Source organism: Macaca nemestrina, chromosome 10, assembly GCF_043159975.1.
Source record: "Macaca nemestrina isolate mMacNem1 chromosome 10, mMacNem.hap1, whole genome shotgun sequence".
Lineage (NCBI taxonomy): Eukaryota > Metazoa > Chordata > Mammalia > Primates > Cercopithecidae > Macaca > Macaca nemestrina.
This window is the reverse complement of record NC_092134.1, coordinates 119279948-119424126: the sequence shown is the minus strand read 5'-3', so window position 1 is coordinate 119424126 and position 144179 is coordinate 119279948. Positions and strand designations below refer to the sequence as shown.

At 36.8% G+C, this 144179-nt stretch overlaps 1 protein-coding gene, 1 long non-coding RNA gene and 2 pseudogenes across 2 annotated transcripts; 3 read left to right on the top strand and 1 right to left on the bottom strand.

The window, feature by feature from the left end:
• Positions 1-15703: 15703 nt before the first annotated feature.
• LOC105492192 (leucine-rich repeat-containing protein 34-like) lies at positions 15704-25402 on the top strand (annotated as a pseudogene).
• A 10809-nt stretch (positions 25403-36211) lies between these two features.
• LOC139356838 (uncharacterized) lies at positions 36212-73554 on the bottom strand. Its single transcript, XR_011609289.1, has 4 exons — positions 73086-73554; positions 57023-57200; positions 38189-38306; positions 36212-36441 (listed from the first exon to the last, which is right to left on the bottom strand). It is a non-coding gene; the product is annotated as an uncharacterized lncRNA (long non-coding RNA).
• Positions 43088-43852, top strand: LOC112428536 (small integral membrane protein 30-like; annotated as a pseudogene).
• Positions 73555-73570: 16 nt separating the features above from the next.
• Positions 73571-135546, top strand: LOC105492111 (ethanolamine kinase 1). Its single transcript, XM_011759028.2, has 8 exons — positions 73571-73997; positions 94311-94570; positions 105985-106125; positions 107952-108094; positions 118175-118258; positions 120043-120203; positions 129368-129441; positions 129771-135546. Exons 1-8 carry the CDS (start codon positions 73575-73577, stop codon positions 129841-129843), a joined length of 1359 nt encoding a protein of 452 aa, XP_011757330.2. The 5' UTR covers positions 73571-73574; the 3' UTR covers positions 129844-135546.
• The last annotated feature ends 8633 nt before the right edge of the window (positions 135547-144179 follow it).

Sequence of the window (144179 nt, the reverse complement as noted above, 5' to 3'; positions counted from 1 at the left end):
GCTTCTAAAAGAGCTAAAAATCCTTTTGAAAGATAGACAAGAAATATAAACAGGTGAGTCACAGAAAAAGAAAGTCAAATGGTCCTTTACCATGTAAAGAGATGCCATAATAAAAGAGATGCAAATTGATCTTATAACGTTGTATATTTTTTGCATATTAGGTACAAATCCAAACATTTGACAACATACTCTGTTGAAAAGGCTGTGGAGAAATACACACCCTCATATGTTTCAGCTCAGCATGCAAATGATACAACCCCTATAGAGGAGAATTTGCCAATATCTAGCACAATTAGGTATGGATTTGTGCCTGATCCAATAATTCTACTTCCAGGAATCTATCCCAAAGAAACACCAGCAAAAACACAAAAAGTTGTGTGCACAGGGGTATTAATGGCAGCACTCTTTGACATAGCAAAAAGACTAGGAACAATGCATATGCCTACCATAAAAAGATTGGTTGAATAAACCGTGATTTTGCATATTTGAATAATATTCAGCCATAAAATAAATATCTACATATGACTATGGTGTAATCACCAGGGTTTACTAGGTAAACATTAAAAAACAAGCTTGTTTAGAGAAAAAAAAGCATCTTTTATCTAAGAAAGGAGTGGACAAATAATATAGAGAAATCTACTTGTATGTATTATTTTTAAATGAAGGATAAACAAAAATGGTTATCTATGGGGGGCAGAGAGGACAGAGGGAGTAAAAAAGTAATGAAGCTAAACTTTTCTAAATGTACCTTGTTCAATCATATGTATCAAACATATTTGGAAGCATGTAAGTGATTTATAGCATTTGATATGGTTTGGATTTGTGTCCCTGCCCAGATCTCATGATGAATTGTAATCCCCAGTATTGGAGGAGGGGTCTGGTGAGAGGTGATGGGATCATGGGGGCAGCTTTCCCCCATGCTGATCTCATGATAGTGAACGAGTTCTCACGAGATCTGGTTGTTTAAAAGTGTGTGGCACCACCCTGCCTTCACTCTCTTCCTCCTTCTCTGATCATGTGAGGCGTGCTCCTTTCTCTTTGCCTTTTGCCATGATTGAAAGTTTCCTAGGACCTCCCCAGCCATGCTTCCTGTACAGCCTGCATAACCATGAGCCAATTAAACCTCTTCTCTTTATAAATTACCCAGTTGCAGATAGTTCTTTATGGCAATGCGAGAACAGACTAATGCATCATTATAAAGTAAAATAAATGAAAATAAAATTTTAATTGAAAATAAAATTTTAATTGAAAACAAAATGAAATAAACTTAACAAGGTAGAGATATGGAAAATTAACCATACAGAAAAGAATTATTTTAAGTTATTTTGCAATATAGGAATTTATCTATACATCCCTACTGGGAAATAGCCTAAGGACAAAAGTAACTACAAAAAAAAACTTAAACTGTTTTTTTTTAAATCATACTGCTAGTAATAATGCCAGTATTATATATCTGTAATTTTAAATATATATATATATGTATGTATATATAGAGAGAAAGAGTGTTCACACAATTATTTCAATCTTATCAGGAACCAAGATTTTCAGGGTTAGAAAAAAAGAGATACCATATAAAAATTAAATAAATACAGTCATCCTAATTCACAGTTAGAAATAACATTATGAACAGTATGAATTTATAATATATTTTCTCTTTTCTTTTTCTTTTTTTCTCCTTTTGTGGTCGGTCTTGCCTTGTCACCCAGACTGGAGTACAGTAGTGCAGTGGTACAATCACAGCTCACTGCAGTTTCAACCTTCCGGGCTCAAGTGATCCTCCCAGCTTAGCCTCCCAAGTAGCTGGAACAACAGACACACACCACCACACCCAGCTAACTTTAAAAAAAAATATGGGATCTTACCATGTTGCCCAGGCTGGTATGGAACTCCTGGGCTCAAGCAATCCTCCTGCCTTGGCTTCCCAAAATGCTGGGATTATAGGCATGATGTTTTATTTATGTATTTAAGTTTTTTCTAATGGTATTCATGGAAATGTCTTAAAATATTTACCGCAAAGTAAATGAATTCACCCAGTGAGGAGATTGTGGCCTCTACAATAAATGCTATTTCCTACATAAAAGAACCAAGACATGTCTGTAGAGAAAAGGCTAATTGGAAGACTAGAGCAAGATGAGTTGATTATACTGGAAAGCAAGGAATCTATCCAAGACTAATAGGGTCACAACAAAGGAACACAGGAGCCAATAAAAGAGGCTCCCAGTGTCCAGAGATGGAGCAATTTGAGCATCAAGAAGATCAATACCTGCAATGAATTGGAACATGTCAAATTTGTAATAATCCAGAGTTCATAATGATATTAACAACAACTACTACTACAGACATTATTGGGGGAACCCACCCCCAACATTTCAATGTAGGTTCTTTCTATTTTCCATAAGTGTTGGCCAGCTGAGAAATAAAGAGAGATAGTACAAAGAGAGGAATTTGACAGCTGGGCCACCGGGGGTGACATCACATATTGGTAGGACCGTGATGCCCACCTGAGCCTCAAAACCAGCAAGTTTTTATTAAGGATTTCAAAAGGGGAGGGGGTGTAAGAACAGGGAGTAGGTACAAAGATCACATGCTTCAAAGGGCAAAGAGCAGAACTACTAATAAGGTTCTAACAAAGATTACATGTTTTGAAGGAACAGGACAAAGGGCAAAAGCAGAACTAATAAGGGTGCAACAAAGATCTCAAGGCAAAGGGCAAAAGCAGAACTACTGATAAGGGTCTATGTTCAGCAGTGCAAGTATTGCCTTGATAAACGTCTTAAATAACAGAAAACAGGGTTTGAGAGCAGAGAACCAGTCTGACCACAAATTTACCAGGGCAGAGTTTTTCCCCACCCTAGTATGCCTAAGGGTACTGCAGGAGACCAGGGCGTATCTCAGTCCTTATCTCAACCGCATAAGACAGACATTCCCAGAGTGGCCATTTATACACCTCCCCCCAGGAATGCATTCCTTTCCCAGGGTATTAATATTAATATTCCTTGCTCGGAAAATAATTTAGTGATATCTTCCCTACTTGCATGTCCATTTATAGGCTCTTTGCAAGAAGAAAAATACGGCTCTTTTTGCCCGACCCCCCCAGGCAGTCAGACCTTATTCCCTAAAAATCTTCCCTTGTTCCTTAAAAATCACTGTTATTCTGTTCTTTTTCAAGGTGCACTGATTTCATATTGTTCAAACATACATGTTTTACAATCAATTTGTACAGTTAACACAATTATCACAGTGGTCCTGAGGTGACGTACATCCTCAGCTTACAAAGATAATAGGATTAAGAGATTAAAGACAAGCGTAAAAAATTATGAAAGTATTATTTGGGAACTGATAAATGTCCATATTAAAATGAAATCTTCACAATTTATGTTCCTCTGCTGCAGCTCCAGCCGGTCCTTCCTTTCAGGGTCCCTGACTTCCCGCAGCAAGAAATGACCAACAAGCCGGACATGGTGGCTCACGCCTGTAATCCCAGCACTTTAGGAGGCCAAGATGGGTGGATCACGAGGTCAGGAGATTGAGACCATCCTGGCTAACACGGTGAAACCCCATCTCTACCAAAAATGCAAAAATATTAGCCAGGCATGGTGGCGGGTACCTGTAGTCCCAGCTACTCGAGAGGCTGAGGCAGGAGAATGGCGTGAACCTGGGAAGCAGAGCTTGCAGTGAGCTGAAATCACATCACTGCACTCCAGCCTGGGTGACAAAGCGAGACACCATCTCAAAAAAAAGAAAAAAAAAAAAAGAAATGACCAACAAAACTTATTGATCCCTTTGGAGAATGCCGGGAAACCAATACATTATTCTAAAAACAGAAACAACAAAAAGAATGAATCAAGTGTTTATCTTGCCCTTCCTGGAAAGAACTGCACCTCAGGGTAACCTAAGGAAATAGTTGATGAGAGAAAGTTTTTCTATATAGAAATATTGTACTTAATAAATGAAGAAGAATTGGTAAAATTAAAATATCACCTGTCTGCAACCCCTAATGAAATATTGGGTTCAGCCAATGGTGATTAGTGGTTGTTGACATCACAGAAACAGAACCAAGCTTATGTGTCTCCTGACTTGATGCAATAGTACAAACACAATACTTCCCATGACATATTCCTTCTTTAAAAAAAAAAAAAATTGAAACTGAATTGAATCAAACCTCATACCTATTTGCCAATTTTATTAAAAATACAGTAGACAGAGGAGCATGTTAAATAACACCATTGGGATGCAATCAGGAGGATCTAAAATAAAGACAATTCTGTAAACAAATTCATGTTTCTTCAACAAATACATTGCAAGAAAAATAAAGAACTGGATAAACGTTTTATATTTTAAAAGATTTAAGACATAATTCAACCAAAGACAATGTTTGAATCCTGATTGGATCCTTCTGTTAACAAACCATAAGATAATTTCTGAGACAATCAGGGAAATTTTAATCTTGCCTGGATATTTGATAATATTTATTGTTAAGTTTTTAGGCATAGCATCTGTGTTGTAAAGTGACAATTGTGGCCACAGGAAAAGTACCTAAAAGCAGCCTCTAGTTGCTGAGAGGAATTCCTAGCTGATAGCCAGCAAGGAAATGGGACATCCGTTCCACAACCACAAGGGACTGAATTGTGATAAGTGTACCACTGAACTTGGAAGCAGATATTTTTCTCCAGAGCCACCAGATAAAAACCCAGTCTGACTAACACCTGACTTAAGCTTGTAATACCCTAAGCAGGTGACCCAGTCACACCATGCCAGACTATTAAAACAGTTGGTGGGTTATAGGATGGGAGAGAAACAGGTGATTGTGTAATGACTTCTCCCTTTGAGAATCAGCATACTGAAATTACACTGTTAAATTAGGTGTTGTGGTCTGAATGTGTCCCCCCAAAAATCATATGTTGAAACTTAATCTCTGATGTGATAATATTAAGAGATGGGGCCATTGTAGTGATGTGGAACCCTCACGAATGGGATTAGTACCCCTATAAAAGAGGCCCCCAACAACTATCTTGCCCTTCCACCTCATGTGCACAGAGAGAAGATGTCATTCTGTGAACCAGGAAGGAGGCCCTCACTAGATATCAAATCTGCCAGTGCCTTGAGGCTTCCCAGCCTCCAGAACCATAATAAATAAATATCATTTATAAGTTACCCAGTTTATGATATTTTGTTATATCAGCTGAATGGAGTGAGACATAGAGCATTACAAAGACTCACAACAAAAGGAAAATAGGAATAAAATGTCATGTGTTCCTGACTTGTGTTTGAGTCATATTCAACAATAGCAGGCCAAGTACAGTCCCACTCAATTCACCACTGTCATGAATAAAAACTTCTCATAGCTAGCACATATGTCATTTCTAAGTATGTGTCTTACTATGTAAAAAACGTATAAGCCTATGTTAAACTTCAGGTTTTCTTTTCTTCTTCTTCTTCTTTTTTTTTTTTTTTTGAAACAGAGTCTCTCTCTGTTACCCAGGCTAGAGTACAGTGGTGTGATCTCGGCTCACTGCAACCTCTGCCTCCCAGGTTCAAGCAATTCTCCTACCTCAGCCTCACCCGAATAGCTGTGATTACAGGCCTGCACCACCACACCCAGCTAATTTTTTGTATTTTTAGAGACAGGGTGTCACCACTTTGGCCAGGTTGGTTTTGAACTCTTGATCTCAGGTAATCCACCTCGGCCTCCTAAAGTGCTGGGATTACAGGCGTACACCACCACACCCAGCTAATTTTTGTATTTTTAGAGACAGGGTGTCACCACGTTGGCCCGGTTAGTTTTGAACTCCTGATCTCAGGTAATCCGCCTCAGCCTCCTAAAGTGCTGGGATTACAGGCGTACACCACCACACCCAGCTAATTTTTGTATTTTTAGAGACAGGGTGTCACCCTGTTGGCCAGGTTGGTTTTGAACTCCTGATCTCAGGTAATCCACCTCGGCCTCCTAAAGTGCTGGGATTACAGGCGTACACCACCACACCCAGTTAATTTTTGTATTTTTAGAGACAGGTGTCACCACTTTGGCCAGGCTGGTCTTGAACTCCTCACCTCAGGTAATCCTCCTCGGCCTCCTAAAGTACTGGGATTACTGGCATAAGCCACTGTGCCCGGCCCAGAATTTCTTAATTACTTTACCCTCTCTTGTTTTATTGCTTCATTTGGTTCTCTGAAGAAAGTAGGTTTCTCATTACTGTCAAGGTAACTGCTTCCCCCTGCAGTGTTCATGGGATTCTTAGAAAAAAGCCCACTCTGTGTCCTTTATGTTTTTATTTTTTCTTAACAGGAAGGCAAATTTGGTTGCATTTTAAGCTTAATAGTCATCATTTTAAACATAATTGTAGTATAAACACACAATCCAAACCCTCTTTGACTGAGAAATCACATTTATTTATTCACTCAACAAATGTCTGTTGAGCTCCAACTGTGTATCTTTAAGTAAAGTTCTGAGGATACAAAAGAACGAGATCCCAGTCAAAGGAACTTACCACCTAGAGGTAGAGATGGGCTCATAACCAGGAAATGCAATGCAACACAGCGAGTGCTGAGTAAGAGGCAAGAACAGGAAATTGTGGGAACATTTGGGAAGAGCATCTAATATAATTTGAGGGGACCAGGAAAGGCATTCCAGAGGAAGTGTATTAGTTTCCCATTGCTGCTGTAACAAATTACCAGAAATTTAATGACTTAAAATAACACAAACGTATTAACTTGCAGCTCTGGACATTGAAAGTCCAAGATCAAGGTGTCAGTAGGGCTGCATTCTTTCTGGAGGCTGTAAGCAATAGTGTGTTCTTTGCCTTTTCTGACTTCCAGAGGCTGCCTACATTCCTCATGGCCCCCTGCCAGCAATGGCATCACTCTGACCTCTCTGCTTCCATCATCGTATCTTCTCTCTCACTCTGATCTCCCTGTCTCACTCTTGTAAGGGCCTTTGTAATTACAATGGGTCCATTCAGATAATACAAGGATAACTTTCCTATCTCAAATTCTGAACCTAATCACAACTGCGAAATCATTTTACCATGTTAGGTAACAGGTTCCAGGGATTGGGATGTGAATGCCTTAGGGGAGCCACTAATCCACCTACTGCAGGAAGTAACCACAGCAGGAGAATGGAGAGTTTTCCAAGGAGGGGAAATGTAGAAAAGCATAAAAAGACTTAGGGGAAGGGAACTGTGAAACTTTATAGCTTAGTGACTGACGTGGTTTGGATGTGTGTCCACTCCAAATCTCATGCTGAAGTGTGATCCCTAATGTTGGAGATGGACCTAGGGGGAGGCATTTGGGTTATGGGAGCAGATTCCTCATGAATGTCTTGGTGCTGTCCTCATGGTAGTGACTGCGTTCTCTATGAGTTCACGTGAGAGCTGGTTGTTTTTAAAAGAGCATGGCATGACACTTATCTCTCTCTCTGTCTCTTGTTCCCTCTCTTGCCATATGGTATGGCAGCTCCCCCTCTGCCTTCCACCATGATTGTGAGCTTCCTGAGGTCTCACTAGAAGCTGTGCAGATGTTGATACCATGCTTGCACAACCTGCAGAATTGTAAGCCAAATAAATTTCTTTCTAAAATAAATTCCCAACCTCAGGTAACCCTTTATAGCAATGTCTTTGGCTATAAAATAATATAGAAATAATATAATAGCATCTATATCACCTCATCATATAGAATGAAATAATACATGGGGAGCTCTAAGAACATTATGTGTTCATTCTGTGTCTGTACATAATGTTAGCCATGGCAATGACAAATATAGGAAAAAGAGGAAATCCAAAATAGAGACTGAAATAGAAAGCAGGGACCAGAACAAGATTGATCTTGGTGAGGTCTCGTTGAATTAACCTGAGGGGAATACTTTGATGAATTTTAAGCAGGAATGTGGCATGATTACTTACGTATTTTATTTGACTGGCTGCCTGGCTAAATGGAAAACAGATTGAGGGAGACAAGACTGGAGGGAGGAGAAGGGCTAGGACAAAAGTGAAGTGAGGACAGCACTTGCTTTTTGTGCACACCTTAAGGAGGCACCAAACTATTTGGGTATCAAGATAAATGAAACTTTAATGCAATATTTTACAAAATCAAATTAACACAAAAATCAATGATGAACAACTTAGGAAAATTTAAATAAAGCAGGATTATTAGGGAGTTCATTGAAAGGAAGTTCTAATAATCCAAGTCAGAGATGATGAGAGCCTAAAGCAGAGGGGTAGCACTGGATACGAAGATAGTCGGACAGACTAAGGAAACCTATGGAAGGAGTTGGGTAAGGAGAGGGGCTGGTAATATCTTTTACTGAGAGAGTTACACAAAAGCAGGAAGAAGTTTACCTGGCAGCATGGGCAGAATGTGTCAAGGAGGAAATTCAGTTCTGTTTTGCGCATATTGAGCTGAAGAAGCCTCTGATTCATTCAGCTGGAGATTCTAGTCAGCAGTTGAAATATACAACCACAATGAAGCAAAACCTGGAACCTATAAACATCTCCAGCTTTTCTATTTCTTATATGTTAACCTCTAAATTTCTTCACTAATGTTTTCTTCCCAGTTCCTGACCGGTTCTTTGGGAGGAAAGAAAAGGATCTTAAAGGACCTAAGTCCTTGGGGTATAGAAGCAAAAGTTGGGAGCTAATTTTTGGAAGGGAGAGGACAAGAGAGTGTCAGGCATGAGTTAAAGTGACTGATCTTCCCTTTGTCCCTGAACCATTTCCAGATCATTACATTTTTACTGTCATTGTTTCTTTATGTTCATAACATCAGCTGTGTCAACCTCTAATCTCTATCGGTGCTGTCACTTACTGACAATGTGGCCATTTTCTCTTTCTCATCAAAGACTTTGACCCCTTGGATGTGCCACACACTACATCGTAAAATTGCCTAAACTCTTTCACTCTTACGTCATACGTTCAAACATGCCTCTCTAGGACTTTAATGTTCCAACTCTTCCCTCAATTATTCCTATTATATTGGTTCCTTGAGCTCATAAACACTTAATAGAGCTGGGCACAGTGGCCGGTAATCCCAGAACTTTGGGAGGCCGAAGTGGGCCGATCACCTGAGGTCAGGAGTTCGAGACCAGCTTGGCCAACATGGTGAAATCCCGTTTCTACTAAAAATACAAAAATTAGCTGGGTGTGGTGGCAGGTGCCTATAATCCCAGCTACTGTGGAGGCTGAGGCAGGATAATTGCTTGAACCCAGTAGGCGGAGGTTGCAGTGAGTCATCTCACCATTGCACACCAGCCTGGGCAACCAGAGCCAAGAGCAAGACTCCATCTCAAAAAATAAAAAAATAAAAAAAATACTTAATGGCCCTTGATCCCCTTGACTGGATGTCTATCAGCACCTTTCCGCCTTACCTCCCACCCCTATTCAGATAACACTAAAGTGACCTGTCTTTTCAACCATTTTTGTGCCAATATCCTCACTTTCCATGCTGTATCTGAAACAACCATCATTTGGGGGTCTGATAGATCCCCAAATCTGAAAGCATAAGAGCAGTTTGTGCACTGCACAAAAGCACCCAGCAAAGGGGACAAATGGAAAAAAAAACTAAAGCTTTGTTCAGAGTCCTGGGGTAGATCTGTCCTGAGCAGGTACCTTTCTCTAATTTGCCCCAAAGTTTAGGGCAAAGGTTTACAAACTACGGACCCCACAGACCAATCAACCTGCTGCCTATTTTTGTATGGCCCACAAGCTAAGAATTGTTTTTATGTTTTTAAACAGTTGAAAAAAATCAGTGAAAGAGTAATGTTTTGTGACATAAAATGTCATGCCACAAAATTCAGATTTCAGTGAATATAAGTGTTACTGGAACACAGCCATGCTCATTTGTTTATATATTATCTATAGCTGATTTTATACTACAAAGGCAGAGTTGAATAGCTGTGATTGAAACTGTATAGCCTGCAAATCCTAAAATATGTACTATCTGGCTCTTTACAGGAGAAGTTTGCCTACTTCTGGTATAGCAGGTTTATTGTCTACTTTCTCTGTACTAATACCTGGGCTCTTAAATATTTGCTAGAGAAAATCCATCAATCATATAGATTGGTGCCACGATACATTCATAATTTCTAACCCCACCTGGCAAGTCAACATTACCTGGAAACCCTCTAATTTTCCTCGTTAGCTCTCTCTCCTCATTTCTTCAGCCTTTCACGTTTCCTACTCTTCTAAGCCTCCGAAACACTTCACCCCCTCATTTCAAAAGAAGCTTCACTCCTACTTCAAAGTGAAAATAGAAACTATCAGATTGACACTCCCTCAGTTCCTGCTACTGCACCTACAAATTTGCCCACAACTGCCTTCATCCTTTATTTACTACCTCTTGTTTCAGAAGTGGGAACTTTTCACTCATTTAAAGCAATTTCTTCAACCAGTGCCATGAGTCAACTTGACTGGTTAATTGATACCCAAATAGCTGATAAAACATTTCTGGGTGTGTCTGCGAAGGTGAAAAGAGATTAGCATTTGGCTCAGCAGACTCAGTAAAGATTATCCACCCTTGCCAATGTAAGCAGGCACCATCCAATCCCTTGAGGGCCCAGATAGAACAAAAAGGCAAAGAAAAGGCAAATTCTCCCTGTCTTGTGTAGCCGAAAAAACCATCATCCCCTGCCTTGGCATATCAGAGTTCCAGGCTCTCAGGACTCATACCAGCAACCCCGATACACATACCGTACTTGTCCCCGGCTTTTAGGCTTTTGAACTGAGAGTTACAGTGTTGGCTCCCCTGATTCTCAGGCTTTTAGATTCAGACTGAATTACACTATTAGCTTTCTTGGTTCTCCAGCTTGCAAAACAGCATATCATTCTACTTCTTGTCCTCCATAATCACATAAGCCAATTCCCATAATAAATCCTCTCATATGTCTATCTTTCTATGTATCCTATTAGTTGTAATTCTCTAGAGAACCTTAACTAATACAGATTTTATTAACAAGAGTGATTCTAGATAAATAAAATTTTAAAAATGAGTTTTCTGAATTGGTTTTGGGGTTTCTGGAACTGGCTCTTTAATCTGTTTAGATCTAAAAATGCTAAGGATCTCATTTCCATAGTAAAGAAAGCACTAATAGTCCATGTTGTGAACTATTTATAGAAATATGCAAAATATCTGCATTGGATACTCCTAATCAACCCCTTACAAGAGGCAAGGAGGTGAGTAACTCTGTATGTGATAGTTTCAAATATTGTTGTAAAACTGAAAAATATAATGATGTTGATTGGTTGCTACTAATGCCACTGGATAAAGTAATGAAAGAAAATGATGAGCTCAGGAATTTAAATTCCTGGGTCAAGCACAGTGTAAATGACCTAAGAGCTTCTAGGTGTGCCATAAGGGACAGGCTTATTTCCTATAGTGTAGGGTATCTACTGTCAAAGTATAGGCACTGACTGGGAAATAATGAGATCCTGTAAGTTGGAATGGGGACATGTGGGAAGACCCTGATGAACGTGGGGACCTTGAGTCCCTAAATTCTGATTAGTCCTCTTTGCCGGTAGATGAGGTCTTCTCACCCTCAGCAAAGGCCTCCCCAACCCAAATGGACTAAGACAAGTGCCCTGGATGCCTTCCTCTTCTCCAGTGTCCTACAGCCCTATTAGCCCTACTGTCTCTTGAAGCTCAACAAGCTCAACATTTCGCTGTCTATTGGTCCCTTGTCATTAGCATTTTTTTTGAGACCAGTATCTGGAGTGAAGTAGTGCAATTATGGCTCACTGCAGCCTTGACCTCCTGGGCTCAAGCGATCCTCCCATTTCAGCCTCCCAAGTAGCTGGGACCACAGGAGTGTGCCACGGCACCAAGCTAGTTTTTTTATTTTTTACAGAGATAAGGTCTTGCTATGTTTCTCAGGCTGGTCTCAAACTCCCGGGCTCAAGCGATCCTTACTCCCTGGCCTCCCAAATTGCTGGAATTACAGGCGTGAGCCACCTGACCTGGTCTTCCTCACCATTAGTATTCTGATGATGCTATTATCAGATGACACAGTTAGTCTCACACTCTCCTCCTTGAAACAAGTTGTTCACTTGGTTTCCAGGATATCCCATTTCCAGTTTTCCTGCTTCCTCAATGGGCTACTCCTCCACTGTCTCATTTACTGGTTTCTTCTCATGTCTCCTGCCTACAAACCAGTAGTTTTCAACCTTTTTGGTACCAAGACCCCATTTCCATTCTTAAAAACTATTAAAGCTCTCAAAGAGCTTTTGGTTATGTGGCTTTTATCTATCAATTATTACTGTATCATACATTAAAGTTGAGACTTAAAAAGAATTATTTATTAATTTGTTTAAACATGATCATTAGAAACCTACTACATATTAACAGAAATACATTTTTTATGAAAAAATAGCTATATTTTCGAAACCTACATACAATTTTTATGGAAAAAACTGTTTTTCAAAACAAATTAGTAAGAAAACTGGTAATGTTTTATAGTTTTAAAAATATCTTTACTGCCTAGTGTGGGGCTAGGTTCTGCAAACTACAGCCTATTGGACAAATTTGGACCACTGCTTATTTTTATAAATATTTATTGGAATACAGCCATGTTCATTAACTTACATAGTATTTGTGGCAGCTTTCTCACTACAATGAAAGAGCTGCATATTTGTGACAAAGAGAAACTATATGGCAGGTAAATCCTAAAATATCGAGTATTTGGACTTTCATGGAAAAGATTTGCCCACTCCTAGTCTAGTTTAAAAGAAGACAGCTGGAGTGTCATTTCTCCTTCTAATTCAATCTATTCTAATGCATTGTTTGGGTTGAAGCATATGAAGAAAATCTGACCTAACTTAGATAATATATTTGGAAAAAGGAAGAGTATTTTAATAGCCTTTTGAAATAATTTTGGATGTTTCCCTTTGATTTTGTACCTAACTCCAAGTGTTAGTTTCTTGAAGGTTAATTGTGAAGTGCAGTCTAAAACTCTATCAGTAAATGTTTTGTACTCAGTTATGTGAAAATCTATTGTCAATCCTGCACTTTAAATGGCTTTTTTACCCATTCATGATTTTGTAACATTATGCATTAGTCAATGGGAAAATATTAGTTCCCTGAATTATGCAGATTATTCAAATGTTGACATGTCTCATTATATAATATCAAAAAATCACATTTCCTAATATCACTACTGACCTCACCTGACAATATTGGGAAGCTGTCAAGCTTACAGAGGCAAATTTTCCAAAATTTTTGCTTGAAAGTTCAAACGTTATCACTGGCAACAAAGACAGTCAGTTGTTTTCTTTAAACTGACAATGTCACTTGGTTTATTTTCAAGAAAATGTCTGCCAAAAACCCAAGTTTGAATAAACCTAATTTTTCTGTTAGTTGATTTTCGGATAAAAAATGTGTTCCCTAAAGAAAGTCATTCAGCCTGCAATTCAAACAATGGCACAAGTGTCTTTCCTTGAGCCAATTTCACTTTGGACCGGAAGTAGTTTATGAGAAGTTTCCATGTTTTTATACAGAATGTTAATATTTCTACGTTTTTATACAGAATGTTGTTAATAAATAGATGTGTAATAAGTGGTCATCAGGAATGGTTACCCTCTCCTCAAGGGCATTCTTACATTTTCATTTTAAACTACAAGAGCAATAGTTGGCATTTCATTTTAAACTACAAGAGCAACAGTGGTGAAGCATATAATTAACTTCTAATTGAGTTTAGTACCACTGTCTTCGATTTATGCTAAAGTGACAGCAATTTACCCACCATTGTTTTTGTATTTCAATGCAATTGTCAATACAGTAAAAAAAAAAAAAAAAAAAAAAAAAGGCAGATAATGTCTTTGTATGATTATGAAAATGTAGTTTTGATCTCCAGGGTTCCAGGTAAGAGTGTTAGGGAACCCCATGGGACCACAGATCATACTTTGAGAACAGATTCTCTAAACATTCAAGTGTCTGTCTCAGAATTTAGTTACTGGATCTTCTCTTCTCAATTTGCTCTAAATCCCTAGAAAATTCCATCTAGCCTCGTGGCTTTCAATCTTATTTATATACTCACAGCTCTTAAGTTTATAGCTCATATATAAATCCTGAATCATTGTCCTGCAGACTAGATGTCTACAGGTATTTCTAACTTAACATTCCTGAACAGAATCCCTGACGTTATTGTCTTCCCCTAGCTTACAAAAAGAGTTTTGCGCTCTTTCTCATGTTATCATCTGACAAAAAATCCATGAGCCTTCTGATTCTCTTTCTTTCACCTCACATTCAATCTATCAACAAACTTTCTCTTAATTTAGAACCCAGATTCTGACCATTTCTCACCATCTGCACTGCTACTACCCAACTGCCACCATCATGTCTCATCTAGCTCACTGTATCACCTTGCCAAATTGTCTCCCTCCTTTCTTTAGTTACCTATGTTGTTGTGTTTTTTTTGTTTTTTTTGTTTTTTTTCCCCAACATAGCAACCAGAGTAATCTTCTTGAAAGGTCAGATCATGTCTGACTCTGGCTCAAAATATTCGAATGTCTTCCCATGTCACTCAAAATAAAAACCAAAATTATTACAATGGTATATTAATTACCTATTGCTGCACAAAAAAATCAACCCCAAAACTTAGTGCCTTGAAACACCATCCCTTTTATTTGCTTAAAATTTTATGGGCCAGTGCAATTTGAGCTGGACTCGAGTGAGATATTCTTCTATTGGTTTTGCTGGGAATTACTCATGTGACTGAAATTGTGAGGTAGCTTGACTGGGGCTAGATTGTCTGAAAAACGCACTTACATGCCTGGCGGTTAGTGCTGCTGTTGGTTGGGTCAAATGACTCCAGCATGAAGGCTACTAGCTCAGGCTTTTTCATATGGCAACCTCAAGGCTATAAGAGAGGGCAAAGCAAATCACAGGGCCAAGCCTGGAGTCAATGTCGTGTTGCAGGATACTTTCTTGACCCCTTTGCAGGACTTGCAACAGAAGTGCCCCATTAACTCAGTCCACCCCACTCAACCCCTCACAGGTGGGAGAACTTAGGTGCCGGCGGGAGCAAGCTCCACTCACTCAGGTCTGCTGTGCTGCAATCCTCAGGGGAGGGAGTGCTCAGGCGAGCAAGTGTAGGAACCAGCTGCTTTAGTATCAGCAGGAGCAAACTCCACGTAGGCCCCATGGCAGCATCCAGGTTTGGGTGCCTGTGACTCCAAGGCCCCAGAGGGTGTGTTACAATGCTCCCTTAGTTCCACTGTCCACGAACAGCAGTGTCACATGGGGCAGCTGCCCTCCACCAGTGAGGGCGAAGGGCCAGTATGACAGCTTTTTGGGGGTACCCATGCTTAGTGTATCCCGAATTCTTTTCTGGTGCCCAAAAGGAATGAGGTCATACAGACGACCTGAAGCATGGTGAATGTGTAGAATTTTATTGAGTGATGAAAGCAACTCTCAGTGGAGAGGGGAGCTGGAAAGGGGATGGGAAGGGCAGGTCGCTCTCCCTTAAGGTTAAGTCACCTCTCTGCTTCTCTCTTCTGAAGTCAAATTGCCTCTTTCTGACATCCAGCTGCTTTCTCTGAAGTCAACTTGCTTCTTCCCAACATAAGCCACTTCTCTCCTCTGCCAGCTAAGTCTGGAATCTTTACAGACATAGGATGAGGTGGGGAAGGCCATAGACAGTTTTGGAAAAGGCAACATTCAATTGGTAGAAAGACATTATTCAGAAAGAACCAATAGGAAGGAAAAGAGTAGGCACACAGGGATGGAAGTTCTCACTTTGGGCACTGGATTTCAGGCTTTTCAGCTGGAAGGTGGGGTTTTGCCAGAGACCTGCCCCGTCTGCCTAGAATTTCTCTTCTTCCAACCTCTATCATTGGATCAGTGGGAGGGACTAACAAGGTATGAACCAGTGGTATGTCAAGGGTGGGACCACGAGAGCAGCCTATCCTAAGGCCAGGCACTAAGCAGATGTATTGTCCATTGAGAATCTTGAAACAGTACTAAAACCTACTGAAAATTACTTTTATTTTTATTAGCATAGTGAGCCATTAATTCTAGATAATGGCAATGATAACATACTCCTTCCTGAAAAATTATTTTGTTGGTTTAGTTTTAATAATTGTTGCAGATACTATTACATTTTATTTTATTTTATTATTTTTTATGAGACGGAGTCTTGCTCTGTTGCCCAGGCTGGAATGCAGTGGCATGATCTCGGCTCACTGCAATCTCTGCCTCCCAGGTTCAAGGGATTCTCCTGCCTCGGCCTCCCAAGTAGCTGGGATTACAGACGCTCACCACCATGCCCCACTAATTTTTTGTATTTTTAGTAGAGACGGGGTTTTACCATGTTGGACAGACTGGTTTTGAACTCCTGACCTCAAGTGATCCACCTGCCTCGGCCTCCCAAAGTGCTAATATTACAGGCATGAGCCACTAGGCGTGAGGTTGAGAAGTGACTTAACCTCAGGGGAGAGCAACCTGCCCTTCCCATCCCCTTGCAGCTCCTCTCTCCACTGAGAGTTGCTTTCATCACTCACCCAGCCACATTTTTATTACTTTTTAAATAAACATTTTATTCTACATGGTAGCTAATTCAGAGAACTTTCAATTATATAGTTGCCTCCAACATACATAGATTCAGCTACCTGTGTTGGTTGCAAGATTACATTTGCAACATTTATGAATAAATTGAGCTCCCTTGGATCCCGTCTCCAATCTCCATAGCACTACCTATTCCTGAATTTCTACAGTAGATTCTAAATTGGAAATCAGGCTGGGCACAGTGACTCATGCCTGTAATCCCAGCATTTTGGGAGGCTGAGGTAGGAGGATTGCTTGAGCCAAAGGGTCAAAGTTCAAATGGTTAGGCAGACAGAAAAGCCATTAAATAAGTCATTGTGCTTTTTAGTATATATTTGCTCTTTATTTTTTATTGGCAGTATTATATAAAAGTTGAATAGAAGAACATTTTTAGTATGTTTCTTTTATGGTCATTATTATGATTCATTTTATTTTATGATTATTTCTAAGAATAGTTTTTTCATGTCAAAGAGGGAGTTGTTAAAAATTATCTGCAAGATGAAAAATTTCTGGAAATAGATGCTAGTTACGGTTGCCAACAATGTAAATGTATTTAATGACACTGAATTGCACACGTAAAAGAGGCTAAAATGACAAATTGTATGCCATGTATATTTTACCACAATTTTTTAAAAAAATACTTGCTTGGGCTACACTGCAGAGTATTCAATTGGTATCTCTGGGGGTGGGACCTAAGTATCTTTTATATTTGTTATTTGTAAGTTTGCTTTGAAAGTAGTAAAGAACAGAATAAGTACAGAGAAAATGGGATTTGTGATAGAGAGGGCAGATCTGAGAATTTTCTAAAAAAAGAAAAGTCCACAAAAACAGATCAAAATAATGAGAAAGGAGATGATAAAGATGGAGAAGAGTAAAAAAAAAAAAAAAAAAAAATCCCATTTAATAAGTATAGGATTGCCTGAGAAGCAAATGAGAACAACGGGAACAGAAACAAAAATCAAAGATGTAATTGAGGAAAATGTTGCTGAGAGAAAAATAAAAAGAAAACAACCAATTTGAGCCTATAAATTAGAAAAGTTTCCTGTATTTCAGGTAAAGTCAGTAACAAGGGACGCATACCTTTATAGAGTCTAAAGAGAATGACAGTTTATTTTGCATTACCAATAAATTTTGTTTAAAAAATTGTTCTGTGGGTCAACTGTACTAGGTATACCACTGGTATGTATACAAGGTAGCATAATTCACTTGGAACAATTATGGAAACAATCTACCAGAAAGCCTTATGACATAGGTGACCACAGGTGGAACGCGGTGGCTCACCTCTGTAATCCCAGCACTTTGGGAGGCTGAGGTGGGCAAATGACCTGAGCCCAGGAGTTCGAGACCAGCCTGGGCAACCTGACAAAACAACGTATCTACAAAAAATACAAAAATTAGCTGGCCATGGTGACATGCACTTGTAGTCTCAGCTACTTGGGAGGCTGAGGTGGGAGGATCACCTGAGCCTGGGGGAGATCAAGACTGCAGTGAGCCATGATTGCACCACTGCACTCCAGCCTGGGTGACAGAGTGAGACTGTGTCTAAAAAAAAAAAAAAAAGTGACCACATATCCTACTGCCTGCTCACTTTAGCATCTTCCTGGATTTTTCATTTTAAATAAAATATGATTATCATTTTAAATAAAATATTATAATGCAATAGATGCATTTTAATAATCTGAGATGATTTTGGTAAGCCTTCACTTTCTATTTCCAGCTTCTGTCATGGTCTCTTCTAGTAGTATGTGAGATGTAAGTGCATCAAACAGAGACTTCAGCTACACACATGTTAAATCTTAAATATGATCAGGTTATCACTCTTTCCCCAGCCCTTTCCAGACATAGAATAACTTATGCTCCATTTTGAAGATACCCATTCAGGGAATCTGTGAATATAAAAAAGTTCACTTGGACATGAGCGGTGAGGGTCAGCTGAATTTGGTCTCAGGTGGCAGTGAGTGAAGTTATTAATTAACACAGCTGTTCCTTCCAGCCACTTAGTTGATCAGCCAGTTGGGCCATGACCTGTGCCTGGCATGTGTTTTAGCTTCCAAGATGCAAATATCCACCAGTCTGCCAGTCCCTGGAGATGAGTGAGAAATATAATAAATTGTTGGTTAGAAGTACATTAGTTAGAAGTACAGGAGATACATGCAGGGAATAAAGGCGGCACAGTCCTACTATAAAAGTGTATTGAGAAGTCTGGGAATTTTTTTTTTTTTGGAATGAAGTTTTGCTTTTTTTGCCCAGGCTGAAGTGCAATGCTGCAATCTAGGCTCACTGGAACCTCCGCCTCCTGAGTTCAAGCAATTCTTCTGCCTCAGTCTCCTGAGTAGCTGAGACTACAGGCATGCGTGGCCATGCCGGGCTAATTTTGTATTTTTAGTAGAGATGGGGCTTCTCCATCTTGGTCAGGCTGGTCTTGAACTCCTGACCTGAGGTGATCCGCCCACCGCAGCCTCCCAAAATGCTGGGATTACAGGCATGAGCCACCACGCCTGGCCAGGAATTTTTAGTACTATATTTTGTCATTCATTGCACAATTCACATATAAAATAACTTATGCTATTGAGTGGTAATGCGTTTTTATTTTATAATAAGCCTTTTTAACAATAATGTACTTAAAAATAATGTAAGCTCATTGTATTAGTCTGTTAAGGTTGCGATAACAAAGTACCCTCAATTGTGGGTTGCTTAAAGCACTTAAATTCATTGTCTCACAGTTCTGAAGGCTGGAAGTCCAAAATCAAGGTGTCAGTGGGATTGGTTCCTTCTGAGGGCTATGAAAGAGAATCTGTTCCATGCCTCTACCCTAGCTTCTGGTGAATTGCTGGCAAACTTTGGCATTCCATGGCTTGCAAAAATATCACCACAATTCTCTGTCATTATTTTCACATGGTATTTCCCTTGTATTCATGTCTGTGTCCCAATTTCTCCCTTTTTATAAGGACACCGTCACATTGGTTTAGAGGCCACTCTACTCCAGTATTACCTCATCTTAACTAATTAAGCCTAAAATGACCCTATTCCCAAATAAGATCATATTCTGCAGTACTGGTGCTAGGACTTTAATATACACATTTGTGGGGGTGGGGTGGGGCATAATTCAACCCATAACATACATGTTTAATGAAAAAATGACTGTGTTTCCATTTCTTAAGAACATTAATGGTGGACATGTTATTTGAACAGCACGTTTGCCACTATTTACATCTACCATAGGGACCGTGGTAGTATCACCGACTGCTGAAAATCCGAAATAAACAAATCAGTTAAAGAAACATTGGCTTCTACTTTAAAAGTGAATACTTAATTTTAAAAGACTGTACCCAGAGACAAAAATTTAAAATACGAAGATGTAGAAAGCCTATTTACATATCACTTTGTGAAGCACACCTTTGAATTAGATCAATGTTTCAATTAATTTTGCCCGTTTTTATTGAAACTTCTTTTGTGCACTTATGAAAAGTGGAGCAATAGCTATTAAGGTGTTGGCTCCATTAGCAGAAGGAAAGGCTTTGCAAACAGTTCAATGGTGGCTGTTTTTTTTTTTTTTTTCTCTCCCAGTGTTATCAGATGCTTAAAATAGAATATCAGTTAATTTCAGTAATAGAGTTTCTTCATTTGATTCTTCATTTATAGAATCAAAACAAATCTTTTGGAAGGTCATTTATCTGTCTGAAGTGAATTACCTAACATTATTGTAAAGGCTCATCTCTTTACAATTAAAGAGATGAGGTAGGGACCTCATCTCTACAAACAATTAAAAAATTAGCCAGGAATGGTGGTGTGCACCTATAGTCTCAGCTACTTGGGAGGCTGAAATGGGAGGATCACTTGAGCTAGGGAGGTTGAGGCTGCAGTGAGCCATGGTTACGCTACTGCACTCCAGCCTGGGCTGCAGAGCAAGACCCGGTCTCAAAAATTAAACAAATAAACAAACAAACACCCCCCCCCCAAAAAAAAACGAATTAGTATTGAATGGTGGCACAGCTGCTGCAGCCTGTGGGGTAAAAGGAGTACGTGGAGCAGCTAGTAGGATGCCACCTCTTGCCCTGGGTGGCTCACCCCCTCTGCCACCCATTCTGGCCACAACTCTGGCATTGACCCCAATGGGCATAACTAGAAGAAGGAAGCACATTTAAATATTGCTGTTAATAATTACTTATTGCCAGTAAAAAGAGTAACAGGTGAAGATTTTGGGGTTCTTTCTAGAATTTTAAATAGTTAACTAGCCTGGATGCAGTGGTTCATGCCTGTAATCTCAGAAATTTGGGAGGCCAAGGCAGGATAATCACTTGAGCCCAGGGGTTCAAGGCTTCAGTGAACTATGATAGTGCCACTGCATAATCTTAATTCCTTTTTTTTTTTTTTAAGAATCAGTTATATATTAAGAGTTTGGATGTTAGATACAACCTCATAAGTGATGTTGACACATACTATAGTGTAAAACTGCTTCAGAAATAACTTAATCTCATTTACTTAAACCTTATGTTTGATGATACTGGGCCTGAAGGAGGAGTGTTTTTTTGTTTTGTTTTGTTTTGTTTTAAACAGAGTTTCACTCTGTTGCCCAGGCTGGAGTGTAGTGGTACAATCTTGGCTCACTGCAACCTCCACCTCCCAGGTTCAAGCAATTCTCCTGCCTTAGCCTCCCGAGTAGCTGGGATTACAGGCATGCGCCACCATCCCTGGCTAATTTTTATATTTTTAGTAGAGACAGGGTTTCATCATGCTGGCCAGGCTGGTATCAAACTCCTGACCTTAGGTGATCCACCTGCCTCGGCCTCACAAAGTGCTGGGATCACAGGCGTGAGCCACTGCATTCAGCCAAGGTGGAAAATTGATTGGCAAAGCAGTAAATAAGAACAGAACTCTGAAATACTTAAGAATGACTGGAAACAAGATTAAAAATAAGAGTGGAACATTTTTTGCTTCAATGCTGCAAATTAATTCATCCTTACAGAAAGTAGGTCTGGGTTACTGTGATCTGGGAATGCAAAGTCTGATAGCATTTGCTACAGTACTAACTAAAAACAAAGCCATTAAGGGAATAAACCTAAACTGACCTGTGCAGTATGGCAAACAGAAAGAGTCCACGGCCCACCTAGGCCATATGTTGAAAGAAAATAACTGCCTTGTTCAACTACACATGTGTAAGTATAATATAAAAAACTGTAGTATACAACATTTACATGTTATTCACTGTATCTGAACAGTAGCCTATGCTGCCTTGATATCAGCTGCAATCAAATAACTCAGGATGGAATTATGTATCTGGCTGATGTAAAAACAATATTACCCTAGATGGAGTAGATTTTTCTTTTAACAGAATAGAAATTGCAGGAGCAAAGTATCTCCATGAAATTCTTACTTCACACACTGGGAGTTTTAAAGCATTGTCAGTAGTCAGCAACAACGTAGAGGAGGACCTGCACTTTCACAATCAATGAAGACAAATCCCACATTTTCTAATATCTACATTTGGGGAAACAAATTTAGCCTGGGCAACATAGTGAGACCCCATCTCTACCAAAAAATTACAAAAATTAGCTGGCCATGGTGTTACGTGCCTGTAGTCCTAGCTACTTGGGTGGCTGAGTTGGTAGGATCACCTGAGCCCAGGGAGGTCAAGGTTGGAAGTGAGCTGTGATGGTGCTGCTCCACTCCAGACTGAGCAACGTGAGAACCTGTCTCAAAAACAAAACAGAACAAAAGGAAAACAAATTTGATGAGGCTACATGTGTATTATGTTCAGACATAATTCAAATAGGCCATCTAGAAACAGACAATAGGCCAGGTGCACTGGTTCATGCTTGTAATCCCAGCACTTTGGGAGGCCAAGACAGGCAGATCACTTGAGGCCAGGGGTTCGAGACCAGCCTGGCCAATATGGGGAAACTCTGTCTCTACTGAAAATACAAAAATTAGCTGATCATGATGGCACACGCCTGTAGTCCCACCTACCTACTCGGGAGGCTTAGGCACAAGAATTGCTTGAACCCAGGAGGCGGAGGTTGCAGTGAGTCGAGATCACGCCAGTGCACTCCAGCTGGGTGACAGAGCAAGACTCTTTCTCATATATAAATAAATAAACAAAAGCAGACAGCACAAATGTGGAGTTATTTGTGGTGGATGGGTGCTCACAGAAGTCTCCAATGACCTTAAAAAACATTATTATTGAACACCAACTTATGGAGAAGTTTAGAGCCTCTTATCTAATGCAGATTTTGCTCTTATTCCAGTAAGTCAACATGTGTGAAAAAGAAGATATAAAATCTTTTTTGTTGTTGTTGTTGTGGGGGATAGACTCTTGCTCTGTCGCCCAGGCTGGAGTGCAGTGGCGTGATCTCGGCTCACTGCAACCTCTGCCGCCCAGGTTTAAGCGATTCTCCTGCCTCGGTCTTTTGACTAGCTGGGATTACAGGCGTGCGCCACCATGCTCCGCTAACTAAAATCGTTTTTATACATTTGTCTTATTGCTTTCACAGAGATTTTTATAGTTTATTAAATTTTTCTTTCATAAATTAAAACAAGTTACTTTTATCAAATGTATAAAAGGTAATCACTATATTAAACTTTGTATAACTGTCCATTGTGGGAAAAAGAAAGCTTTCAGCCCTGAAACATAATTTTTGCAAAAATTACTCATCCAAACACAGATGCTGGTGAGTCACAGAATGATGGTAAAGACAATGATCCTAATGAATTAAGAAATCTGTGGAGCAAAATGTACTAAGAATTGGTTTTGGTGCACAAAATTATGAATTTTATGCAGACATGCAGTTCATAAAAAGAGCTAAAGATGCAAATAAGCACATGAAAAGATGTTCAATATCATTAATCACTAGAGAAGTACAAATGAAAACCACAGTGAGATACCACTATACAATCTGTACTAGTCTGCTTGGCTATCATAACAGAATACCACAGAATGGACTGCAACAGGAATTTATTTTCTCACATTTCTGGAGGCTGGAAGTCCAAAATTAAGGTACCAGCATGTTGGTTTCTGGGGAGGCCTCTTTTCCTGGCTTACAGGTGGTGCCTTCTTGTTGTGGTCTCACATGGCCTTTCCCCTGTGCATGTGTATTCCTGGTGTTTCTTCCTCTTATAAAGATGCCAGTTCTGTTGGATTACAGCCCCACCCATGTGATGTCATTTAACCTAAATTACCTCCTGAAAGGCCCTATCTCTAAATACAGTCACATTGAGGGTTAAGATTTCAGCATATGAATTTTGGGGAGGACAAAATTGAGTTCATAAGAACACCTATTACAAAGACTAAAATTAAAAAAAAAGTGAGAATATAAAATGTTGGCTAAAATACAGAGCAACTTGAACTCCCATACATTGCTAATGGAGATCCAAATAATACAACCATTTTGGAAAACAGTTTGGCAGTTTCTTATGAAACTAAATATACTGTTAACATATAACCCAGCAATGCCAGTCCCATGTGATTACCCAAAATAAATGAAAACTTATATTTATACAAAGACGTCTGCATGAATATTTACAGCACCTTTATTTATAGTAGCCCCAACTTGGAAATAACCCAAATGTCCTTTGGCTTGTGAATAAAAATAATAATAATTATATATATATACACACACACACACACACACACACACACACATATATATGGCATACTACTTAATAAAAAGAAACAAATTTGTTTGTCCATTCACCTATTGATAGATATTTGGGTTAGATTCAGGTTGGGGCTACTATAAATAAAGTTGCTATAAATACTCAGATTTAAATTATTATGTGGATATGTGTTTTCATTTCCTTTGGATAAATGCCTAGGAGTGGAATTGCTGGGTTGAACTATATGTTTAACTTTAAAGAAATTGTTAAACTATTTTCCAAAATTCCCATACCATTTGCGTTCCCATCAGCAATCCATGAGTCCTGGTAGGTTCACGTTCTCTCCAACATTTGATGTTAGCAGTCTTTTTAGTATTAGCCATTCTAATGGATGGGCAGTGGTTATCTTATTGTGATTTAAATTTGCATTTCTATGATGACTTAAGATAATGGACTTTTTTTGTTTTTTTTTTGCTATTCATATATTTTCTTTTGTAAAGTGTCTTTTCAAATCTTTTGCTCATTTTTTTTTTAAAGGTGGAATCTTACTATACTGCCCAGGCTGGAGTGCAATAGTTATTCACAGGTGTGAGGATCGTGCACTAAAACCTCAAACTCCCAGCCTTACGTGATCCCCAACCTCAGCCTCCTGAGCAGCTGGGACTACGGGCGTGTGCTACCATGCCTGGCTTTTTGCTCAGTTTTAAGAACTGGCTTCTTTGTCTTTGTGAATTGTAAGAGTTTTGGATGTAAGCTCTTTATCAGTATATACATGTATGACAAATATTTTCTCTATGACTCACCTTTCATTTTCTTGATTGTATTTTTCAGAGCAAGAGTTCTCATTTCGATAAAGTCCTATGTATTCATTTACTTCTTTTATAGCCCATGCTTTTTATGTACCATCTAAAAAGTCTTTACCTATGCCAAGGTCACAGATTTTTATAACTTTTAACATTTACATGTAATTCTGTGACCCATTTCAAGTTAAGTTTTGTGAAATGAAAATTAAGGATTAAGCTTCATTTTTTTTCCCTCTTGTCTTAATCTGTTTTGTGCTGCTGTGAAGAAATACCTGAGACCAGGAAATTTATAAAGAAAAGAGGTTTATTTTGCTTATGGTTCTGCAGGCTGTACAAGAAACATGGCACCAACATCTGCATCTGGTGTGGACCTCAGGCTACTTCCATCCATGGTGGAAGGTGAGGGGGAGCTGGTGTTGCGGAAATCACACAGAAAGAGAGGAGGAAAGAGCAAGAGGGATGAGGTACCAGGCTCTCTTTAACAACCAGCTCGCTTAGGAACTAACAGAGTGAGAACTCACTTACCCCCAGGAAGGGCACTAATCCATTCAAGAGGGATCTGCCCCATGACTCAAACACTTCCCATTAGGCCACCTCCAACCTTGGGATCAAATTTCAACGTAAGATTTGCTGGGGACAAACAACCCATATCCAAACTCTAGCACTTCTGAATAACCAGTTCTTCCTGTACCATTTGCTGAAAAAGATTATTCCTTTCACATTGAAATACTTTGGCATCTTTGTCAAAAATCAATTGGCCGTGTATGTGTACAGTTCTATTTCTGCCTTTTATCCTGTTTACATCTATATTCCATATATAAAAATACATAATTTATATAAATATATGGAATATATATAGAATATATGTATATATATGCATGCCATATACGGAGTATATATAGAATATATGTGTATATTCTGTATGTGTATATGTATGCATATATGTATGTATGCATGCCATATATGTATATATTCTATATATATTCCATACACATACATATTTATTTTATATATATTCCATATATTCATATAATGAAGGTCAAGACTTACTATAAAGCTACAAAAATTAAGGAAGTGTGCATGCCAGTACCCACTTTCTTAATTTTTGTAGCTTTATAGTAAGTCTTGCAATCAATAAGTGTAAGTCCTACAAATTTGTTCTTCTAGACCATAATATTTTTAATACAGAAAATATTCCCTCTACAGATTCTGAGGTACTTGGGAAATTCAGAGAAAATTCTGCTAAACGGAAGATATTATAAATTTTATTTCATTTGTATTGATATGTAAAATACTTTGGGCTCAAATATTTTCAGAAGTAAAGATTTTTAACCTCCATTCATATTATCTTTTGTGTATGTGTGTGTGTGTGTGTGTGTAGAGATGGAGTCTCACTATGTTGCCCAGGCTGGTATGAGATTTCTGGCCTCAGGCAATTCTCTTGCCTTGGCCTTCCAAAGTGCTGGGGATTACAGGCATGAGCCACCATGCCTGGTCCATAGTATCTTTTTTTAAAAAAGACTTTTTTCAAGATAGACCTTCTTAATTTGTCTCTAGGGTTTGTAAGAATAATTAATCAAATGTAGCTGTGGTAAAACTATTAGATTTATCAATTTCATTCTTTTCATTATAAAATATATTCAAAGAATGAACCTATTATGATGGAATTCAATTTTTGTTAATTTTACATTCTCGTTAAATGTTCTACTTTTTCTTTGCTTTCATAGAGGTAATTTTAATGTCTTCCTGGTTGAAAGTTTAGTTTTAATAATCAGAATTTCCTAAAAACTTAAAAAGCTGAAGTCTTTTGATTCTCCAATGTTTTAATTAAATTTTGCAACTGATTTTGAACAAAATTAAACTCAAATATAGTGTACTAGTTTGCAAAACGTTCAATACCATTATAAAACACTTAGATTGGTTCACAAAGTAATTATTAAAAGGCTCATTTAAAAAATCTTATTCATATTTGAGAACAAAGAGAAAGTATGTACTGTAATGCTAAAATTTTTGATTGCTGTATTCAACCTCAGCTTTATTTTTATTTTTTTATCTTGCTCTGTCACCCAGGCTGTAGTGCACTGGTGCGATCTCGGCTCACTGCAACCTCTGCCTCCCAGGTTTAAGCAAATCTCATTGCTCAGCCTCCCAGGTACTAGGAAAACAGGCATGTGTCACCATGCCTGGCTAATGTTTGTATTTTTAGTAGAGATGGGTTTTCACCATGCTGGCTAGGCTGCTCTCGAACTCCTGGCCTCAGGTGATCCTCCTGCCTCGGCTGGAATTATAGACATGACTCACTGCAACTGGCCCAATATCAACTTTATAACAAAAGTTTTTTTGTTTTGTTTTGTTTTGTTTTTCTTTTTTTGAGACAGAGTCTGACTCTATCGTCCAGGCTGGAGTGCAATGGCGCGATCTCGGCTCACTGCAACCTCCAACCTCCCAGATTCAAGCAATTCTCCTGTTTCAGCCTCCCGATAACAAAAGTTTTGTAGTCAGTTTTTCTGAATGGATAGACAGAGAGAGAGATGGATAGATGGATCGGTGGACAGATAAATATAGATATTTATCTTTTATAACTACAATAAAAAATAGAAATAGAGACGATATCTCACTATGTTGCTCACATTGGTTTCAAACTTCTAAGCTAAAGTGATCCTTCTGCCGTGGCCTCCCAAAGTGCCAGGATTACAGGCATGAACCACCACACCCAGACATTAACTACAATTTTTTGATAACTACATATTTCTATTGGTAGAATATAGCAACTTGTTTGTACACAATTATTAATTATGTATGTATTGCAACCAATTTCAAGTACGTTTATACCTCGTAAGTTTCTTAATTTAGTAACCACCATTTTTTCCTTAGTGCTATGCTTCTTTTAGACAGATACACACACATACATATACATATATTATTAAAGTCAGGTTTATTGAAGTAAAATTTACACCCAGTAAAAATCATCCTTTTTAGGTATATGGTTATATGAGACTTTATAAATGTATGTAGTTATGTAATGCCCATCACTTTGAAGATTTGGAATATTTTTACCACTGCTAAAGAACTTGAATCAGAATATGTGTAGCTGTTTTATTCGTAGCAGCTAGAAACTGGATCCAACCCACATGTCCATTAATAGGTAAATGGATAAACAAACTGTAGTGTGACATAGTCATTCAAAGTAACACTATTCAGAAATAAAAAGGAATTATGGATACACGTCTCAACATGGATGAATCACAAAAAAATTTTGCTGAACAAAAGACCAGACACAAAAGAGTACATATTATATGATTATACATTGTCTAGATAAGGTGCAGTTGATGAAGTCAACAACTCTAAATTAAATAATTAAATGCAGCCCTCAAAAAGATTACAGAAAAATGTTATGAAAAATATACTAAAACACCATGTTAGAAAAAAACACATTCTTCACAAAAGCTCCAGTCACACTATATAAGAGACAGAGGGCTGAGCACAGTGGCTCACACCTGTAATCTCAGCACTTTGGGAGGCCAAGGTAGGTAATCACTTGAGGTCAGGAGTTCCAGACCAGCCTGGCCAACATAGTGAAACTCCATCTCTACTAAAAATGCCTACAGTCTCAGCTACGATCTTGTATTTAATAATAAAGGCATGTTAATTGCATAAGTGCAAAAGGGCTATACCAGGTCAGGCGCAATGGCTCACACCTGTAATCTCAGCACTTTGGGAGGCCAAAGCAAGAGGATCACCTGAGGTCAGGAGTTTGAGACCAGCCTGACCAACATGGCAAAACCCCATCTCTACTAAAAAACACAAAAATTAGCTGGGTGTGGTGGCAGGTGCCTGTAATCCCAGCTACTCAGAAGGTTGCGGCTGTGAGGCTAGAGAATTGCTTGAACTCTGGAGGCAGAAGTTGCAATAAGCCGAGTTCGTGCCACTGCACTCCAACCAGGGCAACTGAGCGAGACTCCATCAAAAAAAAAAGGAGGGGAGGGCTATACCATTGACCCTTGAAAAATGGGAGTTGGTGCATTAACCCCACTTGCAGTTGAAAATCCATGTATAACTCCCCTAAAACTTAACTACTAATAGCCTACTGTTGGCCAGAAGCCTTACTGATAACATAAACAGTTAATTAACACATTTTTTACATGTTATATGTATTATACACTGTGTTCTTACAATAAAGTAAGATAGAGAAAAAAACAAAGAAAGTCATAGGAAAGAGAAAATATGTTTACTGTGCATAATATTAAGTAGAAGTCGATCATCATTAAGGTCTTCAGCTTGGTTGTGTTCACATTGGGTAAGGAGTAGGTGGAAGAGGAGGAGTTGGTCTTGCTGTCTCAGAGGTGGCAGAAGTGGAAGAAAATCCACATATAAGTGGACCCAGGAAGTTTAAGCCTATGTTGTTCAATCGTATAATGTAAAAACACATAATTTGTAGCAATAGACACTTTTATTCCTGAGATATTTTTCACATCTGTCATAATTTGCTGATAGGAATGAAATTTTCTAATTTTAAATATTTTTCTAATCTTTCTTACATTCCACTTACACATAATTGTTACCACAGAGTTATGTCTTACTGTTCCATTGCATTTGTCCAGAATAAAATTTCAAATTAATTTCCCCCATAGCTCCATGTGAAACAGAGTAATAGCACTGAATCAACACACAAATAGTAGCACTTAAGATGAAGAAGGCAAAGATAAATTCTACTATGTCACCTGGTATGGATTAAGAAATAAGATTTATCTGAGAAATAAAAAATTAAGGGTCAGGCTGGGCATGGTGGTTCACGCCTGTAATCCCAGTAGTTTGGGAGGCCAAGGCAGGCATATCACTTGAGGTCAGGAGTTCGAGACCAGCCTGGCCAACATGGTGAAACCCCATCTCTACTAAAAATACAATAAAATTAGCTGGGTTTGGTGGTGCACACCTGTAGTGGCAGTTACTTGGGAGGCTGAGGCAGGAGAATCACTTGAGCCTGGGAGGTGGAGGTTGCAGTGAGCCAAGATCACACCACTGTACTCCAGGCTGGACAACAGATCAAGACTGTCTTTAAAAAAAAAAAAAAAAGAAGGATCAGCACAAAGAGACATATATAAACTTTAGGCCCCACAAAATCCTAGATCTACTCCTTCCTGGAGATCTTGGGGCCCATGGGAAATTGTAACCTTCCTGCTAGGGAATAAGAAATCACCAGCCTGTGGATAGCTAAGTTCATTGCATCCCCATCCACTGGGAGAGGGAACTGTTAATTGTCTGAGAAGCCTACAGTGAGTTCTCTGGGTCACCTTTGGACAATTCTTGAAGTGCAATACTGAAAATGAAAAAATAAAACCCTCTCTCTTTAGCAGTGTATTACTTAAAATGCTTAAACACTCAAATAAAATTTTAGAATTGTAAATTTTAGCTATTAAATTAAATAGAAAAATAAGTCCAAAGAACACACACACACACACACACACACACACACACGATATTCCTTCATTGTATTCCTTTTCAATGAAAGCTGTTGTCAAAGGCATTTGAACCAGAACGATTCCGTCTTGAATAAGGGCTGGGTAACATGAGGCTGAGACCTACTGGGCAGCATTCCCAAGTCAGGCATTCTCAGGTACAGTTAAGGAAACAAGTTAATAATGTTTACCAAACAGACTCAGGACTTAACAGACATAGAAAATAACAAACCCGGGAAATGTCCTGAGGTCCCATATCTCAAGAACAAAAGCATTCTTAGTTTAAGAATAAATTTCACTTTAAAGATAATACAGGCCAGGCGATGGCTCACACCTGTAATACCAGCACTTTGGAAGTCTGAGGAGGGTGGATCACTCGAGCTCAGGAGTTAGAAAGCAGCCTGGGCAACATGACAAAACCCTGTCTTTACCAAAAATGCAAACATTAGCCTGGCATGGTGGCGCACACTTGTGGTCCCAGCTGCTTGTGAGGCTCAGGTGGGAGGATCACTAGAGCCCAGGAGGTAGAGGCTGCAGTGAACCAAGATGGATCCCAACAATGCTGTCTGGGCAACAGAGCAAGGCCCTGACTCAAAAAAAAAAAAAAAAGAAAAAGAAAAAGAAAAAGAAAAGATAATATATATTACTGCAGAAGAGAGTAGTTACACAAAGAATAATAATCCTTTGTTACACGCCCTTGTAGGACAGCACATCTCCCCATTGGTGTGCTCCCCATTGTTTTCTTTATTATATTATATTTAAACAAGCCTTACCTAAGGTGGATGTGTTCCTCCTCTTGCTTTATCTGCTCTTGAATGCCCTGCTCTATGTAGTAACCATTCTTACTATTCTTTTACTTCTTAATAAACTCGCTTTCACTTTGCTCTGTGGACTTGCCCCGAACTCGCTTGTGTGAGATCCAAGAACCCTCTCTTGGGATCTGGATCGAGATCCCTTTTCGGTAACACTGTTACTTAACACTGATGAACTTGATTCATTTTTGTCAAGGACAATATTTTGATGTTCTTGAGAATGACTCAGGAAAATATTACTTGAAGTTATTAAATTCATATTTGATTTATTAATGTTACAAATTCAAAAACCTATTTCTTAAGCTTTTAAGTTATGAATCAAATTATTAATTTATAAATCTGACAAATTTTAACAGTTACTTTGATTTATATTTGGTTTCATTTACAATTTTAGTTAAATGTTTAAATTGTCCATTTGACAAAATTTCCCAAGAATGTATATGACTTGTAAATCTGGCAAATTAAATATGTATACATATTAATATTGAATCTCAACTTATTTTAGGGGTTAAAATGCCATTTATATAACTAATAACGTTACCTTATACCTTTCAACTTGAAATTGCAAGCCTGAATAAATGAGACATTTTGTATTGGAATCATAAAAGTAATCTGTAAGATACTAAATATACCAAACTTCTTAAAACATAAAACAGTAAAATATATCAACAACAAAAAACTTATTCTCAAACCTACTGCAAAAATATTAATACTATGACTTTTGTCTGCGTCATCATCTTACTATTTCTTTTTTTTTTTTTGAGATGAAGTCTTGCTCTGTCGCCGGGCTAAAGTGCAGTGGCGTGATCTCAGCTTACTGCAACCTCTGCCTCCCAGGTTCAAACAATTCTCCTGCCTAAGGCTCCCAAGTAGCTGGGACTATAGGTGAGCGCCACCACGCAAAGCTAATTTTTGTATTTTTAGTAGAGACGAGGTTTCACCATGTTGGCCAGGATGGTCTCGATCTCTTGACCTCGTGATCCACCCACCTTGGCCTCCCAAAGTGCTGGGATTACAGGCGTGAGCCACCACCCCCAGCCCTTACTATGTATTTCTTATTAGAATTATGCTGTATTTTGTCATGGAAGGACTATAATTTCTGTGTATATTAATATTAAATGGTATTCTAGTGAATATATTTGTCAGAATTTCGTCTATGATTTACATTTATTATAAGATATCATTTACAATACACTGACATCAAGGCTATTGGAAATTGGTGGAGGGAGGTAGACCCCACCTACATTTAATTGTTAGAAGCTACCAATATTTACAAAAATATTCTGAAAATTGCTAACTGGTGAAATTAAGTTTTCTTGCAACACTAACATTGTCTCTTAGCTCCTATCACAGTGTCTGGCACAGCATAGATTTTCAATAAATAGCTGTTGGATAAATCAGTGCTTAAATCAGTCTCTATAGATTACAAGCTTGGTAATTTTTCTGCTACTACATACTCTGGGTTCCCCTTTTCTAGTTTCCAATAATTGCCTCATTGCCTCTCCAGCCTCCTCTAATGCTCTTTTTGCTGTTTCTCCAGTCTTTATTGACAGCCTCCTCACTGCTTTTCCAGCCTCCTCCAACAGTCTCCTGGCATCCTTCCATTCTCTGTCCACCACCTAGTCCAAAAGCCATTGCTGTGTATTTTTAAGTTTTTGTTATGACTGAACTCCACACCCAGTAGCAATTTCTGTCTAAGTTTTCTGCTGCAGAAGATCAGACTCTCCCAAAAAGCAGAGATTAAACAATAACTAAAGGTTGAGATTCATAGAAGGTAATCAAATCACACAATGGCTATTATTCATCATTCTTTTGATTCCAAATGTATTTCATTTTATGCATTAAAAGTTGTTCTGGGAGTCCATACACTTAACTAGAAGACCAATGGAGTCCACAGCACAAAAATAACTAAGAATTCTTTTTTTTTTTTTTTGAGACAGAGTTTCACTCTTATTGCCCAAGCTGGCGTGCAATGGCGCGATCTCGGCTCACCACAACCTCCGCCTCCCAAGTTCAAGCAATTCTCCTGCCTCAGCCTCCTGGGTAGCTGGGATTATAGGCATGCACCACCACGCCTGGCTAATTTTGTATTTTTGGTAGAGATCATGTTGAGGCTGGTCTCGAACTCCTGACCTCAGGTGATCTGCCCGCCTTGGTCTCCCAAAATGCTGGCATTACAGGCGTGAGCCACCACGCCCGGCCAAAAATGACTAAGAATTCTTGACTTAGGCAATGGTGAAGAGACAGGATGGAAAAAATCAGGGCCAATTAATGACCATGTAGAGCAGAACCAGCCAGGAAACTTGGTCCAGTAGCCTCAGGATTACATATGAGAAAACTAAATACTTACATTTTAAGTCATTATTTGTTGGAGTATCTTTTCTACAACAGTTTACCTTAAGAAATATACAGGAACCCTCATCAACATAGCAATACCCTGTCTCTACCAAAAAATTGAAAATTAGCTGGGTGTGGTAGCATGCATCTGTAGTCCTAGCTAATCAGGAGGCTGAGGCAGGAGGATTGCTTGAGCCCAGAGATTTGAGGCTGCAGTGAGCTATGATCCCACCACTGCACTCCAGCCTGGGTGACAGAGAGAGATCCTGTCTCTAAAAAATTCTCCTGGGCTCAACTGATCCACCCACCTTAGCCTCATGAGTAGCTGGGACTACAGGTGTGAACCACCACACCTGGCTGATTTTTATATTTCTCATAGAGGCAGGGTTTCACCATGTTGCCCAGGCTGGTCTCGAACTCCTGGCCTCAAGTGATTCACCCACCTCAGCCTCCCAAAATGTGGGGATTACAGGCATGAGCCATTATACCTGGCCTAAAAAAAATTCTTTAATTAAAAGAAAAAAAGGAGTTTGCTCTCCATTCTTAGATCATCTCAGCATGCTTATTAGGCATCCATATACCTGAAGATACCTACACTACTGGTAGAAGTTCAGAACCTCTTTATCTGGATGTTTATTTTTTTCCTTTAAAGCAAAGGAAAAAAGAGAAGAAAATGTATGATGAGATCTACTATTTGAACAGATAATGAATAGGATATTCTAGAATTAAAGAATGTCATAAATCTTGAAAATCATAGTGTACACCAAAGTTTAAAATAAAATAATCTGCACTTAGACCCATCATAGTGAAAGGAAAAATAGATTATCTTAAAAGTAAACAGGCGCAGTTGCTCACACTTGTAATCTCAGCACTTTGTGAGGCCAAGGTGGATGGATCACCTGAGGTCAGGAGTTCAAGACCAGCCTGACCAAAATGGTGACACCCTGTCTCTACTGAAAATACAAAAAACATTAGCCAGGCATGGTGGTGGGTGCCTGTAATCCCAGCTACTTGGGAGGCTGAGGCAGGAGAATCCCTTGACCCTGGGAGACGAAAGTTGCAATGAGCCGAGGTTGCACCATTGCACTCCAGTCTGGGCAACAAGAGCGAAACTCCATCTCAAAACAAAAAAAAAAAAAAAAAAAAAAGTTAAAAAGATATCCAATGTAGCTGAAAACATTTTCTCTAAATATTGATATAAACTTTAAGATAATCTTTTCCTTAAACTTCTACAATTGTTTATTTCTCATGCCATTTAATCACATAGATACCAAAATTGCAAATGTATCATTTCTCTCTCTCTCTCTCTCTCTCTCTCACACACACACACACACACACACACACACACACACACGCATGCATTTTTTTAACTATAGAGACAGGGTTCCCAGGCTGGTCTCAAATCCCTGGCCTCAAGCAATTCTCCTGCCTCGGTCCCCCAAAGTTTTGGGACTATAGGTGTGAGCCTCAATGCCTGGCCTTATTTTAGACTTAATAGTAAACCTATGTCCTACGTATTTCTTTTTTTTTTTTTTGCCGGGATTGTTGGGGCGCGGGGAGAGAGTCTTTGTCACCCAGACTGGAGTGCAGTGGCATGATCATGGTTCACTGCAGCCTCTTACTTCTGAGCTCAAGCAGTCCTTCTGCCTTAGCCTCCTGAGTGGCTAAAACTGCAGGCACACAACATCACACACAGCTAATTTTTAAATTTGTTGTAGAGATGGGATCTCACTTTGTTGGCCAGGCTTTCCATATATTTCTTAAGGCAAACTAATGTAGAAAAGATGTATTTTTCTTCAATCACACATATTAATAGAACATTTACAAAAAAAAAGAGAGCAAAGCCAAAGAAAATAGAAAGAAAAATAATGATAGAAAATAATGAAAGATGATCAAAGGAGACAATAAAAAATTAAGAAACGAATTTAATTTTTAATGACATTTTAATCATTAATAAAAAAGCAGTTTGGAGATTGCTATTTTTAATATAGCAATTGTGTAACATTTGTAAATATGCAAAATAGTACTACACAGTGTTAGTATATACATATATGGTTAAAAAAACACACAAACATGAATGGGAAAATTGTACATATCAGCTTTAGGCTGGAGAAAGAGGAAGGAAAACGATTTAGGAAGGCTCAAATTCTTTTTGTTTTTTTTTAGAGAGAGAGAGTCTCACTCTGTCACCCAGGCTGGAGTGCAGTGGCAATATCTCAGTTCCCTGCAGCCTCTTCCTCCTGGGTTCAAGCCATTCTTGTGCCTCAGCCTCCTGAGTAGTTGGGATTACATGTGTGTGCCACCATGCCTGACTAATTTTTATATTAGTATTAATAAATTAGTCTTATTAATTTTAGTAATAAATTAGTAAGACTAATTTTAATCTTTCGGTAGAGATGGGGTTTCACCATGTTGGCCAGGCTGGTCTCAAATTCCTGACTTCAAGTGATCTATCTGCCTGTCTCAGTTTCCCAGAATGTTGGGATTACAGGCATGAGCCACCATGCCTGGCAGAAGGCTCAAGTTCTATAATGTTTTATTTCTTAGGAAAAATGGCTGCATGATAGTATTGGTTAATTATGTGTACATGGTTCGTTGTTACATTATTCTTGATACTCCTCTACTTGTTCTCGTTATTTCATTTTTTAAAAGTTTAAGACGTTTATCTCATGTGACTAAAGGAAAATGTTTGATTTAGAGAGGGTAATAGTGGCTCCTACAGAGACCATAAAGCCACAGTTAATTATACACTAGTTCTAATATTGACATTTGATTTTAGTTACCTCTTTAGCTTCATTCATTACCATACCAAAAGGGTGTGTCTTCAGAGTTTGTATCCTTGGGAACTGCATGGTTGCTAGGTTAGCCAATAACAGTCCTAAGATTCACATACTGTTGTCCATGACTGTTACTAAGCTAAACAGAGCCAAAGAGAGGTAGAAGAACTCGTATGTTCTGAGAAAATTAGTAGCATTTCAATCTAATGCTCAACTTACATATGGAACACCACATTAATCCCTTGGAAGAGTTCAGAAAGATCCAGAATGTTGCCACTGCTTTCAAATAAATTCCAACTCAAATTTTAGTTTATATCCTTCAAATATAACCATAGGGGAGAGTATGAAAATGAGTGGTAAATATAACAGGAATTCAGAAGCAGAAAAACGTCTCTGTGGAGTGAGATGGCTGGTGAGATTTCAAGAGGAAAATAGAACTTGAGGTGGGAAATCAAGGGTGAGAACTATTCAGATAAGAAGGTGGCGCCGCACAGTGACTCATGCCTGTAATCCCAGCACTTTGGAAGGCTGAGGCGGGCAGATCACCAGGTCAAGAGATCAAGACTATCGTGTCCAACATGGTGAAACCCCACCTGTACTAAAAATACAAAAATTAGCTGGGAGTGGTGGCGTGCACCTGTAGTCCCAGCTACTCAAGAGACAGAAACAGAAGAATCACTTGAACCCAGGAGGCCCAGGTTGCAGTGGGCTAAGATTGCCTTACTGCACTCCAGCCTGGTGACACAGTGAGATTCCGTCTCAAAAAAATAAAATAAAATAAAAATAAAAAATAAAATAAAAAAAAAACGGTAAAGGTAAAACAAAGTCAGGATTTAGGATGAGGAAGTCTGGCCATGGAACAGACAGTATAGGATTTGAATGCCTCTTGCTTTATTCACTTCTACTAACTCCAAATTACTATTTTTAAGTGCAAACAACACTATTTTACACATAGGTAATTTTCCTGAGATGTAGAGGTATGGCATACAGAGAATAATTTAGAGCTAAATTTCCATGAAATGAAAGGTAAAAGAGGGGAAAATCCAATGTGAGGTGAAAATTGTGCTTTGTTCTGGGGAAGGATAACATTTTTTTTCTCTTATAGAGACAGGGTCTGGCTTTGTTGTACAGGCTGGTCTTGAACTCCTGGGCTCAAGCAGTCTACCCTCCTCAGCCTCCCAAAGTACTAGTTTTACAGGCATGAGCCACCATGCCCAACCCAACTAACTCTTTATGTGGAAAAGAGTACAAATATATTTATTATTTAACTCTTTATGTGGAAAAAAGTATAAATATATTTATTATTCTACTTGCTTCTGTATTTTATTATTTGAGTGCCAAGGGTTGGGGTTACCAGTTCAGATAACACCTTTCTCTATATTAATCTTAGGAGACATGCTGCCTATCCTTACCACTGGCTCTTGGATGAATAAAGCCTACCTTCTCTAGCTCAGCAGTATTCTCTAATTTCACACCTCAGAGAAAGAGGGAGCAGAATATTCCCAGAGAAAATATTTAGGATTTTTTTCCCCTCCCAGAAGGCCCTGGGTTCCTTATGCAAATGTGCCAGTAGTCAGTCTCACATTCCCAGAATCACAGTGAGTGACTGATTCAATGGAGTCATAGAAGATATTTGCTATATCATCACTACAGGGCAAAGAACCCTGCTTGTCTTGCATTTGCATAAAAAATAGGGCCACTCTAGTGACTCTTCAACAAATAAATAATAGGCCGGATGCAGTGACTCATGCCTGTAATCCCAACACTTTGGAAGGCCAAGGTGGAAGGACTGCTGGAACTCGGGAGTTTGAAACCAGCCTGGGCAACATAGTGAGGCCCTGTCTCTACGAAAAAATTAAAAACTTTGTCGGTGTGGTGGTGCACGCCTGTGGTCTCAGCTACTCAGGAGGCTGAGGTGGGATGATCACTCGAACCCAGGAAATCGTGGCTGCAGTGGGCTATGATTGTGCCACTGCAGTCCAGCTTGGGCAATAGATTGAGACACTGCCAAAAAAAAAAAAAAAAAGGAAAATAATAATAAGCTTCTTTTAATCAATATTTTAAAATGTCTTACCCTGCTGTTTATATATATCCATGATACTGCCTTGGCACATAATAGACTAATCAAAACATGTTAATTCTTTTCCCTTCTCTCTTTAGTTACCACCATTCCTGGTATTGGTCCCAGTTCTTCTAAGAATATTTTTGATCCAAAAGCCGTTTTATCTTGAATCCTACATCGCGTATTTTCCATTTTTCCATTCGAATAAACCAACAAGAGAACAATCGAGTGAAGAGAAAGGGTGTTTAAACCTAAATCCAAGACTGAGGTACAAGACCAAGAAAAGTGGGACAGAAGATGGAAAAGAGCAAGTGAAGAATCTTGGAAACAATTCAAAGGCACGTTGGATTCTTTGTTTGTAATAAGAAGTGCAAGTTGGTGTTACTTCTTAATGTCTAACGTTAAAATTTCTTGAATCTGATCTTTATCATATGCATAGTTTTTTCATCCTTGGATAGTTAGACCTTTTTTTATATGTCAGGAACTCATCTGTATTTTTTCATCTATATTTATTCTACATAAATCAATAAATCAAGATGTAATATAAAAACAACTTTGTTGACAGAAAACTTTAGTTTTAGAAACTTTATTTTTTAAAACAGCTCAAAATTGCCTTCATCATATTACTGATTTAAATATTATGGAGAATGTTAAGCACTCACAAAAGTGTTATAGAAAGACTAGCATAATGAACCCTCATACATGCACCACCCAGATTTTGTCATATGGGCTGGAATTTTGTCATATGGGCTTTAGCTACCCTTATTTTCTTTCTTTTTGTTGCTAAAGTATTTTAAAGTCCCTCCAGGACCTCATGGGACTTTATCCTACATACTTGTAATTCTACTGATTTTTAATTAAATTATTGATTAAGTAGTTAACAGGAAACAGGATATTACAGGAAGCATCTAGTGGGGTGCAAGGTCTAGCAATTAATCTTTTCTCATTTAATCAAAGACAGCAGCAGGCCTCTAGTAAAATCAATTATGTTTAGAAATTGAAATTTTTAAAAATTCAAAAACAAGGAAGCGTTTTAAGTATTCTTACAGCCCTCACTTCTGTCTTCCTTCCTCTTGACATATTCCCCATTAACAACTGGCTATTTCTCGTCTCTTTTGCCCCTCAATGTAACCAGGATTTATGTAAATCATACGTCTTAACTCAGCAAGAAATTGGCAGGGTCCTAAGACGTAGTTCCAAATAAGTTTTATTTTCACGGTAAAATCCTGGCCCTTCTGTCTGGGAGACCTTTCTAGTCCTTTACATGTCAGCACCACCACTTATGCTAATGTTATAATTGTGTGTTTATCAGTATTTTAACATAATTTTTGTTAGTTTTGCCTGAAAAAGGAGACTAAGAAATAAAATGCCCAATGCTGATGCAGGTGTATATTATGGATATTTTCATGTATTTCTGATGGGAGTATATCTATTTGAACCAAAACCAGTTTGACTATAAGACTTGAGTACCAAGTTTCAATATTTGGTATCTTAAATTTTGTTAACTGGTTTATGACTAAACAGGATAAAAAATTATTAATGTGGAGATGACCTTCCCTCTACCACAAGAGACAATGCTGACTTTGTGTGTTTCATTCCGGCGTCCACCTCCTTTCCCCCAGAGAAGACTCATCTTCTGCCAGGCTGTAGTGATGGACTTTTGATATGTAGAATTCAAAATTGGGAAGGGGTGAAGGCAGGGAGAGAAAAACTAAATTGATCTGGGATAATTTTTAAAAAATAACTGATAGAGGGGGATAGAGAGAAAGAAAGCAGCTGACAAAGGGGGAAAAGGGAATATTGGATTGTGGTTTATAAGTAAGAGGATCCAGAATAATGTGGGGTTGCAGAGAATTGAAAAGAAGAGGTAAATGTGGGAAATGTCACTGAGGTATATGAATGGAATTTATTCACAATTTTAGAAGAGAGCCAAGTAAATTTTACAAGTCCTTTAAAAAATGTTTTGCCTATGTATACTCAGGCTGGAGTTCAGTGATGTGATCAAAACTCACTGCAGCTTCCAACTCCTGGGTTCAAGCAATCTTCCTGCCTTAGCCTCCTGCTGATACACATTCTTTGACAACATCCTTTTTCTGGCGGCGGGGAGACGGAGTCTTGCTCTCACCCTGTCGCCCAGGCTGGAGTGCAGAGAGGCAATCTTGGCTCACTGTAACCTTCGCCTCCCAGGGTCAGGTGATTCTCCTGCCTCAGCCTCCTGAGTAGCTGGGACTACAGGCACATGTCACCACGCCCAGCTAATTTTTTGTATTTTAGTAGAGACAGGCTTTCACCGTGTTGCTCAGGCTGGCCTTGAACTCCCAAGCTCAGGCAATCCACCCTCCCCGGCCTCCCAAAGTGTTAGGATTACAGGTGTGAGCCACTGCACCCAGCCGACAACATCTTTTTGATGGCAACATAACATTCTATCCATTGAATGTGCTGCAGTTAATGTACTATTCCTCTATAATTGGATTTATATTATTTCCAATTTTCTGCTATTTAAAAAATACACTGTGATGAATATGCTTATGCTCACAGCTTCTTACGATTTTTTTCACTAGGATAGATTCACAGAAGTAGAATTATGGTGCAGAAGTTATAAATGCTTTATTTTGTCAAATTATTGTTTGTTTAAATGTATGAATATACATAATCCTACCAAAAAGATATGACAATATCCATCATATATATCATCAACATTGACTATTTTGTATCTTAGGATCTTTTTTATGTAATTTAAAAAAAAATTTTTGATATACTTACCAGATCATACATTGGATAAACCTTCCTATTCTCTTAGGAAAACAGTGACTCATCTTAAATTTACTTTCCATTTACTTCTTGAAAAAATCTTTAACGGATCACCCCTTATGTTTTTCCCAAACTCTCTCTCTTTTCTATCATCCTTCCTTTCTGCCTATCTTCCCGCTTTACCTTCCTGCTTTATTTCTTTCCTTTCATTTTTGGTAAAGCTGTTTCGTATTTGTTTTGGAATAAATTTAAAAAGAACAAAAACAAGCTCTACCCTGATAATGATAATCTTGAGCACTTTTAGCAATGCAAAGAGAACTCATTGACTCACAAAGTCTCCCTGTCCCATTTCATGTATCTTATTTGTGCCTGGCAGCAATACAAAAATAAGATCCAATCTGTTCTGTACAAAATGCCCTTCAAATATCTGAAGATAGCTGCCTAAGTAGTCTCTTCTCTATGCTAAAGTGTCACAGTGATTTTAACCTTTCCACAAGCAACAGCATTTTTGAATGCTTCACTAACCTGCTCAGGTTTCTCTGGACGCACTCTTAACTTTCTCAGAGCAGCAGGATTTCAGCTGTGGCATTATATATCATTCATACAACTACAACTGAAAATAATTGTCTATTGTGGAGGCAATGCCCTTTAGGAATGGATTCACACAATTACCTAATATTGCTCAGTTTTAGTAAGCAGTTTTTCTCTCCTTGAAGAGAACTATATACTGAATCATGGTTTTCTTTCATAGAGTGGTTGTGAAAATTAATGATATTTAGGCCAGGTGCAGTGGCTCATGCCTGTAATTCCAGCACTTTGGGAGGCTGAGGCAGGCGGATCACCTAAGGTCAAGAGTTCAAGACCAGCCTGGCCAACATGGTGAAACCCCGTCTCTACTCAAAATACAAAAAAAAAAAAAAAAATTAGCTAGGCACGGTGGTGCATGCCAAGTAATTCCAGCTACTCAGGAGGCTGAGGTAGGAGAATTGCTTGAACCCAGGAGGCAGAGGTTGCAGTGAGCCGAGACTGTGCCACTGCACTCCAGCCTAGGCAACAAGGGTGAAACTCCACCTTGAAAAAATAAAAAATAAAAAAGAAAGAAAGAAAGAAAATTAATGATATTTATAAAGTATCTAAAACACTGGCTGGCATAATGTTCAATAAATGTTAATTATATATTAGTAACTAATTTTTTTTTTGGCAGTTATCTGAGTATCTGTGTGCCCCTTGGTCTATGGATATAGACTAAGAAGAATAGAAGGATGGAATTGAAATGAAATAATAACCAAAAAAAAATGAGAAGTATTGCAATGTCAAACCAGGTGGACCTCTCTGAGGGTAAGGGGTTGGCCTTGTCTTTCTTCCATGAATGGAATGTTGGCTCCCATATTTTTAGAAAAAGAAATAAATATTTTTTAAGGGTATATTTCTTAGTTATTATTTCTCTCCTTGATAAATGGAGGCAATATTTTAAAAATCTCAACAGCACCACTGGTGGGAAAAACCAACTGGGATGCTGTTTAACAAAAAGTGGAAGAGAGGAGACCAAGGGTTGGACATTGTTGTTTTGCCACTGAGGGCCCCAAGCTCTCCTAGGCCTTTTGATCATATCAAGTAGGATATTCTAGAATCGGCCAGCAGCTGGGGCTCTAGAAGTCAGAGATCAGAGCCAGGCAAGGCTCTGGGCTCCCAAACCTGAGCCTTTCCTCTTAGCCGCAGCCTCCCACCAAGGGCCAGCCCCAGACATCTTTCCCACCTGACCTGCTCTCCATACAGAATTCCTAAAGGGTTACTGGCCAGGAGGCACAGATATAGGTTAGATTTTCTGGTTGTATTTCTCCACACCCTCATTAAAAGTCTTATTCTGTTGTATTTATTTTAGTGGCATTATAAATTAATAACAGGCTGGGCACAGTGGCTCGCGCCTGTAATCCCAGCACTTTGGGAGGCTGAGGCGGGTGAATCACTTGAGGCCAGGAGTTTGAGACCAGCTTGACCAACATGGTGAAACCTTGTCTCCTCTAAAAACACAAAAATTAGCCAGACATGGTGGTGCATGGTTGTGGTCCCAGCTACTCAAGAAGCCTGAGGCAAGAGAATAACTTTAACCCAGGAGGCAGAGGTTGCAGTGAGCCGAGATCACACCACCACCCTCCAGCCTGGGTGACAGAGTGAGACCCTGTCTCAAAAAAATTTTAAAAAATTAATAACAATTGTATAAACATTTTATTTGAACCCAATTCAGTGGAACTATTACTTTTCTTGATCGAGATGTTTCTTTTAGTGCAACCTAAGGATTTGTTTTAAATTAGAATCATTACTAAATAACAGAAATAACATTTTTCTGTGCTCTTATCATCTGTGTGTAGATAAGATAGTTATGCATCAAAAGGAACGAAAATGCTTTGATTCCTGTAATGACTGCTTCCTGCAAAGCAGCCTCATGAGGAACCTCTTAGTCTCAGCATCTGGAGCTCCAGAAAAGGAAAATTTCAAGTCAGATAGAATTCTATGTATATCATTTCTTTGGAACCTTCAGCCCTCAAGATTTCAACAGCATGACCTCAGTTTCAACATAGTTGTCCTTAGTTCTCAGGTCACTGTTTTGATGCTACCTGTTGTTGAAGCAGAAGAAGCCAGTGATGTAATCGCTCTCTTGTTAGGTGTGGTTCTCAGCATTACAGGCATTTGTGCTTACTTGCCGGTATTTGCACTAGAAAGATATGGACACATGTGACTTTGAAGGGCCTACTGAATCAAACCTCAGCCTGAAAACCTTTGTACTATTGAGGCTAAACCTGAGCTTTGGTGTCTAAAAGTTTTCAAGAATCAGTAAATAGGGGAGTTTTACATTCTTCATTGTTTCTATGAAATGGGAACAAACAGATATATGTATATATATGGAAAAAGGAAAGTTTTCTTTACAACAAATTATGCACTGAAAAATTCAGCCTATGATTTGTATTTGCTGGTTAGAAAGGTGGTCAAAGAAGTAAGATGGCTGAAATTTTCATAATAGTTCATAGTTTTAAAATTTCAAAGCACATAAAATAGAAAGAAGGAAGTTCTTGCCCAGAAGTCTAGGAAATCACCACTGTTCACCTGTAATCACTGCCTCCTGAATCGTCGCAGTCTTTTCTCCATATTTTTATTAGAATTTTGTTTTGTTATCTCCCAAGTTGATATTGTATTTAGATATCAAATAGTCAGCCAAAAAGGGGAACGTTTTATCTCTGGGGGAAAAGAAACATTTAGAAAAATGCATTCAGTGTATCTAATAATGAAATGCAGAAAAGATTTAAAGACATTGGCATGGAAAAGAGATTTAATGTTAAAAAAACCTTTATATTAACTGAGTAACATCCTCCTGATAAGAAGTAGTATATTAAATATAAACCCATTATGTTGCTGAAAAAAAAGAAAATCCTTTAATTACAGTTCAGTTTAAGTACTGTTTAAGACAATTAGTTCAGGTTCTTTTTTGGTAGATTAATTTATGTGCTAGGAAACAAAAGATGAACAAGACAGACGTAGATGTCTAGATTGTGGCTAAACTGAGTTTTCACTTAGAACTACTTCTGAAAATATTTCATCTTCATCTGAAAAATTTTATCTTTATTTTATTTATTTATTTTTTTTTTTTGAGACGGAGTCGTGCTCTGTCGCCCGGGCTGGAGTGCAGTGGCCGGATCTCAGCTCACTGCAAGCTCCGCCTCGCGGATTTACGCCATTCTCCTGCCTCAGCCTCCCGAGTAGCTGGGACTACAGGCGCCCGCCACCTCGCCCGGCTAAGTTTTTTTGTATTTTTTAGTAGAGACGGGGTTTCACCGTGTTAGCCAGGATGGTCTCGATCTCCTGACCTCGTGATCTGCCCGTCTCGGCCTCCCAAAGTGCCGAAAAATTTTATCTTTATATCAGACTTTTTTTTTTTTTTTTTTTTTTTTGAGACGGAGTCTTGCTCTGTTGCCTAGGCTGGAGTGCAGTGGTGAGATCTCAGCTCACTGCAACCTCCACCTCCCTGGTTCAAGCAATTATCCTGCCTTAGCCTCCTAAGCATGTGCCTGGAATTACAGGCACATGCCACCATGCCTGGCTAATTTTTTTGTATTTTTAGTAAAGACGGAGCTTCACCATGTTGGCCAGACTGGTCTTGAACCCCTGAACTCAGGCAATCCATCCCCCTCAGCTTCCCAAAGTGCTGGGATTACAGGCGTGAGCCACTGCACCCGGCCTTATATTGGACACTTTACTCAAGTCTACAGATACGAAAATACCTGTAGTGAGGCTTGTAAAACTAGGATAGTAGCCAAATTAATACCAATGTCACTTTAGTTTAGAATTTAAAAGGTATACCATTCCATATAAGAATATAAATAAAACAATATTAAGTTTACTTTTTAAACAGAATCTTTTAAAAAATTAATCACTGCATTACCGTATTTACCTCTTAGAATATTTCCTTGCATGCATTTGAGTATGTGCTGAGTAGAAAATTCCATTGTTTTGAGAAAGAATGCACAAAGGCTTGCAAAGTTGAAATGAGGGCTTTATAACTCTGTCTGCACCACATTTGAAGTTAAAAGAGAAACACACCAAGCGAAAAATTTGAGGTAGTATCTCAGTGAATTAAGACAGATCACACACAGTAGAGTATCTATTTTAATAACAGCATACAAGTGTGAAAGATTTCCCTGTTGCAAAAACATTTATTAGTCTATCTAGTTATTTCAGAATCATCCTGCACTTTGCTTAGTAAGACAAACGGTTAATGAGTTACTTGAGGAAGTTAAACACTCGCGTAGAATTGCAAGCCATAGGTCATATTCCACTATCCAGCTCACTATCATGTTACTGGGAAATTAAGATCTCTTAGAACTGTTCTTTGACTTCATAGTAATAAATGCATCACAGCCTGAAGTAAACAGAGTGATCTTTAAAAAGCCAACAGTTTAGATGTTTTTCATAATTTTTAATATCTATGTTAGAGTTGGCAATTTGGTGAGCAATAAGGTCAATTATCAGCTCTGCCAGTAAATCTCCTGTAACCTTATGAGAAAAGGTCATACTAAACAAGTACATTGAGCACCTCATGCTCATGAACATCAATGACTTTCCCAAAATATTCTAGTTATTCAAAACTTAATTTCAACTCTAATGATGAGAAATACAGCCATGCCTCACATAACAATGTTTGGTCAGTGACAGATTGCATATATGATAGTGGTCCCATAAGATTATTATTCCTTTTAAAAATTATACCTTTTTCATATTTAGATGCACAAATACTTGCCATGGTGTCATAATCGCCTACATATCCAATACAAAAACATGCTATTCAGGTTTGTAGCCTGGGAGCATTAGGCTATACCGTATAGCCTAGGTGTATGGTAGGATAGACTATGGAGGTTTGTGTCTATGATGTTTGCACAGTTATGAAATCACCTAACAGTGAATTTCTCAGACTGTATCCCATTGTAAAGCAACGCATGACTCTATATATGACTGACTTATTAAATAACTCAGTCACTTATGAACTGCCTACTATGCGTCAGGCATTATACCAGGTAGGGAATACAAAAATAAGATATTTTCTTATTTTTGAAGGACACATATCTAGTTATGGAAAAAAAAACCAGATAATTAAAATACAAAGTGATATAGAAGTATATTATTTATAACATTCCTAGAGGTGGCATTTGTACTGGTCTGGAAATACAAGTAGAAGTTTTTGTCAGGCAGTAAACGGAAGGAGGGACATCCTTCAGATATCCTACTGTCTTTGTTATAAATTATTAAGCACAATTCACAAGTGGTATTTCTAGCAAGATAAAATTTAATGAAAATATAACAATTTTATTACACTATGTATTTATTATACTGTTATTAATATTAATATCAAGTGATTTACATGTAGTGTAAATTATTTTCTTAAGTATCATATGTCATAAGTCACATTAATTCTTCCTTGGTTTTAAGGTTCTTAAACTCTTTAATGGCTCTAAAAGTTTTCCAGATGTGATCAAGTACACTCAGGTGGTACGACCATGGACTTCAAAAGTTTTTAAAAGTCTTTCTGCCGTCAAAATATGCATAACAAGTTCAACAAGCGATTTTTCTGCCTTAGGGTATAAAGGTAGAACTTTTTTCTAAATGACTTCAATTCTGTTTTATCAAATCCCCCTGACTCATGTCTTAATGATACCTCAGGAAAATCCTATAGATTTTCAGTCATATTCAGTTATTCAAAATTCAGCCTAGTTTGACCTGCTTTTTTTTCCCCTCTGAGACAGAGTTTTGCTCTTGTTGCCCAGGCTAGAGTGCAGTGGCGCGATCTCGACTCACTGCAATCTCCGCCTCCCAGGTTCAAGCGATTCTCCTGCCTCAGCCTCCCAAGTAGCTGGGATTACAGAAGCCCACCACCATGCCCAGCTAATTTTTTGTATTTTTTGTAGAGACGAGGTTTCAGTATGTTGGCCAGGCTGGTTTTGAACGGTGCCTAGTTTTACCTACTTCTGTGCACAAGTGTCCCTTCCCCATCAATGTTAGCCAGCTTGTTGTCCAAGGGACTTGAAACAGGAAGGGAAACTCCTTCCTTCACTCCTAGTTAGAGCTCTTGACAGATAAGTATGGTAGAGTCTCCTTCAGCCCAGGTATAATGAACGATAGACTATGAACTTCATTATTTGTTTATGGGAAGTCAATGAATCCATTAAGCCTTTTATCTACTGTTACCAACCAAGGCTTTCAGTGATGTAGGTCTTGTGTGAACTCAGAATATAACATTTCACAGTTTGTAGTATGTGGTAGCTGCTTTATAACCATACAATACTGTTCATTCAAGAAAGATTTATTACTTTTTGTCAGACACTGTGTGATGTAAGTCAAATGATAACACACGTACACACACAAATAGATTTCATTTGTATGCATCACATTTTAAAAGTGAAAACATGGTGCTAGTTAGTGAAAACAAAATATTTTATTTTTAATGATGTAAAATTAATTTAAGTGATCTAAGCCTCTAAATATCTCAAGGTCCCCACTGGTATTACGAGTTCAGATTGACATAAACTGACCAGTACTATTAATAAAAGGAAATGTGTACTGAGTAGGTACTCTGCTTTTGTGTTAAGTGATTTATACATTGTATTTAATCTAGTTAATAATCTGACGAGCTAGTTAGTAGAAGTATTCATATTTTACAATGTGAAAACTGAGTGTGAGTGGTTATTACACCAGCTTAACTTTACCTACCTGCTAAGCAAGCCTTGAACTTCCATTCAGAAGCCAGCTGAGCAGGCCCAGTTGGCTAACTGGATCCATGCTGTTTGTGTAGATAACAATTCTCTACAGTTAAAAATTGGTTAAAAGGGTAAATTTCATGTTATGTGCTTTTTAACCACAATATAAATAAATAAATAAACAAATAAATAAATAAATGTTGTATGACAATAATATGTAGCCAACAAAATTATGCTGTGAATTTTAATCACATGAAAAAATGTATATAATGTGAATGATAAAAAAGCATTATACAAAACCTGATATACAATATGATAAAAATGATGTAAGATACACATGTATATAAAATTATATATAAGTAAATCCATAAATTCATATGTATTTTATGGTTGTATGTTACATATAGCAAATAAATATATATATATGCATATATACATATATAGATATGTTTTTCTTTTTTGAGAAGGAGACTTGCTCTCTTGCCCAATCTGGAATGCAGTGGTACAATCCCAGCACACTGCAACTTCCATCTCCTGTATCCAAGTGATTCTCCTGCCTCAGCCTCCCAAGTATCTGGGATTATAGGCATGTGCCACCACAGCCAAGTAAATAAATATTTTGAAAAAAATAGTTCAAACCTTAATATTCGTGGTCATTAGTTTTCACATATTGATTATCTGACTTTTTTTCTCTCAACTTCTTTATATCTAAACACATTTTAAACAATGATGCTAGCCTTATGCTGATTTTTGTGGTCTTGAAAGGAGTTAGGAAGTGAATATCCAGTTTCTTTAACATTCCAAGAAGCTTTCCAGGAAGCCCATTTCAATCTCACCTCATGGGGATCCCTGAACATAAATAGAAAGGATTCAAAGCATACTACTACAGAAAAATCATGAAACCACAAAGTAAGACAGCAAGAGAGGAAGAAAGAAATACCGTCTCTACAAACAACCAGAAAATAAATTATCAAATGGCATTAGTAAGCTGTTATCTATCAATAATTACTTTGAACGTTGCCATGGTCTGAATGTGCCACCTGAAGTTCATGTGCTGGTAACTTGACCTCCAATGTGGAGGTGTTGGGAGGTGCAGGCCTATGGGGAGGTGTTTGGGTCATAGGGCTCTATCCTAATGAATGAATTAATGCCATTGTCACAGGAGTAAGTTCCTTATAAAAGGATGAGTTTGGCATCCTCTTGCTCTTTCTATCATCTATGTGATGCCTTCTACTGTGTTAGGTTGAAAGTAGGCCTTTATCAGATGCTGATCCCTTGATCTTGGACTTCCCAGCCTCCAGAACCATGAGCCAATACAATTCTGTTCATTATAAATTACACAGTCTGTGGTATTCTGTTATAGCAGTGCAAAATAAACTAAGACAAATGTAAGTGGATTACATTCTCCAATAAAAGACAGAGTAGTTGAATGGATTTAAAAAAATAGGACCCAACTATATACTGCCTGGAAGAGACTCACTTCACTTTTCAGGACACAAATAGACTGACAGTAAAGAGATGGAAAAAGATATTCCATGCAAATGGAAACCAAAAGACAACAGGGGTAGCTATATTTGTATCAAATAAAACAGACTTTAAATTTTAAAAAAACTATAAAAAGAGACAAAGAAGGTCATTATATATAATAAAGGGGCTAATTCATCAAGAGAATATAATAATTGTAAATCTATATGCACCCAACATTGGAGCCCCTAAATATATAAAGCAAACATTTAAAAACCTGAAGGAAGAGATGGATTGCAATATAATAATTGCAATAGGGGCCTTCAAGTCATACTATCGATAATGAACAGATCATCTACATAAAAAATTAATAAGGAAACACTGGACTTGCCCTACACTTTAGATCAAATAGACCTAACAGACATATACAGAGCATTTCATCCAACAGCAACAGAATACACAGTCTTCTCAAGAACACATGTAACATTCTCTAGGATAAATTATATGTTAGGCCACAAAACAAGTCTGAGCAAATTTAAGAGGATTGAAACATATCAATTAACTTCTCTGACCATGATGGTATGAAACTAAAAATCAATAACAGGAGAAGTTTTGAAAATTCATAAATATGTGGAAATTAAATAACATGCTCCTGAACAAGAAATGGGTCAAAGAAGAAATCAAATGGGCAATTAAAAATTATCTTGAGTTAAATGAAAATGGAAACATAATACACCAAAACTTATAGGATGTAGCAAAAGCAATTCTAAGAGGGAAACTTATAGCAATAAATGCCTATATCAAAAAAGAGAAAGGTCTCAAATAAACAATCTAATGTTATACTACAAGGAAGTAGAAAAACAAGAACAAACTGAGTCCAAGGTGAGCAGAAGGAAAGAAATAACAATGATTAAAGGGGAAATAAATAAAATAGAGACTAGGAAAAAAATAGAAAAATATAAAAAATACTAAGAGTTGGCTTATTAAAAACATAAAATTGATAAACATGTAGCTATAGTAAGAAAAAAAGAGAAGAAAACTCAAAATCAGAAATGAAAGACGAGACACAGAAATAAAAATAATCATAAGAGATTACTTTGAACAACTATATGCCAACAAACTGGATAATCTATAAGAAATGGATAGATTCCTAGACATATACAACTTACCAAGAGTGAATCTTGAAGAAATAGAAAATCTGAATTGAACAATAATGAGGAGATTGAATCAGTAATAAAAAGTTTCCCATCAAAGAAAAGCCCAGGACTACAATAAAGTTTCAGAATACAAAATCAATGTACAAAAATCTGTAGCATTTTTATGTACCATTAATGTTAAAACTGAGAGCCAAATTGAGAATGCAATCCCATTTACAATAGCTACACAAAACAATACCTAGGAATACATCTAACCAAATAAGTGGAAGATCTCTACAAGGAGAACTATGAAACACTGCTAAACAAAATCATAGGTGACACAAAGGGAAAAACATTCCATGCTCATGGATTGAAAGAATCAGTATTTTTAAAGTGGCCATACTGCTCAAAGCAATCTATAGATTTAATGCCATTGCTATCAAACTATCAATATCATTTTTCACAGACATATAAAAACTATTCTGAAATGTAAATGGAACCAAAAAAAGCCCAATACCTGAAGCAATCCTAAGTAAAAAGAACACAGATGGAGGCATCATATTACCTGACTTCAAACTATATGATAAGGCTACAGTCACCAAAACATCATACCAAACCAGACACATAGACCAATGAAACAGCATAGAGAACCCAGAAATAAAGCTGCACACTACAGCCATCTAATCTTTGACAAAATTGACAAAAATAAGCACTGGGGAAATGACACCCTATTTAATAAATGGTGCTGGGATAGCTGGCTAGCCATATGCAGAACGAAACTAGACCCCTATCTTTCAACATATATATATAAATTAACTCAGTGTGGATTAAAGACTTATATTTTGTTTTGTTTTGTTTGTTTTTTGAGACAGAGAGTCACTCTGTCATCCAGACTGGAGTGCAGTGCCAGGTTTATAGCTCACTGCAGCCTTGACCTCCTTGGGCTCGGGTGATCCTCCTGCCTCAGCCTCCCATGTAGCTGGCAGATGCCACCAGGCCCAGCTAATATTTTAATTTTTTGTAGAGACAGAGTTTCGCCACAGTGCCTACGCTGGTCTTGAACTCCTGGGCTGAAGTGATCCACCCAAATCCCAAAATGCTGGGATTACAAGGATGAGCCACTGCACCAGGCTTATATTAAAAATTTAAATGTAAGACCTCAAACTATAAGAATTGTAGAAGAAAATCTAGGAAACAACATTCTAGACATTGGTCTTTGGAAAGAATTTATGACTAGGACCTCAAAAGCAATTGCAACAAAAACAAAAATTGATAAGTGGGACCTAATTAAACCAAAGAGCTTCTACATAGCTAAAGAGACTAACAATAAAGTAAACAGACAATCTACAGAATGGGAGAAAACATTCACAAACTATGCATCCACGTAGGTCTAATAGTCAGAATCTATAAGGAACTTAAACAATTGAACAAGCAAAAAACCAAATGACCTCATCAAAAAACAGGCAAAAGTCATGAACAAATATTTCTCAAAGAAGGTACACAAGTGTCCAAAAACAAGTCATACATCTGATAAGGGATTAACACCCAATATGTATAAGGGATTCAGAAAATTCATTAAGAAGAAAACAAATAACCTGACTGAAAAGTGGGTGGGCCAAGTGTGGTGGTTTATGCTTGTAATCCCAGCACTCTGGGAGGCCGAGGCAGGCAGATCACCTGAGGTAGGAGTTCAAGACCAGCCTGGTTAACATGCCAAAACCCCATCTCCACTAAATTAAAATACAATAAATAGCCGGGCATGGTGGCAAGTGCCTGTAATCTCAGCTACTCAGGAAGTTGAAATAGGAGAATCACTTGAACCTAGGAGATGGAGGTTGCAGTGAGCCAAGATCACACCACTGCGCTCCAGCCTGGGCAACAGAGTGAGACTCTGTCTGGAAAAAAATAAAAAAGAGAGAGAAAAGAAAAAAATGGGCAAAAGACTTGAATAGACATTTCTCAAAAGAAGACATACAAATGACCAACAGATATATTAAAAAATGCTCAACATCACTACTCATTAGGGAAATGCAGTTTAATACCACAAACAGCGATCACCTCATACTTGTCAGAATGGCTATTATCAAAAAAGATAAAAGAGAAATTTTGGTGAGGATTTGGAGAAAAGTAAACCCTTTTACACTGTTGATGGGGATGTAGCTTAATATAGCCATTATGGAAACCTGTATGGAGATTCTGCAAAAAACTAAAAATACAATTACCATATGATCTAGCAATGCCACTTTTGGTGTATATGCAAAGGAGATGAAATCAGTATGTTGAAGAGATGTCTGTGCTACCATGTTCATTACAGCATTATTTGCAATAGCCAAGTTATGGGATCAACCTACGTGTCCATCAATGGACAAATAGATAAAGAAAATGTGGTATATATTCACAGTAAAATAGTATTCAGCATTAAAAAAAGAGGAAATTCTGTCATTTGAGACAACATGGATGAACCTGGAGGACATTATGCTAAGTGTACTAAACCAGGCACAGAAAAACACATGAACTCACTTAATGTGGAATGTAAAACAATCAAATACTTATATAGCCGGGCGTGGTGGCATGAATCTGTTGTCACAGCTACTTGGGAGGCTGAGGCAGGAGAACTGCATGAACCCAAGAGGTAGAGGCCACAGTGAGCTGAGATCATGCCACTGCACTCCAGCCTGGGTGACAGAGCGACAGACAAGACATCCTCCCTCCCTCCCTCCCTCCCTCCTTTCCTTCCTTCCTTGCTCCCGCCCTCTCTCCTTCCTTCCTTCCTTCCTTCTTTTCTCAAAAAACAAACAAAAAAAAACCAAACAAACAAACAGAAAAACAATGGAAGCCTTATAAAAGTGGAGAGTAGAATGGTGGCTATCAAAGGCTGGGGATAGTAGGGATGTTGGTTAAAAGGTAATAAGTTTCTGTTAGGAGAAATATGTTTTTTGAGATTATTGCACAGCATCATGACCATAGTTAATAATAAGTGGGAGATGAACAATGAGAACATATGGACACAGGGAGGGGAACATCACACACCACGGCCTGTCAGGGAGTGGGGGGCTAGGGAAGGGAGAACATTAGGAGAAATACCTAATGTAGATGATGGGTTGATGGGTGCAGCAAACCACTGTGGCACGTTTACACATATGTAACAAACCTGCACGTTCTGCACATGTATCCCAGAACTTAAAGTATAATAAATAAATAAATAAAAATAAATAAAAAAAGATGTAAAAAGTTGCTAAGAGAGTAAATTGCAAATGTTCTCACCACAAAAAATGATATGTATTTGAGGTGATGGATGTGTTAATTAGCTTGATTTAATCATTCTACATTGTATGTATATATATGACATAATATCACTTTGTACCTCATATATACAATAATTTGTCAATTTACAATAAAAATATTGGTTTATATTGTTTATGTTGAACAATGACTTCTACCTTCCTAAATCCCTTTCTGAGCATAAATATAGATATATATGTGCATATATATGTATTTTTTAATTTTAGTTTTTTAACTTGAAAGCACATTACATACAGTTTGATCACCTTATTTTGTTTTTCATTTCAATGGATACTTTTCGTGACTACATTTTAATGTATTGACTGCCTAAGTTTATGCAGCCTGGATAACACAAATTTGTTTCCCACTTAGTATCTAGGTTATTTTTTAAATTTCAGTGTTCATATAGCTCAGACCTATAGAATTAGCTGAAAATACTTAAGAAAAACAGGAAAACCAACTGAAAAATTCCAAAACCAGACAAAAATTATTAAAGATGTATAATGATTGAGAAATTGGTAAATGAAGCATCATGTATAAAAGTTAGTTACTGAGAATGTGTTTTGACCACTTTGTTGTTTAGACTAATCACTGTTTGGATTAAATTATTTTTCACGAAACTGTGTGGAGCTAATGTTATTTGTAATGATTGCCAAGTAGAAAAAAAGACACTCTTTCTTTCTTTCTACATTTTAATATTTTATAATTTTAAAATGAGCATATGCCAAAGAAGAAAAAGTTCTTGCACATCTTTATTCCTGAGTAACTTACTCTTTATGCTGCAAATGCCTGTGCAATCTTTTTTTTTTTTTTTTTTTGAAAAAATATTTTCCCCTGAACTGGTTATTGGTGGCACAACAGAATCCCATTTATATTTGCACATTCTATTATAGCTGAGGTAGCCTTGGCTAAGCTGAAAGAGAGACTGCTCTTCCCATTTCCCCTCCCTGTAGGTTTTTGTTTTTGTTTTTGTTTTTGTTTTTGAGACACAGTGCAGTGGTGCTACCTCAGCAAACTGCAATCTCTGCCTCCCAGGCTCAAACAATCCTCCCACCTCAGTCTCCCAAGTAGCTGGGACTGCAGGTGCAAGCCACCATGTCTGGCTAATTTTTGTATTTTTTGTGAAGACAGGGTTTTACCACATTGCCCAGGCTGGTCTCAAACTCCTGAGTTCAGGTCATCTGCTCACCTCCTCGGCCTCCCAAAATGCTGGGATTATAGGCGTGAGCCACTGCACCCAGCCCCGATATTTTTTTAAATGTTAAGCACAGTGCTTATCTTCTCTTCTCCTATTCTGATAATAAAAAAGTTCTGATTTAGCAGTAGCCCATTTTTGTATATAGTTTTCATATTAATAAATTTGAAAATAATATCAGTGTATATATAGTTTGGATATTTGTCCCCAGTTCAATCTCATGTTGAAATATAATTTCCAATGCTGGAGGTGAGGCCTGGTGGCAGGTGTTTGGACCATGGAAATGGATCCCTCATGAACAGCTTAGGCCATTCCGTTGGTGATAGGTCAGTTCTCGCTTTAAATTCATGCAAGATCTGGTCATTTAAAAGTGTGTGGCACCTCCTCACTCCACTCTCTCACTTTCACCTGCTTTCACCATGTGATGTGCCTGGTCCCCCTCCACTTTCCACCATGATTGTTAGCTTGGTGAGGCCTCGCTAGAAGCTTAGCAGATGCCAGCACCATGCTTCCTGTAAAGCCCACAGAACTGTAAGCCAATTCAATCTCACTTATTTATAAATTACCCAAGCTCAAGTATTTCTTTATAGTAATGCAAGAATGGCCTACTACAATATATTTTAAATTTCCTTTTGACTCAGTTTTTACTTAGAAGAATATTCATTTGCTTCATAATATTTGGTCCTTGTTTTCACCCTCAGGTTGATAATTTTGGTTTTTTATAATTTGTCATGTGTACTGCTTTTATCATTTATTATTTTGTGATCAGCTCAAGAGATAACTACATTAAAGGAGTCAATTTGTATCTATCTAAATGCATAAGTTTTGTATTCCTTTTATAGCTAATTAGGACATCTTATATTATTTAGGTTTTTCTACCTCTCTTTCTCTTTCCCTTTTCTCCTCCACCTTCCTTTTTATTTTTTCCATCTGAAGGTCTGTGTTTGGACACCTCTTACATATTTGTTTCAGACATATAGTTTTGGGTCAAGAAGGTGTACCTCAGTTTGGCAATTACTGTTTCTAAGCACTGACTCAGAGGTGTATGAGTGGGTAGAAACTCCTACTGTTTTTTGTAAAATGTCTCATCCTTGTCTCATATAAGTATATTAAAAATCCCTTGGACTGATCCTTAAATAGACCCATTTAGTAAATTTCAGCAGCAATAGTACTGTGAACCATTTGGATAAGAGTTCCAGTCAATTTTCTAATTTATAATAGTGGATTCTAGACCATATGGTTTTAATGTGTTGACAAAAAGAAAGAATCACATCTTACCACAGTTCAAATATATTAAATCCAATGTTTCCTCGTTGTCACTAATGGTCTAACACTATCATAAAAGTTAATTAATTGGTACAGTAGGCTCTATTCTTTTAAAGCCATCAGGATTTCGCCTCATTGTACTTTAAACTCTTTTGGATGGTTATTACTGGATTTCTTGACAATCTGTTGTCTAGTGGTTACCAAGGCATCCTGGTTTATCTCGCCAGTTTACAATTAATAGGGCTACATTCTGCCTGTTTTTATAAAAACAAACAAACAAAAACAAAACACACACAAAAAAACACACTAGTATTTCATTTAACTCTTTAGCAATCATCAGAGTCTTCAAAATCAGGAATCCTCCAAATCCATAAAAGCCAATCTCCCTGTGTCTGCAATGGTTTTAGGTGACTTGCAGACATTATCTCTTAGCCACCAGTCACTGTATCACTCTTTATTCCTTGCTAGTGCTCTCTTTCCAGGTCATGTTACTCACAGCAGCTTTAAAATATACAATGGGAAAAAAAGGAGAGTAACATGAGCAGACTTAGTAGATAACAAAGGACAAGAGAAAGTAGGTCCTTGATACTCTCTTTACTTTTTCCCAGCATATTCCCTGCTAGCCTGTGATAAACTTACCCCAAGGAAAGAAAAGAAAAGCAGACCCCAAAGTTTTAACTCAGTTCTAGATTCTGAAGTTCTGGGTTCTGAACTAATTAAAGTTTAAACATTGGAACAATTTCCCTGGATTAAGTTAAGAACATCTTTTACCTCTTCTACTACTTACTAATAATAACATAACTCATGCAATAATAGCTATTATATACCGTTTTATTTAATTCAGATAAATATTTAATAATATTGGCTCAAAACATATTTGATCCCTTCCTAGCACCAGGAATTATTTCAAAGACTTGACAATCATCTATTTAAATCTTCTCTGCATCACTGTTGTTATCACTGTTTTGCGATGGTTTTGCAGTGATAACAACAGAGATGAGGAAACTGAGGTTAAAAGAGATGTAATAAATTGCTCAAATTCGACAGCAGGACTGTCTAACTACAAAGTTCACATCCTTTTAATCCCCTTCACTACATCTTTAAGAGCAAGAAAGTCTTAAAAACATTGCATGCGTTGGAGCAAAGCCAAGTAGAATCTGAAGCTGGAAAAAATGGTTCTTGTGTGTCTTTCTTCTTTTTTTTTTTTTTTTTTTTTTTTTTTTTTTTTTTTTTGAGACGGAGTCTCACAATGTCGCCCAGGCTGGAGTGCAGTGGCGCGATCTCGGCTCACTGCAAGCTCCGCCTCCCGGGTTCACGCCATTCTCCTGCCTCAGCCTCCCGAGTAGCTGGGACTACAGGCGCCCGCCACCTCGCCCGGCTAAGTTTTTGTATTTTTAGTAGAGACGGGGTTTCACTGTGTCAGCCAGGATGGTCTCGATCTCCTGACCTCGTGATCCGCCCGTCTCGGCCTCCCAAAGTGCTGGGATTACAGGCTTGAGCCACCGCGCCCGGCCTCTTGTGTGTCTTTCATATACTGCAGTCACACAAGTAGTTGGCATTAACCTTTTGTAGTTTGTGGGTACATAATTGCTCTGAAATCCTCTCTTCAAAATATCAAAACATTTTTGAAAACATTCCTTATGAAGAACCAAATAGGTGTAAAGATATTAAAAGTTTAACTTAGGAATTGGTGTTAAAGTGATTGCATTCATTTGGGGGAATGTTGGAATGGTAGTAAAACAATAAAGGCTGATTATTCAATTCAGCATAGAGTCTGAAAAAGAAATTTTAAACTATAATGCAGAACATATTTAGTCTGTCACCAGTTTTATCACTCAACAATTAATTATTAAGTGGTTACTAAATGCCAATCATTACCTAAGCCCTGAGGAAAAATGGATTAAGAAACCTCCAGGATTTAAGCGAGCGAAGTATCTGTTTTTTCATCTTTAGAGTCGTGTATTTGTCACTGAGATACATGTATATTTGTTATATACAGAAATATATATTTATAAATTCCTATATTTATATATGCACATATTTATATATTATATACATACATAACATATATGTGTTATATTATGTATGTGTATATATTATATATATACATGTATATATATACTGAATGTATGTATGTATATATTATATATACATAATATATAAATATGTATAAATATAGTTTTAGAATATTATGTGTTTGCATTTATATATGCAAATATATATGCATATATTTGATATTTATATAATGATGAAGTATTTATCAGCACTTGTGAATTTTCTATTACTACAACTTAAGCAACATTGATTACTGAAACGACTTTACCAAAATCTGTGAAAAGTAATCTATCATTATCATTATTATTTTGAAAAAGGGTCTTGCTCTGTCACCCAGGCTGGCTCACTGCAGCTTCAACCTCCTGGGTTCAAGCAATCCTCCCGGCTCAGCCTCTTGTGTAGCTGGGACTCTAGGTTTGTACCATGGCCACATTCGGCTAATTTATTTATTTATTTATTGTAGAGACAGGGTCTTACTCTGTTGCCCAGGCTGGTCTCAAACTCCTGGGCTCAAGAGATCCTCCCTTGTTCAGCCTTTCAAAGTGTTTGGATTACAGGTGTGAGCCACTGTGCCCAGCCTCAATATTATTTTTTAATAACTTTCCCCTACTGAGTTAAAATTTTGCCTTTTTTACATTCTACATACCATATATCCTTGAATCTTTCTTTTTGTATTGATCTCTTTATTCCTGTGCTGACCTCACAATTTATGGCTTAAAGATGTGATCTAACATTTGTAAGGTACATCCTTTTTCATTACTCATATAATGATGTTTACAATTTTTCCCTTATATATTTTAGATTATGAAAATTAGGGAGGCCGGGGGCGGTGGCTCAAGCCTGTAATCCCAGCACTTTGGGAGGCCGAGGCGGGCGGATCACAAGGTCAGGAGATCGAGACCACAGTGAAACCCCGTCTCTACTAAAAATACAAAAAATTAGCCGGGCGCGGTAGCGGGCGCCTGTAGTCCCAGCTACTCAGGAGGCTGAGGCAGGAGAATGGCGGGAACCCGGGAGGCGGAGCTTGCAGTGAGCCGAGATCGCGCCACTGCACTCCAGCCTGGGCAACAGCGTGAGACTCCGTCTCAAAAAAAAAAAAAAAAAAGAAAAGAAAATTAGGGACAGTTTGGTATGTTTCTTTGTTCAATTAAACCCACAATTATAATTTACAATATGTAAACACAGTGTTAAAACTGCTGAGGATATAAAGGGGAAAATGATAGAATTCCAGCTCTCGAGATAATCTTATGTATGAAATAGAGTTATAATTTATAACTCTATAATTTCTGATTCTAGAAATACAAAAAGAGACAAGATAGAATAAGAACCAAGAGGCAGGTTGTATAGAGTTAAATATTAGGTGTTATAACTGAGCACACATGTAAGTAGTAAGCCTTTCTTAGATGATTAATGTGGTTGCTGCAGCAGTTTTATAGATGACCAGATCCCTTAGTCTGTCTTAAAGTCGAAAAGTGCAGAATAGTGGCAGCCTCATTTTGACGTAGCATCTCTAAAAATCTCAGCCCTTAGTGGCCTTCTTTTTCCCTTGCTTTCATGGAAGGTGGGACAAAGCATGCATGTCTTTGAAGTCTGGTATCACAGATGTTTTGAATTCCTGAATATTCAGTTCTCTCTACAATGACATGAATTAACTGATTTTCTATGAGGTGTGTGAGAGTGATTTCATTTTGAACATGTTTGTAATTTGGTGGATGATCTAGCTGTTAGACATGCCTACATGATCTTGTTTCACAGAATGTTTTCTTCTGCAAATTCTTTATGTTGTTACTCTGTATTGGGGGAACCCACCCCCAATATTTCAATGCAGGTTCTTTCTATTTTCTGTAAGTGTCGGCCGGCTGAGAAATAAAGAGAGACAGTATAAAGAGAGGAATTTGACAGCTGGGCTGCCAGGGGTGACATCACATATTGATAGGACCATGATGCCTGTCCGAAACTCAAACCAGCAAGTTTTTATTAAGAGTTTAAAAAGGGGAGGGGGTGTAAGAACAGGGAGGAAGTACAAAGATTACATGCTTCAAAGGGCAAAAAGCAGAACTACTAATAAGGGTCAAACAAAGATCACATGCTTTTGAGGGAACAGGACAAAGGGCAAAAGCAGAACTACTGATAAGGGTCCAACAAAGATCACAAGGCAAAGGGCAAAAGCAGAACTACTGATAAGGGTCCATGTTCAGCAGTGCCTGTATTGTCTTGGTAAACATCTTAAACAACAGAAAACAGGGTTCAAGAGCAGAGAACCGGTCTGACCTCAAATTTACCAATGTAGAGTTTCTCCCCACCTTAGTAAGCCTGAGGGTTCTGCAGGAGACCAGGGCATATCTCAGTCCTTATCTCAACTGCACAAGACAGACATTCCCAGAGTGGCCATTTATAGACCTCCCCCCAGGAACGCATTCCTTTCCCAAGGTATTAATATTAATATTCTTTGCTAGGAAAATCATTTAGCGATATCTCTCCTACTTGGACATCCATTTATAGGCTCTCTGCAAGAAGAAAAATACGGCTCTTTTTGCCCAACCCTGCAGGCAGTCAGACCTTATGGTTGTCTTACCTTGTTCCATAAAAATTGCTGTTATTCTGTTCTTTTTCAAGGTGCACCGATTTCCTATTGTTCCAACACACGTTTTATAATCAATTTGTACAAGTGACACAATTATCACAGTGGTCCTGAGGTGACATACATCCTCAGCTTACGAAGATAACAGGATTAAGAGATTAAAGTAAAGACAGGCATAAGAAATTATAAAAGTATTATTTGGGAACTGATAAATGTCCATCTTAAAATGAAATCTTCACAATTTATGTTCCTCTGCCATGGCTCCAACCCCTCTGTTCAGGGTCCCTGACTTCCTGCAACACTCTGGTAACTAAATCTAATCCCATTGTAATTAAAACATTTATGACCATGTCAGAAGCATATGAAGCAGAACAACTCCATCTTGAATAGGAGCTGGGTAAAATGAGGCTAACACCTGCTGGGCTGTGTTCCCAGATGGTTAAGGCATTCTAAGTCACAGGATGAAATAGGAGGTTGGCACAAAATACAGATCATAAAGACCTTGCTGATAAAATAGGTTGCAGTAAAGGAGCTGGCCTAAACCCACCAAAACCAAAATGGTGACAAGAGTGACCTCTGGTCGTCCTCACTGCCACCCTCCCATCGGCACCATAGCAGTTTACAAATGCCATGGCAACATCAGGAAGCTACTTTATATGGTCTAAAAAGGGGAGGCATGAATAATCCACCCTTTGTTTAGCATATCATCAAGAAATAACCATAAAAATGGGCAACCAGCAGCCCTTGGGTCTGCTCTATCGAGTAGTTGTTCTTTAATTCCTTTACTTTCTTAATTAACCTTCTTTCACTTTACACTGCAGATTTGCCCTCAATTCTTTCTTGCACAAGATCCAAGAACCCTCTTTTGGGGCCTGAATCCAGACCCCTGTCCTATAACATATTTCTAGTGACCACAGGAGGGACTATAGTGTAGAAACCCGGACCCAACAGCTACCTTTGGGTAAGTGTTGGGGTCCTGTAGCATCTTTCTGGCCAATTGTGAAGGGACAATACTAAAGAAACCTCCCCCAACCTGAAGGAAATAGAATGCAACACTGATTGGACGACTTTGGGTAAGTGGTATGGTACCCAGATAAAGAATGGGCTTGTTACAGGCCCAAGTCAGTGGAGTTATAGTCTCTCCTAAGACAGAGTGGGTTAGAGGCCCCTCTTAATAAAAGGCAAGGATGCTTGACTGGCCTTGGGTTAGAGGCCCAACTTAGAAGGGGATTAGAGGTCTTCTAAGATTTAGGGAATTAGAGGCCCCTCTTGATAAAGTTCCTCTTGGCCAAGGACAGCTTCGGCACTATGGGTTGTTAACTGCTATTTTCTTTGGATTAATCTGCCTTGCACTCTATGCTGAGACCTGTGGGTGCTAGGATTAGGCATGTACAGGATTGGGTGACATGGGGAGCATTTTCCTCCCCAAAAGGCAAAACTTGAAAGCTGATAGGATTGCTGGAAAAGATCCCTGTAGCAGCCGCCTGACCTTTTCAGTGTCGATGCAATGGGTGGGTCTTTCTCTGGCCTCCCTGATCATTTTGCCTTCCCCACCCTGCCACAGGCAATGCTTTTCTTTCACTCCTTTCTCTTTCTTATCTTTTCTATTATTCAGGGTGACCATCTTGCCCAGAGACCACATGTTGAAATTCCTGATCAGAGGTTGGATTAACCATGATGGGGCCCGACCAGGGGCAAGTCTAAGCCTTTCAAGTTTAATAATGGGTGCTAAGCAGAGTGGCTAATGTCTACATTTTGTCACATGTATTTTGCTCTGGCCAGAACAGAAAAAGATAATTTTCCTTTGTGTTGTGGCTTGGCTGTTGGGGCTGTGTACAGCCAGCTGGGTCACTAGGGCTGCTCGTGGAAAGGGAATCCAGAAGCCTGTAATGCCAGCAAAAGGATAAGAATTTCTTACCAGTCAGATTTCTGGTTTCTCTCTCTCTCTCCCCCCCGCTCTCTGTGTGTGTGTGTGTGTGTGTGTGTGTGTGTAAACTGGATGAAGTTTCTCTCTGGTCAGTTATGCCCTTGGGAACTTGACCTTGTAACCATGTGGTCATGCTTTCTCTTTTCACAATAGTGGCCTGGATTCAGGTTTCAATTCCTGGCCGAGGGGATGATCTTGTATCTTCTGTCTATGTATTTATATGTATTATGTTTGTGACATTTACATATGAAATAGCTTTACTTGAAAAATAATAAGAGCTTAATATTTTATCAGAAAAGTAAAAAAGTGTAATGACTTTTAGTCACGTGACTTAAGTAATCTTTGGGAACTAAAGATAGTTTTCTTTTGTTTTTTTAAGATGGAGTCTCATTCTGTCACCAGCCTGGAGTGCAGTGGTGCAATCTGGGCTCACTGCAACCTCGCCTCCTGGGTTCAAGTGATTCTCCTGCCTCAGCCTCCCAAGTAGCTGGGACTACAGGTGCATGCCACCATGCCCAGCTCATTTTTTTGTATTTTTAGTAGAGATGGGGTTTCGCCATGTTGGCCAGGATGGTCTTGAACTCCAGACCTCGTGATCCACCCTCCTCAGTCTCCCAAAGTGCTGAGATTACAGGCATGAGCCACCGTGCCCGGCCAAGGTAGTTTTAAAAATTATTGGTAAGTAAAGATATTTGGTCTAAATTATGCAGGTCAGATAATAAGTTTACTAAATGCTTTAAGGTCATAAACTGCTTGAAAATTGTTCAATTTACCTATCTTAAAGCCATTAGATTCTAGATAAGGTCTGGGGACATGTGGAATTCACCATGCCCCCTAGCTATACAAAGAAAATTATAAAAAAAGAGATTTTATATGAGAAATGATCTTGTATGGCCAATTCTTGTCTTAAAGTAAAATGACTATTGATGTTTAGGGCAAGTCAGAAAGTTCAATAATGTCTCAGATAGTCTGTGTAAGTCTTGAAAGGATTTGTGGAGGGAATTTATGCAAGAAATGTACAATTCAAAGGTTGTTAGGCCTTCTAAATGCTTCATACAATGCTACCATGACTCTTACTGTACAACTTGCCTGCTTAAGTAAGGTAAGGCCTGGGAACATGTAGAATTAGCCACACCCCCTAGCTATGCTGGAGAGTCAGCTCTTATATGTACTTCTGCCTGGTGTGTCTTAGAGTAGGATCCACACTTAGTACATAATTAAAATCTCAGATTTACCAAGGTTTTCACCAAAAATAGAAGTTGCTAAAAGTTAACATTATAACATGTAATTAAAACTACAAAGAAACAACTTTACATGCAAGGTGTGTAAAGAAAGTAAAATGTGTTTTTGGTGAAAGAGTATAAGAAGTCATGGGAAGGTAGATTTTTTTTCTGCCTAAAGTGTTAAAGGATTGTTTAAGAAAGGAAAAATGTCTAATGGTTTATGAAAAATTAACCCGTAAAACAGATTCTGTGTGGACATTGGCTAAAGTTAAAGGGATATTATTCAGTTTTTCTGCAAATTAACCACTGGAATAAAAGCACAACAGGTTTTCCCTTTTTTTTTTTTTTTTTTTGAGGCAGAGTCTCGATCTGTTGCCCAGGCTGGAGTACAGTGGTGTGATCTAGGCTCACTGCAACCTCAGCTTCCTGGGTTCAAGTGATTCTCCTATCAAAACCTCCCAAGTAGCTGAGTTTACAGGTGCATACCACCATGTCCAGCTAATTTTTGTATTTTTAGTAGAGATGGGATTTCATTGTGTTGGTCAGGCTGGTCTCAAACTCCTGACCTCAGGCAATCCACTCACCTCAGCCTGCCAAAGTGCTGGGATTACAGGTGTGAGCCACCGTGCCTGGCCTAACAGGTTTTTCTTAAAGCAAAACCCTGCTTATGATCTGCTCTTTAACAAAAATTGTAAAGGGTTGTAAAAGGTTTATGAAAATCTTACCTTTGGTCAAACTGATAAAAATTAAATACATTTATTGATAAGGTTTCATTAAGAATTGGGTTTGATATCAATAATGCACTAATGCAACAGTGACATTTGGCTTATTTGGTATAAAAGTTATATAGGGCCAGGCGCGGTGGCTCACACCTGTAATCCCAGCACATTGGGAGGCCGAGATGGGTGGATCGCGAGGTCAGGAGATTGAGACCATCCTGGTTAATACAGTGAAACCCTGTCTCTACCAAAAACTACAAAAAAATTAGCCAGGCATAGTGACGGGTGCCTGTAGTCCCAGCTACTCGGGAGGCTGAGGTGGGAGAATGGTGTGAACCCAGGAGGCAGAGCTTGCAGTGAGTCAAGATTGCACCACTGCACTCCAGCCTGGATGACAGAGCGAGACTCTGTCTCAAGAAAAATAAATTACATAGGAAGCATTATCAAATATGAAATGGTGTTTGGTTTTCTTTGGGCTGTAAATGTGTTATTAATATATGTTCCAAAATTATGGGAAACTTCTGTAATTCTAATATGGCTTAGTGTGTGTTATGAGTAATTATATTGTTACATAAAATCATTTTGTGCCAGAGAGGTAACCAAAATTCCTTTGTCAATTGTGTTTTTGACTGTGGCTCTCCTAAGACGTTTGGTCATCCACAGACAATTTTTGTCTTGTTTTAACTCTCCATAGAAGCTGGTTTATAATCAGCTATAGAACTCTAACAGACATTCTTATATGCAGGTTTCTGACACTTTGAAAATTGTGACATTAGAATAGAGGAAACAACTTTCAGAACTGTCACAGACAGCTAAAGTGTTCATGAATATCAAGCAAAACAGAAGTTAACTAAATAACCAGAATCAATAAAAAGCAGAAGTAATCTTTGTGACTTTTTGCTTAAAACATTGCTGATCCTTTGTTTTTTTTTTCCAGAGTCAAGAAAACTTTTCTTTCGAGCTATTTACAGCTTGTAGCAATTGAGTAAACTATACTGCTGTGAATAACATTTGGAGCATATTTGTTTCTCTCTATCTGATTTCTCCAGAATTTGGAGACTATTTGTGAGTATTCTTAACGTATGGCAATAAGTTAAGTGTGCTTATTTGCATAAGTGCAATAAGAATCAGTTTTCTTTTGCAACAGGACGCAATTGGAGAAATTGGTTATTTTACCAAGGCTTTAACTGGAATGGTGTGCTTTCCTTTAAGGAGTCAAACTTGACTTGTAAAACCAATGAAAGCCCTTTGGGGAACTAGACTCATACTTTGCCTACACAGTCCCTTGTACAGGTTTTCTACCTGTGGTAAGTAAAGAATGTCACTTTTTCTCAGGTCCAGAAGCCCCAAGTTATCTTGGGACCCCAAGAGGAAAGGAATTTACTCAACTTGGGTATTTGAGGGTGCAAACCCATGGCAGGACTTGGCTCTAAAAAAGTCTTATCTGAGATTCCTTATGGAACAAATTTCCATCAAAGCCAATTAAAAAGCCTATATGGCAAATTATGATTTTTGCTACACTTTATACAAATAATCAAGCCAAGTATAATAAAGCAAATTGGTCTTACCATAATTTGTCTTTAGTAACAATGGGAAACTGGAGAGAGATTATGTTTCAGTAACTATGGTATACTTGCTATTAAACTCTAGTCTCATCTGTTGTTTTTCTTTCTGCAATTTAGGCCAGCCCTGCTTATTCCTGTAAACCAACTAGTGATCTCTGACTGCTGCTCAGAAGAAACAAGATGGATGGCTGATTAAACAGGTTGCAGTAAAGGAGCCAGCCTAAACCCACCAATACCAAAATGGTGATGACAGTGACCTCTGGTTGTCCTCACTGCTACATTCCCACCAGCACCATGACAGTTTACAAATTCCATGACAATGTCAGGAAGTTACCCTATGTGGTCTAAAAAGAGGAGGCATGAATAATCCACCCCTTGTTTAGCATATCATCAAAAAATAACCATAAAATAGGCAATCTGCAGCCCCTGGGGCTGCTCTGTCTATAGAGTAGCTGTTCTTTTATTCCTTTACTTTCTTAATAAACTTCCTTTCACTTTGCACTGTGGATTCGCCCTGAATTATTTCTTGCATGAGATCCAAGAACCCTCTCTTGGGGTCTGAATCCACACCCTTGTCACGTAACAACCAGAGCACCCCTGGGTTCATATTCAGTGATCCTTTCATTCCCTCATACAAATGCTCATTATGTAACAAGTTAGAAACAGCTTTTCTAGTCTTTTATATGTGGTATAATCATTATGACTTAAATCTACAATGTGGGTGTCATAAGGCAGAATTTTGTAGGTGTTTTAACAGATATATAAGAGGGAGAAGTAAATTTGGACTAGGAAAATCCAGATAAGCTCCATGAAGAAGATTGCTGGAGAGTTAAGCTTTGGAGGATGAGTAAGGGTGTAAGAAGCAGACATAGGAGGCAGGACATTCCAGGTATTGGAGGGTCCCAATGCCATGTGAAGTATGGGAAAGGGACTATTAAATGTGTTGTATACTTCAAAATAATGTTACATCTTTATAGCTATGTTATATTCTCTCGACCTGTGTTGCAAGATGCTGGAATATTTTACTGACACCCTGTAGCTAAGATTTTTTTCCAGACTCAAAGATAACTAGTGGGCTGGCCAGTGGCCTAGGAAATGATCAGGCAGGTGATTTCAGCATAATGAGTTAAGCGGATACAGCCCCTTGCTGAGTGCTATTCTTATGTGAGACTGGCACAGTTTCAGGACTAATTAGGTGGACTTAAGCATTTATTATCTTTTTATGTTCTAGGCACTATTGTAGGCAGTGGAAATGTGGCAATAGACAAGCTGTGGCTCTGCTTTGCTGGCATTAACATTCTAATACGTAAGAGGGACACTAAAAAGGTAAATAAAACATACACTGATTTTAGCTGATCTCATTTCACAGATGTCAGCGCACTCTCCCCTCTCTGGGAGTGTTACTATGCTTAATAAACTTTTGCTGCTTTGCTGGGAAAATAAAAGTGAATACATTGATTCCAAGGTAACTCCCATTGTTTTACGATATATAAAAAATAAAACAGGTCGTTGTGATAAGGGAAGTGATGGATGGAAATGCCCCTCCAGAGAACAACTTTTGAGTAAGATCTAAATGATAGGAAGCCACATGAAAAGAAGCCAGTACACAGAAATCATGAGGAAGCAAAACCAGACAATTAGAAACAGAAGATAGGTAAAAACAGGTGGAGAGAAGAGACAGAGAACTCAACTAATCAGAAGGGCTGTTGGGTTTCCAGAACTATTGCTTGAATTTCGACTTCTAGGACCGCTGTTGCCTCCTGAATATGTGCATAAGTAGATGCATATGTTCCATTTGCCATCTTTATTCTGTCATAATATATTCCTATCTCTCTAACATCTAATGATCTGTTGATCTAACTATCCATCCACCTAATCATTTTCATATTGTGGGACAGTTAGACTGCTGCCAGTTTTTAGCAATACAAGGAGCAAGACAGCAGTGAACATTCTTGTACACACTTTATCATGTACATGGTATGGGATTTTCGCATCTACCTGGAATTGAAACCGCTGGATGGTAAAGAATGTCTACCATTAACTTTATAAAAATTTGCAAAATTGTTTTCCAAAGTTTTTACAAATAAATATACTTCTCCACAAGAAATGTATACTTGGCATTATCAGACTTCAAAATTTTTCCAATCTAATGGGTGTGAAATGGTATCTCATTATTATTCTAATTTACATTATCTTAATTATTAGACATTACAATTAGGGAGGTACCGTTTCAAAAGCTTATTGGCTATTTGGATTTCTTTTTCTTCAAACTGCTATTTGTTTGCCAGTTATTCTACTGGGTGATTAACTTCCTTATTTATTATTAGTATCCTGAATATAAATACTTTTTTGATCATACACATTGCAAATATCTTATCTTTTTATGGCTTGTCATTTATCTTCATGGTATTTTCAGTCATGAGGTTTCAAATTTTAATGTTTTCAAATTTATCAATCCTTTTTCCTCATAGTACGTGCTTTATGAGTCTGTTTAGGAATCCTTCTCTAACTTACAATCATAGAGATATGATTCTATATTTTCTGACTGTTTTATTCATTTACATTTATTAACTACTACAGCAAGGGAGTATGTTGACTGACAAAAATACAAATATGAACTAAAGTCCACAATTTATATTCAGGTTCACTCTTTGTATTGCATACAACATGCATAGTTGTATTGCATGAGTTTTGACTAATTTATAATGTCATGCATCCACCATTATAATATCATATAGAATAGTTTCATTGCCCTAAAAATCTCCTATGCTCCATTCTTCCCTTCTTGTGACTTGATCCTACATTTCTTTTCATCATTCAATAATGTTCCATTTTATGGATGTAGCAGTTTTTATTGTACATTCATCTATTTTCTTGGTTGCTCCAATTTTTGACAGTTATGAATAAAGGTGCTAGAAGCATTAGTGTGCAAGTTTCTGTGTGGACATAAGTTTTCAGGTCATCTGGGTAGGTACCAAGGAACATGACTGCTAGATTGTATGGTAAGACTATGTTTAACTCCGTAAGAATCTGCCAGACTGTCTTCCAAAGTGACCGTACCATTTTGCATCCTACCAGCGATGATAGTTCCTCTTCACATCTTCATAGCATTTGGTTGGTTGTGTTTTGGATTTCAGCTATTCCAATAGATATGTAATAGTATCTCATTGTTTAGATATTGAATATGTTTTCACATGCTTTTGTGCCATCTGTATATCTTCTTCGTGAGATATCTGTTCTGATCTTTTGCTCATTTTAAAATTGGGGTTTTCTATTGTTAAGTTTAAAGAGTACTTTGTATAGTTTGAATAGAAGTCTTCTATTGAATATGTTTTGCAAACATTTTTTTTCCAGTCTGTGGCTTGTCTTTTCATTCTCTTAACTATCTTTTGCAGAGCAAAAGTTTTTAATTTTAATGAAGTACAAGTTACCAGTTTTCTTTCATGGGTTGCGCTTTTGATGTTGCATCTAAAGAGTAACTGCCAAACCCAGAGTCACCTAGATGTTCTGTTACGTTGCTTTCTAAGAGTTGTATAGTTTTGTGTTTTATATTTATGTCTACGATCCATTTTAAATTACTTTTTGTGAAAGGTGTAAGGTCTGTGTCTGGATCCTTTTTTTTTTTGCAAGTGTATATCCAGTTGTTCTGGCACCATTTATTCAAAATTTGAATTGCCTTTTTCCTTTGTTAAATATTAGTTGACAGTATTTGTGTGGATCTATTTCTGGACTCTATTTTGTTCCATAGATCTATTTATCTATTCTTTTGAGAATACTACACTTTACTACATGTCTTTTTTTCTTTTCTTTTCTTTTCTTTTTTTTTGAGACAGAGTCTCACTCTATTACCTAGGCTGAAGTGCAGTGGTGTGATCTTGGTTCACTGCAACCTCCACCTCCCAGGTTCAAGTGATTCTCCGGCCTCAGCCTCCCAAGTAGCTGGGATTACAGGTGCCTGCCACCACGCCCAGCTAAGTTTTATATTTTTAGTAGAGACAGTGTTTCACCATGTTGGCCAGGCTGGTCTCAAACTACTGAACCCAAATGATCCACTCGGCTTGGCCTCAATACTACACTGTCTTGATTACTGGAATGTATACTATTATTTTTTTCTTTTTTTAGACAAGGTCTCGTTCTGTTGCCCAGGCTTGGGTGCAGTAACTTGATCATGGCTCACTGCAGCCTCAATCTCTTGGGCTCAGGCAGTCCTCCTGTCTCAGCCTCTGAGTAGCTGTGACTACAGGTGTGCACCACCACACCTGGCTAATTAAGTTTTTTTTGGAGAGATGAGGTCTCACTGTGTTGCCCAGGCTGGCCTTGAACTCCTGGGCTCAAGTGAACCTCCTGCGTCAGCTTCCCAAAGTGCTGGGATTACAGGCATGAGCCACTGCACCCAGCTATACTGTCTTCAAGTCTGTTTTCTGACTTTGTTTTTCTTTAATATTGTGTTGGCTACTCTGGCTCTTGTGACTTTGCATGTAAACATTAGAACTGGTTTGCTGATATCTACGACATAACCTGGGGTGATTAGAATTAAATCCGTAGATTAGGTTGATAAGAATTGATATTTCTTGCACATTTTTAAAGTTTTGCTTTTAACATTTAGGTTTTTAATCTTCCCCAAATTAATTTTTATGCCTAATAAGAGGGAGGGATCAAAATTTTTTTCTCATACAAAAAGCAACTGTACCACTTCTGTTCATTGATCAGTCTGGACTTTCTCATTAATTTGTAATGGTACTTTTGTTATATACAAAGTTCTCATATGTGTATGGGTTTTGTTCTGGGACTTCATTATGTTCTAGTAGCCTATGTGCCCATACCTAAACCAATATATAATACATCCTGGTAGGATTGGTCCTCCCAATATATTCCCTTATCTTACCTGTCCCCATTCCTCTCTCCCCAATTACAGCACTTTTCTTGGACCTTAACTTTTGATATGAATTTCAATGTCATTTTAACAAGTTCAGTAAAAAAACCCTTTTGAGATTTTAACTGGAACTGCATTATATGTACTGATTAGTTCAGGGAAAATTGAGTCCTTTATATTAATCTTTTCTCATTTATGAATATGGTTCATTTCTCCATTAATTTTATCCATGGATCCTGTACATTTTTGTTACTTTTTTTCTCAGGTACCTAACAGTTGTTTTTCTTTTTCTTCTACTTGTTAATGGACTCTTATTTACCATTACAAACTAGTGCAGTTTGCAACATAATTTTAAATTATTTTACAATTCTTAAAGTTTTAAAATTCTTAAAATGTCAACTGCTTAATAAAAATACATTTTATACAAAAATGCAAGGGATACTCTCTGAAATGTGAAAGTATTAGTATATTTACGATTTCTCCCCCAAGTGGAAGGAACACACACTCTCATGTTTCTAGTAGAAAATTATGCCTAAATCTGGCAGGGCGCGGTGGCTCATGCCAGCGAGGCACCGCGCCCTGCCTATAATCCCCAGCGCTTTGGTAGGCCGAGGTGGGTGGATCACCTGAGGTCAGGAGTTCGAGACCAGCCTGGCCAACGTGGTGAAACCCGTCTCTACTAAAAATACAAAAATTTGTTGGGCGTGGTGGCACGCACCTGTAATCCCAGCTACTCGTGAGGCTGAGGCGGGAGAATCGCTTACACCCGGGAGGCGCAGGTTGCAGTGGGCCGAGATCGCACCATTGCACTCCAGCCTGGGTGCAGAGTGAGGCTCCGTCTCAAAACAAATAAAAACAAAAAGCAAGCCAAAAAACCCACTAAATTTGAAAAATGTTAAATCAACTTCTTTGCTGTTTTATAAAGCTCCATTTCCACCCCTCTTTTTAGTTTAGGAAGTTTACCGTTATAGGTGAAGTAATTATTTTGTGAATTACAAAGGTAAGTAGGTTCTTTCTTTAACAATCAGGATGTAAACTTAATGCTGGTGAAGTAATTAAACATTTTGAATGTTAATGAAACTCAGTCCAGTTAAGGGTTTTATTTACTACTAACAAACGTATTCACCAAGTACTAAGTGCTGCAGAGAATCCCAGACCGTTTTCCTCCATCAAAAAGGAAAATTAGGAGGCCCCAATACTTTACTTGTAGCTTATCCAGTTTCTACCATTCCCTGTAAGGCACTGAGACGCAAGATTTCATGGCCCACTCGGGGTACCCTGGCACGGACATCGGGTCGTTCTAGTGTTGAGCTTCAAAACTATTCCTTTCCTTCCCTTTCTTCTATATACCAGACTCTAACCTGTTCTCCCCAGCTTCTAATTATTCTCTGTATGGTCGAACATCTTACTCCACAAATAACTTAAGTGTTGCAGTTTTCTTACCCAAATACCTGAACTCAGCTTGTCCCGAGTACTGCGATCCCGTGTACTGTAATGGGAATACAGTTAACCCAGCTAGTATGAGGTCCCCAGTACACAGCAGCTCCAAGATCAAGGCGACTGAGTAACACTGCTTGCCTAGACTCAGCACAAGTTCGGAGAGTGATCCTAGGGTTATTTTAGAACGTGTCCCTTGCTTCCCACAAAAATTCAGTCTTTAACTCGAGCCCGGATCCCCACGATCTTTCGGATCAGGTGAGCTAAAGCTTCAATGCCTTGAGGGGCTTGGCAGGGCTCGGGTTCATCCCGGAGAAGCAGCCCCGCTTTCCAGACCAGCAGTTCCCAGGGATGGGTGTGTGCTAATCGCAGGCCGATAAGTCCATCGCGGTACAGCGGTTCCATTGTGACGGAAGGCGAGAAACCCCGCCTCCGCCCCCTGACGCAGCGCAGGCCCCGCCCCGCGCGTGACGCCAGCGTCAGGCCAGCCCCGGCATGCTCCGCGGCCGCCCGCGGTCCAGCGCCGACAACAGGAATTTTTCCCGAGAGCGGCCCGGGCTCAGTTCAGCTGCTGTCCAGACCCGGATCGGCGACAGTGCCGCCTCCAGACGTTCTCCTGCCGCTCGCCCGCCCGTCCGAGCGCCCCCAGCCCTCCCGCGAGGGCGCCCCGGGACGGAAGGATCCACCAGTCTGTCGGCGCCCGCCGTTCTCGTGGTCGCCGTCGCCGTCGTCGTGGTGGTAGTCTCCGCCGTCGCCTGGGCCATGGCCAATTACATCCACGTCCCTCCCGGCTCCCCGGAGGTGCCCAAGCTGAACGTCACCGTTCAGGATCAGGAGGAGCAGCGCTGCCGGGAGGGAGCCCTGAGCCTCCTGCAACACCTGCGGCCTCACTGGGACCCCCAGGAGGTGACCCTGCAGGTAACGCCCACACCTCAGCTCTGGGTCTCTTATGTCCCTCACGCGGCTGTGGGGGTCCTCACCACAATCGCCTCTGTCCCACGATGACCGAGGAGGACCTAGGGCAACATCTCCTCCCTAAGTCCGTTGGGAAGTGACCCTGTATTTCCCCTCACACCTAGGAAGGTCACTCCCCCTTCCCGTCGCAGTTGCTCTTTGAGATTGACCTGAGGGCACATTTTCTCTTTCCAGAAGCGGCTGCGTAAGTGACGCACCCATCCACAGGGGGGAGATTCCTGTTGATAGTTGCCCCTCCTCCCACTCCCCAGTCCACGGTCACTGCAAAATGAACCTCTCCACTCCCCTTGCACGGGGTCGTCGACTGCCTCCTCCCGTCCCACCAGTAATGCAGTCATTAATCCTCTCTGATCTTTTCCTTCCTCACCCCTCCCCCTGCGATGTGCTTTCATTGATGCCTCACACTGCGTTTTGTCTTCCCAAACCCTCCGATTGGCGAGCGTACTCTATTCCCAAAGTAATGACCACGACCATGCATCGCTAGGTCGGTTCTTAGGTAGCACCACACACATTGTTTTGTTTGAGTCGATATTTCTGAATTATTAAAGTCGTCTTAGTGAAATTAATACCTGATACTAGAAGGAGCAGTGGCTTGTGACTCTTTCCTTTTCATGGGACACCGTATTGATAGATAGAGAAAAAATTGGGAGGAGAAAAATCCCTGAGACTCTAGGAGTTTTCTGATAAGTTGGAAGTTATGATTTCCACTACGTGATTTTTTTTTTTGGAATACTAATTTGTTTTTAGCTTTAGTTTCAGGAACTAGATACGAAAATAGATCTCATTTTCTCCTTTTCCCTTGCAAACAACAAAAAAACCCAGTAATTTTCGAGGCTGGGATATTTGGGATTTGTTCTAAATCTGAGCAATAATGTAAGAACATTCATTTGAATTAGCCAAACCATCTGCCTGGTTTGATGACTAATTTATTCACCAGTATTTGTTGATTTATTTGCTAAATTCTTTGCTAAACTAGCCAGCCACCCATACAGAGATGAATAAAACATGAGCAGTGCCTAGGGCTCAGAGCAGTTCCCGACACTTGGGTTTTCACGCGTTAGTTTCAGTTCTTATTGCCTAGAAGAGTTTTTAAAGCAGCTTAAAAGGACCCGTATGTTTTGGAAAAGAAACTGTTAGACAACACATTTTGAAATTTAAGGGAGTATTTGTTAGCCGAGTATACAGGAAATAGTGAACGCGAAGTGATTTTTATGTCATTTAAAAAATATATTTCCTTTAAAGGAAATGCATCTTCCAAATTGAAATTCAGTAGTGGTTTAGTTTATCAATTTATTTGTATTTTATTATATAAGGCTCTAAAATTTATTAAGATGCTTTATTTTCTGGCAGTTATTTACACATAAAATATTATTAATTAAAGAGTGCTACTTCCTGGTAAACTCCAGCGTTGGCAGATCAGTTACTTTTAAGCAGTGACTTTAAAGTTTGAAGCTTTGAAGACTGGAATTTCCTTTGATGTATTTGTCTGTAGAATAGTAATGATAGCTACTGTGGGGTTAGGTAAGTTATATTTTTTTATTTTAGTCGTCCAAACAACCATATTAGGTAGACACTATCTCTTTTTTAGGTGAAACTCAGTGAAGTAAGCCAGGATGTAGGTAAAAAAGGGCAAAATGTAGTGACATTCAACTGTTTTTGCTTGTTGGAAAGTAACTACGTGTGATTAAATATTGGTATCTTGTAGCAACTTTTAACCTAAAGACCTTTGGGTTTATAATCTGAATTTTTAATATTTGTAAGTGCAGGTAAATACAACCATTTATTTTTCCCTAAGATGATTATTAGTTAGAAATACATTCCCTCCATGTGCAAGCAAAGCTTTGGTCTAGAAGCTGGCCTAAAAGCATCTGCTAAGCTGAATTGATGAGTTCACCTTTCAGCTCAATAGATCTGGCGCCTTGCATTCTAGGTCATTACAAACTCTACTTTCATAATGCTTCAGAATTTCTTTAAATTCTGAAGTAAATTTCTTTCAGAATTTCTTTAAATTCTGAAAGTAAATCTCAATGGAAATATTTTCTTTTGAGATTTCATTGTATTTCCCTTGAAACAGATACAAATCATACCTCACATTTCAGAAGAAGTATGTATTATATAGTTAACAGAATATAATGTAATTTTAGAGCAGTCGAGTATCAGTAATTTAGCCTGTTTTTTTTCCTCAGTATTTTTCTAACATTTTTGTATGTTTAAGATATACTTGAAGTATACCTTAGAAACTTACTGTAGTGATACTTATCTGGTGATTGATTATTCCTGCAAGCTGAACTATCCAGAACATATCAGAAAATAAAAAGAAAAAACAAGCTAAAAAAAGACTAGAGTCAAAATGATAGAAAGCCCAGTCTTCGCTCAAAACTTGTGGGCACCTGCAATAATATATCTCATTTTAGATAGAATTCCTGTTCTTACTAGATTAAAAGAATAAAGTATAAAGGAGGTGGTGAGGTTTTCAGAGTATAGTAACAGAATAGGCAGAGTAAATCTAAAACAACAATACAGCCACAGTGCTTTGTATTTAATAGTCCTTTACTGTTTATAAAGCACTTTTCACATACATTCTCCCAACTATCCTGTGAGGTAGATGTAGATAGTACTGTTAATATATATTATATAGTTAATGAAACTGAATTTGCTGTTTACAAATGGCAGATCTGAGATGAGAAACCATCTTATGAATTATTGTTCTTTGACCAAGAGTTTTGTTTGTATATTATGATTAAGGCAGGGAAAGTGCTTCTGTATAAAATTAATTTCTTAAAAGCTTTGGCTCATAAAAAGATTCTACTTTCAAGTTCCCTTGAACATAAATTTGCATTACTTTTTTCATACGTGATACCATTTTAGGAAAAAGGGATCACTTCAGCTTTCCTTTAGGATAGTGACTTTTGTTGTGTAACAACTCTCTAACTTACTTGAAGATTTGGATTTTTAATTTTTAATACTTTTCTTTGGATAGTCATTGTATAAAGGAATAAAGAATCAAGTCACGTCTCAGGTCCAAAATATTTCTCAATGGACTCTTAAAATTGTTTTTCATTTTCTGAAGAGCTGATGAATTAGTGTTTGGAATATTCCAGTTATGTTGTCTCAGGATCTTTCTGTTTGCTGTATTAAGCAATGTTGTTTTTCTCGCTAACTTTGTCACTGTGAATTTTTCTATTACTTGGAACTTATAGTAGATAATGACAAAGGCTTCATAGGTAGGATATTAACACCATAATTATTATTTAACCTTACAAAACTAATGTATTTATTCCTTTACTGGGTCTAAATGAGATTGTTTGCTATATGGTACCTTATAGCAACTTTGTTTTTCAATAACAGTATGTTACAGTACTCAAGAGCATGAGGTTTGAACACAGTGCTAGTTTTGAGTCCAGATTCTGTACTTTACTAGCTTTGTTACCCTGGTCAAATCATTAAACTTCCTGTCCCAGTATCCTGAGCTGTAAAATTGATCCAGTAGTTGTCCCTACCTCAGTGGGTTATTGTGAGGGTAAAATAAATGCTATCTTTCATGATAATCGTTATTGCTGCTGAGCACCTACTATATATTGGATGCTTGAATCAAAAAACAAACATTTGCTCTTTGAAATTCCTAGTCCGATGGGGAAGACAAATAAGAAAATTATAACAACGTAATGTTTATGGAATGAACATTCAAATTTAGTTCACATGCAAAGATTACACAAGAAGTTTCAAAAATGTACTGTTCTTTCTGCTTTACTACAGGTTTTTGCATGTTTTTGAATGCATGTTTTTAAAAATCTTTTCATTATATTTTGTAAGCATATGTGAACTATCATGGAAACTTATGTTTGTGTTAGGTTGTGTAGCTACACAGCAGTTTTCATATCCTTCCTCTTTCTAACAGTGTTGGAGGTAGTTACCTAAATAGTCTATTAAGAACCTGTAACCACTCTTAATATTGATAGTTAATATTTTATATTGGTCTTTGTCTTAAAGGAAGAAGAAAAAGCCAGATCTATACAATTGCTCTCTTAAGTTATGTCTCCATTAGTGTTCTAATATAATAATCGATTTTCTTTTCTGTTTTTAAAAAAATGAGTTTGTTCCTTTCAGCGGTAGCTTCTGAAAAGTCTTAGGTAAGCTAATATATTAAGTTACGGCTAATTTTTTAATACATTAAAAAAGTAAACAATATATTAGTTTACTTTCCCTAAGAATTATAGGAAATCTTGAGTCCTGTAGATACGAATAAGGAGTCATAGTTTATATTCAGTGTAACTTTTAATATTAGTGGTTATATCCAGTTTTCTGTTTCCTATTCCCTCCCTGTTTTCAGCATTTTAGAATAATAAAGTATATAATGTTTAATAGACGCCCATCAAAAACATGAAAAGTTTGTTAGGCTCCCATGTATTTTATTAAGATGTGACTATGCAGTCGGGAGCCTAAAGTGCTAGTTTGTTTTCATGTATAATAGCCGTGTAACTTGGACTATGTAAACTGCATCACGTCTTTTTGGGGACTGAGCATAATATGGAAAGAGGATGGTTTTTCAATATTATTTCCAGCCGTTTGTAACCTTTGGCAAGTTTTAAAGTCCCTATAAAATGGGATTACCTTGGAAAATAGTCATGAGAATTCAATGATATACCTACAATTACGCATAGTATGTTTTGGTACTATATTCCTCCACCTCTCATTTCCAGTTCTTCCATCCCAACTGAGAGAATTGTGAGCTCCTAAAATTCAGTAATTCTAACACATGTTTTTTGTACTAGGTATAATGCTAGTTTTCAGTAAGAGTCCTTGGACAACTAACTGTGGCCCAAGGTAGGCATGGAAGAATGTAGGACAGAGGGCTTCATAGAAGTGGGGGTACCTGAGCTAAGCTTTGAAGGGTAGATGAGATCAGACTGAAAGGAGAAACATTTCTGAGCAAGGAAAACTGTCTCACAAAGGCAATGAATCTAGACTTTGAGCAGCTTGCTCATCATTTAGGACATCATGGGAAGCCACTGGATGTTTTTATTTTTGTATTTTATTTTATTTTTTTTGAGACAGAGTCTCGCTGTCGCCCAGGCTGCAGTGCAGTGGTGTGATCTCAGCTCACTGCAACCTCCACTTCTGGGGTTCAAGTTATTCTCTCGCCTCAGCCACCCAAGTAGCTTGGATTAGAGACCTGCGCCACCATGCTTAGCTAATTTTTGTATTTTTAGTGGAGTTAGGTTTCACCATGTTGGCCAGGCTGGTCTCGAATGCCTAACCTCAAGTGATCCACCCACCTTGGCCTCCCAAAATGCTGGGATTACAGGCGTGAGCCACCACGCCTGGCCTGGACATTGTTAAGCAGGTAAATTATATCACGTATTAGAGAAGTGACAGGCAAGAATGTAGAGAAGGGTTGTTTGAGGGAAATGTTTTAAATAGGGAAATAAGTCATCACTCAGAACGTTGGTTTTGAAACTGGTGATTACCATACATTAATAGGATGCCAAATCAATACTGTCTTGAGACCATTACAGTTTAAAAAGATGAGTTAGAGTACGTAATTGTAGAGGATACATCAAACAGCATTGCAAGTAGTAAGGTAAGTACTCCTTTTTTTTTTTTTTTTTTTTTTTTTTTGAGATGGAGTTTTGCTTTTGTTGCCTAGGCTGGAGTAGTGCAATGGTGTGATCTCAGCTCACCGCAACCTCTGCCTCACGGGTTCAAGTGATTCTCCTGCCTCAGCCTCCCGAGTAGCTGGGATTACAGACACCTGCCACCATGCCCGGCTAATTTTTGTATTTTTAGTAGAGACGGGATTTCTTCATGTTGGTCAGGCTGGTCTTGAATTCCCAACCTCAGGTGAGCCACCTGCCTCGGCCTCCCAAAGTGCTGGGATTACAGGCGTGAGCCATTGCACCCAGTGGTACGTATTCTTTTGTGAAGCGTGCTTTAGTTTTATATAAAAGTATCTATGTACTGCCGGGCGCAGTGGCTCACACCTGTAATCCCAGCACTTTGGGAGGCCGAGGCGGGTGGATCACAAGGTCAGGAGATCAAGACCATCCTGCCTAACTCGGTGAAACCCTGTCTTTACTAAAAAATACAAAAAATTAGCTGGGTGTCGTGGCGGGCGCCTGTAGTCCCAGGTACTCAGGAGGCTGAGGCAGGAGAGTGGCGTGAATCTGGGAGACAGAGCTTGCAGTGAGCCGAGATCGCGCCACTGCACTCCAGCCTGGGCGACAGAGTGAGACTTCGTCTCAAAAAAAAAAAAAAAAGTATCTATGTACATATTATATCAAATGATAAATATATTTCTTCCAGTGTATTGCATTTAAAAAACTTGAGGAAATAATTTGAGAGAGACTGTTGCGTTAGTCCAGACAAGAGGCGCTGGGGCCCAGATTAGGACAGATGAGATGGAAATAAGGTACAGATTTCACATTTCAGAATATAAATGTGCAGGACTTGTTAATTGATTGCAGGTTAGGGAAGAAGATTAAGGTGTTTTTTGTGGGGGAAGGAGTGGATGACAAAGATAGGGAAGTAGTAGAAGACCTTTATTTAAGAAATCAGAGGTTCTATTTCTCTTTATTTTGTTTTCTAAGGAGTTATTTTACTCTTTGATATACCAGAATGGCTATAAATACATTTTTAACATTCTTTTAAAAATTGTAAAAAAAAAAAAAAAAGCAAACATGTAGAAAAATGGACGAATCATAAATTGTTGTAAAACGTTTACCCACCCCAACCCAGGAAAAGAAAACTAATTTCCAGCAACCGAGTATCTTCATTTTCCTTCTTAGTCTTGATCTCTCCCTCCCTCTAGTGGTAATCATAATAGCAGATTTTTTTTTTCTAATTAACAAAATAGAATGTTTTGAATTAGTTATTTTTTTAAAGTAAGTACTCTGAGAAAAATAATAAGCGCATGAAGGTCTTTGTACAAGAAACGATATGAACATGAAATAATTTAGTTTTACTGAAAGGTTGTACCACGACTGAATAGGAGAAAAAAAATCAATTTCCTGTCATCAATATTCTATTCACAACTGTTTTATTTTTATTACCGTCTACTTCTCCTAAACCTATTTTACATATTTGCAATCATATATATAATTTTATATTCTTTTTTTCACTAGCCCTTTATAAACATTTTCCCATGTTTGAATGGGAGTATAATTTTTGGTAGTCACAAACCTAATATTTGATGATCATGTTAAACATAATGTGACTTAGTTGTTATTTATTATTTTTTAAATTTTTACTTTTTTTTTTAAGGGATGGGGTCTCGTGCTGCCATCCAGGCTGGAGTGCAGTGATGCTATCATAGCTCACTGCAGCCTTGTACTCCTGAGCTCACGCGATCCCTTCTACATCAGCATCCAGAGTACCTGAGACTAAAGGTGCATGCCACCATGCCTGCCTAGTTTTTTAATTTTTTGTAGCGATGTGGTCTTGCTGTGTTGCCAGGCTGGTCTTGAACTCCTGGCCTCAAGTGACCCTCTTACCTTAGCTTCCCAAAGTGCTGGGATTACAGGTGTGAGCCACTGTGCCTTGTGTCAGTGTTTTGCCTCTTTTTGAATTTTATATAATGGCATCATTTTTTAAAAAATTTTGATTTGGCGTAGGCCCAGATTTTGAGAGATTTATTCAAGCGTGTATAGTTATTGTTCTTTTCTATGACTGACTATCATTCCATTTTAAGAATACACCTCAATTTATTTGTCTCCTACTGTTAACACTTGGGTTGTTTTCATGTTTTGGCTATCACAAATTGTGCTTCTTACAAATACACTTTTTTTGAACACGAATATCCATTTCTGTTAAGTGAATACCTATAAGTAGACTTTCTGAGTCATCTAGTTTGTGTATTTTCAGCTTTGTTAGACGCTTTCAGTTTTCTGAAGTGATTGTCCCGGTTTATATTCCTAATAGCAATATGTGAGAGTTTCAGTTATTGTATATCTTTACCAGTAATTGCTATTGTCTGCCTTTATTTTTTCTTTCTGGTAGGTATTGGAGTATCTTATTCCAGGTATAATTTGCATATTCCTGATAACTACTGTTTTGTGAAAGGGCCATATATGCAAAGCAACCTCTAAATGTGGAAGGAGCTAAGAAACCAAAAAAGGAGGCAGACAAATCCAGTTCGTTGGTTTTGGGTGACTTACTAGGGGAAGTTAGATGCAGAAGTGTGGTCTTGGGTGGCTACAAAACAGGTAGATCTCTACCTCACAACCCCTCAGACCCAGGTCTTATGTCTTGGGGAAAGTATGCATGCTCCGGAAGGAATGTGTAGGTGGCTGTGGGTGTCACAACTTACAATTTCTGCAACCAATGAATGGACATTTCTACAGAAAGACATTTTTTAGGCATTCTTGGACAACGGTTAGTCAGAAGTTACATGGTAGATTAACATTTTAAAATAAAGTTGCTCTTGTTTCTACAATTAGTGCATCTTTTTTCTGTGTGTGTGGGTTTTTTTTGTATGTGTTCTATTTTGAGGTTCCTGTTCAAGCCTTTTGCTGATTTTTCTGTTGGATTATCTGATTTTTTTCTCAATGATTGGTAGATGTTGTTTATATATTCTAGATGAGTCATCTCTTAGAAATATGTTTTCAATGGTTTGTAGATATTCTTTATATATTCTAGTTGCGTCCTCTTTTAGAAATATGTTTTCACGTATTTTCTCCTGCTTTGTGGCTTACATTTTCTTTTCTTTTTTTTTTTTTTTTTTTTTGAGACAGAGTCTCATTCTGTTGCCCAGGCTGGAGTGCAGTAGCGCAATCTAGGCTCACTGCAACCTCTGCCTCCCGGGTTAAAGCGATTCTCTTGTCTCAGCCTCCTGAGTAGCTGGAACTACAGGCACACGCCGCCACGCCCGGCTAATTTTTGTAATTTTACTAGAGACGGGGTTTCACCATATTGGTCAGGCTGGTCTCAAGCTCCTGACCTCAGGTGATCCACCCACCTCGGCCTCCCAAAGTGCTGGGATTATAGGCGTGAACCACTGCGACTGCACATTTTTATTCTTAATATTGTCTTTTGATAGTCTTAAGACTAACTTTTCAATTTTTTAATGGATAGTATGTTTTGTGTCTTGAACAAGAGATCTTTTCCAGTGCCAAAGTTATGAAGATATTCCTATTTTCTTCTAGAAGCTTTATTATTTCATATTTTACACTTTGATGTATAAGCCATCTGGTTTATAATTGATTGTTATGTATGGTTTGAGGTGGAGGGTTTATGATTCATTTTTTTCCCAAATGGCTGTCGGTTGATGCAGTATCATTTGTTGAAAATACTTCCCCATTGCAGTGTCACCTTTGTCATAAATCGGATGGCATTATATGTGGATCTGTTTATGAATTCTGTTGTTCTTTTTTTTTTTTTTTTTGAGACATAGTCTCACTCTGTCACTGAGGCTGGAGTACAGTGGCGTAATCTCGGCCCACTGCAGCCTCACCTCCCGGGGTCAAGTGATTCTTCTGCCTCAGCCTCCCCAGTAGCTGGGATTACAGGTGCCCGCCACCATGCCCTGCCAATTTTCTTTTGTATTTTTAGTGGAGATGGGGATTCACCATGTTGGCCAGGCTGGTCTTGAACTCCTGGCCTCAAGTGATCTGCCCGCCTTGGCCTCCCAAATTGCTGGGATTACAGGCGCGAGCCACTGCACCCCGCCTGTTCTTTTCTTTTGGTCTGTTTTGTCTGTTACTGCAGCAGTACCACTCTGTGTGGATTACGCTCAATCATTGCTACAGGACTTGGTATTTGATGTAGTTATTATAGGCTTTGGTATAGGACTCCAGCTTTGTTCGTTTTTGAGATTGCCTTGACTATTCTTGACTTTTTAAGTTGCCATATAAGTTGTAGACTCAATTCTGGAATTCCCACAAAAGAAACTGGATAGGATTTTGATTATATTTTGTAGAATCAATAGATAGATTTGGGGAGAAGTGAATTCTTTTAACAAGATTGAATCTTAAAATTAATAAACATCATATATGCCGCTTGTTTAGGTTTTTAATTTCTCTCAAACTTTTGAAGTTTTCACTGTGGAGATCTCGTGTTTTATTTGATTTATCCCTAGGTGTTGATGCTTTTTGATATTATTGTAAAGGGTGTCACTTAAAAATTACTTTGTTGTTGGTATATAGGATTATAATTAATTGTTGTATATTGAATTTTTCACATTCTAAAGGTTTTTATGTAGATTATTTTTGCATTTTCTCTATGTAAAATCTGAAAATAATACATAATTGCTGTCTGTCCTTCTGTCTTTTTGTCTTACTGCACTAGTAAGGACCTCTCTAACACACTTGAAAAAGATGAAAGTTAATAGTGGGCATCCTTTATTTCCCAGTCTTAAGGAGAACATTTTCAATAATTTATTGTTAGGTATGATATATGCTATAGATTTTCTTTAATGACTTTACCAGATTAAGCAAGTTTCTTTTTATTCTTTGTTTAAGTATTTTCGTCATGAATGATGAATTTGGCCAAATGTTTTTTCTGCATTTCATGATGATTATAAGATTTTTCTTAATTTTTCTCTTATTGAGGTGAATTACTTTGATTTTAAAAAAATTTAAATGTTAAGTAACCTTTGCATTCCTGGAGAAAACCCTATTTGGTTGTATATATTCTCTTTTTTATTATTGTATCAATTGCTAATATTTTGATTAGGATTTTTGCAACTCTGCTTATGAAAGAGATTGGTCTGAAATTTTCCTTTCTTATAATGTCCTTGACAAGTTTTGGTACCAAGTTCGGAGGTATTTCTTTTTTTTTCTATTTTTGGAAGAGTTGCTTTTAATAATACATGTTTAAGGTCTGTAGTGAAGTTCATTTCTTTATCATTTGTGTCACTTTATTGTCTTCATACATTTTGCTAAGAAGTTATCAACTGTGTTAATCTTTTCAAAGAATAATTTTTGTTTGTTTTGAGGCAAGGTGTCACTCTGTTGCCCGGGATTGAATGCAGTGGTGCTATCATGGCCCACTACAGCCTCGACCAGGTGCTCGCCGCATGCCCAGCTTATTTATTTATTTATTTATTTATTTATTTATTTATTTATTTGAGATGGAATTTCATCATGTTGCCCAGGCTGGTCTTGAACTCCTGAGTTCAAGCAGTCTGCCCACCTTGGCCTCCCAAAGTGTTGGGATTACAGGCATGAACCATCACATCTCAAACTTTTGAAGTTTTCAAAAGTTTGCTATTTTTGAAGTTATTAAAAAATAACAATTTTTGACTGTTGAGTTTTTCTATTTTATTGATAGTTTTGTCCTTCGTTATTTCCTTCCTAATCCTTTTTTTGTTTTCGAAGGTTAATTAGCTGTTATTTTTCTAGCTTCTTGAGCTGGAAGCACTAATTTTTTGCCTTTTAAATTTCTAATATATTGTTCATTACATGTCTTTGTAAGTATCCACAAGTCTTGACTTGTGTTGGGAAAGGCAGTCTCATGCACGCAGTCCTTCCATCCCTTCTCACCAAATAGAAATGGGCTTTGGGCCTGAAACACTTTCTTACCGAGAGGTAAGAGTCCTCATAGCCTGTGCTGGACCTATTTTTTCCTATGTGGGAATATTTTTTCCTGTTTTCGACTCAGTGTGTACTCCTTTGCTCTGCTTCAGCATGTGTGTCGTATGTCACCTGGCTCACCTACAGTGTCTCCCCAGTGGGGAGGGGATGGAGGGATGGGGTTGGTCTGCTGTAGCCCAGGAGGGGTTTGTGTAGGCCAGTTGTTGGCATCAGCTGCTGGGAGGCACTTGCCCACCATGGGAGACCAGCACCCATTACTGAAGCTGATCTTGCTTTGTCTCCTCTCTGTGTGAGTAAAGCGTTGTTCCATGCAGTGCTTGACTGCGCATCGTGTGTTCTTTGGTGACTGTGATACCAAGAAACAATGAACAGAAAGAAGTTCTAAGACTTCTAGTGTTGATATTAGGTTACAGATACCACTTGCTTGACAATATGTGTTTATTATCATTTAGTTCAAAATGTTTTCTAATTGCCATTGTGGTGTTTTTTTTCTTTATCTCACTTATTTTACATGTGTATTTGATTCCTTTCCATTGAGTTGATGCATATTTAATTTTTTAAAAAAATTGTTATAAAAACATAAAAATTCATTATCTTAACCGGCTTTATTTGGTGTGTATGTTATTGATATCTAACTCATATCCACTGTAGTTTGAGAAGATACTCTAAGTGATTTTAATCCTTTGATATTTGTTGAGGCTTGCTTTATAATGAAGCCCATAGTCAATTTTGGTAATGTTTTGTGTAGCCTTGAAAAGAAAGTATGTTCTTGGCTGGGCACGGCCCAGCACTTTGGGAGCCTGAGGTGGGCAGACTGACTCTAGGAATTCAAGATTAGCCTGGCCAACATGGCAAAACCCTGTCTCTACAAAAAAATGCAAAACCTTAGCCGGGCGTGGTGATGCACGCCTTAGTCCCAGCTACTCGGGTGGCTGAGGTGGGAGGATTGTTTCAGCCTGGGAGGTTGAGGCTGCAGTGAGCTGTGATTGTGTCACTGCACTGCCGCCTGGGTGAACAGAGTGGGACCCTCTCAAAAAAAAGATAAGAAAAAGAATATTCTGTTGTTGAGTGTAGGCTTCTGTGTATGTCAGTTAATTTGGATTTTTAATTTTGTTGTTTAGAGCTTTTACTACATAATGATTTTTCTCTGCTCAAAAAAATGAGGTCTTGTAAAAAAATAGTGTTATCTATAAACATTAAAAAAATTAAAATTGAGGTCTTGAATGGTGTGCTCAAATTTCCTACATTTATTATGGGATTTGTTTAATTCTGTAAGTTTTTGCTCTGTATCTTTTGAAGTTGTATTGTTGGATGCATACACATTTAGAATTTTTATATCTTCTGGGTGGATCAATCCCTTTGTCATTACAAAATGTCCCTCCTTATCTTTAGTAATATTTCATTAAGGTCTATTTTATCTGTTATAAGATAGCTAGCTACATCAACTTCTCTATGTGTTTTGTAAGCAGCATATAGAGTTGTCCTTTCATATCCATGGCTTCTGCCTCCGTGGATTCAAGCAACTGCGGATTGAAAATATTAAGAGAAAAAAAAGATGGTTGTTTCAGTACTGAACACGTGTAGATATTTTTTATTGTCATTATTTCTTAAACAATACAGTATAACAACTATTTACATAACATCTACATTGTATTAGGTATTGTAAGTAATCTAGTGATGATTTAAAGTGTGTGGCAGAATATAAATAGGTTATGTGCAAATACTACATCATTCTATATAACAGACTTTCAGAACATGTAAAATAATACGAACAAAAAAATGTAAAACAAAATTTAACAGGCTTGAGCATTTGTAGATTTTGGTGGTGTTGTGGGGGTGGGGTCCTGGAATGAATCCCCTCGGATACCAAGGGGATACAGTGGGGCCATTTGCAGATCCTCTAGAGTGCTGTCTCCTTTCTGTCTGTCTCCCTGTCTTTCCGGTTTACTACTCTGTCCTGCATACTCTAGCTGTTTTGATATTCTCTGATGCTCAGTTTATCTCAATTAATGAAGTCCACACAAGCTCCATCTGGGTTCTCTTTCCCTTTGCTGGGACCTGAGAATTCTCTCAAGACATTAAGCTGGGGGCAATCATAGAGTTCATATTGTTTGTTTCCCATCTCTCAGGAATCACTGTTCTCTCTAAAGTCCATTGTCTTAAAAATTGTTACTTCATATGTTTTGTCTGGTTTTTATTTGTGGGAGAGAGGTTGTTTCAAGTAAAAGGGTAAATCCTGTCCCCATTACTTTGCCTTGGCCAAGAGTGAAAGTGGCCCATTAGATGATTTTTATCGGTGATTTTCAACCTTTTCTATAGGGTTAGAATTCTTTGTTTAAATAAAATTTTGTCCCCAAGTGTCATGTATATGTGAAATAAACGAGGGCAAGATGGTGGTAGTGTAGTATACGCGCACATGTGCGTTTGTATGTGCTGGGGATATAGCAGAGCTTTTTTGCCCACTTGGATTCCCATTCCCATTCCTTGAGGGCTTTATAGCCCAATTTGAAAGTCACTAATATAGAGAGTACAAATAGGTATATTAAAAAGTAAGCAAATAAGAAAATAAGCCAGTTATTAGTTAAAGAGGAAACAAACTATCCGGAAAGGAAATTTACAGTATATCTCATGTTGGGGTTTGGCAGGATGTGTACAAAATAGTGTAATTGAAGATTGATAAAATAAAAAATCTGATATACTTATATTGGGTAGAGGAAGATAGGAGAAGTGACAGAGAGAGAGAGAGAGTATATGTGTGAAGAAAATAAGAAAGCTCAGTCTCATAAGAAGTCTCAGATAATGTGTAGACTTTACAGAAAAGCAGTTTAAGAATGGTATTTAAAAATAAGGAATTAAATAGCATGAGAGTTGAAAAGTAGTTTAGCAGGAGGTCTACTGTTGATTGATAAAAATAAAAATTACAAAAAAAAAAGCAGATGGTAGGTTTGGAAGTGGAAATAATTGAATACAAAATTCTCTTGCAAGAAATTTGGCAGAGAAGGGAAGGAGAAAGAAGTTGGCCTCTAGAAGTGGGTGGGATACATGCCCGCATAATATATTTTTCCGTCCCATAACACTTGGACCTTTTAACTTTTTTTCCCCCTTTTTAACCTGTCTTTAAGGTGTTTTGTTTTGTTTTGTTTTGTTTTTTGAGACGGAGTCTCACTCTGTCTCCCAGGCTGGAGTGCAGTAGAGCGATCTTGGCTCACTGCAACCGTTGCCTCCTGAGTTTAAGTGATTCTCCTGCCTCAGCCTCGTGAGTAGCTGCAATTACAGGCATGCACCACCACACCCAGCTAATTTTTGTATTTTTAGTAGAGATAGTGTTTCACCATATTGACCAGGCTAGTCTCGATCTCCTGACCTGAAGTGATCCACCTGCCTCGGCCTCCTGAAGTGCTGGAATCACAGGCATGAGCCATCATGCGCGGCCTGTCTTTAAGTTTTATCATTTACTTGTTTTGGAATCTGCTAGCAAGTGAATGTTACATACTTGTGCTATATTATATTATGTAATTCTCTAATAGAAACTCTAGAATTTCTCCTTGATCTTTTATATTTTGTAATTCTCTAATAGAAGCTCTAGAGTTCCTCACTTACACTTTGATTAGTTGTATTATGCAAGTTAAAAACTATAATTTTCTAACATACTCAAAATTGAGAGAATAAAATATTCGTATATTATCCAGAATCCATATTTGCTTCATTTGGTTTTTAACCCCTTTAAAGTATTCTAAAGCAAATCTCAGTCAGACCTTGTCATTGTCTTTGTGTATTTCCATATGCATTTGTAAACATAAAAAAATTTTTTTTTTACATGATCACAGCACCATTATAACACCGAGCAAAATTAGTAGTAATGTCTAAGTACTGTTTAATAGCCAGTTCATAATAAAATTTTACCTCAAAAAATATTTTTATACATATTTGTTTGAGTTAGGAAACAAACTAGATGCATCTGTGTGTTTCCTAAGCCTCCGTAAACTAGACTGCCATACTATTGACTATTGGTGGGGCGTTTGTGTAGAAAGACCCACATTGTGGATTTGTATATTTTTTGTTGTTCCTCTTTGTGGTGTTTTTTTTTTTTTTTTTTTTTTTTTTTAGAGAAACGGGGTATCACCACGTTAGCCAGGGTTATCTTGAACTCCTGACCCCAAGTGATTCTCCTGGCTTCCAAAGTGTTGGGATTATAGGCATTCATGCCACTGTGGCCAGCCATGTGGTGTTTCTTAGGAATAGGAAGATCTGGCCGGGCATCGTGGCTCACACGTGGAATCCTAGCACTTTGGGAGGCTGAGGCGGGTGGATCACTTGAGATCAGGAGTTCTAGACCAGCCTGGCCAACATGAGGAAACCCTGTCTTTACTAAAAATACAAAAATTAGCCAGGTGTAGTGGCAGGTGCCTTAATCCCAGCTACTTGGGAGGCTGAGGCAGGAGAGTCACTGCACGACTCTGTCAAAAAAAAAAAAAAAGAGAGAAGATCTAGAAGCTTGATTAGATTTCAAATCATGGGTAGTGCAGTATATTTCATATTGCATCACATCAGAAGGTATAACATGTCAGATTGTTTCTTGAAATCAGGAGGTGACAAATGACTCCTACCATTATAAAATTACCTGTCAATCTTTCATCTAATGGTCTTATTCATTGAAGATTGTTTCCTAAATACTTTTTCTGTTGTATCCTCCACATTTGTCAACTGGAATTCTTTGGTACATAACTTTCTCTCATTAATTAGAGCAGTTTGGATATTATGAAATGTGGTTTACATAAAATGTAGGATAAACGCTTAATTCTACTTAATTGCCAATTTTCATAGTAACATTGATAACTTCATCAATATTAAGCAGTTAAAAAATAGACTCCTGGGTTGTTGGAATTTGTTAAAGGGTAAGTTTAAATTGTATTTTTAACCAATATAGATGTTGTTTTTAAAAATTACGTGATGAGGTAAGGCAGAGAACAAATTGAGAATCCGTTATTAATTTTCCTAGTATTTAAAAGATGTTAATATTTAAACTAAAGATTAGAAGTGATTAGTAGCTAAATTTACTAGCTTAGTAGTATACATTTTAGGGATTAAAGTTTAACGGGATATAATTCGTCGTGCAAAACCAAATGCATACAGGGTAATACTAACTTGAGAGAGTAACATTGAATGGCATTTCTAACTAAGTTGAAAGCCTTTTTTTTTTTTTTAGATGTGAAAGAGAATTTGCCCAGAAATGATATTTAACATTTAGCTATTTGGATTTAAGCTACTTTTAGAGACATATTTAAAGTATTGTTTTTAAATATTGTTTTAACATATATTTTAGTCTTAATTATTTTATAATTTCAACATTATTTTGCTGTTTTGTATTGAAATTTAAATGTATAATTGGCTACATTTACAAGCTTACTGAGTGCCAAGCACTGTTCTAAGTACTTTTATGTATATAACATATTAATCTTCAGAGCAATGCAAGAAGTAGATTCTAATATACTGATTTTATATATGAGATAGAGACACACAGAGGGTAAGTGACTTGCCTAAGTTTACTCGGTTTGTATGTAACAGAGCTGGGATTCAAACTCAAACTCTGGCTCTGTAGCTCATCCTCTCAACTACTGCCGTGTGAAATACTTAACAAATAGTGCAGGATAAGCCCCATTAAAAGGAGCTCACTAAGATTTATATTTTGTCTCACCTCTACTGAGGTGGAATTTTATATTTCTAGTATATATTTAAGATAGTATACATAGCTAGAGTGTGTATAGTGTATTTTAATAGCATATTTTAGATGGTTCAGCACATTGAGTTACTTGTGGTTTATATATGAGGTGGGAACAATGCAAAGGTAAGAAGTATTACCTGTACATCTTTAAACTGAAGTCATTGTTCTCCAGTGAGAGACCGGTAGAAACTCACCTGTAGCTGAAGAAGTTGGGTTTATTACTCACTGCAGTGAGGGAGAACTACATCATTGAGAATGGTGGGGATTTGTCTGTGATTTGGTGGAGGGTTCGAGGTAAACAGGGTATTCTCTGGATTGGATGCTGTCAGGAAGGAAGTGGGATAAGTCTATGACTTAGGGGTATCTTAATCTTACCTAGAAGGCTGAAGAAATGAAGCTGGGCCAAAGTTTGACTGGAAAAGAGCAGCAGTCACTCATATTAGCCAGGATAAGGAGATATTTGGTAATTTTTGTCATTTGGACAAAGTTCGTATTTTTTTTCCACCTTCAGACATGATTACAGAGTAGTTTTGTTGTTTTCTGGATCCATTATAATCACAGAGTGACCTCATCTGATGTTGAATATTGATGTTTTGTAAAACTATGTTCAGCATGACTTCAAGGCCTACTGAGTGCCAGGCCATTGTTTTGCTACTGATTTTTCCACTAGTAAACCAGGTTCATTGCTGTAAAAATACAAGTTAGTAAACATACATAAGCCAAAAGATAAAAGGTTAAATTACTTACAGAGAAACAAAAAAATAAAGAAACAAGATTTAAACTACCTAGTATCTTTGTAGACAAATAAATCTTTATACATAAAATATTTTGATAAATGTGGAATTATATTATTCACATATCTTTTCATTCTAGAGGTTTCTTTGCCTATCATTTCATTGCCAATTATGTAGCTGTTGCGCAATACAGAAAGTTAGGGCCAGGGTCATTGGAGTTGTGACACTGTCATCTTTATATATGTTTAATTAGTGTTTAGTAATCTGTATTGAGTAATCATATCTGTCTCTAGCCCTTAAATGTATACATCTTTTTATGTTTGCACAAATAAATGTTTATAATATAGCATGGTCAATTTAGGGATATGTTTGATCATTATAGGCAAGAACAAGAGAATGCAATTTTTTTTTTTTTTTTTTTTTTTTGACGGAGTCTTGCTGTGTCACCCAGGCTGGAGTGCAATGGCCAGATCTCGGCTCACTGCAAGCTCCGCCTCCCGGGTTCACGCCATTCTCCTGCCTCAGCCTCCCGAGAATGCAATTTTTATAAGCTGGATGAAGACATTAATGTTGGTAACTATATGAGTTCTAGTGCTAAGCACCTAGTATTAAGTATTAAGCACCTACTATTTGCTGTGAAGATTCAGAAAATGGAGATGATGATTTCTGGAGTTTGAGGAGCCCAGAGTTTCATTCATTATAAACATTTCAGAATGTTAAAAGGTTTCTCAATCTTTATTACTGTATTTGAAATATTTTATCTATGACATCTGAAGAAGTTACAGAACAGCATGTGTGAATTGATAGTGGCATTGTGATAAGAAGTAACATGTTTTTCATTGCAGATTTTAATAAAATTACAATTATGATAAAAAAAATACTCATTTTAAGTATATATACTTCCTGACAGTGTCTTTCATACAGTCTTTTTGAAATCTAGGTGGAAAGCAACACTAGTATGCACATATCTAAAAAATGGGGATATTCAAAATAAGTCCCTTTACACTAGTTCATGAAGTTTTACTGCATTATGTGAATAAAGGTAACAGCTAAGACCTATATATAATAAAAACCATTATCTCAACACTGGTTAGTTGTATATTATTAATAGTTTTAGTAAATAGTTTGACATCTTTTTTCATATGTCATTTAATGTCATATCAGTCTAATTGAGATAGAAATAGTTACCCTCTTTCTCAAGCATTAGTTAAATGTGTATACATACTTTTAAAACTTCTGTTCTTTTTTCCTATTCTTGCCCTGTTGACATGGAAAAAATGTCCTGAATTCTTGCTTTCGCTTTCTTCTTTTCTCCCTTTGTTCCACTTGGGAGCCTCCAAAAGTTCTGAATTATAATAGAAGTGAAGTGTTAGTTCTAGTGTCAGATTAATACAGAGGAAAATGAAAATTATAATTTTTAATAGACTTTTATAATTAGTGTTGCTAATCACCTGTTTCCTTTTGAAATACACCTTCTGTGCTCAGATCTAAAAAAGGATTTAAAGTACTTGACTTAAAGGTCTTGACAAGCCCCAAAGTCTCATTTAAAAAAATACCATAGAAATCTCTACTTACCTCTTTTGTCTTTCTGTAAGGTTGTGTTTTTGTTTATAGCCATAGTGGTTAAATTATAATAGTCAAAACTGTTATACCCTGAGTGCATAACACAATGTTTAATGCATGTTATGTTAGATAATCTTTAAAATTAATATTTAAAATTGAGTTTTTAGTAAGTTGGAGATTTGCCATAATTAAATTATGGTAGATTATATTTGTATATTTAGTAACAAGTCTATGAATGTTGTTAAGGACTTCTATAAGTAATGAACCATACCAGGAATAGGGCAGTGTTCCCATTCTCAGAGACTTTCCGATCTGTTGGACATAGGAGAGATTCCCTGTATGTGTACACACACACATATACACACACAGATGTGCAAAGATTGTGATACAAGGTGGACTGTAAGAAATGGCATGTATCAAAAAAGTTATATAGAAATATTGAAGACAGTGAATAATTAACACTTTGGATCAAGGAAGGCATGTTATATGAATTAAGGGCAACATATTAACATTAGTTGTCCCCTTAGTTTAAATATAGAATTAAAATTATAGATGTTAAATAAAATTGTATTCAAAGATGGTTCTTTTATGTTAAGAAGTTGGTGTTTTCTTTAATAAGTATTTAACTCATGATTTTCAATTTATCTCCTGTTCTGTAAAGATAGATAATTCCTTTTTTCCCCCCATTTTTAATTTTTATTTTTGGCAGCTCTTCACAGATGGAATCACAAATAAACTTATTGGCTGTTACGTGGGAAATACCATGGAGGATGTAGTCCTGGTGAGAATTTATGGCAATAAGACTGAGTTATTAGTCGATCGAGATGAGGAAGTAAAGAGTTTTCGAGTGTTGCAGGCTCATGGGTGTGCACCACAACTCTACTGTACCTTCAATAATGGACTATGCTATGAGTTTATACAAGGCGAAGCATTGGATCCAAAGCATGTCTGCAATCCAGCCATTTTCAGGTACATACATTTTTTCTGAATTTTTCCTTTTGAAAAATATGGGCATTTAAGTGCCTTAAGGAAATATTTTTTAAAATTGCCTTTTCTTTGTTTGAACAACTATTTGGTTAACTTAGAAACTTTCTTTAGCTAGGGTTTTTGTCTTTGTTCTTGTTTTCCCTAAAAAGAAAGAAGTAAATTTCTTTATATCTGCAGTTCTCGTCACTGACTCTTTGCAAAGGAAAAACTACAAGAGCTTTTGGATTAACCAGCTGCAGAGAGTCGAGGCTTCTGCTTAGTGTTTTCGAGTTAGTATTTGAGTTGACGTGTTATACATTTGTTACTAACAATTGCTTATTACTTAATTATTCATGTTTTCAGAGTTCTCGCTTAGTAAAATTTTATTAATTTGGTTAACAATTCTTTGTTAAGTTGTTCATTATTATTGTGCTTTCTATAAAGAATAATGTCATATATGCTTGATCATTTTTCCAAAATTGCCAACTTAAATTCTCTTTCTGCTCTTGAAAACTCTAGAAAATGGCCTTTTTTTTTTGAGACGGAGTCTTGCTCTATCCCCCTGGCTGGAGGGCAGTGGCGTGACCTCGGCTCACTGCAAGCTCCGCCTCCCGGGTTCACGCCATTCTCCTGCCTCAGCCTCCCGAGTAGCTGTGACTACAGGTGCCCGCAACCGCGCCCGGCTAATTTTTTGTATTTTTAGTAGAGACGGGGTTTTACCGTGGTCTCGATCTCCTGACCTTGTGATCCGCCCGCCTCGGCCTCCCAAAGTGCTGGGATTACAGGCGTGAGCCACCGCGCCCGGCCTAGAAAATGGTCTTGATTGGAAAACAGCAGGTTACTTCATAGGTTAAAGCAGCAGTTCGCAACCATTTTGGTCTCAAGACCTCTTTATAGCTCTTTGAGGCTGGGTGCCCAAAGAGCTTTGTTTTAATATTTGATTAACGTTTATTAATATTTGCCATATTAGATACTAAAACAAATTTTTTAGAATAAAAGAATATCAAGTACATGTCCTGTTAGCTGTCATTGTGATGAAATTATCACATATCATGTAACCTCTTGAAAACTACACTGTACACTTGTGAGAGAATGAGAGTGAGAAAGGTAAATAATATCTTGTGAAAATAGTTTCAACTTTACAAAATTCCTGAAAGGGTTTTGGATGGCCAGGGGCTCCCTGATCATAGTTTAAGAATTGCTAAGTTAATAAACTGGTAAAAATGGAATGTACCAGTGTCACTTACCTATTGTAAACCTATATCAAATAATATATTAAAATATTTTGGCATAGAAATCTGTTCAAACCCTAGTTTTTAGCCATTACATATATTTTCTACTTTTACATGAGTCTGATCTTTAGATGTATTAAGAGATTCTGATTAATACATTTGTGTTTACTGTATATCAATTGTTCGGTAATCTTTAGGCTTGCATGTATTTATAAATCCTCAGTCTGTTCACAGTGGTTGGCAAATACCTATATAACAGCAGTAAAAATGAATAGATGCATAAATTGGATCCCCCCCAAAGCTGGTTTTGTATATATACAAAAACATATTTCATGAAGTTCCTAGAGAAAGGCCACATGAGTTTCCTTCTAACTAAAGCAAAGAGTAAAACATGATTTATCTTTTTCAGTAACCTCAAATAGAAAAAATAAATTATAGTTTTTGATCAAGAACAGTGAAGGTTTGTCAAGGCCGACTTTGGTATTTGATACAATGTTATAAACATGTTTTCAGTAAAAGTATCCTTTTCTATGCTTTTTGGTTAGATCTACTTATATATTATTTCTTTCCAAAATGCCAAAGCCTTTGTTTATTTTTCTCTACTTAGATCTTTTTAAAGACATATTTTTTATTGATACATCCTCTACAGACATCCTCCCTCATTATGAATATCAGAGTGGTACTTTTGTTATAATACACAAACCTATATTGATACACCATTATCACCCAAAGTCCACAGTTTACATTAGGGTACACCCTTGGTGATGTACATTCTGTGGGTTTGGGCAAATACATAATGCACGTATCCACTGTTAATAGTGTCATACAGTGGAGTTTCACTGCTCTAAAAAAATCCTCTGTGCTCTGCCTATTCATCCCTCTTTTCCCCTTAACCAGTGGCAACCACTGATCTTTTTACTGCTTCCCAGTTTTGCCTTTTTCAGAATGTCATATATTTGGAGTCATTTAATTAAGTAGCCTCATTAGATTGGCTTCTTTGACTTAGTAATATGCATTTGTTTCTTCCATGTCTTTTTATGGCTTATTGGCAGATTTCTTTTCAGGGTGCTGAATAATATTTCATTGGATGTACACCAAATCTATTTTGTTCATTCAACTACTGAAGAACATTTTGGTTGCTTCCAAGTTTTAGCAACTATGAATTAAGCTGCTATAAGAATCTCTATGCAGATTTTAATGTAGACATACAAATTTTTAACTCCTTTGGGTAAATGCTGACGAGCATGATTGCTGGATTGTATGGTAAGAGTATGTTTAGTTTTGTAATAAACCGCCAAACTTTCCCAGAATGGCTGTGCCATTTTACATTTCCACTAGCGATGACTGAGAGTTGCTGTTGCTCCACATCTTCACCAGCATTTAGTGTTGTAAGAGTTTTGAATTTTGGTCATTCTAATAAATGTATAGGTATCGTATTGTTTTTGTTTGCATTTCCCTGATACGTAATATGGAATATCTTTTCATATGCCTATTTACCCATCTGTGTATCTTTGATGAAATGGGGTTGTTTGTGTTCTTATTGCTGAATTTTAAGAGCTGTTTGGTGTATTTTGGATAATAATCCATTATTGGATATGAGTTTTGCAAATATTTTCTTCCAGTCTGTGCTTTATCTTTTTATTCTCTTGGCAGTGTCTTTTGCAGAGTAGAAAGTTTTCATTTTAATGAAGTCCAGCTTATCTGTTCTTCCTTTCATGGATCATGCCTTTGTTGTCGTTTTTTAAAAGTCATTGCCAAATCCAGGGTCATCTACATTTTCTCCTATGTTATCTTCTCACAGAGTTTTAGTTTTGGATTTTACATTTAGGTCTGCAATCCATTTTGACAAAATTTTAATGAAGGTGTAAGGTATACGTCTAGATTCATGTTTTTGCATGTGAAGGTCCAGTTGTTCAGCACAATTTATTGAAAAGTCTGTCTTTTCTCCATTTTATTTCCTTTGCTCCTTTTCAAAAATCAGTTAACTATTTATGTGGGTCTATTTCTGAGTTCTGTATTCTGTTTCTTCATTTGTTTGTCTAATCTTTTGCAGATATCACACTACCTTAATTACTGTAACTTTATAGTAAGTCTCGAAGTCAGGTAGTGTTAGTCCTCCAACTTGTTCTTCTCTTTCAATATTGTGTTGGCTATTCTGGGCCTTTTGCCTCTCTATAAAAACTTTTTTTTTTACATTTTAAAATTGACTTTTTAAGAATTTATTTTTAATTGACAAATAATAATTGTGTATATTTGGGATACATTATTCATGTAAACTTTAGAATCAGTTTTTCGATATCACAAAATAACTTGCTGGGATTTTGGTAGGAATTGCGCTGAATCTGTAGATCAAATTGGGAAGAACTGACATCTTGGCAGTATTGAGTCTTTTTATCCATGAACATGGAATATCTCTTATTTAGTTATTTGCTTTCTTTTATCATAGTTTTATAATCTTCCCCATATAGATCTTGTACATAGTTTGTTAGATTTATACCTAAGTATTTTATTTTGGGGGGTGCTACTGTAAAAGGAGTGCATTTTATTTTCAAATTTCACTATTCATTACTGGTATGTAGGAAAGCAATTGACTTTCATATATTTTTTTTTTTATCCTGCAAGCTTGCTATAATTGCTTATTCCAGGAGGTTTTTTTGATCCATTCTTTTAGATTTCCTCCGTAGAAAATCATGTTGTCTGCAAACAAAGACAGTTTTTTTTTTTTCTTGCCTCTTATTTTTTTTTTTTTTGAGACGGAGTCTCGGTCTGTCGCCCAGGCTGGAGTGCAGTGGCCGGATCTCAGCTCACTGCAAGCTCCGCCTCCCGGGTTCATGCCATTCTCCTGCCTCAGCCTCCCGAGTAGCTGGGACTACAGGCGCCCGCCGCCTTGCCCGGCTAGTTTTTTGTATTTTTTAGTAGAGACGGGGTTTCACTGGGTTAGCCAGGATGGTCTCGATCTCCTGACCTCGTGATCCGCCGGTCTTCGCCTCTCAAAGTGCTGGGATTACAGGCTTGAGCCACCGCGCCCGGCCTTTTTTTTCTTGTCTTAATGCATTAGCTAGAACTTTCAGTACAGTGTTAAGAAGGATTGGTTAAAAAGTGATGTTCTTTCTTTATTCCTGATCTCAGTGGGAAATCTTCAAATTATTTGTCATTAAGTAGGATGTTAGCTGTAGTTTTTTTGTAGATATTCTTTATCAGATTGAAGATACTGTCTCTTTATTCCTAGTTTGCTGAGTTTTTATGATAATGGGTGCTGGATTTTGCAAAATGCTTTTTCTGCACATGTTGATAGGTTCGTGTGATTTTTCTGTTTTAGTCTGTTAATGTAATGGATTACATTAACTAATTTTCAAATATTGAACCAGCCTTGTATACCTGAGATAATCCCACTTGGTCACAGTGTATAGTTTATTTTTATACATTGTTGGATTTGATTTGCTTATGTTTTGTGTCAGCAAATATATAAAAAAGAAACATTTAAAAATAATGTTTTAAATAAATAGGAAATACAAAAATGTAGTGTTTTCTGTTGTATATGATATTTGCTAATAGAAAACAATTGAGGTACACTTGATTAAAGTGTTTCTAAGAACTCTTCTTTTTCAATGAGCATTTTATTTAGTTAATAAAAATTTGATTTGTTTATAGTTGATCTGAAAAAATTTGATTATGGTAAGTACAACATAAAATTTACCATTGAAGCAGCATTTTTATCTGGGGTAATACCTGAGGTTGGTTGTCTCACAGCTACAGAAAACTAGGATGCAGACAACCAGAGTGAGATTAAGAGCGCAAGTTTAATAGGCAAAAGAAAGAGAAGAGCTCTCTGTGCAGAGAGGGGTCCCAGAGAAAATGGGTTGCCAGTTCTGTGCTGAAACGCACGGGGTTTTATAGATTAACTGGAGGAGGCAGTGTTGGATTTGCATAGGGCACGAAAGATTGGTTGGACCAGGTGTGCCTTTTGCATAAAGCGTGTAGAAGCTGGTGGCCCCACTTTAATCTTTTATTATGCAGATGATTCTCTACCTGGCCAGTGCCATGTTGCCTGCTTCTTTTACTGGACACATGATGACAAAGAAAAGGGAAGATGTGGAGGCTCCATGTTGAATATACCTGGCTTCCAGGTAGCCCTTTTCTATTGGCACAGCTGCCGGCATTTACCTATGCAAGCTTCTAGCTTGCTTATCTATGTCTGCAGCTTGAATTTTCAGGCCACTCTTTGTTAGAAGTGATTTGGGGGCTGCTTTCTATTAAAAGGGAGCCCTTGCCGATAACTCCTTTACCTTCACTATCTGCCTAAATAATTTCTTCCTGGCTCCTGTGTCACCATCTTAACCGTTTTTTAACATGTACAGCTCAGTAGTGTTACTGCATTCACATGGTTGTGCAACTAATTTCCTGAAATTTTTTTTTTTTTATCTTGTAAAATTGCAATTCTTTTTTTTTTTTTTTTTTTTTTTTTTTTTTTTTTTTTTGAGACAGAGTCTTGCCATGTCGGCCAGGCTGGAGTACAGTGGTGCAATCTCGGCTCACTGCAACCTCTGCCTTCCAGGTTCAAGCGATTCTTCTGCCTCAGCCTCCCAAGTAACTGGGACTACAGGTGCTCACCACCTCACCCTGCCAATTACTGTATTTTTTAGTGCCCACCACCTCGCCCTACCAATTATTGTATTTTTTTAGTGCCCACTACCTCGCCCGGCCAATTATTTTATTTTTTAGTAGAGACGGGGTTTCACCATGTTGGCCAGGCTGGTCTCGAACTCCAGACCTCAGGTGATCTGCCCACCTTGGCCTCCCAAAGTGCTGGGATTATAGGCATGAGCCACCAGGCCTGGCTGATTCTATGCTTTTTAAACAACAAATCTTCCTTCCTTCCTCTAGCCCCTGGCAACCATCATCTACCTTCTATCCCTAGGAATTTGACTACTTAGGTACATCATGTCAGTGGAATCAAGTCTTTTTGTGACTGGCTTATTTCACTTAGCATGAACACTTCAAGGTTCATCTATGTTGTGTAGCATGTGTCAGAATTTTCTTTTTTTTCAAGGCTTAATCATATTCCTTTGTATTTATATACTACATTTTGTTTATTCATCCATGGATGTATACTTGGGCTAGTCAGTTTTGGCTATTGTGAATAATGTTGCTGTGAACATGAATATGTAAATATGTTTTTGATACCCTGCATTCAGTTCTTTTGGATAAATGCCCAGAAGTGAAATTGCTAGATCATATGGTAATTCTGGTTTTAATTATTTGAGGAACCACCATACTGTTTTCTGTAATAGCTGTAGCGTTTTATATTCCCATCAACAGTGCACAAGGGCACCAATTTCTTTACATTCTTACCAACAGTTATTTTATTTTTTATAGTAGCCATTCTAATGGATATGAGGTGGTATCATATTGTGCTTTTGATTTGCATTTGCCTAATGAGTAGTAATGTTGAACATATGCTTATTGACCATTTGTTTACTTTTTCTGGAGAATCACCTATTCAGGTCCTTTGCCTATTTTTTCATGGGGTTATTTGTTATTTTTTGTTGTTGAATTGTGGGAGTTTGTTACATGTTCTGAATGTTAACTCCTTGTTAAATACATGATTTCCAAATATTTTATCTTATTCTGCAGGTTGCTTTTTCAGTCTTTTGATTGTGTCCTTTGGTGCATAGTTTTTAATTTTGATGTGGTAGAGTTTATTTTTACTTTTGTTGCCTGTGCTTTTGGTGTCATATCCAAGAAATCAGTGCCAAATATCCAGTGTCATGAAGCTTTATCCCTGTTTTCTCATGAGCGTTTTAATACTTTTAGTTCTTACGTTTAGATCTTTGGTCCATCTTGAGTTAGTTTTCGTATATGGTATATGGTGTAAGGAAAGGGGCCAGCTTCATTCTTTTGCATGTGGATGTCTAGTTTTCCCAGTACGATTTGTTGTCCTTTCCTCATTGTTCTTCTCTTCCCATTGTTGTCCTTTCCTCATTTAAGGTTCTTGGCACCCTTGTTGAGTACTGTTTGACTGTATAATTGTGGATTTGTTTCTGGGTTCTCTGCTCTATTCCATTTATCTATATGTTTTTCTTTGTGACAGCATCATACTGTTTTGATTACAGCAGCTTTGTGTAATAAGTTGAAATCAGGAAGTGTAAGACTTCCAACTTTACTCTTTTTCAGTGTCATGGACTCTCGGGTCCCTTGAGAGTCCATGAATTTTAGGATAGATTTTTCTGTTTCTGCAAGAATTGCCTTTGGGATTTTGATAGAGATTGCGCTGAATCTGTGGATCGCTTTTGGTGGTATTGAAAAATTAACAATATTGTTTTCCAATCCATGAACATGGGGTGTCTTTCTGTTTATTTGTGTATTTAATTTTTTTCAGCAGTGTTTTATTATTTTCAATTTACAAGTCTTTCACCTCCTCAATTACGGTTATTCCTGAGTGTTTATTTCTTTTTGATACTATCGTAAATGGAATTGTTTTCTTAATTTCTTTTCTGGATTGTTCATTGTTAATGGTGTAGAAGTGCAACTGATTTTTCTGTGTTGATTTTCTGTTCTGCAGCTTTGCTGAATTCGATTTTTAGTAAAAACTGTTAATTTTCTTAAAAATCATTCTTTAAAATTTTCATGCTTTGTTCAGTCCTTATTAATTAAAAATTTTAGATGAGTATGGAACTTGTGATTAGGTCATAATTTTTTAAAATCTCTTCAGAAAGCCTAGTTTTTAAGTGTATATAGGTGGCTGCCACGGTTACAATCGAAGTATACTTATTTCCGTGAGAAGATTTGTATTGTAAATCAACTGCCTTCCTTTCTGCTATGATCTGAATATTTGTATCCCCTCAAAAACCTTTTGTTCAGACCTGATTCCAGTGAAATAGTATTAAGAGGTGTGTCCCTTTGGCAGTATTAGTCATGGGGGTGGAGCTCTCATGAATGGCATTAATGCCCTTATAAGACAGGCCCAAAGAAATTTGCTTGCCCCTTCTACCATGCGAAAACGCAGCAAGAAGGTGCCATCTGTGAGGAACAGAACTGTGAGAAAGAAATTTATGTCATTTATAAGCTACCTTGTTTATGGCATTTTTGTTAAAGCAGCCTGAAAGGACTAAGACACTTTACATGTTAATTGTGTTATATAAAAGATAAAAAAGACCAGTAATTTTGAGACCTGTAGATACTGGCTTGAATTCTGGAGTATGAGAAGAAGGTGATGTGGCTTTATTATCAAAGAATAGGCAGTATTTTAAGTGGATGCTCATTTGGTTTTTGTGTAAGAAAACCTTTTTGTTTGTTACAATTATTAGTACATGAGATTATTAAAAATCCAAAATAGATTTTAATCCACCTGACATTTCAGTTACTATCAGCTGAGTAACTGGACAACTTCTAACATTACATTTTTTTAGTACACAGAAAATTGAAGTAATTTAAAAACTGCTTTAGATTAATCTTGAAATATATATTTGCCCTGGAATGACCATACTGCAGCATGATTCTCATGAACTTCAAAATACTTTATTTAAAAAACAACTTGAGGCAGCAAAAGTATTATAGTTGTCTGACTTTATCCGTGTGATGTGCAGGGCCTCCTTGTCTCCTGATCTCAGTAAGCTTACACTGATCGTTTCAGATCAGAAGAGCAGAAACGGCTGAGTTCTAAAGGGACTGCTGGGAAAACATTTCGAAATAACTGCAGCACTTGGATGGCTACTTCCCTGAGTTTTGCTTATTCACTGAAAGCAGAACTACTGTGCCGAGCCCTCCAGTGACACGGGCCTTCTGCTCTCCCAGACATTTGCCTCTCTTCCCACCTGCTCTGAATCCAGCATGGAGCAGATGAGGAAGTCATGGAGTTCTGTCTGTTCCAGCAATGTGTGTCCCCTTTGCAAAAAGGAAAATTACATTTTGTAAGAGACCCCAAATCAAGGTCTCATATAAACCCTGGGGTAAAACTGTTAGAAATGATATTATTATTCATTTATTTTTAAAAAATCACAGCAAATAAAGTTTGTTAGAGTTAAATATGTGTGACCCCCTCCTAAATCATCTGTTTCATTTCTTTAGTAAATATTTCTAAGACATAATATTCTGTTGACACAGATCACCCCTTGTGTTTCATGTAACACAGATTGTATCTTTATTCAAGCTTTTTGTTTCCCCCTCTTCTCTGAAGTTTTAAAACCAGTTTTAACTGGCTTAAAGTGTGTGTGTGTCTGTGTGTGCATGCGTGTACATGCATGCATTTGTACTTTCCTTTGTTTTGATTTTATCACCACCTGGCCTTTTCATCAAGTTGCCTGGTGCTTAAGTACCACAGTTCATTTGGGCTTACTTTCTGTGTATATATGCGACTGACATAAAAATAATTTGTTTTCTGTATTCTTGTGGACATGAGTTTATGGTCTTAGGGAGGGTCATTCAAAATGATTTAGTTTGTAAAAGTAAATGTTTATTTACTCATTTGTTTGAGAGGTATGAACCAAAGTACACATATATAAAAAGGTTATGGATTTTAATATTTTAATAATGTATTAGATTAAAGATGAGACTAATACTGTTGATTGAGGATGATAATTTGACAATTTACAGTGACATAAAGGAGAAGGAATTTATTGGTACTTGTAATTGCGAATACTGAGTTCAAACATGGGGTAAATCCAGGGACTCTAACAATGTCATTAGGAATATCACTTTATTCTGTTTATTCTTTTACCTTTTTTTTTTCTTGCAAACTTTCCTTAGGATTCTCCATAATAATATCAGTTGGTTTCTCTGACCAGTTTAACCACCCCAGGGGGAAAATTTTCCTAATTTTCTAATAGCTTCAACAAAAGTGAGATCAAGTCTCTGGCTTGGCTTGGGTGATATGTGCTGAACCAGCCTGAATGATAGAATGCTCTGAGCAAGTCAGGGTCATATGTTCACTCACTATTGAAGTGAGTGATGGACATGGGATGCAGTTAGGGTTGAAATCAGTTCTGTAGTAATGACATGAACTAAAAGTAAGAGGGACAGAAGTTTCTCCAAAGGAAAATCAGGACTCTTTAGTTACTAGGAATGAAACAAAAACAAGAATATTCACAATAATATAGAAATGTAATATTAAACGTGTTATTTAAGGATTGATATAATGCTAGATTCTCTGTGGGCCTTAAGTGGTTTTCAAATGTTTTTACATATTAAAATGACTCGGGAAGGTTTTAAATATCTCAGTGTCCTGGCTGCACACCAGGCCAGTTAAATCAGAATTTTGTTAGTTCCTGTGTAATTAATTTGTTTTGAAGTTCCTTAGGAAAATCATGCTAACAAGAACTGGGTAGACAGAGCTGGTAGAGCCGAGGTTCGAAAAGACAGATTTCAGGGGACAGAGAAGTTCACATGGGAGAAGCAGGATCCAATGGAGAGAACAGAGGGGCCTCAAAGAGAGACAGAAAGAAGGACCTCCAGCCTAGGAGGTACCTTTCAAAGGAAGCCTGGGACTCAAATCTAGTTTCAGAGAGTACGCTCAAAATCTTAAGTATTAAAGTTCTTACCAGCTTCAATGGATATTCAGTGGTTCAGGAATCTGATTCACCAATGGATCCCCATCAGTCAGTCAGAAGTGAATTCAAAAGTGCAAACATAGGGTCCTGGGTCCAGTGATGAATTTGATTCTGAGTCACAGCACCATAACTGTTAAAGAAAAAATTATTAGTGATACTTGCTAAAGCATGATAAGGCCGACTTTCTTCAGAATCATTGAGTTACAGGTATAGGGACCACAGCAGTGGGATTTTGGAATTGGAGAAGAGAGACTGGGCCCAACTCCAAATGCAGCATGCGCAAGTAGGAATGTATATCCAAGGAGCAGGGTAGGGGTTGGTGGGTGGAAGATTAAGAGTAACATCAGAGTAAGGGGTTTCTGGGTAAAACAACCTAATGGTTCTTGCTGAAGATGGCCAGAGTAATTAATTTGGGGAATGGTGAAGGATAAGGAACCTGATCAGATATCAAGGGTGGGGATACTCTCGCTAAACGGACTCAGTAGGATTCTTGCTAAAACTGGTTTTAACAACAGGGAGCACAGGTAGGTCTACAAGAAGATTCAGGAGACTGACTCAAGTTTCATCAAGAATCTTTGTCAGTAGACTTGACCTTTTTGATACTTAAGTTTTTCTTTTTATGCGGTTTTGTTTTAAACAGGCTAATAGCTCGTCAGCTTGCTAAAATCCATGCTATCCATGCACACAATGGCTGGATCCCCAAATCTAATCTTTGGCTAAAGATGGGAAAGTATTTCTCTCTCATTCCCACAGGATTTGTAGATGAAGACATTAATAAAAGGTACAATTATTTTTACATTTGAAATTATGTTTTATGTTGCTTTGCTCTATGATAGGGTTTCAAAGGTAATTGTAAAGTTTCATTGTATAAAATCAGGTTTTCTTTCTTTGCATTGAAGTAAAATAAGCATTGATTCTTTGGCTGTCAGATGGCACTACAGAAAAAACTGCCTCTTTGTCCCCCTCAGTGTCCCCTTCCAAAAAATATGCCCTACAACAGCAAGGGGCAGAGGTGGAAGTAGGGGAACACCATTTAAAAATAAAAAGGTAGGTGGTAATGGTGAAGCAAGATTTTTCTTGACTTTTTAAGATACTGCAGAATTGAGAGGCAAGTCTAGTATTATATAGAATAAGAGCACAAGAGCCTGGAGCCAAACAGATTAAATCTCAGTCCTACTGGTTAACATTTCTGTTGTGTAACTCACTCAACTAGGGAACTTACCTAACTGTTTTCTTATCTATAAAATGGAAATTACAGTAGTAGTGTATTAACCCTAGAGAGGTTTTGTGAAGATCGAGATAGTATATGTAAAGGTGTTTATAACAGTGCCTGGTCATCACGTAAGTGTTGAGGTAGCTGCTGTTTTAAAAATTACTATTGTTATTCAAAGAAGGTTATTAGAGTTGTATTTCTTTCCTAGGCTCTCCAAGGTTTATTTGAAATCCTTAAGGTTAATGATTCTTTGGAAAAGCTGGAGGTGTACTATGGTAAATAATAGGAAGAAAACCCTTACCCCAGTAGAAAATAATACAGCTAGAACATAACACACAATTAAAATATTAAATACATTTTGTATTTCTTTTATTCCATTTTGTTTGTTCATGATTATAAGTTTTATAATCCTTTGAATCCCACAATTTTCATTCAACACTACCTTTAAAAAAAAAAAAAAAAAAAGCACCGCATTTTTGACCAGTCATACCATTTTGAAAAGAGCATATGAGGACTACTTGTGGAAGTTGTACGTAGAGAAGAATACAGTAGTGGGGAAAATATAGGTAGAAACCACCTGAACAGGCAAATTAAGTAATGTAAAAAGAATCTGTATTTGTACTGTTAATGGAGAGGCAAGGAGTAATTCGAGAGACTTTGGAGAAAGAATCAAGACGTCATCAAGTATTAAGGGAAGGAGGGAAGGAGTATAGCTGTTTTGTAAGCCTGATTGGTGCTATTGAGGAATGAGTGGTAGCAGCCAATTTTGTTTCCTTTGATTTTTTTAATTAAATTAATACAAGTGTAGATAATAATCAGTATAGATGAGGACAGGACAAAAAGCCACAATTTCTAGTCCAGCTCACCATGCTGCCTCCCACCCTTCACAGTCTCACTACTCTGTGGCGATTTCTGTAATAGTTCTGTTTTTAACATAACTGGATTATATAAGGATAACTTTCTTTTTTATCAACTTTTATAGACAGTAATCTTTTGACTTTTCTGAGAATTTAGATTTATATTGCATTTACCCTTTCAACCTTGAAATACGTATTTTTAATTTTTAAAATAGTCTTTGTAACTTTAAATAACATTCTTAAACTTCTGTTTATTAAATGCTTTGTCTCTTTGATTTGTCATCTATAAAATTGACATAAATGTAAATTACTTAGAATAGTACTTAGTAATTGTTAACTATTACCTATGTATATCACTTAGAAACACAAGTTTTTAGTGATTTTTTTTTTAACTTTTGTCCTACATTTTAATTGCTGCTCAGTTTCTCTTATTCATGTCTAAACTTACTATATAGATTTTCTTTATTCTAACTTTTGACATAATCAAACTTGAAAAAAAAGTCACACCAGATATAACTCTTCTTTTAAAACTAAAAGGTTCCTAAGTGATATCCCAAGCTCTCAGATTCTTCAGGAAGAGATGACTTGGATGAAGGAGATTCTTTCCAACCTGGGCTCACCTGTTGTGCTTTGCCATAATGACCTATTGTGTAAGAATATAATCTACAATGAGAAACAAGGTAGGTATTTGACCTTAGCAGTAAGTAAAATTGATTTATTTTATGTTCTTAATGGTCATTTCATCTCTATATCAATAAAATAAATTCAAATGCAAGGAGTGAGATCATGCATGAAACCTTTAAAGATTTTCTTTTAGGTTATCAAGTTACGGTAACTGTGATAATTTAGGATATATATTCTTTTAATATTTGTATAAAATATGTTTTTTAGAATTGGTTAGAAACAGATTGTGATTTCTGTGGGATTTTTAAGTATAAAATGATGAAATGATTTTGTTTATAAATTTAATTGCAAAACTTATTTGGTTGTTCATGAATTGAACATGTACCTGCTTATAACGGGGGATGTGGAAAATCAACAAAGTGACATTGAACTGCTTTATAAATAGAAAAATTTTCTCACAGTGTTGGGAAGGACAACAGTATTAAAAACAAATGTGTCTCCAGGTTTCTCATTATCTATTTAATATGTTGATTTGTTAGTTATTTTGATGCTAAGGAGAGAGCTACAGATGGAGGAGATATTATTTGTAGTTTCTCAAATTTATGTCTACTAAAGTAATCAAGAAATCTTGGTAAATAATGTCAACATTTTTTGAGGTAGCCTGATACTTTTTGGTGAAATGTTTTTGTGTTCATATTTGTACACTGTATTCAATTTCTTTCTGTTTTCATATTTAAGAACCACTCGGTTGTATTATATTATTGGCTAAAGTGGTTTGAGGTTTGGTTGCTAAATGATAGATGCCCTTCAACGCTAAATTGAAATTTAAAAATGAAATTTTAGTTGAAGGATTCTTACTAACAAAAAATGTTTTTGAAACTGTGTTTTCATTTTATAGGAAACTAGTTTTTTTTACTTTTTTATTTCTTTTTTGAGATGGGGTTTCGCTCTTGTCACCCAGGCTGGAGTGCAATGGCATAATCTTGACTCACTGCAACTTCCGCCTCCCAAGTTCAAGTGATTCTCCTGCCTCAGCCTCCTGAGTAGTTGGGACTACAGGTGCACATCCCCACGCTCGGCTAATTTTTGTATCTTCTTTTTTTCTTTTTTTTAAGAAGAGAGAGTTTCCCCATGGTGGCCAGGCTGGTCTTGAACTCCTGACCTCAGGTGATCTACCCACCTCGGCCTCCCAAAGTGCTGGGATTACAGGCATGAGCTACCGTGCCCGGCCTTCTCTGTTTTGTTTTGTTTTGTTTTGTTTTGTTTTGTTTTGTTTTGTTTTTAAAGTGATGGGATCTCACTATGTTACCCAGGCCTGGAATGCAATGGTGTAATCATGGCTCACTGCAGCCTTCAACTCCTGGGCTCAAGCAGTCCTCTTGCCCCACCCCCCTGAGTAGCTGGGACTACAGGTGCATGCTACCATGCCTGACTAATTTCAAAATTTTTTTTTTGTAGAGATGGAATCTTGCTGTGTTGCCCAGGCTAGTTTTGAATTTGTGGCCTCAAGTGATCCTCCTGCCTTGGCCTCCAAAAGTGCTGGGATTACTGGCATGAGCCACTGTGCCTGGCCTGAAAACCAGTTTTTGAAGATAGTTATTACAGTTGAAAGAGCCGATTTTGAATCAAAATTGCGCTGTTGTAAATATACTAAAGCCTAAGAATTCACATTAGCATGGTCATAATTATATTAAATTACTGTTTATGACCCTTCTTAGAGTGTAAGGCGGGACTATTCAAATACAAAGGTTGATAGATATAGCTGACTTTCACTTTAAGAAAACGAAAGGTACACTGTCGAGTGGTAGGCTTACGCACATATTGCCAAAAATATATTCGAGAATTTTTTATGTTTGATATTTCAATGTCGATTAGAGATCTATTTTTCAAAAACATACTGAACTAACATTTTTGTTTTGAATCATCTTGAAATGCTTGTGTGGAATCATTTTTAAAATTTCGAGCGTACCCTAAAATATTAAGTACTTGACAGTGTCCTTTAATGTCTTTTTGTCTATTATGTATAATTATCATAGTATATATGCACTACATTATATACTGGTAACCAAATCTCAATGCCATTTGTGAGACTAGAGCATTAGTTACGCATTAAAGCAGTGTATGAGCTTGTAAATTCAGTGCAGGACCTAATAAAACATTTTATATAATGGAATTTCAAGTGAGGGACTTCATCTTACATTTGAAGTGGACACTCAGCTTTATTTTTAACTGCAAGTTGATCAAAGAGAATCTGTTATTTCCTTTAGAATATAATTTTAAACTTTCATATTTTTATTTTTATAAGTTTCTTTTGCATATTCATTTCACAGAACAAACTTGTTTATAAAACCAAAAAATAAGGGACCAAAAAAATCAGATTACTTTGTCTTGGGTATTAAAAAATACATTTTCACTTTTTTATTTAAATGGTCACTTATCTCTAAACTATTGATCAGTTATGTGAAAAGTTCCCATGTTTTCACATAAAATCTTTATTCAATTCAGCCTTAAGAATGCAAGGTTGTCATTTGTTTTTGTGCCAAGTTACTTGAATCATACTTTTGTGTCAAATTTTCCTTTCACAGAAAATTTTTACAGCTGTACAGGTGAACTGTTTTGATACATTTTTTAGAATTTGCCTTTTTTATTGAAGTCTCTTTTGTATCATTTGTTTTTTTCTTAGTCTTTGTGGTTATGTATGTGTCTTACTTATAGAAATGTTCTGGTTTTTTTTATCTCCTTACCAGTGGTTTTATAATGTTCACTAGGAAGGCTAGTTTTGATCCCATGGTATCTGTTTAAAAAAGTAATTTCTATGTGATTAGTTGAAACATAAGCATTAAGAAATATGGTTAGAATGTTCAAATAAAAATCTAAAACTAGAGTATGACAAGACGCTTACTTAGCCTAGTCTTTAGTGTTACATTTGAAATTAGGAGCTGATGGTTTTGAGGTAATTTAACTATATGACATGTTTGAGTGTTTACTATAAGTAGAAGATACCATGCCTTAAAAGGTATGAATTATATTATTTAATAAATTTAATAGACAAAAATAGTCAATATTGAGTAAATTTAATATGCAAACTAGTTATATGTTTGCATTTAATATGCAAATAATATAATATGCATATAATATAACTAGTAGATATGTTTGCATATTAAATGCAAGCATATAACTGGTAAATATAGGACTTAATTAACAGATAGATATGACATGACGATTCAGTTCACTAAAAGTGCAACTTTTAGTTTCTATGTTAACTATAACTTGAGAGATTAATTTTGAGATTAATTTATATTAATCTCTATAATATAACTTGAGAGATTAATTTAGATTAATTTAGAATTAAGATGTGTATGTATATGGGTATATGTATACATAACATATTTATACACAAGGCACACACACTATGAGCACCCTGCAGTTTGTAGGCATTTTTACATGCAAATGTTTTTGGAACCGATAGGCATCACAGGAATAAATTTTATATATTTGAGATTGTAGCATAGCATTAACACTTATGGCAGCAATTTTGAAAAGGGTAATTAAAGCTAGAGATACAGACTGCAGTTATTTACCTTCTTAAACTAGTTGCCTTATTATAGCGTATAAATGCCATGTTGACTCTTTTGAGATAAAGATAATTTCCATATAAAATAAATGATTAAGCTGCATATTCACAAACATGTTTGATTTGTTATTACTTCTTAAGTCATTCATATGACTTGAGCTCCGGGTTTCATTATTGTGTACCCATCTTTGAGATACCAATAGATAAAACATAATAAGATGAAAGCCAAGGAACTGGCCTTGAAATCATCAAGCTCAGTCTTTGTCTGCAGTATGTTTCAGACCCTTAATTTCTCAGAAGTACAAATTTTAGGCAAACTTCTTAAATTTATACTGGATTATCTTGATGTCTCTGCATATATGTTTAAACCATAGTAACTTAGATTTTGTACTAGAAAATCTCTGACTCTTAAAAGCAGATACAATTAAAGCTTGGTTACTACCAAGAGAAGTCAGAAAGAGTATAGATTTTGGAAGTAAGCACATTTGAGTTTAGATCCCTACCCAGTTACTTACAGAAATAAGTAGTATTAGACCTATCATTTTATCTCTTTATGTCTTTATGTAAACACAGACTGTTCTTGACAATTTACATCAGAATCACCTATGGTACTTGGGAAAAAATTTGGATTTCTGGGCCCCACCCATGACCAATTAAACAATAATTTTTATAGATAGGCTTAGAAATTTTGTGTTTAACAGATTCTGAGGCAGTTTTTGTGCTACTGATAGTCTAGAACTTTAGTTTGCTTTATTTGTAACTTAGAGACAGTATCTACTTCAGATGGATGCTAACAAGATTTTAGATTATGCATATAAAATATATAGCACTGGACCAAGGACTTAGCAGCTCTTAGTTGTAGCTATTATACTGACAAAGGGGTTGGCAAACATTTTCTGTAAGGAGCTGTGTAGTACAACTTTTAGGCGTTGTGGGCTGGATAGTCTCCATTGCAACTTTTCAGCTGTGTGTTGAGGCATGAACACAGCGATAGACAATACATACCTAAATGAGTGTAGCTGTTTTCCAATAAAACTTTTTCCAAAGATAGGTGGTGGATTGGATTTGGGCTGAAGGTACATGGTTCACCAACCCTGTATTATGTTTATAGCGTTTGTTTTACAAAGTGTATCTGATTCTGAAAAAATGAAAAATGGTTATTATAGGCTAGATGGTAGGACTAAATTAACAGATAGATATGACAATTCAGTTTGTCTTAAGTGCAACTTTCAGTTTCTATCTTAACTATAACTTGAGATATTAATTTAGAATTACAAATGTGTGTATATGTATATATGGGTCATATTTATACACAAGGCACACATACTATGAGCACCCTGCAGTTTGTAGGCATTTTTACATGCGAATGTTATTGGAACTGATAGGCATCACAGGAAGAAATTTTGCCTCTACCTACTCTCACCATGTCAGTTGACAGGACTCAGGACATGGGAGAAGAGTGAGCTTCCTTTCTGAAGTTGATGGTAGCTGTCAAGATTTTTGAAAAGTTAGTGCCAGGAATTAGGTGATTGGTAAGCAGCGGCCCATTCCTTGCCTTCAGTGAAATGACATCCTAAAAAGGTAAGAAAAGAATACTTAATGATAATGATGGTAGAATTTGATATATAATAAGGAAACCAAAAGCAGTGGTTCTTGCTCCAAAACTATAGGAATTATCAGTCATCTTTTAAATCAATCATTAATTTAATAGACTTTATATTAAGCAGAACAAATTGTAATATTGCCTATGACTAACTTTAAATCTAATATTTTAATTTCAACTAATCATTTAACTACTGACATCAAGAAATTACTAAAGCTGTTGAGATTTCTATCTCATGTCTTGATGCTCTCTCAGAATGTTTATTGGTCTCATGACTTTTGGTGACTTTCATTTCTCCTCCTCTCTCCCATTTCTTCCTAAAAGCTCATGTAAATACCTAATATGTAACTTTAAATGTCAGTAATGGCAATCACTGTTTATTTTCTCTGTCAGCAAAATACAAGAAGCTGATTTACAGCTGTTTAAGGAAATGAGTAGAAGAAAAGGAAAGCTTTTTCTGGGAATTAAAGAGTAAATCAGGTTTTGTTTTGTTTTGTTTTAAGAGTTCTACACAATATAAATAGAAAATGGGTGAGTCCCCATAGTCACTTGTTTGGCTCTAAATCTTATCCACTTACTATTACTCCTGAGAAAGCTTAGTAGTTATCATGTTATTCATGTTTTAATGACTGAGAAGAGTTTTTACATTGGTACTTTTAAAAAATTTAAATAAATACAAATTGATTTTTGTGTTTGGTAAACTGTGTTTTCTAGGGTGGTGTTTCTAAATGTAGTTTAATCTTTAACTCTGCTTTAATTTGTATTCTCAACCACTAGTTAGCAGAAAATAAAATGTAAGTCAGATAATAAAAAACTTAAATGAACTGTAAAAACCTGAAGCTATTAAGAAAGAGGGACCTAATATAGGTACTAGTTTGTTTGTTTGTTTTTTCATTCATGCATTCTGGCCCACTGTGTTCAGTCTTGTACTTGAATGAAAATGTCAGAAACACCACATTTTTCCTTTAGTTTTCCATGCTTTTTTGTCTTTCCCCCTACCCCAGCAAGTGTGTTATTGTGTGTCAGCATTTTCTGCAAAACTTCCATTTTTTCCACTAGCATTTAAATATTTCCTGTGTCCTAGGGATTGCTTTGTGGATTGCATGATGAAAGAGGAAGGGGACCCTACTGCCCCTCCAGGAGGCTGTGTGTCATGTAGTGGAGAAGTCCAATCACTGAACAGATACCTACATTTAGAATGATGAGTGCCTTGGTGAAGGGGTACAGAGTACTACAGGACACCAGCATGAGGATTGAAGGGAAAGTGTTTCAGACTAGAATACTCCCTTTTTCTGTATAAGACAGAAAACATTTTGCTAACATTAGGATTATAGTTGCTTTTCGTATTGTTCTCTTTGAACCTGCCTAACATTGCAGAGCAAGTAGGGTGAATTGGAAAGATTTTTCAGGTTCTCATATTGACTGTTTTGCTTTTCATTTTTATTCCTTTCTCCTAACAACAAAATAAAGGAATTCAGACAAACATGTCATGTGATAATTAGACAGCTTTAGGTAATACATTATTATTTTTTGGTTTTAAAGTACCTTAAAAATTGGCAGACTGTTTTCAGTCTTTTACTAAGATTTGAACAGTTTAACCAGTAGTGTGGGGATTTGATTACCCTGATAAAGATACGCAAGAAATAAAGTAATAAAAGACAAAAATGTAGGTTTGGAAAATTCAAATTGTAGTTTCATCCATTAATTATATACTTTACCCATTATGTGCTTGTCGTTGTGATAATTATATAAAGATAACTAAAATAACACTCCTAGGCCTTAAAGTAGTAGTTCTTTACTTTTTAAAGGTCAAGGGTCCCTTGAGAATCTGAAAAATTGAGAATCTCCTCCTAAGAAAGTGCACATACACATAAAATTTTAGGGAATATTCTAATTGTCTTTTCATCCTTGAAACCCCAATTAAAAATTCGTATCTTAAAGAACTGACAAGATGATCTTGCTATATGAGCTAGTTAATTTTTATTGCTGATGTGGATATTCATTTAAATAAAGGGAAATTTTAGAAATCAGAAGTTAACTTTATAGAAGGAAAAAGTGTATTTTCTGTTGTTAGGAAAGCATTTTCCAGTAATTTGATTTTTCTGGCACCCTAACTACGGGAAGTTGGCTTTTTAAATTTTACTTTGTTGCAGAAGATTAAATTTAAGGTTGAGTTCCACTTTGTTTGCAATAGTTTGAAAAAGAATAGCTAATGCAGATTTTTTTTTTTTAATTTTTTTCCTTTTAAGCTTTGTGTCTTGTACAATGTGAGTTTGCCAAATTTTCTTCATCTGCTACAGATTAGGTATGCCATTGTTGCTGCCATGTGGCGGCGCACCCCGTGCTTCTTAAACGCACTGACTGGAGGTTTATCGCATCACTTGTTCACATGCACGGAGCCTGGTAACAGCCTCATCTGTATCTTGTTAGCTTCATTTTCTTATTTTTAAAATTTCATTATTTGTAAACTCAACATAGCATTTAAAAATAAAGGCTAGTTTTAATTAATTAATGTTACTACAAAAAGTCATTGCTAAAATTTTCATAGTGAAACAGATTTTAACTTTTGTTAAAATGTGCTATGCTTTAATTAAATTGTATTTACTCTACAAGCAGGCATGTTTTACCTGCCATTTTAACTGTATTTGCCAAATTCTAAATATAATTTTGAAAATTGAAATTGAAGCTTATGTTTATGTGGCAAAAGTAAGCTTCAGGACTGGGCTGTGTATTTTTATTGGCATGTAACAGTTAATATGAGCTCTACAAGAATTTGTTTTAGAGAGCTAAAGCTATCAACAGCTGCAGATTTTAAAAATTACATATTAAAACTGTTAGGTTAGATCAGTTGTACAACTTAGTAAATCTTGTATCCTGAGTTTCTGAAGTCTGGTGGATAGATGTCTCTGAAATCATTGGTTTTAGTCTTTTTACTGATAGTTTTGTATAGGGAATTCATCTTTTTCTCTTCTAAAATAACATTTTTCCTCTAATTTATTTCTATTACTTATTGTACATAAATTTTAAAATAACAAAAATAAAAGGAAAAAAGTCACTTGTCTATCACCTGTTAATAGTTTAAACATTTTGGTTTATTTCCATTCATCCTTCCCCACATGCATTATTTACATATATATTTTTTCTCTGTAGGCATATTTTAATTTGGATCACAGTTTACTACTTAGTATCTCCTTTTCATATGACATTTGTAATTTCCCTGGTCATTATTTTTGAAAATGAGATTTCTTCATGGTTTTATTTCATTTTACTTTCATGCCTGTGAGTATTTTATCATGATGGTTGTCTCTTCACTCTCCTACTCCCAATGATTCCTAGAAAAGAAACTTTAAAACATGTTTCTACTTCCCATTCTGCAGTTTAGTAAAGTGATTTGGTTAACTCTAAGACTTGTGGAGTGATGTTCTGTGAATTCAGGTATACAGACAGGAGGATCACTTCAGGCCAGGAGTTCAATACCAGCCTGGGCAACATAGCAAGACCCCCGTCTCTACAAAAAACAAAGAGAGAAAAAAATATATAATACTTGAGGTAGTTGAATTGCCGTGATTTATTGTCACCAATATTTTTAAATCTTATATTTATTATTATAATACACATTACATTTTTATAACTGGGTTATAACTGATTATTCTCACTTATTTTATTCTAGATGTGACTTATTTATATAAGTTTAGAATTATATATTAAATACAATTATATTAAAAATATTTGCCTTTATGTAAAACACAATTTGCCATGACATTTTTTGTCATATAATTTTGTTTTTCTTTGTGTTTGAATATGATCAAATACTTTCCAAAATTAAACTTACAAATGTATATCAAGATACTATAATTCAAAAGCTGTTTTTATTTGGGAAATAAATAACAATGTGTAAAGACCAGGAATTTGTTCTCCTACCTAAGCCTGATGATTAGAAGACAGTGTAACTATGCAGGTGTTAAACATTTTCTATATTCTTACAGCCATCTCTGTTCATATATCCATTTTAACTCCACACCCTGTAAGCCTTTGAGTTTGTGATCCCTGGTGAAGACAGTGACCCACATTGATTTTTTTTTTTTAAGGTTTCTCTCTGTCTCTTTTGCTTTTTCTTTTGAATATAGGACCTATATCTTTGTTAAGGCAAATCCTTTATAATATTACTCAAAAGTTAAAAGTTCCTGAGTAGTAGTATGAAAGAACTAGATTATCTTTGGAGAGCTATAATGACATGCCTATATATGTAGCAGTAATTTAGAATAGGCATCTATTTAGCTTATGTAAAAATTTCTCACATTTATAAACGTTAACAGAAACCATACTTTTGCTTTTTTATAAGATAAAACCACCACCTTAATGCTGCTCAGATATGGAAACCTTAGGTAGTATTACAGGAAAATGTAAGCATATGATAGCAACTAACTTCTTGTTAGTGATCTTACTTAATTTGCTCAGCAAGTATTATAGCATTATTGCAAGATTTACAGAATTCAGGTCTTGAAAAGTTTATATTTTATTTCCATATGTAGATAAGCTTGTCAGTTTACTCTTGGAGTATCAAAATTTTTGTTAAAATTACACAGATTATTAGCAATTTTCAAAGATAAAAATTTTGTTTCTAATTAAACTTGAATTTTTAAGTAACTGGTGCCCCCATGTGGCGAAAGATGTATTTTGCTTTTGTTTAAACTTGGAGAATGACTGTCTTTTCATTTTTCTTTAAAAAAGTGGACATTAGTGTTTACAAAGAAGCTGTTGACCAAGAGAAATAATTTGAATTTTGTAAAGCTCATTGCCATAAAATTCACAGCCTTACCCTGTATTGTCTCAGAAGTGCATGTAATCAAGCACGTACAGTGAGACAAAATATTGGAAGCTATTTAATTACAAATAGCATAGGGATTTTCTGATCTTATATGTGATTTCTTAATGTCTTTGTTTTTGTGTCTCACATAGGTGATGTACAGTTCATTGATTATGAATATTCTGGATACAACTACCTGGCATATGACATTGGAAATCATTTCAATGAATTTGCAGGTATAACTAATAGAGTAACTTATGTAGCTTTGAAGTGGTATTTGCAGAATATTTTATTCTTTTTTAAAGCAAATAAACTGGGAGCAGGAGCAACATTTTCCCATATGTTGTTGACCGTTTTTCTTTGCTTTTGTTTGTCACTGGAGGAAAGCAGAGATGACCAAAATTTCTTCCTTAATTGCCATCAGAAAGTAATAGGAGAAAGATAATGATTGTGGCTTCTGTTGAGCCCAGACATAGTATAAGGTGCTTCATAAATCTTACCTCATTTTTTTCTCCACAACAGCCCTACAAGGTAATATTCCCAGTTTACATATCAAAAAGAAACTTACCAACGTCACAGTAAAATACAGAGAACTAAGATTTGAAGCTAATTTTTAAGCATTTAAAAAGCCTTTGCTGTTTCCAGTGTAAACTGGGGCTTTTGGAATGTTGGTTCACTAAAAACTCAATAACCTTTTTTTGTCTTTGGCTGTGAATATTGAAAAGTTGGTCATTTTTACCCCTAACTTAAATTAAAATTACTAGTTTTTTAAATGTAAATGGAAATAATTTAAAATCCATTTTATCACTCTTTATTTAGAAATATGAAATGCTGTAAAAGCTAAAGATTAGAACATACCCCTGAATGGTTTATACATAGTAGAAATTTTTTATTGTTGAATTTATATTTGTGTAAGTTTATGTATTTATGTATTTTTATATACTTCAGATTACCAGACTGGGAAATACTCTGGGGAAAAATTTTAATTTGACATTTCCAGTTGTTTTGGACTACCAAGCTTATCATATACATATAAGCTGTACATATTTTTACATATCTCATCTATGGAAAGGGAACTAGCTGTACATATAATGAAATATTACCATATTACTAATATAGACAGTCATTGCCGTCGATATGAAATAGAAAACTCCAGTGATCTTCAGTGATTTCGTGAGCAAAAAAAGTGAGCTAAAACCTGTGAGTTAGGTAGAATTTGGATGTGTAAAAAACTACTTTTATAGGATATAAAATTCATGAAGGAGCCTAGAAAGTTATGGTACTAGTGAGGTAGATTTAGACCAACTTATAAAGAACCTTGGATGCTAAGGAAAATAGTATGAACTTTGTCTTCTAGGTTAGTATTTTCCAAACTACAGATCATGAAATTAAATTTTTGGGGTAATGACTTTTTTTTTTTCAAAGCAAGGAATGGAAAAGAGAAACAAAATATCAGAGTTGGAAAATGTTGTTGGGGTAAATACTGTTGTGTGAAATTTAGTATCAGCTGGTTATATGTATAAGGTCTCAAAAAAAATGTATTCTTGGTTGCAGTGAACTGAAATCACGCCACTGCACTCCAGCCTGGGCGACAGAACAAGATTCCGTCTCCAGAAAAAAAAAAAGTATTCTTACCATGAGTCATGTTTTAAAAAGTTTTATAGCCACACTTTGAGGTGGTTCTCCAAATGTCAGCATGCTTAAGAATTTCCTGGGTTGCTTCCTAAAATGCATATTTTGGGTTTGTGATGCAGCTGGTTCTAGCTACATACTTTGAGGAAAAATTGAAGCCATGAGAATTGATTTGGTGATCAACAGTAATGTGCCTTAGCGTTTAAGCTGAAATACAGAATGATTGGTTTATTATTTTAATAAATGCTATTTACTTAACATGTACCATTCTAGCCAAAATGGAACTTTTCATTTTTTTATGAAAAAATGGTGGTTTTAGGAATTATTAAGGTATGCAGAAGAGTTTATGTTTTAAAAATTTTCAGTGTATTTTTTTTTTCTTCTAAAGGTGTAAGTGATGTAGACTATAGTCTGTATCCAGATAGAGAACTCCAGAGCCAGTGGCTGCGTGCTTACCTTGAAGCCTACAAAGAATTTAAGGGCTTTGGGAGTGAAGTTACTGAAAAGGAGGTAGAAATACTCTTCATTCAAGTCAATCAGTTTGCATTGGTAAGTTTAAATGTACAGAATTAATGAATGGTTCTTACTGTAATTTAAAATGCCTCTAAATTTTTTTCATCTTAGACAATTTCCTATTTTAAGTTTTGTGAATTTTTGTTCAGAATAGTGAAAATATATGACCATTTACAGTATGCATTACCCCATTGCATTGCTTTTAAGACAATTTTGTTTCATTTCCTACTATATCCCTATCCCCTAGAACAATGCCTGGCCATATGGTAGGTACTCAGTAATTATTTGTTTAATGAGTGGATTCTTATTAGGGTTAAGATTGATGCATAAAACAATTTCTTAGTCTATTCCTTTCTTTACATCAAAGTCAGATTTTACAGGAAAGGAGCTTTTCCACAACACATTTTATAGTTAGATCTTATATGATAAATGTAGGTTGGAAGAACCAGTAGGATTATGTTTTTTATGACTTATCCAGTGTTTTGTCTTCTTGACCTTCATTTGATAAGCAGTTATTTCCAGCTTTATTGGTATCTTAAAGCTTTATTATTAAGACCTACTTCTCTTTTCATGCATTTATATTTTAAAAATTAGCTCATTAAATTATCTTTTGAGAACAGTATGATACATTAGAATGATCTTTCAACTAAGGTGTTAGATAATTAAATGGAATAATAAGCCAAGGCTATTTTAGCTGCTGCTTTTCAGTTTTAATATAATTTTGTACAGTTGACACGGGAAATATTTGTTATGTTGTCTGTACAGATAGACCCTAGTGGTATACAAGTATACCATTTTTATAGTCTTAAAAGTACCGTATGACCAGAGTTACTCAGAATACATCCGAAGTAAGAGAGTGTCCTGAAATGTTCCTTTACCTGCTGTTCTTATATCTATTTTCGGTACAACTACTGGGTCAATTAATGACATGCTCTACAGCTGGTCCTAGGATGTCTGCTGTTTCTATTTATTGTATTTAAGCATGATTTTAGAGAATGTAGGCCTTTCTTTCTCTTTAGGTTACTTAATGAGCTTCAGAATAAACCTAATATTCCATTTATTCATTGAATTAGTTAATTTCCATGTAAAGTACACATAGCTCATCAATTCTTAGTCATCAGTCCCACTGTTTGCTGTTAGAAAGCTGATTTGGATTTCCTTGCAAACTTTTGATGACATTTAACATTTTGGGGGGATACTGTGACTGTATCTGTACATGGCATTGAAAAATACCTGTACTTCTGATTCATTAATCAGATACTAAGTACTTATTGTTATTCTAGGTCAGGTGGATTGGAAGAATTTTAAAAAATGCATTCTTTCAAAATGCTTATAATTTAGAAGGCCAAATAAGATGTACAGAATAACTCTTTTACTGGTAAAATTTGACAGTCATTTCTTTTAAAATTGATTTTATTTTAATATTTACTTACTTTTATTTTTATTTTGAGACAGTCTTTGCTCTATCATCCAGGCCTGGAGTATAGTGATGTGATCACAGGTCATTGCAGCCTCAACCTCCCGGACTTAAGCAATCCTCCCACTTGAGCCTTCCGAGTAGCAAGGGCCACCATACCTGGCTAATTTTTTAGTTTTTTTGTGGAGATGAGGTCTCTCTATATTGCGCAGGCTGGTCTTGAACTCCTGGGCGTAAGTGATTTTCCCCGGCTCAGCCTCCCAAAGTGCTGGGATTACAGGCATGAGCCACCATGCCAGGCCTATTTTTTATTGGATACAAGGTGTTTGTCACCCAGGCTGGAATGCAGTGGTATGGTCATAGCTCACTGCAACCTCAAACTCCTGAGCACAAGGGATCCTCCCAACTCAGCCTTTCAAGTAGCTAGGACTACAGGTACACGCCACCATGCCTGGCTGATTTACATGAGTTAATTTTTGTATAAGGTGTAAGGAAGGGGACCAGTTTCAGTTTTCTGCATAAGGCTAGCCAGTTTTCCCAACACCATTTATTAAATAGGGAATTTTTCCCCCATTGCTTGTTTTTCTCAGGTTTGTCAAAGATAAGATGGTTGTAGATGTGTGGTGTTATTTCTGAGGCCTGGGTTCTGTTCCATTCCATTGATCTATTTATCTGTTTTGGTAGCAGTACCATGCTGTTTTGGTTACTGTAGCCTTGTGGTATAGTTTGAAGTCAGGTAGCATGATGCCTCCAGCTTTGTTCTTTTTGCTTAGGATTGTCTTGGCTATTCAGGGTCTTTTTTGACTTCATATGAAATTTAAAGTAGTTTTCTCTAATTCTGTGAAGAAAGGCAATGGAATCTTGATGGGGATAGCATTGAATCTATAAATTACTTTGGGCAATATTGCCATTTTCACGATATCGATTCTTCCTATCCATGAGCATGGAATGTTTTTCCATTTGTTTGTGTCCTCTTTTATTTCCTTGAGCAGTGGTTTGTAGTTCTCCTTGAAGAGGTCCTTCACATCCCTTGTATGTTGTATTCGTGGGTATTTAATTCTCTTTGCAACAATTGTGAATGGGAGTTCACTTAGGATTTGGCTCTCTGTTTGTCTATTATCGGTGTATAGGAATGCTTGTGATTTTTGTAAATTGATTTTTTTCTCCTGAGACTTTGCTGAAGTTGCTTCTCAGCTTAAGGAGATTTTGAAAAGCCCTTTATTTATCAAGACAGTTTTTGTTTCGATTCCTGTTCTTATTTGATCAGAATTCTGCTGATCGTCTGTTGTGTGATTTTCCTGCCCTTCTGGGATGTCACAACTTTCTTGCATCAGGGCCTCTGTTACTACCTTCTTTTAACATACCTTCTTTTCTTTTTCAAGACTTTCTGTAGCTTCTTTTTAGCTAGCCATTTACCTTCCTCTTTTACTAACTCTTAATTTCCTCCCACTGTTTATTGAGTATGTGCCTGTCACATCTCAAGCATTTGAAGGAATCAATAATTGTGATTGCAATGTGAAATAAAAGGAAACCCTCAATCTTACTCCCTTGTCCTTCATGCATTTCTCAGACACTGCAATCTGCCTTTTCCCTCGCTACTATAAAAAGAAAATCAGGTAAGGCTTACCAATCATGACATAATCGCTAAGTCCAATGTAAATTTTTCAGTCCTTATCTTCCTTGATCTGTCAGTAGCATTTGGCAGTATTTACCATTGATTTAAAAAATATTCTCTCGTTGACTTTGTGATAGTTTTATATATGATGAAAACAAGGAAATTATCGAAGTCTAGTTTCATGAATTACACACTTTATTGCCGTACAAAGATAATTTTTTCCCCTTAGGTTCACAATGCTTAAAGGGAGGAAGAACAACCTGAACAAATCTCACAGGGAATATACTCAATAGATGAGGTACATTAACTATATAATGAGTGAGTTCCAAATTATTAAAAGTCCAGTCCAATTAGGATGAAAGCAGGAGAGGATTGAGCTATACCTTTTTACGATTAGTTTCTTGGGCTTGACCAACATAGGAAAGATCCTTGAAGACACCTGAAGTTCCTGAATGCAAGAAGGTAGTGTTAGTGTTGTCATGATGAGACTTCAGAGCTCCAAGGCCTATAGAGGCCTGAACTCTGCTTTTGGAGAAGTAGCTGACAGAGTGCAGCCTGTCATAGACTAAGTGTTCGGAGTGTCAAATTGTTATGTTTATATGCATTTTGAAGTCCACTAGTTGAGGTCGGTTACTCACATGGGTTCTGAGAAAGTGTAATGTAACATTCCAAAGAGGAGAAGGAGTTCACCCCAAGCACTCACATATGGAATTTGTATTAGTGTTCCCCAGAGGGACAGAGCTAATAGGATATATGTATATGTGAAAGGAAGTTTGTTAGGGAGAATTGGCTCACATGATCACAAGGTGAAGTCTCACAATAGGCTGTCTGCATGCTGAGGAAGAAGGAAGCCAGTAGTGGCTCAGTACAAGTTTGAAAGCCTCAAAACCAGAAAAGCTGACCATGCTGCCTTCATTCTGTGGCCAAAGGCCCAAGAGCCCCCTGGCAAACCACTGGTCTAAGTCCAAGTGTCCAAATGCCGAAGAACTTGGATTCTGATGTCCAAGGGCAGGAGGAGCAGGAGGAAGCATCCAACATGGGGTAAAAGAAGGAAGCCAGAAAACCCGGCAAGCCAAGTTATCCGACTTTCTTCTGCTGCTTTGTTTTTGCCAGGCTGGCAGCCGATTGGATGATGCCAGCCCACATTGAGGGTGGGTCTTCCTCTCCCAGTCCACAGACTCAAATGTCAGTCTCCTCTGGCAACACCCTCACAGACACACCCAGAAACAATACTTTACCAGCCAACTAGGCATCCCTCAGTCCAATCAAGTTGACACCTAATATTAACCATCATAGGGCCTGATAAGACTTCGCATTCTCCTAGGGTGTGGGAGTAATTGCATTTTCTTACATACAGGATCTGATAGTTCTCATATTTGTGGGGTTTTTTCCCCCTCCAGTATGGAGTCTCTATCGCCCAGCCTCGAGTGCAGTGGCGCAATCTGGGCTCACTGCAACCTCTGCCTCCTGGGTTCAAGCAGTTCTCTGGCCTCAGTAGGTGGGATTATAGGCGTTTGCTGGTACACCCGGCTGATTTTTGTGTTTTTGGTAGAGACGGAGTTTCACCATGTCAGCCAGGCTGGTCTTGAACTCCTGACCTCAAATGATCCACCCACCTTGGCCTTCCCGAGTGTTGGGATTACAGGTGTGAGCCATCTCACCTGGCCATATTCTTGCAGGGAGGGGGAATACATCATTTTAAAGCCGTGTGACAAATTCTCTTTTTGTACTGTCTTGCTCAGTCTCTTAATCTGGCTCCTCTTTCCTCCTCTTCTCCCAGCCCTCTTACATGTTAGTAGTATTCCCTAGTGTTCTGATTTGGGTCTACCCCTTCCAAGTTCTGTTCTTGCTTCCTAAAATGTTCTTGATTTCATCCCCTTCTCCCTTTATTTTTGACTTTTGATTGAGAACTTAATCTCTTACTAACATTAGCCTTTGCTGGTCTCTTTGCCTTCAGTTTGTTGCTGCTGTTGTTGTTTTTCCTGTCTTTAATTTATCCTGTTTATTAAGAAAGTGATCCTTTCTAGTAATTAGAATTTAATTTGTCAATTAGATTGTGTCACTTTTCTATTTTATGGCTCCCTGTGACCTACAGAATGAAATCCAAATGACAGCATCTGCAAACTCTTATTTCCCACTACTTCACACCTCCTACATCAGCCCTAGCAGAGTCATTTTGTGCCGACATACTCCATGATGTTTCATGTCTGTGTACTTAGAAGCTTATTCCTTCTACCTGGAATGCCCTTTACAGATTTCTTTCCCTGCATCCCTTTACAGATTTCTCTTATTCCTTATGGATGTGTCTTAAGTGCTGTTTCCTCCTCAGATAGTTTATGAAGCTGCTTTGATAAAAAGAAAAGCAGGTCTGAATAATAAGATCAGGGTATACGTGTTTTGAAATATTACAAATGGTTAGTAAATGTTTAGTGCTCAGGCCATGATACAGACTTCTGAAGATTATAAGACTTCACTTGTCATTGATTGTTTAATGTTGAGATGGTGGCAAACAAAAGTAGGTATATGCATTATAAAACCAAACAGTATACATAATGACTTTGAGGAGTTTTTCTTTTTTTTCTTTTTTCCCCATTATATGCACACTTGGGATTTTAGTTATTTACTTACCATATAAAGCTTTGAATATTTCTTTGCAACAGGGGTGAGTAGTGTAGAAATTAAAATACCTTTTAACAGAGAGACTTACATATCCATAACCTCCAAATGTAAAAGAAATAGTATAGTTACAGAATTTATTATTTTTTGGGGTGTACTTATATTTTGGGGGGATGCAAATGACCAATGGGCTGTTTTCTGCCTTTGCTTCTCATCCATTTAGAATCCACTGTTATATATTAATTTATCACTTTTCCCCCTATAAAAATGGTTGCCTACACAAATGAGATTTCAGTGAGATTTTATGGATAATGCTTCTTTAGTGTAGAATCATTTAATTTATTTAAGTATATGAATAAAAACTAATTGAGAAATATAGTTACCATCTCTGCTTGACAATGGTGAGAAGAGCTAAGTTGGTATGTTTTTAAAATGCAGAATGATTCTTGATTTCTCAGTCTTTTCCACTACAGAATAAATTTAGTAGGAAGAAGAGATTAGGATACCATCTATAGGTGATTTTATATCAATGTAAAATATGCAAGGCGATTTAGACTAGTGGTTCTCAAAGTTTTCAATCTTAGGACCTCTACACACTTAAAATTTTTTTGAAGACCTCTACAAGCTTTTGTCTTTGTGAATTAATTGGCAGTATTTACCATATTAGAAGTCAAAATTCAAACATTTAAGTATATATATATATTTAAAATAAACTCATTACATTAACGTAAATACCATAAATAGAATAACTATTTTTCAAAACAAAAAACAATTTAGTGAGAAGAATGGCATTATTTTACACTTCTGCAAATTTCTTTAATGTCTGGTTTAATAGAATACAGCGGGATTCCCGTATCTGCTTCTGCATTACATCTTTTGTGATGGATTGTTTCATTTCAAGTATATGAAAAAAAGTTTCACACATGCATGCTGGAAAAGAGGAGTATTTTGCCTTTTCAGATAATTGTGGATATTCTTTTTTGATACTAGACCAAAACTCAACAAGTGATAGTTTCTTAAAGGTTAGTTGCTGTGAATAATCTGAACATATCAATTAACTTTTTACTGTATTACATTAAGATCTACTGGTTTATCTTGCAGATTGAATGATTCTTTTACCTGTATGTGATTTGGTAATTTTAGCTTATTAGTTATTTGGAAAATAATTGATTCATTGAGTTGTATAGATCTTCCAAATGTTGACACATCTCATTATAAGATAGCTAAAGATCACATGTGTTGATATCACCACCAGTGTCATCAGAAAAACTTACAGTACTATATTGAGAAGCTGTTAAGCTCACAGAATCACATACAACTTTTCTCGTGTTCTAATTTTAGGGTGAAAACTTGAATTTTATCATTGGCAACAAATACTGTCAGTTATTTTCACTGAAATGACAAGTTATCTTTTTTATAGTTGGGAAAATGTCTGCCAAATACCCAAGTCTGATAACTCTAGTTTGATAACTCCAGTTTGTATATTAGTCATTTTTTTTCAAGTAAAAATGGTGTTGCATTAAAAATGTGCAAATTCAACTCAAAAGTCAGTTACCTAAGTGTTTTTCCTGAGACAACCATTGTACTTTGGATATGCAGTAGACATGCTTTATATGTACTGCCTATTTCCTCCCACAGAATACTAGAGCTTGTATTTCAGGGTAGAGATTTGATAAAATTAATAGTTTTAATGGTTTCACAAAGGACATTCTTTAGTGGCTTTTTACTGTTATTGTGTGATGGTGAAGAATAAAACTGTTATACTAATGTGATTTGCTACGACTGCCTTGACTTAAGGTAACAGTAGCTTCACCCTCCACTGCTTTTGAACCATTGGTGTAAACGTTAACATAGTCAAAAAGGCAAGTAACATATCAATGTAATTATGAAAGTAATTTTGGGCCTCTGAAACCTCCCATGGGTTCATCGACCACTTTAAGAACCTCTGATGTAGACTTTGAAAAGAAGAAAGTCCTCTAATTTCGTAACTTCATTTCTCAATACCCGATACACTTTTTTAGATAGAAGACCATTTTTGAAAATCTTTATCATTTTTAATCATTCTGGTTTCATGTAGTAAGAATAGCTAGCATCCTATTGAATATTTGTTATATGCCAGGTATAGGCACTATTATGACCTACATTTTACAGATGAGGAAATAAAGGCACCGTGTTTGGTGCTTAAAGCCACACACCAGAGCCCAGCTTTTTTTTTTTTTTTTTTTTAAACTATTATGCTTCATGTGCAAGTGACTTTACTTGTTTAGTCTTTGCTACATTGTTTATTCTTTTCTATCCCTGTATCAGATAAGAAATTATATTCTTGTTCTTTTTTTTTTTTTTAAGAGATAGGGTCTCACTCTGTTGCCCAGGCTGGAGTGCAGTGGCGTGCTCCTCACTGCAGCCTTGAACTCCTGGGCTCTAGTGATCACCAGCCTCCTGAAGAGCTGGATGGTTAGTGATATTTTTTGGGGAAGCCAAAACCAAAGTGCAGTGTGCTTTTTAAATAGAGATCTTTAGGTTGAAAATTTGTTTTTACATATATTATTTCCTTTAGTCTTTAAAACAATCCTATGTAGAATACAGAATGGCTGATATTCCCATCTCGTAAATGATAGATCTGACACTAAAGTTTGTGACTTATTAAAGGTTGCAAAGGTACTCAGAGATAGAGCCTGGACTGGAACCTCTACATCTTGTAATTCAAATTAAGAATTCTTTTTGATATACTGTGCTGCTTGACCTTGGTATTTAAAAATATCAGGGTCACGGCTGTTGAGTACTTTTTTGTTAGAGCCCCTTTGTTACTGTTGCTATAATGAATTTAGCTGAAACAAAAACCTTGTCTTTAATACTTTTTCTACTTAGAATTTCTAGTTAGAATATAGTATTTCTTGGGAAGTGAAATCTTGTTCAAATTTTAAAATATTACCATGTTCAACTGAAAATAGATTGTAAAGCACACATAATTATTTTATAGTTACTGATTACATACTAAATTTCCCTGTAAGTCCAAAGCCCATATTTTTCCTGACATAAGTTGTGTTACTTTATGTTGTAGTCTGTTATGCAGAATTAAGCCAATAAGACAATTTTCAGATGTTTTTCACCCCTAGAACATTTTTTACATTTAAATATATTTATTGCTTGTGAGATTTGGGTTTTCTTTTGTGTTTATATTTTTATGTCAAGAAACAAAGGCCTTTGATATAATGTGTAAGCCTGTTAGCAATTATAACCTTTAAAAACACTAACATCTATCAGTGCTAATAGTAAACTTTGCTTTATAAAAAAGCAGGTCACAGTAACTGACCTCTATTTTTCAAGTGATTGTAATTTACCATAACCTCCTTTGGTGTTGACGAAAGTGATCTGTTGCCATCTAGCAGGTGTAGACTTCAATATGATCTAGGTTTTAGACACTGTATATAAAAAGAACAGCAAGAAAGTGTGGTGCATGGAGTTGATTTAGAGGATAGAATTAGCAATTCATATGTGTTTTACAGAGAAATTCATTATCATAATTTTTTATTTTTCTTTCCTTCTTTTAAGGCTTCTCATTTCTTTTGGGGATTGTGGGCTTTGATTCAAGCCAAATACTCCACTATTGAGTTTGATTTCCTTGGGTGAGTTAAATTTTATTATATGGATTACATTGGTCTCTGCTTTTGTTTGGATTAACATTTAGAATTCACAGGGAATATTGTAGTTATTTGCAATCAATTATAAAAGTTGCATACATTTAGTAATTGGTCTGTGAAGAAATTGCTGTAAGCTGTTAAGTGCTCACAGGATTAGAAAAGTGTCCAGTAGGTGGTGCAGTAAACTAAAAATATGTCCTTTGAAAATGTTAAACTTTAAAAAAACCAGCTTAGAGAAGATTGAGTGGAAATAAGGGGAGGACCAAGTTTTTCAGCTTTGACTAATTTTTTTGTTGTTCTCTTTTTCTCACTAGGTATGCAATTGTTCGTTTTAACCAGTACTTTAAAATGAAGCCTGAGGTTACTGCATTAAAAGTGCCTGAGTAAAGAAGAGATTAATTATTCTCCAGTAGCTGAGCAATGCTTGTGAATCTTTTCTTAAGAAATCCCAAAAAGCCAATATTAGTTAAAATTCTGTTATTTAATTTGGTTATCTTGCTTTATAAATTATGCCTCTAAACAATCAATCTATTTTTTAAATAGACTGAATGATGTCAAGAAATATACCTACTGCTCTCAGTATGTGGTGGATTAGAAATATGTTAAATCTGCAAAAGGTATAAAGATGTCAGTTTAAGCATTTCTTTGATAATTTAACCTATGTTGTATGTGAATTATTTATTATAAACTTAACAGGATTCTGTGACTGTTTTTCTCTGTTTCATGTTTGTTGAGTGTAAGCAATGAAAATGTCCCAGATAAATTGTTTTCAGTTTTACTTTAATATTAATTTCAGTAAACATTCTAGTTGTTCAGTGTAACCTTTTTATCTTGATGCATTGTAAGTAAAATGAATCATTTTCTCTTGAAATGCCAGTCATTGACTGATGTAGATAGTTTAGGATTTTCATATAAAAATATCTGTTTCGGAAGGTGAAATACATTCACTGTCTGTGTTGGTGGTACATCTTGTTGAATTCAATATTAGAAAGTATTTCTTTTTGGGGTAATATAACTTAGAATTAAATCCCCATTTCTCTACGTAGTCTGGCAGTATAAATATAAATATTTACCATATAATCTTGGAATAAGTATGAGTTAATGTTACCAAAATCTGTATTAAATAATGTTTTCAAATGCTAAATATGATCAAGTTACTATTTTCAGTTTTGAAAATTTTACAGTATCAAATTCTTTCTAACCAAAAATTTTCTTTTACTTTTAGAGATGCTTTATGTTTTTGATTATTAGTCAGTAGTATTGCTAATTTTTAAAACAAACATACAAAGTTTATCATATGTGGAAATAAGAAAATATTGTTTAGGCTAATTATTTTTTACCCATCCAGAGTCATTCCTTGCATTTCAGTTTCATGTTTTAGTTTCATGTTTCGTTCCTTACATTTTAGTTTCATGTTTTAGTCTGGTTCTGTGTTTTTAGAGTGATAGCAAATGATTACTTGATATATGTAAGTTCAGCGTTATATGTAGAGGCAGTTATGTAATTAAATAAGGAACACTTAGGGCATTGATCTTGTACACTTAAAATCTGACAGATGACAAAATGTGAATTAAGCAGAAATAGTCATGGCAGGAGGGTTTTTGTTTATTTCTCTTGTTTTTGTTTAACTGTATTTTTAATTTAGTTTGGTGGTAAGAAGGAGGTAATTATTATATGGAAAGAAGTTAGATCTTTCAGATAGATAAATAGGCTTCAGGTTTTGAAGTCTGCTGTTGTAGTTGGGCAGTCATGGTTAACTTTACTTAGAAAATTAGTCTGACAAGCTTTGCACTTCGGTCACATAAGTGCCCATGTACAAAGTTGGCTTACTGGATCTGCATATTCAAAATATGCAACTACAAATTTATCCTCTGAGAAATCTTCTGAGGAGTCTGATGTATTCCAAATGACTTAATATTCTCAGACAAATGCTTTAAAATACTTGGATTATCTCAAGATTTTTAAAGCTAATAAAGTAAATAGAAACACAGGCCATTTTAAATGGTAAATTCTAGTTACATAAATAGAATCTTAAAATATGTTTGTATCTATAACAGTGTTAGACCAGATTTGGTTTCTACCTCCCCAATGTTATAAATGTTCACTTTTGTTTTTACAAACCATATTACTGTAAGATCAATAGAACTTTGCCTAGTTGATTAAGTGAATGGAACCAATTAAACAACTAGTAGCTTTTTATAATGTTAGTGTGAACTTGAAAAATTGTTTTAGGTGGAATTTTTGTCTATGGTTGGAACATTTTCATAAAACAGATAAAGAATGTGTTAATACTCGATTTTTTTTTTTTTTTCTTTCTGCCTTCTAAAGTGCAACAGTATATATCTTGTAGAACTGTGGGAGGAGAGAAGATAATTTTTCTACCTTACTCCATGTTCTTACTTCAAACTGTTTTGAATAGAGATTCACTGAGCCATTGCTGATAGACTGTGCATAGCTACTAGCTGTCACACTATTGTAAGTTTTTTGGAGAGATTCATAGGGAAGTGAATGTCACCAGGAATAAAGGCTCTCACTTTAGTTCTGGGAATATGCAGTGGATCTTGGGAACAAAATAAGATACTTAATCTATTTTCCCCACTCTGGCTAGATTTTGGGTGTTGTGATGCTCCTACTTCCTGTGTAGGTTTTTGGGATCGTGGTGCAGGCTAGTAATAGGGTTCAGAATTGCTTCTCTTTTATATCACCCGCTTAAGGGATTCTAAAGAAGGGTAAATCTCAAAGTGCTCTAAAATCATCCCTCTAAAATTTGTCCTGTGGTGTGCTGAGATGTCTGTTGCCTTTTTATGTTAAGCTAAGGAACTTGAATGCCTTACCTAATAACTCAACTAGTAGTAAGCTCATTTTGTAAATATGAAAATGGCTGTAAGAAGTGGCATTCATGTATATTCAATGTTAATCAATAGACCATAGTGGCCTGGATGCTTTAACAAGCAAAATTCCACAAATTTTTTCATTATTTCCCCTTCATACTTGTATGATCTCACCTGACCAGTGATTTCTTTTCCTCCTAACCCCTTGCTACCACCATATTCTGGAAATCAAAAGAGATGTGGTAGTACATCATACAGTACACATGATCATCTGAGATCAATATGAGCACAAAACTCATCAAGTAGGTCTGCCTGGAATGTATATAAAATAATGTAAATAAAAATTTGTAAATTAGTGTGAATTGTATCTTGCATTGTGTATTGTTTTGCATTCTCTTCCCTTATGTAGAAATTTTTCTGTAAGGAAATGATTCAGCTTGTTGGTTTTAGACTAAAAATAGCCAACAGTTGTGGCTGCACAGTGAGATCACAGGAACTGGAAATAGGGTTTGTCGGCTTTGGTTAATGTCAGTACTTATTTATTTAGCCTCTCAATGCTTAATAAGACTTTTCTTTATTTTTTAGTTAGCCGTTAGGTTTTGTGAGGTTAGATTCCTGGAAGCAGTGAATTTGTACACTGTTATATGAATAGAGCTCCATTCTTTGACTCATGATTCCAAGCTAAAGGAAATTAAAAATGTAATTTAATAATTTCCTATTTTTAGGGTTGTTAATTTTTTTTCTACAAAAAAACCTTGAAATTTTATATATCCCAATGTGAATCTAAGTTCCATATATACAGAAACAAGACAAATAATAAGTCTTTACTTCAACTTAAGCATATCTCAAATGACTTCTTTAAATTTAAAGTTGATCCTGATAGGATCATAAAAGACAGAAAAGACATAAGTAATCTTGTAATGACAACTGTTTCCATTTTTGCCGAACTAAAAATATTTAACTTCATAAATATATGTTACTACAGCTTCCAGATTTAAAGAAAAAAGTTTCCCCCAAACACTCTCAATTAAAAGTTAGAACCCTCCACTTTTAAAATTATATAGTTATTTCTTTTTTACATTACACAGAAGCCTTCTGTACCATTTTACGAATTCCTGTCTTCATAATATAAGTGAAAATACTGTCATTTCGATTTTCTGCTTTAAATTGCTTTTAATAAACATTCCAAAGTGATACAGACTTAAGCTTTTAATCAATCAGTCATTCAGTTGATAGACAAAGTTACGATGCTTTATGCTAGCAAACTTGTTGACAGCAACTTGTGCTACTTTATGCAGAAAACAAATGCTAGTAATTATTATGCACAGAGGAAAAATAATTTTAAGTATGTGGTAAAGCAGCTTCATTTTTCAAAATTGATTTGCTCTGCTTTTTCTTTAGTCCATTAGATTCCAGAATATCCTTTTACTGGGAATTTAGTTACATATTAAGATAACCTGTTATCAGTTTGTTTTGAAAAGAAGACATTGTTAGTTATATTGAACCACCTTATTTTAAAATTTTTAACTTTTATATACCACTTGTGTGATTCCAGTGTCATGTCTTGGGTTTGATGTCGTTGGACAGAAAAGTGTATCAATTATTTTAAATGAATTTTTCCCCATGTTTGAGGCTTAGTCTGTAAATGTGTTGCTGTAACAGAAAATACTTGGGTATGCATTACTTGAATACTTGAAGACTGAAATTAATAAGATGTATTACATAATGAATTAGATTTTTCTGAACAGTTTTTTACACTGAAAATCTTCATTTCTGGATTACAATTTGAAATGGAATGAAGACCTGAATTATTTGGATAGGAAAAAATTATGATAGTGCTTATGGGAACTGTAAACTCTTTTGTGTTTGACGCATCAAACTTCAAGTTTTTTGTAGGTTTCTCTCCTGAAATTTTCTTTCTCTTCTATACTTTATGCACTTACTATACTACTGATGTAATAAAAGGGCAGGGTTAAAAATATTGTATCTGTATTCATTGTGAATCCTATAGCTTTTCTAGTTATCAAAAAATTTCTTTCTAAAATACTCTTAATCCCATTGTTTTGGTTTACATCTTACCAATTTGTGGTATTTCAAATGCCATTAATCATTTTAGTACAACACCTGTGTTTATAAAAATTTGAAAACATTACATATTGTATTTGAAACTAATTAGTGAATGGTAAGAAAAAAACTGGCCGACAGAATTATAGGTGATGCATTAGTTAAGTTTCAAAACTCATAATAAAGGAACCTTCAGAGATAAGTTGAAACCCAGTGGTATCCCTGGATACCACTGGGGACTGGAAAAGACCCCAAAAAGGCAGTGGAGAAGATTAGTGTTTACTTGCTGTGGTTGTGGTGTGCTGCTACTTAATTACAGGTGGTGACACACTGAAATTCTTATTGTCCAATAATCTGAAGTAGTTTCCGGTATTTATCTGTACTAAATTGGCTATAAATTGAGTCTGCAAAGTGGAAACTTTTTGGCTGCACTGTATTTAGGAGCCTTTGTACAGCTAGGTCAGATCTCCACGATATGAAGTATTTGAGTTTTAAAATATACTGTTATTAAAAGGAAAAAGACATGGCCATTTTTCCATGTGCTTAAATGATAATTTCCTTATTCAGTTTCAGAAGAAAAAGAATGAAATTGAGTAACTGTCATTGCGTTAGCTCTATGTTGAATTGGGAAATTGTGGCATAAAGCTTAAATTCGTGTTTATCAAATGTGAAGCATAGTAGTATAATGCTGCTTTGTATATAATGTAAGTGCTACAAATAGTCTCAGCACTGACAATGTATTGATACCTCTTAAATGAATGCAACTTTTGATGTAGGTGTTTTGATATGCCTCAGAAAATATCTGAGTGTCTAAGAATTTGTTAATCTGTTTGGTAATGAAGATACTTCCTGTGGTTTTGTTTCATATTTTCATGTTTAAAATTTAAGTTTTACATTTTTACTACTGTTAATTTAAGTAAAATTTGTTCTGTGGTTAAAATGAGGTTGGCAGTGAAGAAAATTAAAAACAGCCTCATTCATGTAACTGGTTAAGTAAAAATACATTTTCACTATGTGTTCATAAACTTTTAATGAAGCTGTTTGTCTTTCAGTTCAAATATAAGTGATGTTTAGGCTTTATTTCTGTTAATAAGGCTTTTTACCATTGATTAAATGAAGGAATGTATCTTTTTGAAGAGATTTATATTCTGTAAATAAAAATTGGTTGTAACAATAAAGTTGAGTTCTAACTACAGTGTATTCATAAATTTTGTTACTTCAACTTATTTTTGAGGTTTTCCTTGTGAATATCTGCAAACAAGACTTTCCAAAGTTAGTATATAAGTGTATATGTGGAGTGATTCTTTAAATTCTAATTCTAAATTCTAGGTTTTTTTTTTTTTTTGGTTTGGTTTTAGTTTTATATACATTAAAAAGTATTGTGGGATCTGGCCAGCAGCCCACAATGCAACAGGGCTCTTTCTTTGCTCTCAGGCAGATCAGCAGGTGGAGAAATAATAGACCCACACAACATAGTGAAAGCTGTTTCCAGGGGGTCATCACCTTCTGGTCCCACGGTGCCGCCAATGCACTGGATATACCAGCATTTATTATTAAGTTTAGTGAGAGCGGGGGTAGGTTAGTGAGGGATTTAGGGTCATTTGATTATGAGGTGAGATGGTCACATGAGGATGAAGTAATTCTTTAACATAACATCTGTATGCAGAAGTACAATATACAGAGATAAGAATTTATAATACAGTGTGTGCATCAGTAATTTCTAACAGAGCCTTAAAACAGAAACACGGGCTTTTCATAACCTACGATTAGCAAGATATTAATCAGCAGTAACAGTTGCAGCAAAAACTGGTTACAAACAATCCATAGAAACAGGACGTGAAGCTAGACAACCGGTTAGACCAGAAATTCTCAGAAGGGAGTATGCCTTAAGCCTAAAGAGGCCTAGAAGAGCCAAGGCAAGATGAGGGCATTTATAGCCCCATCTTATCCATATGGACAGGCACACCTCATGCATCCGTTTATAGGCTCTCCACAAGGGTCGCATTCCATTCCCAGAGCTATGAACATCTGCTTTTCTGGGATAGGAATCTTGGTGATGTGAAGCCTCCCTGACTGTACGTGTCACAGGCTCTCTGCAGGGGGAAGCACATCATGCACTGTTGGCTCATTCTGGCAGTCTAAACTGGCATTGTCTTTACACAATCCTGCATGCAATTTTGTATTTACAATAATGGAGCATTTCTTCTTTTATTTTGTAGCAATAGTTTCAAGGGGTCTCCCTACAAAAAAGTTTTGAAAAAATGTTTACTTTTGGAAAAATTTGGTTGAGATGAGACTATGGAATATTACATAACTTATAAACATTCTGTTTACCTAGTTTAAAAATTCACTATTCTTCTGACTATTATGCTTTGTGTCTTCACTATTCTTTGGAACCAGAGTTGGGAAACATAGAGGAATAAAGACACTGAGACGTAGCATCTTATGGTCTAGGCAGGGATTATCCATTTAAACAACAAACTCTTAAAATTATCAGATAGTGTGATAGATGATCTCTGCCTTCAGATGATGTTTATTTGCCATGAAGGTCAGTTGTCCGTAAACAAAAATAGTCATTAATTTGTGTTCATGTGTGGGGTTTTTTGTAGAATGTTTTCCAGTTTGGGTTTGAGAATTTCTGATGATTAGCTTGCAGTTATGTATCCCCAACTGGGGATAACATCAACAAGTTCCTCATCTCACGTGTGATACCTTAACAAGGATACATCACTTATTAATTTTGATCACCTGGTTGAAGTATTGTTCTGTGTCTTCACTGTATATTTTCCCCTTGCAACAAATAGGCAATCTGTGGGAAAGTGCTTTAGATTGAGTATTTTGCTCCCCTACAAACATCCCCTTTTTCCTTCCCTGATTTAGCAATACTTGATAATTCTCATCCAATCCAGTCTTTATTATGATGATTGTAAAATGGTGTTTTAAAAATATTGCTATGTTCTCCTTTTCTCAGCATTTTACTGAAAGGAATTGTCCTCTTATTTGCACCTATCTACCTACCTACCTACCTACCTACCTATCAATCATCTATCATCTATTTGTATTTTAAGTGTAGACTCATAGATTTCTGTTTTATTCAGTGGATTATAATCTGCTATTAATACTATTATTTATTCATGTCATTGTTAAAATTGTCTGAGATTGGTCTTGAGGGAGCCCCTCAAATTTGATTCCTTTTGCTATGCTCCCAACATGTTTTGAGCGCTTACTTTCTGGCAAAAGAAGACATTCTAGATTCATCGTGTACCTTTTGTGCCTCAGCCTTGGAATCAGCCATTTCTCCAAAGAACCTAGAGGTTCCATTTAGGAGGAATGGTGTTTAGAAACTAAGATCTGAGAACTTGGTGTGCTTATTGACTCCTGAGATATCACCGATCCATCCTAGGTTCTTTTGACTGGCAGAGCAAGAAAGCACACACACACACATTTATATATAAATCTCTTTTTTAGAGATTGTGAGTTCATACTGTTACCTCCAATTTCTACACTTGATCTTAGCCAAAAGGCCGAGTTATACCTCCAGCTTCTAACTAGAATTTTTCCTTGCCTCTCTCATTCATATTTGTTTCTCCCTTTACCCACTATGATTATGTTTGTGTGTGTTTTTAAGAATTCCACAGAATTGATGTGCTTGTTTAGAATGTATCATGAGAGTTTATAAGATGTTAGTATACAAATTACTAGTTTTTGTAAACTTTGATCATTTGATTAAAGTGGTATCTGCTGGATTCCTCCCAATTCTCCCTCTCCTCCATCCCTCCTTTTTTCCACCCGTTTTCCCCTTTTAATTAATATCCTGTGTGGGAGTGGGGGAGGGATACTTTGAAACTATGCAAATCTTTTGCCATTAATTTTAGCATCCATTGGTGGGTTTTGTTTGCAACAATTACTGTGTTTGTCTAACACGGATTTTCCATTTCCCTCTTCTACATTTGAAAATTGGAATTTTGCTGAAATAAGGAGGGATACCTTTTTTACACTTATTTATTTAACTAGATCAGTAAGGACTCAGATACTTAATTCACTGGCCTATAATCCACTACAATAATTTTTTTGGCCAAGTTGTTGACCAAAAAATAATTTTGTTGCTCAAGTTTTTCATTTTGGCAATTGGGAACTTTTTCAGCTTGGCTTCTGTATCCTTTCAACATGCCTACGATACAGGAATTAAGAAGAAATTCCTGATGCAGATATTGAGGGTACTGAAGTCCTCAGTATGGTTTTCCTTTTAACTTGGTGGCTCACACATGTAATCCTAGTACTTTGGGAGGCCAAGGCGGGCGGATTGCCTGAGCTCAGGAGTTTGAGACCAGCCTGGGCAACACGGTGAAATCCTGTGTCTACTAAAATACAAAAAAATTAGCCAGTCATGGCAGTGTGTATCTGTAGTTCCAGCTACTCGGGAGGCTGAGGCAGGAGAATTGCTTGAATCCCAGAGGTGGAATTTGCAGTGAGCTGAGATCGGGCCACTGCTCTCCAGCCTGGGCAACCTAGCAAGACTCTGTCTCAAAAAAAAAAAAAAAAAAAAAGGAAAGGAAAGCAGCCCCAAATCATTTTCCCTTCTAACAAAGAGCAGCCTGTAAAATTGAGCTGCAGACATAGATGCCGGCAGTTGTGCCAATCATGTTCAGAATGGCAGCTGGTCTTCCCTTCTCTGCCAGCCACATGTACAGTAAGGAGCAGATAAGATGGTGCTGGCCAAGGGGAAAGTTCATTTGCATAACAAGATGAGGGTGGGGCATCCAGCATTCCCGGGCAATATGATGGAACCAATCTGTGAGCCCAATCTGTGAGCCCTACATAAATCAGACACTGCCTCCTCAAGCCAGTCTATAAAATCCAGACATAGGTGGCTGAATGGCCTTTTCCTCTCCAAAGTCCCTTCTCTCTCACTAGACAGAGAGCTGTTTTCCTTTCTCTTTCTTTCGCCTTTCTTAAACCTCTGCTCCTAAACTCCTTGTGTGTGTCTGGGTCCTAAATTTTTATGGCAGGAGACGACAAACCCCAGGTATTTCCCCCAGACAATGTAGCCACTTCAGCTACAATAATTATTTGTATGTATTTATTATTATTTCTTAACCTCTAGCATTTGCAGTGTAAAGCTACATAATTTTGTGAGCACTTCTTTTTCTAACATGAGGTGTTTCAGGCTCATCTTGTACCTTCCCTGCCTCAACCCTCAATTCAACTATTTCTTCAAGGAGTTCTTATTTCTTTTTTTTTTTCTATTTATTAGAGAATGGTATTTAGAAATCAAGACCGGGTGCCAGGTGCTTATTACTACTGAGTTCTTGCTACTTCTTTTTTTTTTTTTTTTTGAGATGGAGTCTCGCTCTGTCGCCCAGGCTGGAGTGCAGTGGTGCGATCTCAGCTCACTGCAAGCTCTGCCTCCCGGGTTCAAGCGATTCTCCTGCTTCAACCTCCTGAGTAGCTGCAAGTACAGGCACACGCCACCACACTCAGCTAATTTTTGTAATTTTATTAGAGTTGGGGTTTCACCCTGTTGATCAGGATGGTCTCTATCTCTTGACTTGGTGATCCACCCGCCTCAGCCTCCCAAAGTGCTGGGATTACAGGCGTGAGCCACCATGCCCAGCCTGAGTTCTTGCTACTTCTACATTCCATCAGTGGACATTTTAGAAAATAAATATATGTAGACTACTATACACACACATGCCTCTATACTTTTTCATCTGTGTTTGTAACTTTTTATTTTGAACTCATTTCAAATATACAGAAACGTCACAAGAATCATTTAGTGAACTCCTATTTTTTCCCATGCCCTCCAATAAATATTTGCTTTGTTTTATCATTTTCTCTCTACATCTATATTTCTTTTTGTGAATTATTTGAGAGCAAATTGCACACATAACTCTCCTTTATTCCTCCATTCTTGTATTTTCTAAAAACACTGTTCTGACCCCCACTGTTTCTGATGAGCAGTTGATCATTCAGATGAATGTCACTTTGTACATAGTGTGTTATTTTTTAGTGACTACTTTCAAGATTTTCTTTTTTCATTTGGTTTTCAGTAATTTGATTATGGTATGCTTTGGTGCAATTTACTTTGTATTTATTATCTTGCTTGGGTTTTGAACCACTTGAATCTATAAATTTACACCTTTTATGAAATTTGGGAAATGTCATTCTCATTTTTTTGTCCCTATGATATGTTAAAGTTTGATATGTTGAAGTTCCTGATCGTTATGTGATTCTGTCAATTTCACCTTGTATCTCTTGTAGTTTCTGCTTCATATAGGTTGTTGCTGTGTTATTCGGTGCAAAAATATACATATTGTTAGATGTTCATTGTAAATTGTGGCTTTTACCATTGTAAGGTTTCACTCTTCATCCCATTTAATACTTTTTGGTCTGAATTCTACTTTGACATTAGGATCATAACCCTCCTTTCTTATTTCTAATTGCCTGGTTTATGTTTGTTTATCCCTTTAACTTTTTTGAGTTACTGGTTTAGATATGTCTCTTATGTATAACATATAATTGGATTTTACCCTGTGAGTCAGTTTGAAATCTTATCATGTTAATGTACCCATTCATATTTTTTGTATGACTGATATGTTTGGACTCAACTCTGGCCATATTAGTCTGTGTTAAAATTACTATGTATTGTTAATATTTGTTATTTTTTCTGCGTCTAGTTTGTCTTTTTTGTTATTTTGCTATCTGTATTCAGGAAGGTTTGTATTTTTGTTCTAGTGATTTTCTTTATATAATTTTTATAGGGGCTTTTTCTCTTATTTAGCTTTTCCTGTCTTGCCTGTCAGTTTTAAATTCTATCCTCTGACTCCATCTTATTTACTGAACAGTCGGTGATGTTACTCTACTTCTCTGTCTCTCTTTTTTCTCGCATTTTATTTAGTTAACATTCTTTGCATGTTAGAACATATAACATTTCTGTATAGGCAAACAGTGTCCCTATCCTTGTTTGATTCTTACCTCCACAATGATATACATTAAATTCATTTTTGTTGTTGTTCATACTTTTCTTCTAATCCTCTTGACCAGGTTAACTCCTACTCTGTTAAAACTTTTAAAAACTGCTTTGGAGGTAAGACTTTCGGAGAGCCATCTTTCTGTTCGTCAGCTGTCTTTTTGCCCCCATCCCCTGTCTCAGTGCAGTGCTCTAGGAACACATTCCACAAAGACACAAAGACAGGATTTGATTTTGGAAAGAGATTAAAAACTCTGGAAATAATTGTCCAGAATCATTTTTTTTCTGAGTTGATATGATGCTCTTAAATCTGCTGCATTGAAGAACCTGTACTTCATTACTTTGGAAGTTGTGAATTCATTTTTTTAACCACATATTTCTGTATGGTTTGGTTTTAGTTTATTTAGTTGGGCCTGAATTGAGGGAAGTATTTAAATACTTTGTAAACTGCCATTGATTTCCTAGAGGCGACTAGAATTCAGTCTTCTTAGAATCTAGCATCCCTGCAGCTTTTAAAGTCCCACCAGTGTATGGTCTTAAAAATGTGTGTCCATAACATTGAAACAAGCATTAAACGATTTTATCTCTCTAGATGAGTTTCAGCCAAAACCTATAATTGTTTTTCTCAGACTATTACATAAAAGTCAATAAAACTCAAGCCAAGCATTACCGACTTTTGATACCAAAACTTTATTTTCAAAAATGGCTGTTATTAAGATTTGGCAATTGCACTGCTTTATCTCCTCTGACCCCTTCTCTCAATGAGATTATCACAAAAGAAGAATCAGCCTAAATCTCTTCTTTGACATATCAGGTATTTTTACTGTATTATTTTAATTCAACACAACATCATGAATCAAACATTCTGGTTTCTACTGCAATTTCTCTAGCTGGTTTTCTCAACTATATTATGAATCTTAATAGTTGAAAATTTATTTCAACTCTTATAAAAATATATATTTAGTAATTAGTTGATAAGGATTGCCATTTTAATCTTCTCACCACATTTCAAGAAGCTAACTAAAACCGTTCCCTTTTTTTTCTAGTTTTGTAACACTTGGAAAGAATTTAAAATGTTATTGTGCTTCTTGCAGGTTTTCTTTTTTCTTTTCCACATGGAAACAGAAGGCTGTGTAGGTGCCTTGTAAAAGTCTGTCTTGGTGACATCCCTAACAAGAACCTAAAGCAATCTTGCTAAAAAATATTTCTGAGTTACAGCTTTGAAATATTCTAAAACAGAAAATTCATTAACTAGAAAGAAAATGTAACCATTTGACCACATTTGCCAGTGAATTTCCTTACTTAGCTAGAGGAGGAGAATTCTTTGTCTTAAATTACCTGGTAATTGTCTTGACAATATCAGCTCATTTGCCTTTGCAATACAAATGAAGAATGAGAGGGGGGTTGCTAATTTCACAAGTCTTTGTAAAGGTTGAATGGAGTTTCGTTTTTCTCTTGTTTATCCTTGTCAACCCTGAGTATCTCACTGGAGACAGAAAGTAGAGGTAAAGTGTTATATAGTAGAAAGGCCCCGTTCAGGTGGCAAGAAGTCCCATTAATGACCATGGGTTTTCTGGGCTTCATATTCTCATTTATAGAATAATCAGATTAAATGAGATTACCTCTAGAGTCTTTTCTATTTGTAAAATACTAAGATATGGTAACCAAAATGTTACCAGAAAGGGGCCCCAATCCAGAGCCCAAGAGAGGGTTCTTGGACTTCATGCAAGAAAGAATTTGAGGTGAGTCCATAAAGCGAAAGCAAGTTTATTAAGAAAGTGAGGGAATAAAGAATGCTTATTCCATAGGGAGGGCTCATAGACTTGTGGATATTTTCTTAGCCTCCCACTGCTATCTCTTGCCAACAAACACTTGCACTATGCAAAGTTCATGAGACATGCCTATGTCACACCCGACTTATCTTTCCTATTGGTCATTTCCTATTCTGGTCGCTCTTTCTTCCTCATGAAGAGCTTTAGTATCTCTGAGTCCCAGTCTCCCACTGCTGCTATCACCACAGGCAGCTTACTTGAGAATGACCCTTCCAGCAACTCAGGCTGGAAGCGCCTGGGCGTTTTCAAATTTTAGTATTATTCATTTCCATTTTATATCAACTTCCCATGTGGATAGTCATAATCTGTGCCTAACTCCTGACCTGAAAAATGTATCACCACTGAAATGTAAAAACTAGTATCAATCTTTGGCTATGCTTTTCTATTCATCCAGCTTTTTTCATTTTTTTCCCTTTCACTTCACCTTTTCTTTTACCTCGTAAAACCTCCAGACTTTGGACCGCATTCATTTCTGTCCAGATATCCCCCTTTTGGCCTATTATTATCTAGGCTAGATGATGGCATGTCACCTCAGGTCCTCCTGCCAGCCTTTTTAACTACTGGCCACCACCATCTTTCTCTCACCAATATCCAGCCAATTCTTAGACTTGGATATATCCTGCCCCTGGGGTTGGCCCTGCCCCGTGACAACTTTGTTAGCTGATGCTCCCCAATTCCAAAGTCTCCATTGTAGACTGCACCTTTAAGAGCAGTTGACTTCAGGAATAGATAGCTGAGTTAATCATGCTCTTCTGTTAAAGCCATGTTAGCATTGTTTGTCCTTGCAAAGCACTTCTAGTCAGTTTGCGCTCTAATTTATTAATTCATTTCCCTTTTACCCATGCCTTCCACTCTTATTCCACTGCTCCTAATAAGCAGCCATTTTATTGTATATATTTTTAAATTTGAATGTAGTTTTACAATATGTGTATAGTTTTATGGCCATTTAAATTCACATAACATTAATTTAGTCATCGCATTCTTATTCTCACTTTTTTCACCAAGCACTGTATTTCCAGGATTAAT

What these genes read in the sequence shown, in the direction of transcription:
- LOC105492111 (XM_011759028.2), top strand. Translation starts at nt 73,575, where the DNA reads ATGCTCCGCGGCCGCCCGCGGTCCAGCGCCGACAACAGGAATTTTTCC. An exon ending in TCATTTCAATGAATTTGCAG is followed by an intron (nt 118,259 to 120,042) that starts GTATAACTAATA and finishes TTTCTTCTAAAG; the next exon opens with GTGTAAGTGATGTAGACTAT. An exon ending in ATTGAGTTTGATTTCCTTGG is followed by an intron (nt 129,442 to 129,770) that starts GTGAGTTAAATT and finishes TTTTCTCACTAG; the next exon opens with GTATGCAATTGTTCGTTTTA.